At 43.1% G+C, this 121,543-nt stretch overlaps 4 protein-coding genes across 7 annotated transcripts; 2 read left to right on the forward strand and 2 right to left on the reverse strand.

Annotated features, from left to right (window-relative positions):
• Positions 1-15,505: 15,505 nt before the first annotated feature.
• Positions 15,506-28,029, forward strand: LOC311135527 (TIP41-like protein). 3 transcript variants are annotated; one of them, XM_084169538.1, is made up of 8 exons: positions 15,506-15,556; positions 24,627-24,754; positions 24,947-25,126; positions 25,301-25,400; positions 25,972-26,103; positions 26,349-26,444; positions 26,626-26,688; positions 27,220-28,029. In XM_084169538.1, exons 2-8 carry the CDS (start codon positions 24,630-24,632, stop codon positions 27,349-27,351), a joined length of 828 nt encoding a protein of 275 aa, XP_084025664.1. In that variant the 5' UTR covers positions 15,506-15,556; positions 24,627-24,629; the 3' UTR covers positions 27,352-28,029. The 3 variants fall into 3 exon arrangements, with proteins under 3 accessions (XP_084025664.1, XP_084025663.1, XP_084025665.1); XM_084169537.1 differs by lacking the exon at positions 15,506-15,556 and adding an exon at positions 16,126-16,155 and having other exon boundaries at positions 27,220-27,852; XM_084169539.1 differs by lacking the exon at positions 15,506-15,556 and adding an exon at positions 16,143-16,213 and having other exon boundaries at positions 27,220-27,852.
• Positions 28,030-49,642: 21,613 nt separating this feature from the next.
• Positions 49,643-52,841, reverse strand: LOC311136050 (class II histocompatibility antigen, B-L beta chain-like). Its single transcript, XM_084170117.1, has 5 exons — positions 52,676-52,841; positions 51,740-52,024; positions 50,917-51,189; positions 50,494-50,604; positions 49,643-50,359 (listed from the first exon to the last, which is right to left on the reverse strand). Exons 1-5 carry the CDS (start codon positions 52,737-52,739, stop codon positions 50,310-50,312), a joined length of 783 nt encoding a protein of 260 aa, XP_084026243.1. The 5' UTR covers positions 52,740-52,841; the 3' UTR covers positions 49,643-50,309.
• A 5,316-nt stretch (positions 52,842-58,157) lies between these two features.
• On the reverse strand, positions 58,158-61,178 carry LOC311135887 (H-2 class II histocompatibility antigen, A-Q alpha chain-like). The gene is made up of 5 exons (XM_084169910.1): positions 61,071-61,178; positions 60,605-60,731; positions 60,191-60,466; positions 59,105-59,380; positions 58,158-58,572 (listed from the first exon to the last, which is right to left on the reverse strand). Exons 2-5 carry the CDS (start codon positions 60,672-60,674, stop codon positions 58,448-58,450), a joined length of 747 nt encoding a protein of 248 aa, XP_084026036.1. The 5' UTR covers positions 60,675-60,731; positions 61,071-61,178; the 3' UTR covers positions 58,158-58,447.
• A 13,891-nt stretch (positions 61,179-75,069) lies between these two features.
• On the forward strand, positions 75,070-101,782 carry tbcelb (tubulin folding cofactor E-like b). Of its 2 annotated transcripts, none has more exons than XM_084170009.1 (9): positions 75,070-75,110; positions 87,501-87,610; positions 89,278-89,427; positions 90,354-90,493; positions 91,001-91,182; positions 95,252-95,514; positions 96,374-96,500; positions 96,892-97,008; positions 99,497-101,782. In XM_084170009.1, exons 3-9 carry the CDS (start codon positions 89,286-89,288, stop codon positions 99,852-99,854), a joined length of 1,329 nt encoding a protein of 442 aa, XP_084026135.1. In that variant the 5' UTR covers positions 75,070-75,110; positions 87,501-87,610; positions 89,278-89,285; the 3' UTR covers positions 99,855-101,782. The 2 variants fall into 2 exon arrangements, with proteins under 2 accessions (XP_084026135.1, XP_084026134.1); XM_084170008.1 differs by lacking the exon at positions 75,070-75,110 and adding an exon at positions 81,337-81,403.
• The last annotated feature ends 19,761 nt before the right edge of the window (positions 101,783-121,543 follow it).

Consider the following 121,543-nt stretch of genomic DNA (forward strand, 5'->3'; position numbering starts at 1 on the left):
TTGTGGGAAGCTTGTGGAAGTCTACCCGAAATGTTTGACCCAAGTTAAACAATTTAAAAGCAATGCTACCATATACTAATTGAGTGTATGTAAACTTCTGACCCACTGGGAATGTGATGAAAGAAATAAAAGCTGAAATAAATAATTCTCTCTACTATTATCCTGACATTTCACATTCTTAAAATAAAGTGGTGATCCTAACTGACCTAAAACAGGGAATTTTTACAAGGATTAAATGTCAGGAATTGTGAAAAATTGAGTTTAAATGTATTTGGCTAAGGTGTATGTGTCACGCCCGGGCTCTGGGGACTCTTATATGTTGAGCCAGGGTGTGGTTTTTCTATGTGTGATTTTCTATGTTGTGTTCTAGTTCGTGTTTTCTATGTTGGCCAGGGTGGTTCCCAATCAGAGGCAGCTGATTCTCGTTGTCTCTGATTGGGAACCATACTTAGGCAGCCTGTTGGCACTAGTTATTTGTGGGATCTTGTTCCGTAAGGTTTGTTTTGGTGTGTTAACCTAGGACTTCACGTATCGTTTGGTTTGTTGTTTTGTTAGTGTTGTGTACGAAATAAAAGATGTACACATATCACGCTGCGCCTTGGTCCGCTGTTTATAACGAACGTGACAGAAGATCCCACCAAAATAGGACCAAGCAGCGTGTGCAGGAGCAAACGCCGGGTATGGAACAGGAGGTTACTCTGGTAGATGTCCTCCTCGGTTGGGGGAGAATCACAGAGGAGGAGGCCGTCCGCTACCGGAGGGCGATGAGGGAGGATGCCCAGGCAGGACAGGAGAAGCGGCGCCAACCGGGTAGTCGTCGGACAGGCGAGAGGCAACCCCAATAAACGTATCGGCGGATTAGGAGAGGAGGCCACCAGGTTTGGGGGGCTGGAAGGGAGGTTGGCGGAGCCTAGAGGTAGAGCAGAGCCAACTCCCCGTACTCAGGCTAGGCAGCGTGAGACTGGGCAGGTTCCGAGTTATGCGGAGCTGCGTACTGTGCCGCGAGTGGTCCGGCACAGTCCTGTACGTCCTGTGCTAGCACCACGCACGTGTCGTGCTAAGGTGGGCATGCAGCCAGGACGGAGTGTGCCGGCTCAACGCTCGTGGCCTCCAGTACCCCTCCTCGGTCCCGGATATCCTGCGCCAGTGCCACGTGCTGTAGTGCCAGTACGAGTGCACAGCCCTGTACGTCCTGTGCTGATGCCTCACACAGAGTGTGTAGAAATAGGCATTCAGCCAGGACGGGTTGTGTCAGCTCTTCGCTCCAGACCTCCAGTCCGTCTCCACAGCCCGGTCCGGCCTGTTCCTGCTCCCCGCACCAAGCCAGTGGTGCGCGTCGTCAGCCCGGTCCTGCCCGTTCCTGCTCCCCGCACCAAGCCAGTGGTGCGCGTCGTCAGCCCGGTCCGGCCCGTTCCTGCTCCCCGCACCAAGCCAGTGGTGCGCGTCGCCAGCCCGGTTCGGCACGTTCCTGCTCCCCGCACCAAGCCAGTGGTGCTCGTCGTCAGCCCGGTCCGGCCCGTTCCTGCTCCCCGCACCAAGCCTGTGGTGCGCGTCGCCAGCCCGGTCCGGCCCGTTCCTGCTCCCCGCACCAAGCCTGGGGTGCGCGTCCCCAGCCCGGTCCGGCCCGTTCCTGCTCCCCGCACCAAGCCAGTGGTGCGCGTCGCCAGCCCGGTCCGGCCCGTTCCTGCTCCCCGCACCAAGACAGTGGTGCGCGTCGTCAGCCCGGTCCGGCCCGTGCCTGCTCCCCGCACCAAGCCAGTGGTGCGCATCGCCAGCTAGGTCCGGCCTGTTCCTGCTCCCCGCACCAAGCCAGTGGTGCGCGTCGTCAGCCCGGTCCGGCCCGTTCCTGCTCCCCGCACCAAGCCAGTGGTGCGCGTCGCCAGCCCGGTTCGGCACGTTCCTGCTCCCCGCACCAAGCCAGTGGTGCTCGTCGTCAGACCGGTCCGGCCCGTTCCTGCTCCCCGCACCAAGCCTGTGGTGCGCGTCGTCAGCCCGGTCCGGCCCGTTCCTGTTGCCCGCACCAAGCCAGTGGTGCGCGTCGCCAGCCTGGTCCGGCCCGTTCCTGCTCCCCGCACCAAGCCTGTGGTGCGCGTCGCCAGCCCGGCCCGGCCCGTTCCTGCTCCCCGCACCAAGCCAGTGGTGCGCGTCGTCAGCCCAGTCCGGCCCGTTCCTGCTTCCCGCACCAAGCCTGTGGTGCGCGTCGCCAGCCCGGTCCGGCCCGTTCCTGCTCCCCGCACCAAGCCAGTGGTGCGCGTCGCCAGCCCGGTTCGGCCCGTTCCTGCTCCCCGCACCAAGCCAGTGATGCTCGTCGTCAGCCCGGTCCGGCCCGTTCCTGCTCCCCGCACCAAGCCAGTGGTGCGCGTCGTCAGCCCGGTCCGGCCCGTTCCTGCTTCCCGCACCAAGCCTGTGGTGCGTGTCGCCAGCCCGGTCCGGCCCGTTCCTGTTCCCCGCACCAAGCCAGTGGTGCGCGTCGCCAGCCCGGTTCGGCCCGTTCCTGCTCCCCGCACCAAGCCAGTGGTGCTCGTCGTCAGCCCGGTCTGGCCCGTTCCTGCTCCCCGCACCAAGCCAGTGGTGCGCGTCGCCAGCCCGGTCCGGCCCGTTCCTGCTCCCCGCACCAAGCCTGTGGTGCGCGTCGCCAGCCCGGTCCGGCCCGTTCCTGCTCCCCGCACCAAGCCTGTGGTGCGCGTCGCCAGCCCGGTCCGGCCCGTTCCTGCTCCCCGCACCAAGCCAGTGGTGCGCGTCGCCAGCCCGTGCCTGTTTCACCGGTGCCTGGTCACGCACCGGTCAGCTGCTCCACACCGGAGCCTGAGCAATCCGCTCCACCGGTGTCCAGTCCAGCTCCGGCCAGCGGGGCCAAACCAGACCAGGGGCGCTACGGGGGGGTAGCGAGAGAGTGGTGGTCACGCCCGGAGCCGGATCCGCCTCCGAGGCGGAATGCCCACCCGGCCCCTCCCCTGCGGTCGCAGTCCGCGCCTTTGGGGGGGTGTACTGTCACGCCCTGGCTCTGGAGAATCTTATATGTTGAGCCAGGGTGTGGTTTTTCTATGTGTGATTTTCTATGTTGTGTTCTAGTTTGTGTTTTCTATGTTGGCCAGGGTGGTTCCCAATCAGAGGCAGCTGATTCTCGTTGTCTCTGATTGGGAACCATACTTAGGCAGCCTGTTGGCACTAGTTATTTGTGGGATCTTGTTCCGTAAGGTTTGTTTTGGTGTGTTAACCTAGGACTTCACGTATCGTTTGGTTTGTTGTTTTGTTAGTGTTGTGTACGAAATAAAAGATGTACGCATATCACGCTGCACCTTGGTCCGCTGTTTATAACGATCGTGACAGTATGTAAACTTCCGACTTCAACTGTACTAGTGAGCTATGTCAAGAATCCAGTATATAAATAAATATGCAGTGTGTATAAACAGTGTAACTGAAATACAATGTACTATAGTAAAAATATTACAATAAGCTATGTCGAGAATACAGTATTTGAATACACAGCACAAAACCCCAAGGCAAAATGAATAGAATTGTAGGAATTTAGCTTCCAGACCAGAGTCCGTAATATAGATATATACTGTATGCATGTAAATGGTGTGTATAGGCAGTATATGAATAGAAAAGGTGTATACAGCAGTAGTTATAGAGGATGAGCCATGCCCATGACTAGAATACATTATATACAAGTAGGTAAAACGGTATGTAAACATTATTAAAGTGACCAGTGTTCAATGACTCTATGTACATAGGGCAGCAGTCTATAAGGTGGTGGGTAGAGTACCGGGTGAAAGCCGGCTAGTGACATTGTCTAAGGTTCAGGGCAGTGTACTGGGCGAAGGCCGGCCAGTTTGATGGCCTGGAGTGTGGTGAGTGATTTGAAGGAGTCAGGCGCAGGAGGGCAAATCACAGAATAAAAGGTTTATTCCGAAACACAGATGTACGCAGTGATGCATCAAACACTCTAGTGCGGAAAACAGGCGCACTGGAAAACAACGAAGCACATGGGTGAAAATAACCCGGCGATACAAAATACAAAGAGCTCCACCAAGCTAAACGAACCTCCACAATAAACAATCACATACAAAGACCAGGGGGCAGAGGGAACACTTATACAGGTACTGATGAGGGGATATGAACCAGGTGTGTGTAATAAACAAGACAAAACCAATGGAATGATGAGATGAGGACCGGAAGTGGCTAGAAGGCCGGTGTCAACGAACGCCGAAGCCTGCCCAAACAAGGAGAGGAGGCAGCTTCGGAGGAAGTCATGACATGGAGATAGAAGCTGTTTAATTCAATTCAAAGGGTTTTATTTGCATGGGAAACGTGTTTGCATTGCCAAAGCAAGTGAAATAAATAATAAACAAGTGAGAAGACACAAAACAACATCCACAAAAAACTATTAGAATTTAACAGTAAATATTGCACTCAAAAAGGTTTTAAATAGATAAAGACATTTCAAGTATTATATTATCAGCTATATGCAGTGTTTTAGCTATGTGCAAATAGTTGTTGTACGAATAGTAGGGGAAGATAAATAAACAATTAAATATTAATTTATTTACAATGTTGTTTGTGCTCCAGGCTGAGGTACATGATGATCTTCTCGGCCTTCCTGTGACACCGATTGCTGTAGATGTCCTGGAGGGCAGGCAGTGTGCCCCCGATGATGCGTTGGGCTGAACGCACCACCCTCTGGAGAGACCTGTAATTGCGGGCGGTGCAGTTGCCGTACCAGGCGGTGAGACAGCCTGACAGAATGCTCTCGATGGAACATCTGTAGAAGTCTGTGAGGGTCTTAGGGGCCAAGCCGAATTTCTTTAGCCTGATGAGGTTGAAGAGGTGCTGTTGCGTCTTCTTCCCCACGCTGTCAGTGTGAAGGGAACATTTCAGGTCCTCAGTGATGTGTACGCCTCAGTGATGTGTGATGTGCATTTCAGACCCGCTCCACTGCGGCCCCGTCAATGTGGATGGGGCATGCGCTCTCTACTGTCTCCTGTAGTCCACGATCAGCTCCTTCATTTTGTTTACATTGAGGGAGAGGTTATTTTCCTGTTACCAATCCACCAAGGCTCTCACCTCCTCCCTGTAGGTTGTCTTGTCGTTGTTGGTAATCAGACCTACCATTGTTGTGTCATCAGCAAACTTGATGATTGAGTTGGAGACATGGGGAGCCACACAGTCATGGGTGAACAGGGAGTACAGGAGGGGGCTGAGCACGCACCCCTGTGGGGCCCACGTGTTGAGGATCCGCGTGGCGGAGGTGTTGTTGCCTACTTTCACCACCTGGGGTCGGCCCATTAGGAAGTCTGGGACCTAGTTGCAAAGGGAGGTGTTCAGAACCAGGGCCCTGAGCTTAGTCATGAGCTTGGAGGGCACTATAGGGTTGAAAGCTGAGCTGTTGTCGATGAACAGCATTCTTACATACAGTGGGGAGAACAAGTATTTGATACACTGCCGATGTTGCAGGTTTTCCTACTTACAAAGCACGTAGAGGTCTGTAATTTTTATCATAGGTACACTTCAACTGTGAGAGACAGAAAATCCAGAAAATCATATTGTATGATTTTTAAGTAATTAATTTGCATTTTATTGCATGACATAAGTATTTGATCACCTACCAACCAGTAAGAATTCCGGCTCTCACAGACCTGTTAGTTTTTCTTTAAGAAGCCCTCCTGTTCTCCACTCATTACCTGTATTAACTGCACCTGTTTGAACTCGTTACCTGTATAAAACACACCTGTCCACACACTCAATCAAACAGACTCCAACCTCTCCACAATGGCCAAGACCAGAGAGATGTGTAAGGACATCAGGGATACAATTGTAGACCTGCACAAGGCTGGGATGGGCTACATGACAATAGGCAAGCAGCTTGGTGAGAAGGCAACAACTGTTGATGCAATTATTAGAAAATGGAAGAAGTTCAAGATGACGGTCAATCACCCTCGGTCTGGGGCTCCGTGCAAGATCTCACCTCGTGGGGCATCAATGATCATAAGGAAGGTGAGGGATCAGCCCAGAACTACACGGCAGGACCTGGTCAATGACCTGAAGAGAGCTGGGACCACAGTCTCAAAGAAAACCATTAGTAACACACTACGCCGTCATGGATTAAAATCCTGCAGCGCACGCAAGGTCCCCCTGCTCAAGCCAGCGCATGTCCAGGCCCGTCTGAAGTTTGCCAATGACCATCTGGATGATCCAGAGGAGGAATGGGAGAAGGTCATGTGGTCTGATGAGACAAAAATATAGCTTTTTGGTCTAAACTCCACTCGGCGTGTTTGGAGGAAGAAGAAGGATGAGTACAAACCCAAGAACACCATCCAAACCGTGAAGCATGGAGGTGGAAACATCATTATTTGGGGATGCTTTTCTGCAGAGGTGACAGGACGACTGCACCGTATTGAGGGGAGGATGGATGGGGCCATGTATCGCGAGATCTTGGCCAACAACATCCTTCCCTCAGTAAGAGCATTGAAGATGGGTCGTGGCTGGGTCTTCCAGCATGACAACGACCCGAAACACACAGCCAGGGCAACTAAGGAGTGGCTCCGTAAGAAGCATCTCAAGGTCCTGGAGTGGCCTAGCCAGTCTCCAGACCTGAACCCAATAGAACATCTTTGGAGGGAGTTGAAAGTCCGTATTGCCAAGCGACAGCCCCTAAACTTGAAGGATCTGGAGAAGGTCTGTATGGAGGAGTGGGCCAAAATCCCTGCTGCAGTGTCTGCAAACCTGGTCAAGACCTACAGGAAACGTATGATCTCTGTAATTGCAAACAAAGGTTTCTGTACCAAATATTAAGTTCTGCTTTTCTAATGTATTATCAAATACTTATGTCATGCAATAAAATGCAAATTAATTACTTAAAAATCATACAATGTGATTTTCTGGATTTTTGTTTTAGATTCCGTCTCTCACAGTTGAAGTGTACCTATGATAAAAATTACAGACCTCTACATGCTTTGTAAGTAGGAAAACCTGCAAAATCGGCAGTGTATCAAATGCTGTTCTCCCCACTGTAGGTATTCCTCTTGCCAGGTGAGATAGGGCAGTGTGCAGTGCAATGGCGATTGTGTCGTCCGTGGATCTGGTGGGGTGGTAAAAATGCCCTTTTATTATGTGCTTTATTTAAAGTAACTGTCCAGTGAAAATCGCACTTTTATAAGTTAATATTCTGTTAACTTATACCGAAATAATGTTGTTGCCTCGTCTTCTATTTCAAATTATGTGGTTTGTAGGAGTTGGCCTGCTGACTGTTTAGGGATGGATCGAAATTTACAGAATTGGTACCTGGAGGAAAATGGGGGAGGGTCATGCTTTTTCAATTTTAGGCAAGGGGAGGGTTTAGTATTTTTGTATGTAGTCCAGGGCAGGGTCATGAAATTTGTAATTGATGACATTTTTGAATTAGTTGTTTATTAGGCTATATATCAATGTGTGCCTGATGCCGCCCCTCATCTCTGATTCTCAGCTGGGTGTGCAATATCAAGTGTGCCTATAGGCTATTTAGTGTGGTCTCAATCAAATGATCCATAGCCTATAGGCTATGAAGTGCATGCTCAGAGAAGGACAAAGCAAAGTAATATTTGTAAGATAGCTGCTGGGATGGTGTAAATAAAACTAGGCTGCATTACACACTGCAATGGATATTCCAACCCTAAGCCCCAGCCTGCTCTGATCTTGCTGATCAAAACTTTTTTGTGTGCTGCCTAACCGATGCTGTGCTGTGTAGGTCTACAGTGGCAGTTCAGGAGGAGAGTCCAAGGCTTATTCCGAAAACTATTTTTTATTGGGCCTAGTCCAAAAAATGCAATATCTTGCGGGCGGACTAGCCTATAGCCTATGTTCTGTTCAGTTTGAGAAGGAGAGTGAGAAGATGAGAAGGAGGACCTGAGGTCAACTTTGATAGCTTGCTACTACTATAATAGATTTGAATAAAACCAATATGTTTCTTGTCCTGATGTATTTATCAGAGTTATTGACCTCACAATAAGCCAGATTCAAGTTACTTGTATTGCGGCACGATCAATCTGAAATGGACAGCTCATGGTGCTGAAAGTAGGTAAATTTGATTAGGCAAAATTTATTTAAACGGTCTTCATTTTAATTAGACTTTATTAACAACAAGAGGGCTTTGTGTTGGAGTCTATTTCTTCCTATTTAAGAAATTAGAGGTAGGCCTACCTGTTTGTCAGATGAAATTGGGCTATAGGCTGCTGTATCCATAGATTTGTTGGCCAATTCCTCCACCCACCATGCACTCTTTAAATAGCCTACCTCCATGTCAGTGAAGGGCTGTTTAGTATGATATGTTATGTTTCGTATAATATGTATTAATATGTGGATGTCCATCACCCATTTCATATGACATGTTACAAATTACAATTCGTATTATATGTTACGGATTTGCAAAACGTACAATATGTTAAGAATTTGCTAAATGAGTTATTTGTTATGAATTTGCTAAACGTATGATATGTTACGGATTCTAGCTAGGTGGCTAACGTTAGCTAGCTTGCCAACGTTAGGGTTAGGGGTTAGGGTTAAATTTAGGAGTTAGTTTAAAGGGTTAAGGTTAGAGGAAGGGTTAGCTAAAGGGGTTAAGGTTAGGGTTAGGGGAAGGGTCAGCTAACATGCTAAGTAGCTGCTAAGTAGCTAAAAAGTAGTAACTAGTTGAAAAGTTGCTAATTAGCTAAAATGCTAAAGTTGTCCATGATGAGATGTAAACTCTCAACCTTTGGGTTGCTAGACATTCGCGTTTTACGCTTACCCATCCACCCTACTTTTGTTTTTACCTTAAGGAACCATCTGTCTTAGTAACCATACCAAACGTAACATATCATACTAAATGGAGTGTTTCGGATTTACGTACAGAGTAATACGAAATGCTCTGAGTCCAGGTCGATATGCCATAGGCCTAGCTTAAATTAAAGAAAACGACAAGCACACTCCTACCTCTTGTTAGCTTTTTTTTTAATGAAATGGATCTGATTTATATAAAGTGATCTATAACAGCGCTTTGGTCTGCGATGCTTTATGCTACAAACAAGCTGTAAAATACCCGGAAAAGACTCCGATGCATATGGGGATAACATTGTTTTGTTTCTTTGACATTCAGAGACTGAGCTACAACCATGTATAGCTGAGGAGACAAAACATTTACTTTGCTTGGGAAGTAATCTAATTATTTCACTATCAATTGATTAAGCTATTCACTTTCAGTACAATAGAAGATGTTTAAACCAAGACAGCTTTTAGAGAAACACTTGTGACCTTCTCTCGTTGGGTTAAGTTTGTCGAGAAAGAAATAGCCTATTCCAAACAGACTCTGGGACAGTTGTGGGACGATAGATCCCAAATTCATACAACCAGTAGGCCTAGGCTATAATTATTTTATTTTATTTAAGCAATGAGTCTGATGCAACACATCAAAACATTTTGCTTAAAATGTTGATTAACTATTATTTCTTCACATTATAAGCTCAGCACTGCGCACAAGGCAGTAGGCTACGTCTGAATGTTTGTTCCATAATGCAATTAGTGGGAAAACACCCTTGTCTAAAGTGCATCACAAATGCGAGCGGTTTCATTTGACAGAGATTAAAATATCCATTAGAAATGTTGATAGAGGGGAGATCTAATATACAACAACTAGTATGGGTTGCTAATATGACTCGGATTGTGCTTTTGGCTACTGGACAATGAAAGAAAGTTGATTTAAAAGATTTGCCATATCTATATCAATAAAAAACAATATCTAGCAAGTAATATCTAACAGTTCCACAACAAAAACCTAATACACACAAATCTAAGTAAAGGAATGGAATAAGAATACAGTGAGGGAAAAAGGTATTTGATCCCCTGCTGATTTTGTACATTTACCCACTGACAAAGAAATTATCAGTCTATAATTTTAATGGTAGGTTTATTTGAACAGTGAGAGGCAGAATAACAACAACAAAATCCAGAAAAACGCATGTCAAAAATGTTATAAATTGATTTGCAAATAAGTATTTGACCCCCTCTCAATCAGAAAGATTTCTGACTCCCAGGTGTCTTTTATACAGGTAACGAGCTGATATTAGGAGCACACTCTTAAAGGGAGTGCTCCTAATCTCAGCTTGTTACCTGTATAAAAGACACCTGTCCACAGAAGCAATCAGTCAATCAGATTCCAAACTCTCCACCATGGCCAAGACCAAAGAGCTCTCCAATGATGTCAGGGACAAGATTGTAGACCTACACAAGGCTGGAATGGGCTACAAGACCATCGCCAAGCAGCTTGATTATTCGCAAATGGAAGAAACACAAAATAACTGTCAATCTCCCTCGGCCTGGGGCTCCATGCAAGATCTCACCTCGTGGAGTTGCAATGATCATGAGAACGGAGAGGAATCAGCCCAGAACTACACGGGAGGATCTTGTCAATGATCTCAAGGCAGCTGGGACCATAGTCACCAAGAAAACAATTCACTACGCCGTGGACCATAGTCACCAAGAAAACAATTCACTACGCCGTGAAGGACTGAAATCCTGCAGCGCCCGCAAGGTCCCCCTGCTCAAGAAAGCACATATACAGGCCCGAACGAAGTTTGCCAATGAACATCTGAATGATTCAGAGGAGAACTGGGTGAAAGTGTTGTGGTCAGATGAGACCAGAATCGAGCTCTTTGGCATCAACTCAACTCGCCGTGTTTGGAGGAGGAGGAATGCTGCCTATGACCCCAAGAACACTATCCCCACCGTCAAACATGGAGGTGGAAACATTATGCTTTGGGGGTGTTTTTCTGCTAAGGGGACAGGACAACTTCACCCCATCAAAGGGACGATGGACGGGGCCAAATCTTGGGTGAGAACCTCCTTCCCTCAACCAGGGCATTGAAAATGGGTCGTGGATGGGTATTCCAGCATGACAATGACCCAAAACACACAGCCAAGGCAACAAAGGAGTGGCTCAAGAAGAAGCACATTAAGGTCCTGGAGTGGCCTAGCCAGTCTCCAGACCTTAATCCCATAGAAAATCTGTGGAGGGAGCTGATGGTTCGAGTTGCCAAACTTCAGCCTCGAAACCTTAATGACTTGGAGAAGATCTGCAAAGAGGAGTGGGACAAAATCCCTCCTGAGATGTGTGCAAACCTGGTGGCCAACTACAAGAAACGTCTGACCTCTGTGATTGCCAAAAAGGGTTTTGCCACCAAGTACTAAGTCATGTTTTGCAGAGGGGTCAAATACTTTACGCGATTCAGCACTCGGCGGTCCCGTTCTGTGAGCTTGTGTGACCTACCACTTTGCGGCTGAGACGTTGTTGCTCCTGGACGTTTCCACTTCACAATAACAGCACTTACAGTTGACCGGGGTAGCCCTAGCAGGGCAGAAATTTGACGAACTGACTTGCTGGAAAGTTGGCTTCCTATGACGGTGCCACGTTGAAAGTCACTGAGATCTTCAGTAAGGCCATTCTACTACAATGTTTGTCTATGGAGATTGCATGGCTGTGTGCTCGATTTTATACACCTGTCAGCAACGGGTGTGGCTGAAATAGCCAAATCCACTAATTCGAAAGGGTGTCCACATACTCGTGTGTGTGTGTGTGTGTGTGTGTGTGTGTGTGTGTGTGTATGTGTATATATATATATATATATATATATATATATCACCGGAGAAAGCATCCAAGCGAGCGAAACAGCGCCCCTCTGTCTCGGTATGTGTATCCCATCTATCTGGTCAAAAAGAGTATGATATTGTTGCCGCCCTTGGCATTGAATGCCAGCAAGAATTTGGCCTCCCTTGAAAAAAAAAGAATACAATAATAGCCAATCAGCGTTGAGCTAAACTGAGTGAGAGCAACTGTGAATGGTCCTGGTGCACCAAAAGAAAGTGTCAAGGGAAGCCAGTTTGGATTTGGCTTCACACCAATCACATTACATCAAGCCAAACGTCATTTGACAGAAAAAAAACTTGAATTGTTGCATCTCATTGTGTTGTTTTCCTCCGGTGGCTAGCTAGCTAAAATGGGCCCTTTCCTAAATTAGCCTTATACGGAGATTTGGACATGTGGTTTTACTTAATTCTCCGTACTGACCAATGATTATAACGCTGATTCTGATCCTACCATGCTTGAGGCATCACTACAGACCCGGGTTCGGTCCCAGGCTGTGTCACAACCGGCCGTGACCGGGAGTCCCGTAGAGCAGCGCACAATTGGCCCAGCGTCGTCCGGGTTAGGGGAGGGTTTGGCCTGGGGGGGGGGGGCTTTACTTGGCTCATCGCACTCTAGCAACTCCTTGTGGCGGGCCGGGCACCTGCAGGCTGACTTTGGTCGTCAGCTGAACAGTGTTTCCTCCGACACATTTGTGCAGCTGGCTTCCGGGTTAAGGGGCGCGGTTTGGCGGGTCATGTTGTGTAGGACGCATGACTCGACCTTCGCCTCTCCCGAGCCCGTTAGGGAGTTGCAGCGATGAAACGATTGTAATTGAAATTCTAAGAAAAAGAGTTGGGTGAATCAACATGTTTTTTCTACTTAAGAACACACACACGCACACAAATCAGTTCCATGGACAGCCACATGATATTTAGCTTACGTTGGTTTGGACTAAATTGTTTTTGGAATCTTTTAGTTGTCACTGTATAAGACTAAACATAGGTGATTTGATGTTGAAATGGTGCTGGAATAGTGGAGGCAGCTCCTGTTTTCTTTGCTACCTGCGGTAACTCTCCAGTATTCTAAATCAATAGTTGTCCGAAAATGTTGGAAACTAACTTAATTGACCATGCTGTAGGTCATGTATTGGTTTGTTACATGCAATATGCTTTGTGGATTCCACCGGACAGATGTTGCTCTCTGGTTTTGTGATGAAACAAAGGTGTGGTTGAATTTGTTTTGCCACTGTCGTCTTATTGTCTCGGCCTTAGGCTTATTTATCACGGTGGCAAGGCATATGAACTAACAGGTTATAGAGCAAACAAGGCAATTATCACAACACATAGGTTGTAATATGGCTTTTTTTTTCCTGGCTTGGCTTCCCCAGTGATTTTACCCAAGCACTACTACCGGGCTAAAACCCAATTTCCCTTCTTAAAATCTGATTTTAAACCGAACCCTAAACTTAACCCTAAGCTTAACCGCACTGCTAACATTATGCCTAACCCTAACCTTAAATTAAGACCAAAAACATAATTTTTGTTTTTAATGAATTTTTCGCTGTGTGGCTGTAGTATCTAGTGACAACACCAAACTTGGGGTTGGGGCCCCATGTGGGGTTTCCTGAGAAAATCGGTACTAATTTTATCAAACATGATTACGGATAGTCCTGAATGAGAAAGCTAGAGACGCACAAATATCATATCCCCAAGACATGCTAACCTCTCACCATTACAATAATAGGGGAGGTTAGCATGTTTGGGGGTGTATGATATTTGTCCATTTGTAATCATGGTAGCATCCACATTAATGTAAAAGTGTTTAGAAACATATTCTATTCTTATTTACAAAAATAAGTGACTCCAAAATGACACAATACATTATTTACCATTAATTTCTATTGGGAAAAAACAAAACAAAGAGCAAATGCATCAAACAAGTTTGTAGAGCTTGATGTAATCATTGCGTGTTAGGAATATGGGACCAAATACCAAACTTTTAACTACTTTAATACACATACTGTATAAGTGAATTTGTCCCAATACTTTTGGTCCCCTAAAATGGGGGGACTATGTACAGAAAGTGCTGTAATTTCTAAACGGTTCACCTGATATGGATAAAATACCCTCAAATTAAAGCTGACAGTCTGCACTTTAAACTCATAGTCATTGTATCATTTCAGCCAAAACAACAAAAAAATTGTCACTGTCTGAATACTTTTGGAGCTCACTGTAAAGAGTTGATGATTTTATGCAATTCATCATTACAACTGAGTGAATAGTCGCTGATGCTACCGGGCTAAGCTTTACGTATCGGCCTCAAGGCCTTTTCTCAGGGGTATAACATTACAAATTGTATAGCTAATAGGCTTTGTATTTGTAGATGGACTGAGGTAAATGAACATTTTACATTTACATTTTAGTCATTTAGTAGACGCTCTTATCCAGAGCGACTTACAGTTAGGGAGTGCATACATTTTTTATTTTTCATACTGCATGAACCTAGAGCAGCCAAGGTGATAATGGCTGGGGTCATTTTGGCTTGTGTTTGCTGGTCTCCAAATAGCGTTTTAAAGCGTTTTAAACCCCCCACTCACCCCCTCATTATGGACCTCACTAAAACTCAAACCCTGGTTACGGCCCTGGTTGGATGTAAACCTGGTTAGTGACTGTAATAGTGGTTGTTTAATCTATATAGTTGAATGCACTGACTTTAAGTCAATCTGGATAAGATTGTCTGCTAAATGACCAAATTGTAAATGCAAAAATGATATACTTTTCCATCATCACCATACTAAGAGAAGTATATTTTCCAATACGGATCTAACTTCTATTCTGGCATGATTATGTTCTGTGAATACTGCATGTCAATTACTTTTCTCTCATTCTTTTATTTATATCACACACTTTTCCTGATTATGTTGCAGGTTTCCCAGTGAGTGGGATATTGATTGCGGTCGTTATTGTAGTGGTGTTGATTGTAGTGGTCCTTATCATGATCATCAAGTGTACTAATTTCAGTGAGTATTTAGCTTTTCTGTCTCTCATGCTTGAAATAGTGATAACATGATTTATGAAGTATCAAACAGTACAACTTTCACTGTTATCGCACATTTCCAACTACAGTACATTTATAAACATACAGCATAGCTTATGGGCCAGGCTTTTTGTAGGGGACTTGTTTGTGATTTTTTTTTCTCAATCAAATGAATTTTGTTCAGTTTATGAATGTCACATTTACTGTTTTCTAGAGCGCATTCTTCACCTTTCTCCTCTTGAAACATCCCCTGTGACCGAGCAGCACCATGTCTATTCAACACTGGGAGACCATCATCCAATCCCTCTCTACACTGCCATACCAACACAGACAAGGGAGCAAGCTGTACTGTACCAATAGGGCCATAGACAGTACCACCCACTGTACCAAATCCTAGGATGGGATCCTAGCTAGGATCAATCGCTTAGGACATTCTCACAACCATCATGTTTAGGACACTTGACTTTGGGGGAATTCCAAAAAATGAAGTTGCTTGTAGGCTATACAGTCTGTAATGATACGCAAAAAAACAATTTGACACAGGCCCTGGATCAATGTTGAATGGTTGTCCATACTGTTATGCCTCTGATTATGTCATTGATACCAGTTATCTTCTCTCCTATGTCTTTTTGACAGCCCAGAATATCACCACAACATATAAAAAGTAAAGCTGCCATACACTTAAAGTATGAACTTTTTTTAAACACTATTTTATTTCTGTTAAATGTATGTTTGGGACCCGTTTTAGAGAGCTAGTGTATCTTAAATGCAGATTTACTGTAGCTAAATGATGCGGAACTATATAATACAATAATGAAAAGTATGTCGGAAGCATTTTTGTGACGCTCTCTTTCATGGACGTTAGCTGACAATCAAAATACTGGAGTAAGTTGATGTACTTTTAGCTATCTTTTGAATGTAATCTTTGATTTTTATTTCCATGATGTGTCTTGTCAGTAGGTTATTCATTTGGACAGTTATGTCCATTAGTGATGAAGTTAAGATAACAAGCTTATATGGTGATTGAAGTGATGCTGAGCCAGCCAGCTTGTCTCAAAACAAGCCGGAGGCGCAAGCTAGTGTTAGCTAGCTAGATAAATAAATACCTTTGTGGGATGCTTGATCTAGTTATTGCATGGTTGTTTGCGCCTCCTTTTGAATAAACATGCGTGCCCGTTTTGTCAACTACCTGCTGCTTTTTTTATATAACGTTGAATTTTGCAAAAACTAGAAGTTACTGACGTTAGTTAGCCGCTATGAGCCCCGCCTACGTCCTGGTTCTAGTCCCGTACTGTTTTCCCTAATCTTAACCTAATTATCCAAACCTGCTAGGTTAATTATTTTAACCTACTGCGTAAATTCTCATAAACTGCAAAACAAAATGTCACTTCCGGTCGTAGCTGTATGGAAGTATGTTTTTAGGGAATCTCGTTAAAAAAGAAAAAGTACGGGACTTGAACCAGGAAGTTGGTGGGACTTTCATGGTAATTTGTTTAATTTTTGGTCCTAATTTAAGGCTAGGGTTAGGCAAAGGTTAGCAGGGTAAGTTTAAAATCTGATTTTAATAAGATAAATTGTAGAAATAGGCGGGGTTTATGACTGTGGTTGTGGTAACTAGTAACGACCGACGTTCATAGGGTATTGAGAATCATTAGGAATCGTGTTCTGTTGTAATAGCTAGATATGAAGTGTCCCCACTTGCGCCAACGAATAGCTAGCTTTTCGCATGGCGCCGACTGTTAAGATCCTTCAGGAGGGCGGTCATGTGGGTAGCAAAGCAGGCCCTGGGCAGAGTATATGAGCAGAGTTGAGCAGTTGGAAATCCTACTCATCGCTCCATGTCCTTTCCTACCGCTCCGCGCTCACAGGAAAAAAAACTCACGCTCCATTCATTAGAATCGCAATTTAACTAACAACCATCTATTTTTGTGACTACATGGACCTACCAATTTGTTTTTAAGAATTTAAACCAAACCATATGGATTTGAATGAAAAGTATTTGAAGAAATATGAAAAGGTGAATGTAAGGCGCGAACATGTATTTCTAATAGACTACAAGTCATATTAAACAGCCTATAAACACTAAATAGGTCAGGAGCCAGACAGGGAGCCTAAGAAGGAACGAAAAGGAATTATTTAGACTATTATTAAGGTAATAGCCTACAAAGAAATACATTGGGAAGCATTTGCGAGTGCGACACAATAGGCTGGTAGGGACATAAAGGGCTCAGCATTTAAACAACATTTTGTTGTATTAAATCATTATAGTCTATAAATTGTGCATATAGGCTGTGACTTTGAATTGAATACAAATTAAACAAAAAATGACTTTTATTAGTGCCTTTGAATTCAGTTTTAGAAACACGAGTTTGGCCAGTCTGTGGCTTCAGGGTCATGCAATGGTGCATGGAGAGCCAGCCAGCAGCGGATAATATCCCCTCCACACTTGCAGAGCCACTGGGGATGCTAAACACTCTTGCCAGGCTGGGCAGAGTTGTTTATTTTTAATTTTCTATAGGTAGGCCTACAGGTTTTTAGGCAAAATAACCCAATAAAAATGGAAAGCTCCTTGAATGTGGGAATATGCCAGGCCTATTGGGCCAAAATCAATTATGGTCTATTGTATAGGTAATAGAATGAAAATGAACGAAACATTTAAGAGATTAGATTTTTAGTTTATAAATACTTTGCTACAATGGCACACATAATTATCTACCCACCTCTTTCCGTTCTTTTAGCATGTGCACGTTGTTAAGTACACCATCATGCTTTTGGGATTTTTTATTTATTTTATTTAACCAGGTAAGCCAGTTGAGATCAAGTTCTCATTTACAACTGCGACCTGGCCAAGATAAAGCAAAGCAGTGCGCTAAAAACAACAACACAGAGTTACATATGGGCTAAAACAAAACATAAAGTCAAAAATACAACAGAAAATATATATATACAGTGTGTGCAAATGTAGCAAGTTATGGAGGTAAGGCAATAAGTAGGCTATAGTGCAAAATAATTACAATTAGTATTAACACTGGAATGATAGATGTGCAAATAGATATACTGGTGTGCAAATGAGCAAAATACATAACAATATGGGAAGAGGTAGGATAGTCAGTTTTATGAGGGCATGTTTGGCAGCATGAGTGAAGAAGGCTTTGTTGCAAAATAGGAAGCCGATTCTAGATTTTACTTTGGATTGGAGATTCTTAATGTGAGTCTGGAAGGAGAGTTTACAGTCTAACCAGACACCTAGGTATTTGTAGTTGTCCACATACTCTAGGTCAGACCTGTCGAGAGTAGTGATTCTAGTCGGGTGGGCGGGTGCCAGCAGCATTCGATTGAAGAGCATGCATTTAGTTTTACTAGTGTTTAAGAGCAGTTGGAGGTTACTGTAGGAGTGTTGTATGGCATTGAAGCTTGTTTGGAGGTTTGTTAACACAGTGTCCAATGAAGGGCCAGATGTATACAAAATGGTGTCGTTTGCGTAGAGGTGGATCTGAGAGTCACCAGCAGCAAGAGCGACATCATTGATATACACGGAGAAAAGAGTCGGCCCAAGATTTGAACCCTGTGGCACCCCCATAGAGACTGCCATAGGTCCAGACAACAGGCCCTCCGATTTGACACATTGAACTCTATCTGAGAAGTAGTTGGTGAACCAGGCGAGGCAGTCATTTGAGAAACCAAGGCTATTTAGTCTGCCAATAAGAATGCGGTGGTTGACAGTCGAAAGCCTTGGCCAGGTCGATGAAGACGGCTGCACAGTACTGTCTATTATCGATCGCGGTTATAATATCATTTAGGACCTTGAGCGTGGCTGAGGTGCACCCATGACCAGCTCGGAAACTGGATTGCATAGCGGAGAAGGTACGATGGGATTCAAAATGGTCAGTGATCTGTTTGTTAACTTGGCTTTCAAAAACTTTCGAAAGGCAGGGCAGGATGGATATAGGTCTGTAACAATTTGGATCTAGTGTCACCCCTTTTGAATAGGGGGATGACCGCGGCAGCTTTCCAATCTCTGGGGATCTCAGACGTTACGAAAGGCTAGTAATAGGGGTTGCGACAATTTCGGCGGCTAGTGTTAGAAAGAAAGGGTCCAGATTGTCTAGCCCAGATGATTTGTAGGGGTCCAGATTTTGCAGCTCTTTCAGAACATCAGCTGTCTGAATTTGTGTGAAGGAGAAGCGGGGGTTGGGCATGGGCAAGTTGCAGCGGAGGGTGCGGAGCTGATGGCCAGGGTAGTGGTGTCCAGGTGGAAAGCATGGCCAGCCGTAGCAAAATGCTTGTTGAAATTCTTGATTATTGTAGATTTATCGGTGGTGATAGTGTTTCCTAGCCTCAGTGCAGTGGGCAGCTGGGAGGAGGTGCTCTTATTCTCCATGGACTTTAGTGTCCCAAAACTTTTTGGAGTTAGTGCTACAGGATGCACATTTCTGTTTGAATAAGTTAGCCTTTTCTTTCCTAACTGCTTGTGTATATTTGTTCCTGACTTCCCTGAAAAGTTGCATATCGCGGGGGCTATTTGATGCTAATGCAGTACGGCACAGGATGTTTTTGTGCTGGTCAAGGGCAGTCAAGTCAGAGGAGAACCAGGGGCTATATCTGTTCTTAGTTCTGTATTTTTTTGAATGGGGCATGTTTATTTAAGATTGAGAGGAAATTACTTTTAAAGAACAACCAGGCATCCTCTACTGACGGAATGAGATCGATATCCATCCAGGATACCTGGGCCAGGTCAATTAGAAAGGCCTGCTCGCTAAAGTGTTTTAGAGAGCGTTTGACAGTGATGAGGGATGGTCGTTTGACCGCGGACCCGTTACGGACGCAGGCAATAAGGCAGTGATCGCTGAGATCCTGGTTGAAGACAGCGGAGGTATATTTAGAGGGTAAGTTAGTCAGGATGATATCTATGAGGGTGCCCATGTTTACGGATTTAGGGTTGTACCTGGTAGGTTCGTTGATAATTTGTGTGAGATTGAGGGCATCTAGTTTGGATTGTAGGATGGCCGGGGTGTTAAGCATATCCCAATTTAGGTCACCAAGCAATACGAACTCTGAGGATAAATGGGGGGCAATCAATTCACATATGGTGTCCAGGGCACAGCTGGGGGCTGAGGGGGGTCTGTAGCAAGCGGCAACAGTGAGAGACTTATTTCTGGAAAGGTGGATTTTTAGAAGTAGAAGCTCAAACTGTTTGGGCACAGGGATAAGTGTCTTTTCAGATTTCACAATGATTCTTTAGTTGTGGACGCTACATCACCGCACTCCTCTCTTGCTCTTGGTCCTCATCTTTGTAAGTCACCTTAATGTAGCACCTGTGTGTTTTATCAGTTTCTTTATGAAAATATTTAGCGAATTCCATGACAGTAGCTAAAGGAAGGGGCTATAGCGGCACACAAGTAGACTACAAATGCATGCTGGGGCGGGCATGCCCTGAGCTCGTTAAGTGAGCGCTACTGGAGCGGGCGAGAAGGCCGATGCTCCAGCCTTTGGGAATCTCGCTCCAGTCAAATTGGGCAAGCTCCGGTCAAGCAACGATAGAACAATGAGCCAGATATTTCACTGGATGTATAAATGTGAAGCATCCGGTTGGTGTTTCCACTCACTACCAAATATGGTGATGAGAGGAAGCCCACTGAAGATGGCACGAGAGAGAATTTGGCAGACATTCTGCACATTTTCTCATTGATGAAACATTTGATCTCTATAAATTTTTCTGTTTCCAAAACTAGAATCTGTAACAAACAGAGTGGACTGCATTTTGTAGACTTTACCCTTTGCCAAGGTTTCCAAAAATTGTGTTGTTTAGAAGGAGTGAAAGGGCGAATTGAGTTATTGCACACACACACTTCAGAGTAGGCGTTCCCTAATGGAAATATGCAAATAAATGCTAGAACACACCAATAGGATCTCACTAGCTAGTGCTTGGCTCTGCCCACCCCCTTGCTTGTTCTGCCCTCTATGATTAATTTGCTCCCATTGGAAACTACAGGCTCTGGTCTATCTTGGATTAGTTATAAACATATTTTGTTCAAGCATCTGTGTGAGCTGTTTATGAAGGAAGTTGTCAAGGAAGTGAGTTTGTGCCTCCTGTAGTTCAGTTGGTAGAGCATGGCGCTTGCAACGCCAGGGTTGTGGGTTCGATTCCCATGAGGGGCCAGTATGAAAAATGTATGCACTCACTAACTGTAAGTCGCTCTGGATAAGAGCGTCTGCTAAATGACTAAAATGTAAAATGTGTTTATACAGGACCTCCCGCCCCCATCTACCGTCAACCAATCATTTCAATACGGAGCCCTCCGCATTGTTACAAAATTTGGGATGCGCACAGCGATGCGGTACGGAGCTCGATTTGGCCTCCGCAAGGCTCCGTTATTGTGTTAAACCCTCCATATGGAGCCTCTGGATCGCATTGCCAGAGCAAGCATAAATGGGCTTTTACCCGTAAGCACTCCGTTATGTTGCGCCGGATGTCATGCATTTTAATTGGGACGTCCACAACGGAGTAGAATCGCAATGCCCCCTTGTGGTTGAAGGCTCCATTGCGAGACAGATGCAGCATACTTAGATATTTTTACATCGTCTTCAGTCCAGCCAGAGTCTGTTGAAGAACAGGAAGTTACCAAACCACAGAAGAAGATGAAAATGTGGTTTTCGGTGATGGCTTTATGAGTTAACTAACCATTTGTAAACAATTACCCATTCCTGTGAGTACTATTTTAATAGTAATGTTAAATAATACATATTGGCTGTTAAGCCAATTATATTATGACTGTTGCCTTTCGTTTGTTTATTGTGATGGTAATAACCTTTGTTTTTGATAATTATTCGGTGGAGGTTGCTAGCTACAATGGTAGGCTGGACACATGACATTTTTAACAACGCTTTTTTCGGATAAAAATTATTTCATTGCATCCGCCGTGGAGCCCAGTTTCATAATATTACTATATGTCCCAACATTTTTTACCCTGCCAGCTCCTATTCGTTCTATTGAGCACCGTGGCACCAACTCGCCTTCCAAACATCCTATTCCCAGCCCATTGTTTCCACGTCACAATGCCTGCTTCGCTATTGTTGGCAATGAGACCTGCCCACGTTGAACTCGAACACTTACCTTGGGCAATATATTATTGATAAGGTTACGGCTACTCCGTGAGCAAGCTCACTATTCGCCTGGGTACACGTTGTTGTGACCCACAGTGCGAACGATGGCTGGCGCATACCCATCAAACATTAAACATTTTCTGGTCATGGTTAACCATCTTTTTTTTTCTGAAAAAGGTGTAAACCTAAAGAAAACGCATGTCCCTGCCCTCTTTTTCAAGATGTGGCCGATTTTAAACAGCCAGAATACATTTTTTAATTAAGAAATACCAACTTTTTGACGATTTGTTGTTTCTAAATGGCTGCTGGGTAATTTGATATGCGTCTTAATCTGTCTGTTCGTAGGCATCAAATTAAGCGAATGCTGCGCAGGATCACTGAGTTGCAAACCAAATAGATAGGTCTAGCTCATTCATTTGTAGATCTGACGCAGTTACTACCTCCAGATTATGAGCCTAGCAAGTGTTGCTAATGAGTTATGTAGTACTCACAGAAGGCCACAGGGAGGAGCAAGAGAGTTATAAACATACTGTTTTTCATTTGTGGTGTTATGCTGCCATCTATTGTAATGATTTAGTAATTGCAGTTCATTCATTTTCTTTAACGCTCTGATCAGACCATCAAAGTTTATATACCTAAGGTCACTGAATAAAGTGTATTTCCTTACTGAAGTAGTAATTACTCAGAATTGCTAAATATAAAATATTTGCTAGTTCATTTTATCACGTACAACCATAAAATAAACATTTACAGCATAACAATAAAACTGATGGGCCTTTCGCATATACAAAAAACACCATAGATTTAGTTAATTATTTTCTTTACATGGATAACATTATATGCCAAAGTAACACCCCCTTAACATATAAACACAGACACTGGACACAGAAAATGTGCTTTTTTAATTAAATCTGGTAGCTCTTAAAAGAGCCTTTGCTTTGCTGAAATTCAGGTGTTCTGCCTGCCTGCCATGTCATCAGAGAAGTAAATCTGTGAATAATGAGAAGTTGATAAGTTATTTCCACGCTTTCACATAGAGGCCCAGTTCAAACCACAACATTTCTAACACAAAAAAAGGCAAATAGCAGCAGATAAATGGTAAGCTGGTTAAATAAAAGACTGTTCTTAGAACTTTGACTGCCATTGTTTTGGGGAAATAGGGACGTCTGTCTATTTCTCCAAATATCTCAATGTATGTATTTTAATGGTTTGAAGTTCTACACCATTTTAAATCAGGATAACCTATTATTTATAATTATGTAAATGTGGTGCAGCTTACAATGCCCTTAACAATTGCTGGTAGTTAAAACGTCAACAAACAAACAAAATACTAATGGAACTCTGAGGTCGTCCCATTGTTTCCTATAGGGGAAATATTGGTATGTCTGTTTATTTCACAAAATATCTCACAATGTGTATATTTAGATTTTTTTCAAATCAGACACCATTTGAATCAGGATAATCTCCTCTTTCTAATGATGTAAGGTTGGGCAGGGTACTCCATTGTCATCAAAAGCTAACATTTAAAATATAAAAAAGTATACATTATTGTTGGAACTCTGAGGCTGCACCGTTGTTTCCCTATGGGAAAATGATACACAGACATGTATGTCTATTTCGCCAAATATCTCGCAATGTGTATATTTTGACATACTCCGTTGTCATCAAAAGCTAGCCCCGAAATACGTTTTGCCCTTGGAACGCTGAGCTCCCCCCATTGTTTTCCTATGGAGAGGCATGCTGGTCTATTTCGCCAAATATCTCGCAATGTGTATATTTTGACTTTTTTCAAGTAGGACGTATTTTGAATCAGGATAATCTCCTCTTTCTAATTATGTAAGGATGGGCAGCGTACTCCGTTGTCATCGATCGCTAGACCAGAAATAGTCAGAAGTTGCAATTTATTTCCTACTTCCTAGTTAAGCAGACATAAGCACACTTGGCACCATCGAGTTGCGGATGTTTACTTTGTACACAAGTTGTTATTTTTCCATTTCGTCCTAAGAACAGATTGTAGTAGTAAAATGAAAAGGTATACATTTTTTGGTGCCATTTAGGGAAAATGGAATTCTAGGGATCATTCCAGTCAAAAGAGGATCAGCGAAGGTTCGTTTCAATTAATTTGCTATGGCCTCGCGCTGGTGTTCCAGCTCACCAACGTTCTTTGGCCGTCTTTCAGCCTTAGGTGACATTTTACTCGTTCTATTGTCCAGCCTAACAATGGTATATCATCAACCTAGCTTTTAGCTAGCTAGCTGCTCTGCATTGCAAGCTAGCTTGACTTGCTATAAAGTTAGAGAAACAAGTTGAGGAAAAAGTAACTAAACAAAACATTATTTCATTATCACCTGAAACAATATATTTATCCTGGCTTGAATGAAAGGTCATATTTTGCAATCTCCAAAAATAAATGCCATCTCTGACAAGAGACAGGCTCTCCTTCATCTTTCCTTACAAACGCTACACTTCAGTAGCGGGTCAAGACTCTGTGAAGTTGGCGTACGGTGTAATGAAATCGTCACAATGTAAATGGAGCATAAATTATCTGAAAATGGTTGTGGAAAATTGTTTTATTAAGAAAAAAATTCTCCTCCGGCGGCTCACCATTAAAGCTAGTTAAGGAGGAAAATTATGCCTTAGAATCTGAATGAAGGATGTGTTATGTACCATCCAGTCCACGGGTGACATGAGTGTATTACCGGGAATACACATCCTAGACAATAGTGCAGATCTAGCCGCCACTATTGGCTGCCTAGGCTAGCGTGACGTCCATTACACTTGCATACACTATCAGGTGTTTATTTACTCTCTTATTTTCTGTCTCTGATGGGTTTGGTGTCTGTATTTCCAGTTGATGTTGGCCAATTTGTCAGCCATGATGACCCATGGGTTTAAGAGCAGTAAGCAAGACTTCACATTCGGACCATGGAAAGTGACTGCTGCAAAAACCCACATCATGAAATCTAAGGACATTGAACGGTAAGCTATTCCAAGTATTTAGTGTCAGAAAATACATTGTCTTTAATTCTCTGTTTAGTATTCTTAAGGTTTAGTCTACATTGGGGAGCTTGTTTATCGACTTACATTTAGTCATTCAAATCTCGTCAATTTACCAGCTAAACGGCATTGAGGTTAGTTGTTCAGGTTTCAATCTTGACAGTTTCGTCCCAGGTTAGGGGAGGAGATGCACATGCCCTCGCTCCCAGAGATGCTGTTTGGGGACAACATTCTACGCATCCAGCACACAGACGGTTATGGTATTGAGTTCAACGCCATCGATGCCCTCAAGAGGGTCAACAACATGCAGGACTCTGTGAAAGTGGCCTGTGCACAGGAATGGCAAGAGAGCAGGTACAACCACTGTCATAAGACCTCTGTGATAATACACCTTCATTGTCTAAATGCTGTTGAAGTAGATAAAACAGTGGCATTTTAAATTGTTTAGATAAAAAGTGTTGAATAATCAGTCCTATTATGGAGAATGAATCTCAGTGAGTGAAACTTGTCATGTGGATGTATTGCCAGGGCTGATTCGGAACACTCCAAAGAGGTAGTAAAGCGCTACGACTGGACATACACCACAGACTACAGAGGCACCTTGTTAGGAGAGGACCTGCAGATGAGGGTGAGAGGCCTTTCGGTTCACACTGTGGATACAATACAATATCCCAAACACACAAACATTACAAAATAAGGGGCAAATCTTAACTTCTCTTAAGTCCAAATTAAACTTAGACTCACATTGACATCGATGCATGACTAAGTGGAAATTAGACGTAAGTGGAAGATAGGATTTGTCCCTAAGTCATTGGCTGCATTTAAGACAGACTTAATTGTAGATGCCTGCCAGATCTCACATTGCCTGGATAGGTGATTAACATGTCAACTAACCACGCCATATGATATGGCAGTCTGACGCCCGACTGCGCCGTCAATGATGTGTCGCACAACCATCGGTTGATGCAATGCAACGACTGCAATGTAGTTAGCCTGGAATGCAATTGTTCTTTCGCATAGGCTTAATATTCAAAAAAATGTTTGTCTCAAGATGTCTCTTGCCTGGGGTGCATTCACTAGGAACCAAACAGAATCAAACAAGCTGAAACGGGGAGAGGCCTACCTGAATGTGTCCAATAAGATACTTTTTCTTTTTGCTACGGTGTGCACTAATGAATACACACCTGCTATTCCATCAGGCGACAGAAACGTCAGAGCGCATCGACATGGAGAAGCTGAAGGCACGAGAGCAGATCATGTTCTTCGACGACGTGCTTTTGTTTGAGGACGAGCTGCACGATCACGGCGTGTCCATGATCAGCGTCAAAATAGTGAGTGGCACTTTCAGACAGGAATTGACACTTTATGATGACATGCAATCACCCCATATGTCTGTCTCCATGACAAGCACCAAAGGACATGCTCTTGCGGGGGCTGTAAGACCAGAAATAAAAAAGGCAATTTTTCTATTCACCTACTTATGTTAAATGCATTTTCTGAAACGCTTGCCTCTTTGAGAGGCTGAGGAGGTTTTGAAGAATGACTTATCCTCTTGTTACCCGTGTGTGTGATACAGCGAGTGATGCCCACCAGTTTCTTCCTGCTTCTGCGGTTCTTCCTGCGAGTGGATGGAGTTCTGATCCGGATAAATGACACGCGGCTCTACCACGAGGCAAGTGTGACTGTGGGCTTTCCTGGGAAATGACAATCGATTAACCACCAGAGCGGATGTGAATGGTAGTCAAATTCTGTGGATATCTTTTGCAGGAAATGGGCAATACACACTGTTCAACTATGAAATGGCTAGGCCTACTTATGAAATTAGTCATCGCTTACTCTGGTTTTCTTTACAGGCTGGAAAGAATTACATGATCAGAGAGTTTAGTACTCGGGAAAGCAACATTTCAGAATTGCAGGTGAGAATTTTATTTTCTGTTTGAAAAGTACATGTGTAGCAGAAGTCAGAGTAAGTTTAGCATCGTGCAGTATCGTCTCCTTCCTGAAAGCTTGTAGCACTGTTGCCTCCAATCCTTAAACCCCCTTACACTTGTGGAAGAAGCATATGCATGATCATGGTAGCAATTGAACAAGAACACTTTGAAGGTTATGGGGAAATTATCACAACAAAGGACACAACAGTTCACCTGACACAAGATTGAATCCAAACATTACACTGTTGATTTGATGTGCATTTTACATTTACTGTACTTTTCACAGCATTTGTCAATAACGAAATCTGAAAATGCTCCGGAGACATTCAGTAACATAATAAGAATATTCATTGAGTATGTTTGGTTTTGTCTAAAACATTGTCTAAAACATTCATGCTACATCATGCATGTCACTGTGCAGCTGATACAATCATGCCGCTATTGTAAAGGGGGAACGATTAGTCATTTGCAAAATCTAGAAAATATGAATTTTGGCTCCCTCTCCTTGTCTTCCAGAACGTCCCTGCTGCTCTGTTCACTGACCCCAATGAGATCTCCCAGCACTTAACCCTGAAACTGACTAAGTGTGAAAAGCTGGAGCTCCCTGAGACAGGCCCTCAGCCAGGGGACACAGAGGCCCCCCAGTGAGGGAGAGCAGGCTGGGCCCTGTGACTGGACATCACATTCACTTGTGTCTGGACTTAAGACAAGGGCGGGCCAACCAAGGAAGCGTTTACCCTCCCTCTACTCTATAACAAAATACGTTTAGTAATTTTTTTTTAAATAAACCGAGAACACTGCACCTGCCTCCCTCCCTACACACAAAAAACAACAGTTCATAGAACTTCATTTTGGCATTGTCAAGTGGCCTCTTATTTTGAGTGTTATTTCACATTTCTTCTATGTAAATGTTTTGGTTGGAAATTTGTAATAGTTGTCTTTTCTATTAGAACACCACATAATGGTTGTGTTGAATTCTACGTAACGTAGTCTGATACTTGAAGGTTGTGCTATGTTAAATACATGCAGCTTTGGTTTGGATATCACAGAAATAGCTACACTGAAAAAATATATAAACACAACATGTAAAGTGTTGGTCCCATGTTTTATGAGCTGAAATAAAAGATCCTAGAAATTTTACATACACACAAAAAGCTAATTTCTCTCAAATGTTATGCACAAATTTGTTTACATCAATGTTAATGAGCATTTCTCCTTTGCCAAGATAATCCATCCACCCGACAGGTGTGGCATATCAAGAAGCTGATTAAACAGCATGATCATTACACAGGTGCACCTTGTACTGGGGACAATAAAAGGCAGCTCTAAAATGTGCAGTTTGTCACACAACACAATGCCACAGATATCTCAAGTTTTGAGGGAGCATGCAGGAATGTCCACCGGAGCTGTTGCCAGAGAATTGAATGTTAATTTCTCTACTGCCTCCGACGTCGTTTTAGAGAATTTGGCAGTACGTCCAACCGACCTCACAACCGCAGACCACATGTAACCACGCCAGCTCAGGACCTCCACATCCGGCTTCTTCACCTGCGGGATCGTCGGAGACCAGCCACCCGTACAGCTGATGAAACTGGGTTTGCACACCTGTAGAATTTCTGCACAATCTGCGTGCTCGTCATCCTCACCAGGGTCTTGACCTGACTGCAGTTCGGCGTCATAACCGACTTCAGTGGGCAAATGCTCACCTTCGATGACCACTGGCACGCTGGAGAAGTGTGCTCTTCACACAAACTTTGCACAGCCATTGAAGAGGAGTGGGACAACATTCCACAATGAACACCCTGATCAACTCTATGCAAAGGAGATGTCGCACTGCATGAGGCTAATGGTGGTCACACTAGATACTGGCTGGTTTTCTGATCCACGCCCCTACCTTTTTTTCAAGGTATCTGTGACCAACAGATACATACAGTGGGGAGAACAAGTATTTGATACACTGCTGATTTTGCAGGTTTTCCTACTTACAAAGCATGTAGAGGTCTGTAATTGTTATCATAGGTACACTTCAACTGTGAGAGACGGAATCTAAAACAAAAATCCAGAAAATCACATTGTATGATTTTTAAGTAATTAATTTGCATTTTATTGCATGACATAAGTATTTGATACATCAGAAAAGCAGAACTTAATATTTGGTACAGAGACCTTTGTTTGCAATTACAGAGATCATGTGTTTCCTGTAGGCCTTGACCAGGTTTGCACACACTGCAGCAGGGATTTTGGCCCACTCCTCCATACAGACCTTCTCCAGATCCTTCAGGTTTCGGGGCTGTCGCTGGGCAATACGGACTTTCAGCTCCCTCCAAAGATTTTCTATTGGGTTCAGGTCTGGAGACTGGCTAGACCACTCTAGGACCTTGAGATGCTTCTTACGGAGCCACTCCTTAGTTGCCCTGGCTGTGTGTTTCCGGTCGTTGTCATGCTGGAAGACCCAGCCACGACCCATCTTCAATGCTCTTACTGAGGGAAGGAGGTTGTTGGCCAAGATCTTGCGATACATGGCCCCATCCATCCTCCCCTCAATACGGTGCAGTCGTCCTGTCCCCTTTGCAGAAAAGCATCCCCAAAGAATGATGTTTCCACCTCCATGCTTCACGGTTGGGATGGTGTTCTTGGGGTTGTACTCATCCTTCTTCTTCCTCCAAACACAGCGAGTGGAGTTTAGACCAAAAAGCTCTATTTTTGCCTCATCAGACCACATGACCTTCTCCCATTCCTCCTCTGGATCATCCAGATGGTCATTGGCAAACTTCAGACGGGCCTGGACATGCGCTGGCTTGAGCAGGGGGACCTTGCGTGCGCTGCAGGATTTTAATCCATGACGGCGTAGTGTGTTACTAATGGTATTCTTTGAGACTGTGGTCCCAGCTCTCTTCAGGTCATTGACCAGGTCCTGCCGTGTAGTTCTGGGCTGATCCCTCACCTTCCTCATGATCATTGATGCCCCATGAGGTGAGATCTTGCATGGAGCCCCAGACCGAGGGTGATTGACCGTCATCTTGAACTTCTTCCATTTTCTAATAATTGCGCCAACAGTTGTTGCCTTCTCACCAAGCTGCTTGCCTATTGTCCTGTAGCCCATCCCAGCCTTGTGCAGGTCTACAATTCTATCCCTGATGTCCTTACACATCTCTCTGGTCTTGGCCATTGTGGAGAGGTTGGAGTCTGTTTGATTGAGTGCGTGGACAGGTGTCTTTTATACAGGTAAAGAGTTCAAACAGGTGCAGTTAATACAGGTAATGAGTAGAGAACAGGAGGGCTTCTTAAAGAAAAACTAACAGGTCTGTGAGAGACGGAATTCTTACTGGTTGGTTGGTGATCAAATACTTATGTCATGCAATAAAATGCAAATTAATTACTTAAAAATCATACAATATGATTTTCTGGATTTTTGTTTTAGATTCCGTCTCTCACAGTTGAAGTGTACCTATGATAACAATTACAGACCTCTACATGCTTTGTAAGTAGGAAAACCTGCAAAATCGGCAGTGTATCAAATACTTGTTCTCCCCACTGTATCTGTATTCCCAGTCATGTGAAATCCATAGATTAGGGCCTAATGAATTTATTTCCTTATATGAACTGTAACTCAGTAAAATTTGTGAAATTGTTGCATGTTGCATTTATATTTTTGTTTAGTGTATTATGGAGAACCAATGTGTAAATAAATAAACTTTTTGTATTTGTTTAATCTTCTACTGGACATTTGATGTCTATTAGAGGAGAGAGAGCCCACTACTGAAGTCGAGCCCCTCTGTAGTACACTTCACATCTCACTTTGTAATGACATCTCAAGCTGCTCAGCTCTACTTGTATTATTGTATTTTAGATAAATGTCAAGTCAACTAATAAAAGTCTTCAACCTTAACATGCCAACATTATTGTAGTGGGTACGACGTATCATTTCTGTTTTGAATACAATTTGGAAATGAGTTGAATTTGGGAGTAATCCAGACTAGAGACATTAATCACCAGAGCGGAATGGAAAGTACTTGTTTCCCTTCAGACATTGTGCGCTGCAGGACAAAACAAAATTCTCACATGTTTAGCTATCAAACCAAACTGATTAGGTCAAGTTTTGAAGTGGCGGGAGTACAGGGCTTAGCATTTCCCTTGAGGAGGCTAAAAAGAGATTTCGACTTGGAAAAGTTAAATATTTTCAGCAGTCAGGTAATTGGTTAAGGGAAGAGGATTGGGAAAGAGAGGAGGTTGAAAAGACTGAGGGAGGCAGGGGATGGGTTTGTATCTGTTGAAGCTACCAATAACAAGGGAGAGAGTATGTTGAGGAAGATTGGTGAAAAGTTCAAACCGAGTGAGCCGGACGCCAGTTAGAGGTCTGGAGGTAAAATGGAAGGGGTAGAAGGTGTTGTGAGGATCTCGGAGCCCGAGCCTTGCATTGATGGACATGGTTATGATAAAGATATGTTTGGTCCAGTGGGAGTGAGATATTTGAAGAGGGTGGAACCAGGCCTTTTGGCTGATCCATGGGTGGTTTCAGGTTGGGTGGAAAGGATGGCGGGTGCTGTTGAGTCTGTGAAGCTAACCCGAAGTGGACTTCTGATGTTGGTATGTGTTTCTTCAGATCAGAGGGAGCAGGCGCTCCATGCGACGCAACTTGGGGAAAGACTTGTACCTTGCTTTGCGCTTAGGTACATGGCACCATTGAAGGGAGTGATTTCTGGGGTAGCGTTAAGTGTGGAGGTGGAGCAATTTTAAGTTGAAGATTCCTGGTGTTTGTGACGCCCGCCGTTTGGTGCGACGCAGACCCGGTGGGGAGCATGGTGAAACAGAGCTTTGATTCAGAGTCTTTACCTGACAAAGTAATGTTGGGAGATATGAGTTATGCTGTTAGAGCTTTTGTGTGAAAAGACTACAGTATAGGTATCACCTTTATGGGCATGTTGCAGCAGTGTGTAGGAGGGAGAATCCAAGATGTGGGAAGTGTGCAGGAGGACATGGGAAAGAGGAATGTGTAGTTTTGGTGGAAAAATGTGTGTGTGTGTCAACTGTAAGGGTGCTCATGTTGCTGGTGATCGGTGGTGTCCTGTGTGAGAGAGGCAGGTTGAGGTGGCCAGGGTCAGAGTAGTGCAGAAGATGTCTTCTCTATGCTGAGGCAGTGAAGAAAGTAGAGGAGGGTGGATCAAGGGTGAGGGATTCTGAGACGATCCCTGTGAATAGTAGATCTGTGCCAGAACAGAGGGCTAGGACAATGAGTGAAATATGTTTCAGTAAGGTTGGCTTCTTAGCGTTCATAGCAATGGTTATCAACTGTACCGCAGATATGGAACGTAAGTCATAGAAAATAGATGTTGTGGTGGCAGCTGCAGAGAAGTACTTGGGGGTACGAGATTTGGGGGGTGGTAATACTTAAATATTTAATAATTATATTGAACAAAAATATAAACGCAACATGCAACAATTTCAATGATTTTATTGAGTTACAGTTCATATAAGGAAATCGGTCAATTGAAATAAATTAATTAGGCCCTAATCTATGGATTTCACATGACTGGGCAGGGGCACAGCCATGGGTGGGCCTGGGAGGGCATAGGCCCACCCACTTGGGAGCCAGGCCCACCCACTGGGTAGCCAGGCCCAGCAAATCAGTATTTGTTTTTCCCCACAAAAGGGCTTTATTACAGACAAAAATACTCCTGTTTCATCAGCTGTCCCAGTGGCTGGTGTCAGACGATCCCAGGACTACCCTTGTTATCTGATATATTTTGCACACACAATATTTTACAGTACATTTTTCCAAATGAACATGGCATCCAATGTACCTTGAATAATAAAAAGCAATAAATATAGAAAAAAATGACAACACCAAGCAGCAACACCAACATTAACGTTACAGTTTGCATACGCTATTCCAACTGAAGAACTTTCCCACGGGCACTGCAGGATGTACATATCAAAATAGATTTAATTAAATAACAATCCAAAATGGAACATCAAAAACTGATCAAATAGTTAGCTAGCTAAAGATGCCCAAGAACGGAAGATGAGCAACAGCCAGAGATGACGAGGTCTCTCCCAAACAGGAAAATAGACTCCAATGCTGGTGTCCCTCTCCTTTCTGCTTCGACACCTCAGACACTGTCTTTCAGAGCCTTTTACAGTTAAATTACAAGCCTCAATAGAACCGCTAAAGCAGTCATTTGGACTGCTCATTAATTAAAACAATTTATTACTGGGCCTCCCGAGACCGTTGGGGAGTTGCAGCGTTGAGACAAGATCGAAATTGGGTGTAAAAAAAATTCATAATATTAATTTAAATAAAATAACAATACTCTGCCCTTTTTAAAGTCATGCCCCCTTCGTCCTTGACTTTTCCTAAATCAGTCTATAATACACACTGTCGTTGTTAGAATCTTAATATCACAAACAGAACTGGTGTTATAGACAGTTTTACGAGGGCATGTCATTCTTTATATGGTTTTCCCCGTTGACCCTCCTCTCGACAGTAGGGCCTGCTTCCCTCTTTCTCCCGATAGTTGAAAATGCTGTGCCCAGTTGAAAATCACCCTGATAATTACCTCGAAAGTTAACCTAAACTATACCAAAACTAATTTCACACATATAATACAAATGAAATAAATGAAGTAGGCTAGAGTATGATGGGGGAGAATGGATGAGTTGATGAGCGAGGGGAAGCGAACAAGTCAGAATTATTTAATCACTAATTGTGAATGAAGAACAGGGCGGGCCATTCTATTGTTTTGATCTATTCTAATTATAATCTCAAAATGTTATGTACTCTATCAGTCTACTCTGGCCAACTTGGAGTACACATTGAGAGCGTGCTTAATTTACAATGGCAAGAAGACCAAGACGAATGGATGCACTCATTAGCGTTGCTACAAAATCTGAATGAAAACAACTCCGAATGTGGGGAAGAAATGAATCATTGTTGAAATCTCTGATGAGTATTCTTCTGATTCTGAGCCTCAACCTGAACCTACACCTCCGAGGCCTAAGTGCAAAAAAGCCAGAACTGTGCACACTGAGCAAGTGCCCATGAAATGGTGAGACAGGAGAGAGGATTGCACCCTTTGGAATAGAACAAGCCGGTGAGAATTATTCTGGCTTTTATCAGTACAAAATGTCATCCATGAGGATGCAGGCCCTACATCTCAAGCAAGAAATAAAATATGCAATGCACTCAACAGCTTTCGTTGTTTAGGCTATGTGACATGGACATGCTCCAACTGATAATTAACTTTTTGACTGCTGTCATATCAACACATATTCATAATGCCATTATTACTTTTGTGATGATTTTCACTATTATCAAGCACATTTATGTGTTTAGGCTACGAATGTTTTCGTCATTTGACCATGCATCTTGCTGACCGTGCCTCTTGGAGGTTGGGGTATTTATTTTTCTTTTGTATTTTATATTTGAGATTCTTCAAATAGCCACCCTTTGCCTTGATGACAGCTTTGCGCGCTCTTGGCATTCTCTCAACCAGCTTTATCTGGAATGCTTTTCCAACAGTTCCCACATATGATGAGCACTTGTTGGCTGCTTTTCCTTCACTCTGCGGTCCGACTCATCCCACACCATCTCAATTGGGTTGAGGTCGGGTGATTGTGGAGGCCAGGTCATCTGATGCAGCACTCCATCACTCTCCTTCTTGGTAAAATAGCCCTTACACAGCCTGGAGGTGTGTTGGGTCATTGTCCTGTTGAAAAACAAATGATAGTCCCACTATCCCAAACCAGATGGGATGGCGTATCGCTGCAGAATGCTATGGTAGCCATGCTGGTTAAGTGTGCCGTGAATTCTTAATAAATCACAGAGAGTGTCACCAGCAAAGCACCCCTACACCATAACACCTCCTCCTCCATGCGGAGATCATCTGTTCACCCACACTGCGTCTCACAAAGACACGGGGGTTGGAATCAAAAATCTCCAATTTGGACTCCAGACCAAAGGACAAATTTCCACCGGTCTAATGTCCATTGCTCGTGTTTCTTGGCCCAAGCAAGTCTCTTCTTCTTATTGGTGTCCTTTAGTAGTGGTTTCTTTGCAGCAATTCGACCATGAAGGCCTGATTCACACAGTCTCCTCTGAATAGTTGATGTTGAGATGTGTCTGTTACTTGAACTCGTGAATCATTTATTTGGGCTGCAATCTGAGGTGCCGTTAACTCTAATGAACTTATCCTCTGCAGCAGAGGTAACTCTGGGCCTTCCATGCCTGTGGCGGTCCTCATGAGAGCCAGTTTAATCATAGTTTTTGCAGCTGCAATTGAAGAAACTTAAAAAATTATTGACATTTTCCGTATTGTCATGTGTTAAAGTAATGATGGACTGTCGTTTCTCTTTGCTTATTTGAGCTGTTTTTCCATAACATGGACTTGGTCTTTTACCAAATAGGGCTACAGTGGGGGAAAAAAGTATTTAGTCAGCCACCAATTGTGCAAGTTCTCCCACTTAAAAAGATGAGGGAGGCCTGTAATTTTAATCATAGGTACACGTCAACTATGACAGACAAATTGAGGAAAAAAATCCAGAAAATCACATTGTAGGATTTTTAATGAATTTATTTGCAAATTATGGTGGAAAATAAGTATTTGGTCACCTACAAACAAGCACGATTTCTGGCTCTCACAGACCTGTAACTTCTTCTTTAAGAGGCTCCTCTGTCTTCCACTCGTTACCTGTATTAATGGCACCTGTTTGAACTTGTTATCAGTATAAAAGACACCTGTCCACAACCTCAAACAGTCACACTCCAAACTCCACTATGGCCAAGACCAAAGAGCTGTCAAAGGACACCAGAAACAAAATTGTAGACCTGCACCAGGCTGGAAAGACTGAATCTGCAATAGGTAAGCAGCTTGGTTTGAAGAAATGAACTGTGGGAGCATTTATTAGGAAATGGAAGACTTACAAGACCACTGATAATCTCCCTAGATCTGGGGCTCCACGCAAGATCTCACCCCGTGGGGTCAAAATGATCACAAGAACGGTGAGCAAAAATCCCAGAACCACACGGGGGGACCTAGTGAATGACCTGCAGAGAGCTGGGACCAAAGTAACAAAGCCTACCATCAGTAACACACTACGCCGCCAGGGACTCAAATCCTGCAGTGCCAGACGTGTCCCCCTGCTTAAGCCAGTACATGTCCAGGCCCGTCTGAAGTTTGCTAGAGTGCATTTGGATGATCCAGAAGAGGATTGGGAGAATGTCATATGGTCAGATGAAACCAAAATAGAACTTTTTGGTAAAAACTCAACTCGTCGTGTTTGGAGGACAAAGAATGCTGAGTTGCATCCAAAGAACACCATACCTACTGTGAAGCATGGGGGTGGAAACATCATGCTTTGGGGCTGTTTTTCTGCAAAGGGACCAGGACGACTGATCCGTGTAAAGGAAAGAATGAATGGGGCCATGTATCGTGAGATTTTGAGTGAAAACCTCCTTCCATCAGCAAGGGCATTGAAGATGAAACGTGGCTGGGTCTTTCAGCATGACAATGATCCCAAACACACCGCCCGGGCAACGAAGGAGTGGCTTCGCAAGAAGCATTTCAAGGTCCTGGAGTGGCCTAGCCAGTCTCCAGATCTCAACCCCATAGAACATCTTTGGAGGGAGTTGAAAGTCCGTGTTGCCCAGCGACAGCCCCAAAACATCACTGCTCTAGAGGAGATTTGCATGGAGGAATGGGCCAAAATACCAGCAACAGTGTGTGAAAACCTTGTGAAGACTTACAGAAAACGTTTGACCTGTGTCATTGCCAACAAAGGGTATATAACAAAGTATTGAGGAACTTTTGTTATTGACCAAATACTTATTTTCCACCATAATTTGCAAATAAATTCATTAAAAATCCTACAATGTGATTTTCTTGATTTTTTTTTTCTCATTTTGTCTGTCATAGTTGACGTGTACCTATGATGAAAATTACAGGCCTCTCTCATCTTTTTAAGTGGGAGAACTTGCACAATTGGTGGCTGACTAAATACTTTTTTCCCCCACTGTATCTTCTGTATACCTCATCAATCTACACACAATACCCCCTAATGACAAAGCAAAAATTATAATATATATATATATATATATATATATCATATTTACATAAGTATTCAGACCCTTTATATATATAGATACTTCTTACGGATGTCCTGGGTTCGGGCGGCTCGCCATCCTTGGTGGAACTGAATCCTACTCAAAAAACCTGACCTGTTTTACAAACAGGATCACACAATATATATACCATGAGTACCTTTCATATAAACATTAATATAGCTCTTAGCTTTAATCTCTTACAGGAATAAGAAATAAAACTTTGTCAAAATGCTTTACACTTTAACTACAGCACCAGGCTCACGTGGACTGAACAATAGACTAGCCTGGGCAAACTGAAAGTACTAGTGCTTACACCTATACACCATTTCTTATAAAGGAATCTAAAACATAAATGTTAACGGCTTGTGCATATGCTTGGTTCAGTATGAACACGCACAAAATGCTAGCAATAGCTTACTAGCCTAATCGCTAGCAGCTCGTTCTCTTTATGGAAACTCACCAAATCCTGGCGTCAATCTTTCCCTCAACCCCTTCACAGCACGTTCGGATAGATAAGTGAGTGTTAATATCCGGTTTTCTCTTTTTAGTTCAGTTTTATACAACTTCTCACGACGATTTGAAACTTAGTTTTTCTTTCATAGAATGGCGGTAGCTCTTCACATTCCGTTCTAGCTCCTTTTCCACATGTTGGCACACACTGGAGTAGAACGTGAGGTTAGGAGAGGGACCAAGATAGAATATTGAGCTTCTGACAGCTGATTTGTAATATCTGTCAACTTTTAAACATATCACAATATAATATAATATGATTGGTTACTGGAATCTCACTAGTAACGATAAGTATTCAACATTAGTTGACCTGCGTTACACTTAGTGTCGTTGTCCTGTTGGAAGGTGAACCTTCGCCACAGTCTGAGGTCCTGAGTGCTGTGGAGCAGGTTTTCACAAGGATCTCTCTGTACTTTGCTCCGTTCATCTTTCTCTCGATCCTGACTAGTCTTCCAGTCCCTGCCGCTGAAAAACATCCCCACAGCATGATGCTGCCACCACCATGCTTCACCGTAGGGATGGTGCCAGGTTTCCTCCAGACGTGACGCTTGGCATTCAGGTCAAAGAGTTCAATCTTGGTTTCATCAGACCAGAGAATCTTGTTTCTTATGGTCTGAGAGTCCTTTAGGTGCGTTCTGGCAAACTCCATGCGGGCTGTCATGTGCCTTTTACTGAGCAGTAGCTTCCGTCTGGCCACTCTACCATAAAGGCCTGATTGGTGGATTGCTGCAGAGATGGTTGTCCTTCTGGAAGGTACTCCCATATCCACAGAGGAACTCTGGAGCTCTGTCAGAGTGACCATCGGGTTCTTGGTCACCTCCCTGACCAAGGCCCTTCTCCCCCGATTGCTCAGTTTGACCGGGCGGCCAGCTCTAGCAAGAGTCTTGGTGGTTCCAAACTTCTTCCATTTAAGAATGATGGAGGCCACTGTGTTCTTGGGGACCTTCAATGCTGCAGACATTTTTTGGTACCCTTCCCCAGATCTGTGCCTCGTCACAATCCTGTCTCGGAGCTCTACGGACAATTCCTTCGACCCCATGGCTTGGTTTTTGCTCTGACATGCACTGTCAACTTTGGGACCTTATATAGACAGGTGTGTGCCTTTCCAAATCATGTCCAATCATTTGAATTTACCACATGTGGACTCCAATCAAGTTGTAGAAACATCTCAAGGATGATCAATGGAAACAGGATGCACCTGAGCTCAATTTTGAGTCTCATACCAAAGGGTCTGAATGCTTATGTAAATAAGGTATTTCTGTTTAATACATTTTATAAGAAGGCTGTAACGTAACAAAAATGAGGAAAAAGTCAAGGGGTCTGAATACTTTCTGAAGGCACTGTATGTGTAGTGGCTTTGCTGGCATGCATCTAAAGAAATTGGTTGAGTTTGCCCCACCAAGATTTACATGCTAAAATCGCCACTGACAAGGAGGGCTGCAAATACAGCCAGCATAGGAAGGACTTCGACCAGAAGAAGACCAGCATCCAGTTCCACCAGCCTCAGAGGTTTAAGGTGAGACCGGTTGACAGGTGTTTATCCACAGTGTCTTGTACTCCTGTCCTGACTGGTCCGTGGTGGTATGAAACAGGAGAAAACATTATTTGCCTACTGAACATGACCCTGCTCCTGTAGGGCCACAGTATGTGGGGGAGGGTTTTGTCCAAGCCTTCACAACTGATCAGCTTGATGGTATTGATTATAAGATAAGATAGTACTTTATTAATCCCCCAGAGGGGAAATTTGATTGCACCAGCCAATACATACATATTTTTGGTTTCTCAGATTGTTTTGGCAACTCTCACACAAAACTTAATTGGAAGGAAGGATATTTGATATCCTTTTAACGTTTGTATCACAAACCATTTTTGAGAAGACCATGCCTCCTGTAAGACCCTATGATCCGTGAACCGTACATGATACAGACATCTTGGTGTCATTGTACTCCTAATAGTGTACTCTAAAAATGTTCACATGAATTTATTTAACATAAAAAATATAAATATCTCTGAAGTACCTTTTAGGATTTTGCTTATTGTTTGACATTGTTTGGAACAATATACTTTTCAAACACGTAACATTTCCAGAGTGGGCTCTGTGGTACTTTTGAATATATGACCCATTTTATACATAGAAATTGACAGTATAGGTCATTAACCAATCACAGCCCTCCTTTAGGATTGCACTTTCAGCAAAACATAAACAGAGGGAGTTCCCTTTGAATCCATTTTCTAGGAATGTGCATCTTTCCCTTTCAAGACAATTCGATCTACACTGAACAAGAATATAAACGCAACATGCAACAATTTTAAAGATTTTACTGAGTTACAGTTCATATAACGAAATCAGTCAATTTAAATAAATTCATTAGGCCCTAATCTATGGATTTCACATGAATGGCAATACAGATATGCATCTGTTGGTCACAGATACTTTAAAAAAAAGGTAGGGGCCAGGATCAGAAAACCAGTCAGTCTCTGGTGTGACCACCATTTCCCTCATGCAGCGCGACACATCTCCTTCGCATTTTCAGCTTCCAGGAATCCTTGCGACATGGGGCCGTGCATTATCATGCTGAAACATAAGGTGATGGCGCGGATGAATGGAACGACAATGGGCCTCAGGATCTCGTCACAGTATGTCTGTGCATTCAAATTGCCATCAATAAAATGAAATTGCATTCATTGTCCTTAGCTTATGCCTGCCCATACCATAACCCCACAGCCACCATGGGCAATCTGTTCACAACTTTGACATCAGCTAACCGCTCGACCACACGACGCCATTCATGCTGTCTGCCATCTGCCTGGTACAGTTGAAACCGCGATTCATCCGTGAAGAGCACACTTCTCCACTGTGCCAGTGGCCATCGAAGGTGAGCATTTGCCCACTGAAGTCATTTATGAAGCCGAACTGCAGTCAGCACGCAGATGAGCTCCCCTGAGACTGTTTCTGACAGTTTGTGCAGAAATTCTTCAGTGGTGTAAACCCACAGTTTCATCAGCTGTCCGGGTGGCTGGTCTCCGACGATCCCGCAGGTGAAGAAGCCGGAGGTGGAGGTCCTGGGCTGGCGTGGTTACATGTGGTCTGCTGTTGTGAAATCGGTTGGACGTACAGCCAAATTCTCTAAATTACGTTGGAGGCGGTAGAGAAATTAACATTCAATTCTCTGGCAACAGCTCTGGTGGACATTCCTGCAATCAGCATGCCAATTGCACGCTCCCTCAAAACTTGAGATATCTGTGGCATTGTGTTGTGTGACAAAACTGCACATTTTAGAGCTGCCTTTTATTGTCCCCAGTAAAAGTTGCACCTGTGTAATGATCATGCTATTTAATCAGCTTCTTGATATGCCACACCTGTCAGGTGGATGGATTATTTTGGCAAAGGAGAAATGCTCACTAACAGGGATGTAAAGAAATTTGTGCACAAAATGTTTGAGAAATAAGCTTTTTTAAATATTTTATTTCAACTCATGAAACATGAGACCAACACTTTACATTTTTGTTCAGTGTAGATACATGGGCTCCGATACGATGCATAGTTTGAAGCGATTCGGTTTGATTAGAGAATGAATCAATGCAGTTCGGTGCGATACGATACGGTTCGATGCACTAAAATGTGCTGCATAATCACATTCATTTTCCATTCTAAATTAAAATTGCTGCTGATGGAGTGTAACAGAGTTAAAAATGTTGTCTTAGTTATATGTGATTTTCACCAAAATCAAGTAGTCTTCCAGTGTTGATGGAGCCTCCTAGTGGTTAATGGCGTCACTGCAAATCTGGTATAACTTGTGTTGCTGTATTCCTAAACTGGAGGTACGTATTCTGAAACATGATGTCTGCAATATTTACGTTTTACAAGAAATAATGTGTTCTAAGTTGAAAACACTAATGCATTATAATTATTATCCATGTTGGCATGTTATGTGATGGTTGATGTACAGTTTAGCTTTCTAACGATAATTTTATGGACTTTCTGCTATGCACCACGTTGTTGTAAGCTAGATAGCAAGCTAGATAGCAAGCTAGCTAGCGAGTGTTCGACCTCGTCACATTTCTGATGCTAGCTGCATATGTATGATGATTGTGTATTAAGTGATTTATGAAAAGTGAAGGTTTTATTTTATTTTACAAATCCAGATCCTGTCATGTTTGCAGTGACCTTTGTGCATGTGTGAAGACATTCATACGTTGTGTCTGTCTTCCAGGTATGTTTTTAATATGTGTTATTCAGTGTGTTGTGCATGCTTGTTGGTTCTCCTGCAGAACTCACGATGACTTGCTCGCTCCCAATGCAAAGCAATGCAGTCATTCTGATTTGGAATTCTGGTTGAATGTAATTGAATTGTTTATAATGAGAAAATGTAGAAAATGCTTTTGACTTGAATTGGATTGAATTTAATTGGATTTAGATTGTACTAAAACTATACGATCACTTGTTTACATTTGTGAATTGTGCTTATAATTGTATATTGAAAAGAAAGAGGGGGGAAAAAAAGTAGACGAGGCTATTCCTATGCTGGAGATCCTGTCATGTTTGCAGTGACCCTTGTGCATGTGTGAAGACATTCATACGTTGTGGCTGTCTTCCAGGAATAAATAAGACCCAAAAGCAGGTCCTGTGTCTGTCATCCATCTGGCAAGCCAAGAGCTAGGCCTCTCTGAGCTAGATTTGTCTGAGCTAACTGTGTGTGTGTGTGTAAATGATTTACAGTTGAAGTCGGAGGTTTACATACACCTTAGTCAAATACATTTAAACTCAGTTTTTCATCATTCCTGACATTTAATCCTTGTAAAAATTCCCTGTCTTAGGTCAGTTAAGATCACCACTTTTTTTTAAGAATGTGAAATGTCAGAGTAATAGTAGAGAGAATGATTTATTTCAGCTTTTATTTCTTTCATCACATTCCCAGTGGGTCAGAAGTTTACATACACTCAATTAGTATTTGGTAGCATTGCATTTAAATTGTTTAATTTGGGTCAAACATTTCGGGTAGCCTTCCACAAGCTTCCCACAATAAATTGGGTGAATTTTGGCCCATTCCTCCTGACAGAGCTGGTGTAACTGAGTCAGGTTGTAGGCCTCCTTGCTCACACACGTTTTTTTCAGTTCTGCCCACAAATGTTCTATAGGATTGAGGTCAGGGCTTTGTGATGGCCACTCCAATACCTTGACTTTGTTGTCCTTAAGCCATTTTCCACAACTTTGGAAGTATGCTTGGAGTCATTGTCCATTTGGAAGACCCATTTGCGACCAAGCTTTAACTTCCTGACTGATGTATTGAGATGTTGCTTCAATATATCCACATAATTTTCCTTCCTCATGATGCCATCTATTTTGTGAAGTGCACCAGTCCCTCCTGCAGCAAATGTACCCCCACAGCATGATGCTGCCACCCATGTGCTTCACGGTTGGGACGGTGTTCTTCGGCTTGCAAGCCGCCCCCCTTTTTCCTCCAAACATAACGATGGTCATTATGGCCAAACAGTTCTATTTTTGTTTCATCAGACCAGAGGACATTTCTCCAAAAAGGATGATCTTTGTCCCCATGTGCAGTTGCAAACCGTAGTCTGGCTTTTCTATTGCGGTTTTGGAGCAGTGGAAAACTTACTTGTGTCATGGACAAAGTAGATGTCCTAACTGACTTGCCAAAACTATAGTTTGTTAACAAGAAATTTGTGGAGTGGTTGAAAAAAGTTTTAATGACTCCAACCTAAGTGTATGTAAACTTCCGACTTCAACTGTAGATTGTCACTCAACTAATAAAGCCTAATATCACGCAAGCCATTTTAGCATTTGAATGATGAAGGTGCTGCGCAGATGTGCAAGAACAGGCCGCCTACCTCACGTTGGTCAGTGCGCGAAGCTGGGCACAGCGTGCAGAACAGTGATCACTAACCTCAATTTGGATGAGGATTTCTACTTCAATGATTTGGAGGTGAATGACACACTGCTCATCCCGAACGAGTGGATAAACCGCCTATACCCGACGTTCTATTGGCGAACATGCAATCAATGGAGAATAAACTGGATGAGCTCTGTTCGAGACTGTCCTATCAAAGTGATCTGAAGAACTGTAATATCCTGTGAGTCATGGCTGAACAAGGACATGGAAAATATGAATCTATGTTATTGTTATTGAAATACAAATAGTTTGTATTGAAACGGTTCACAGGGTGAATATTTGTATTAGGTAGAGAGGATGTTATAGTTTTGATTTCTCTTAGAAAAGGGGAGAGGTAGTGATGTCTGATAGATATCGCCGTAATTTATTGGTTATGCTTGTCATCGTCATAACCGGATATGACTAACCTAGCAATGAGAACTAGCAGATAGTAGCTCGGTGGACTGCATGTTCATTGTCTGATTTAAGAGTTATTAAAAATAACTAAACCGGATAATTCACTGCCTGGTCTCCATCATGACAGTAGGCTTATGCCATTGCAAAATGGAATGCTTCTAACCAAAAGAGTAAACTATAGGCCTACTGGCATTAATGTTGGATGGATTGGTTGTGCATTGGTGTCTAGCTGTAGGCTAGTTGATATTATGATATTGGCGACCATCATCAGCTGATCAAGGAAAGAAAACAAATATTGATAGAAAATAATAAAGCTAAATAAATCAAATAAAAAAGTATTTGTCACATGCACCGAATACAACAGGTGTAGACCTTTAAAGTGAAATGCTTACTTATAAGTCCTTACCAACAATGCAGTTTTAAGAAAAATAAGTGTTAAGTAAAAAATAGATAACTAAAAAATAAAATTAAAAAATAATTAAAGAGCAGCAGTAAAATAACATTAGCGAGGCTATGTACAGGGGGTACCGGTACAGAGTCAATGTGCGGGGGCACAGGTTAGTCGAGGTAATTGAGGTAATATGTACATGTAGGTAGAGTTAAAGTGACTATGGATAGATAATAAACAGAGAGTCGCAGCAGCATAAAAGAGGGGGTGGGGGGGGGGAACAATGCAAATAGTCTGGGTAGGCATTTGATTAGCTGTTCAGGAGTCTTATGGCTTGGACATAGACTTGGCACTCAGGTACCGCTTGCCGTGCGGTAGCAGAGAGAACAGTCTATGACTAGTGTGGCTGGAGTCTTTGACAATTTTTTGGGCCTTCCTCTGACACCGCCTGATATAGAGGTCCTGGATGGCAGGAAGCTTGGCCCCAGTGATGTACTGGGCCGTACACACTATCCTCTGTAGTGCCTTGCGGTCGGAGGCTGAGCAGTTGCAATATCAGGCATTGATGCAACCAGTCAGGATGCTCTCGATGGTGCAGCTGTAGAACTTTTTGAGGATCTGAGGACCCATGCCAAATCCTTTCAGTCTCCTGAGGGGGAATAGGCTTTGTTGTGCCCTCTTTACGACTGTCTTAGTGTGTTTGGACCATGATAGTTTGTTGGTGATGTGGACACCAAGGAACTGGGCGGTATACAAATTGGAGTGGGTCTAGTGTTTCTGGGATAATGATGTTGATGTGAGCCATGACCAGCCTTTCAAAGCACTCCATGGCTACACACGTGAGTGCTACGGGTCTGTAGTCATTTAGGCAGGTTACCTTTGTGTTTTTGGGCACAGGGACTATGGTGGTCTGCTTGAAACATGTTGGTATTACAGACTCAGTCAGGGACAGGTTGAAAATGTCAGTGAATACACTTGCCAGTTGGTCAGCGCGTGCTCCGAGTACACGCCCTGGTAATTCGTCTGGCCCTGCGGCCTTGTGAATGTTGACCTGTTCAAAGGTCTTACTCACATCGGCTACGGAGAGCGTGATCACACAGTTGTCTGGAACAGCTGATGCTCTCATGCATGCTTCTGTGTTGCTTGCCTCGAAGCGAGCATAGAAGGGATTTAGCTCATCTGTGTGTCGGAGCCGGTGTCGGAGCCGGTGTAGTACGATTAAATCTTAGTCCTGTATTGATGCTTTGCCTGTTTGATGGTTCGAAGGAGGGCATAACTTCAGTCTAGAGAATGTAAAACAATTCCAAATATATCATAAAGAGTAAGATAAACCCCATTTTACTTGAATGGGATTTTCACAAGTAAAGTAAGCAAAACAATGTCAGTATTTTTAAGCTTGTCTGGTATAAGCGTCCGGGTTGGAGTCCCGCTCCTAAAAGCGGCAGCTCTACCCTTTAGCTCAGTGCAGATGTTGCTTGTAATCCATGGCTTCTGATTGGGATATGTATGTATGGTCACTGTGGGGACGCCGTTATCGATGCACTTATTGATGAAGCCAGTGACTGATGTGGTGTACTCCTCAATGCCATCGTAAAAATCCAGGGAACATATTCCAGTCTGTGCTAGCAAAACAGTCCTGTAGCTTAGCATCTGCGTCATCTGACCACTTCCTTTTTAACCGAGTCACTGATGCTTCCTGCTTTAGTTTTTGCTTATAAGCAGGAATCAGGAGGATAGAGTTATGGTCAGATTTGCCAAATGGAGGGCGAGGGAGAGCTTTGTACGCGTCTCTGTGTGTGGAGTAAAGGTGGTCTAGAGTTTTTTTCCCTCTTGTTGCACATTTAACATGCTGGTAGAAATTAGGTAGAACGGATTTAAGTTTCCCTGCATTAAAGTCCCCGGCCACTAGGAGCGCTGCCTCTGGATGAGCATTTTCCTGTTTACTTATGGTCTTAAACAGCTCATTGAGTGCAATCTTAGTGCCTGCATCGGTTTGTGGTGGTAAATAGACAGCTACGAAAAATATAGATGAAAACTCTCTTGGTAAATAGTGTGGTCTACAGCTTATCATGAGGTACTATTCCTCAGGTGAGCAAAACCTAGACTTCCTTAGTATTAGATTTACTTCTTCTGGCCACAGACGGCACAGAGAACACCTATACCCTCGCACACCTGAAAAACAAAGCAATGAGCGCTCTAAACCGCTGACTGACAAAAGCAAACAATGATAAATCAATGCATTGGAATAAAGGCATAGTCTATTTTTATCAAGGGTGCATGGCAAACAAATGACGAAAATTAGGTAGAACAAAGGAAAATCTATGCATTTAAAAGAGCTCAGCTGAGTCCGAAATTCAGCACTACTGAGTGTACAGGGTGACAGCTTGTGCAGCCACCTAGAAATTAATGATTTAAACCATAACAGAGAGGTGGGTGTGTGTGTTTCATTTGGAAGCTTTTATTTTAATATTTAATAATAATATAATATTAACATTTACCACTGTAAAACATATTTACCACTGCATTTTAAACAAATAGGAGAATAGTTTTTATTAGCATTATTTAGAGACCCCCCCCCCACCCAAAGTTAGATTTGTTTTGCATTTAAGGGAGCTAATTTCTCATTCAGGGGAGCTGAGCCCCCCCTGGCTGCCCCGTAATTCACACTCTGAGTTACAGTGAATAACAAAAACGTGTCCGTTCTCAAACCCCCAAAAAGCAGACCTCACACATACAGTTGAGATGAGCACAGGTTCAAGCTGCAGTGCAGTGCCCCTGGATGGAGAGCATGTTGTGGGGTTAAGTGCCTTGCTCAAGGGCCCAACGGTAGGGGAATGTTTTGAGGATATGAACCCAGCTGCCCTCCAGTTGTCAGATCAATTCCGCCCGTTTTTTTCCAGTGCCCAGCCCAGGTTTCAAAACCGGCCTCCATTCGGCCACAGGTCCATCTCCAGCTACAGGTCCAACTCCTTAACCGCTGGTCTACCTACCACCAGTACAGTATGGATTGTTGCCTGTGGTTCCAGAGAAGCAGAAAAAATTAGCAAAAACATGAGGTGGCCCTTTCCTGCAGTCAATGACCAAAATCGCCCTCTTTGGCCTCATGGGTGGAATGTTATTAATATTTTTCATAGTTTCATCATTAAACAAAACGACAATCTGGTGTTTCTATGTCAAACAGTTGTATTATATTTCAGTCTTCTGTAATATATAGAAAGTGTAATGTTGGGATGCAAACTCAAAATTGAATAAATTTAAACTCTATATCTGACATGGTACTAGTGTCTTCTTCTTTTTAAGCCCATAACTGTGTGTGTGATGTGTATCCTTTTATTTCAAAGTTGATTTGTTTAAGACTACCATGAATCACTCAGTGTGACCCTGATTTAGCCCACTGCAGTAAAATGATAATCTTCAGAAATAAGTATGAGTTAATCTGCCAGGGTGCAACTCAATATTAGGAAGGTGTGCTTCATTTTTTGTATACTCAGTGTATATAGTGCATATAAACTCAGCAAAAAAAGAAACGTCCTCTCACTGTCAACTGCGTTTATTTTCAGCAAACTTAACATGTGTAAATATTTGTATGAACATAACAAGATTCAACAACTGAGACATAAACTGAACAAGTTCCACAGACATGTGACTAACAGAAATTGAATAATGTGTCCCTGAACAAAGGGGGGGTCAAAATCAAAAGTAACAGTCAGTATCTGGTGTGGCCACCAGCTGCATGAAGTACTGCAGTGCATCTCCTCCTCATGGACTGCACCAGATTTGCCTGTTCTTGCTGTGAGATGTTACCCCACTCTTTCACCAAGGCACCTGCAAGTTCCCAGACATTTCTGGGGGGAATGGCCCTAGCCCTCACCCTCCGATCCAACAGGTCCCAGACGTGCTCAATGGGATTGAGATCCAGGCTCTTCGCTGGCCATGGCAGAACACTGACATTCCTGTCTTGTAGGAAATCATGCACAGAACTTGCAGTATGGCGGGTGGCATTGTCATGCTGGAGGGTCATGTCAGGATGAGCCTGCAGGAAGGGTACCACATGAGGGAGGAGGATGTCGTCCCTGTAACGCATAGCGTTGAGATTGCCTGCAATGACAACAAGCTCAGTCCGATGATGCTGTGACACACTGCCCCAGACCATGACGGACCCTCCACCTCCAAATCGATCCCGCTCCAGAGTACAGGCCTCAGTGTAACGCTCATTCCTTCGACGATAAATGCGAATCCGACCATTACCCCTGGTGAGACAAAACTACGACTCGTCAGTGTAGAGCACTTTTTGCCAGTCCTGTCTGGTCCAGCGACGGTGGGTTTGTGCCCATAGGCGACGTTGTTGCCGGTGATGTCTGGTGAGGACCTGCCTTACAACAGGCCTACAAGCCCTCAGTCCAGCGTCTCTCAGTCTATTGCGGACAGTCTGAGCACTGATGTAATTTGGGCAGTTGTTGTTGCCATCCTGTACCTGTCCCGCAGGTGTGATGTTCGGATGTACCGATCCTGTGCAGGTGTTGTTACACATGGTCTGCCACTGCGAGGACAATCAGCTGTCCATCCTGTCTCCCTGTAGCGCTGTCTTAGGCGTCTCACAGTACAGACATTGCAATTTATTGCCCTGACCACATCTGCAGTCCTCATGCCTCCTTGCAGCATGCCTAAGGCACGTTCACGCAGATGAGCAGGGACCCTGGGCATCTTTCTTTTGGTGTTTTTCAGAGTCAGTAGAAAGGCCTCTTTAGTGTCCTACGTTTTCATAACTGCAACCTTAATTGCCTACCCTCTGTAAGCTGTTAGTGTCTTAACGACCGTTCCACAGGTGCATGTTCATTAATTGTTTATGGTTCATTGAACAAGCATGGGAAACAGTGTTTAAACCCTTTACAATGAAGATCTGTGAAGTTATTTGGATTTTTACAAATTATCTTTGGAAAGTTAACTGCTTATTCTTTGAAAGGACAAACATACAAAGCAATGAACTCAATATTAGGAAGGTGTTCCTAATGTTTGGTATACTCAGTGTATAATTATTATGATGTAGAATAACAACGCTGGACAATTGAGGAGTAGAAAAACATCACCTGGTCCGACGAATCCCGGTTCCTGTTGCGTCATGCTGATGGCAGAGTCAGGATTTGGCGTAATCAGCATGAGTCCATAGTCCCATCCTGCCTGGTGTCAACTGTACAGGCTGGTGGCGGTGGTGTAATGGTGTGGATGTTTTCCTGGCACACGTTACGTTCCTTGATACTAATTGAGGAATGTTAGGTCCGACCTGGTACTAGATGGGTGTACCTCATAAACTGGCCCTGAATGTATATATAACCTTTTTTAGTAAAGCGTTCTTTGATCTCGTACAAAGAACCAAAAGGAACCAAACATTTTTCTAAGAGTATAGACCTATACATTTATATATACAAATATGATTCATATTTTCTTCAACATACAAATGTACTATTGACAAAAGGTAGGATCTCATAAGATTCTTATAATACTTTTCCATATGGGTAAGCAATGCAGGCACTTGTAGCCTGGCATTTTATATAAAAGTGTACAGTACATCCAAACAATTCTGTGAGATGCTAGGCCGATGCCCTCTCACATTGAAGAGACAGAGATGGTGATCTTGCAATAAATAGCTTATTTTTATTAGCAACTTACAGACATCTCAGCCGCACCTTCCACACACTCTACAGAATTCTCAATTTAAACAAACTGAGCCCTTGAGGCAGGAGGCCACGAGTGTGAGCAATCGACTAATTAACAGTCAGTGCAAGCGATCAGTTTACAATTAAAGGGACATTCCACTCATTCTACATTCAAACACACAGGTAAAGGTTGAGCTGGTCAATAAAGATAAATTAACTAGATTTAGATTTGATGATGAATAGGCATTTTAGGATCCTTTAATATAAACACAATAGAATACATTCACACAAATGACAGTGAAGGCTACTCCTTCACAAATTCATAGGCAAGCTAATGTCTTAAAATGAAACTGTAATATCGACAAAGGCTTTTACCAAACAGAAATTATTTCTGATGTTAAATTCTAATGAAAAAGGTTCTATGTAGAACCTCCCACTGGGCAAAAACTGGTTGAATCAACGTTGTTTCCACTTCATTTCAACCAGAAAAATCTATGTGATGACGTTGAATCAACATGGAAAACTGATTGGATTTGCAAAGTCATCAACTTAAGGGCATTTCATCTTTTTTTTTTACCCAACTTTTTACCTAAATGCAATGACATGGTGACAATGACATTTGTTATTGATTTCACGTTGAATTCACGTTAGTTGACGGTCCCATAATCACGAAAACCAATATGACCGAACAGCCATCCTGTTGAAAGTAAAATCAAAGATACTGAATTAAGAGCCATGAGAATAAACCATCATAGAGCACTGAGTCTATAACAGCAGTACAGGTAGATAGCAGTACAACCATAATTTTTCATGAGGCTTGTGGTTCCTCACCAGTAGATGTCATCCTGTAGGTCAGTCCAGCTGCTACAAAGACCACTCCCAGCAGCAGCCCACAGGCCCCGATCACTATCTTATTCTTCTCAGACTTAGGCAAGGAGGGGTCTGCAATTATACATTTAACAAAGATCATGGCCTCCAAACCACATGCAAAGAAAAATAGTATTTTAATCTCCCTATTCAACAGAGACATTGGGCTATACGACACAAACTGGTGAACATTTCAGAGACGAGTTGTGACTGTTCTACTCTTCAGCTGATGAGTTAAGAGTTGACTTTCCTTGTCCCCATGTTTATATTAGTGAGCCCTAAGATGAAATAGCCACTGTTCTGCAGTCCTGTTGGGGAGTCGGGTGAAGCCGTTCTCACTTATACAATTACTCCACTCACACACTCTTACTCCACACATACCCTTACCCCAGTCATAAAATGTGGGCTCAGTCTGGCTGATGTGCTCCACCATACAGGTGATTCTCTCTCCAATTGTGGGTGTGTACTTCAAATAGGACTGTATCTGGTAGCTCCAGTGTCCATTGGCCAGTACGTCAGTGGAGGTCACATCTGAGGTCACTTCCTGGCCGTTCCTCAGCCACGTCACTCTGATGTGTTTGGGGTAGAAGAAGTGGACGCTACACACAAGGCTGGAGTCGCTGGACGGCCCCTCTAGCCTCAGTGTGACGTTGGGCTCCACTAGAGAAGGAGGTCAGTGAATCAATGATGATACGTTATAACTGGAAAAATAAGGTTTCGAGCAGAAATGTTGAGTGCTTGCTACAGAAATCTGTAGCCTAAAATGGTGGAAAAAACTAAGGGAATGTGCTTGAGACCAGCACTCCAATGTTGAATTTCCGAATTTGTTCAAATTAGGTTAAGGGTTTGGTTGGTAAAGGGTAAGTTTAACATTTTGGCTAGTCGGGCTGTCAATGGGATGCAAGTCAGAAAAGTCCCCTTAGTCTGTCCCTTCTGAGCACTAGCAGTTAAAGCCACAGTCAGTAAGATTTCCAGTTGTTCATTGTTCATTCCAACAACTCCTCTATTTAGAAGAATATGGCTTTGAAATACTATACCTTACTAGATTATTACAACTGACCTATTACTCCATGGTCTACGTTTTGTTGTAATACAATATCATTGAGAAAATAATGTGACATGTTATCAAGTCCTACAGAGCATATGCTATAGACATAAAACAAATCAAGTGAGGGATAACTTCCAGTTGTTAGTGAATTGTTATAATCACCCATATACATATCTGTTGTGTTGTAGATCCGATTAGCATATGGCTTGCATAACACCTCCATATCTGTTCTCCTCCTGGGGATCTCATCTGGGTCCTCATTCCACTTTTCTGCAGATATCACTCCCCATGCTGTGTATCCTGTCCACCTCTCTGTGGTGCTGTTGTACTGAGCCACCATGATCTTGTTAAAATGATGCTCTATAATATACTCCATATCATGTAAGTCTCTGGATCTAAACCCACACCAAGCATCATCGTGTGCAAAATCTTCATCTGAGGAATCAACTATAATAACAGAAAAGGGACATGTAAAAGTGATGTTTGGATTTGAAGAGTTCTGCACACTTCAGAAATATAATTGTATGGATATATCTGGTCCGCCAGCCCATTAAAAAAGAAGGATATAGCAATGACAATGGAAATAACTGACCCTTTTTTTGGCTGATATAAACGAACAAATCGTTCAAAAAAATAATTTGTGCTGCCCTCCATTGAATTTCAAAATTCCTATGTGGCTTTCGAGACAGAATTATTGCCTATCCTTGTCTTATACTGTGTAAATTACTAGTTTATAACTTGCCATACAAATCTGTATTTCATTGCAAGAATATGGGACAATTGTAAAACACTTAGGTCTAGATTCAGTCAGATCATTGTCAAGAAGGCACACCTGCCCCACTCGCGTTAGAAGTTCAGAACGAGAAAGCTATCGAAATAATTACGCTCAAAGTGAAAAATCATTAAACGAAATAATGAGGATTTCTATCATCCTAATCGAGCTGTAGATTACATCTCACATTCCAGTGTTCGAATTTGTAAACAAGCCTGCATGGGATTTCTGTTAATGCGACTCAGTGCAGCCAATCGCAATGTCCACTTTCTTTCACTGTTAAAAAGCAATAAAATCTCATTTGGATTATGATTGTTTGTACTCACCCACTTCAGATAGAGAGGAGAAGAGGAGCAGCAGGTGGATGGAGAAGCAATTCAGCACATACATGATCAAGTCTCAGAGTTAGAACATTTCAACTGTGAAACAACACTGAGGAAACTAAAGCTATGTTTCAAGAACCACCCTCTTAAACAGCTGGGAAAGTTCAGCTTTGAACTCAGGAGGACCGTTACCAACCTGGACTCAGGGGTAGATGTAACATAGTAAAAGTAAATCCATAGTGAATGTATATCCAGGACACTCCAATTAATATGATATGTATGGTATGTATTAATTTGTGGATGTCCATCATCCATTTCGTATGATATTTTATGGATTACAATTCCTTTGATATGTTACTAATTGCAATTCGTACAATATGTTATGAATTGCAATTCATACAATATGTTACAGATTAGCAAAACCTGTTATATGTTACCAATTCCAATTAGTTGTGGCTAACGTTTGCTATGTGGCTAGGTGACTAACGCTAACGTTAGCTAGGTGGCTAACATTAGCTAGGCTAAGGGTTAAGGTTAGGGTTAAGGTTAGCGTTAGGAGTTAGGTTAAAGGGTTAATGTTAGTGTTAGGGCAGTGTTTCCCAAACTAGGGGTCAAGCATAGCCGCAGGAAGTAAGGGTGCTGAGTGTGCTTCAGCACCCCCTGAAAAATCGGAATAAAAAAGAAATATTTACAGTGAGGGAAAAAAGTATTTGATCCCCTGCTGATTTTGTATGTTTGCCCACTGACAAAGAAATGATCAGTCTATAATTTTAATGGTAGGCTTATTTGAACAGTGAGAGACAGAATAACAATTAAAAAATCCAGAAAAACGCATGTCAAAAATGTTATAAATTGATTTGCATTTTAATGAGGGAAATAAGTATTTGACCCCTCTGCAAAACATGACTTAGTACTTGGTGGCAAAACCCTTGTTGGCAATCACAGAGGTCAGACATTTTCTTGTAGTTGGCTACTAGGTTTGCACACATCACAGGAGGGATTTTGTCGCACTCCTCTTTGCAGATCTTCTCCGAGTCATTAAGGTTTCGAGGATGACGTTTGGCAACTCGAACATTCAGCTCCCTCCACAGATTTTCTATGGGATTAAGGTCTGGAGACTGGCTAGGCCACTCCAGGACCTTAATGTGCTTCTTCTTGAGACACTCCTTTGTTGCCTTGGCCATGTGTTTTGGGTCATTGTCATGCTGGAATACCCATCCACGACCCATTTTCAATGCCCTGGCTGAGGGAAGGAGGTTCTCACCCAAGATTTGATGGTACATGGCCCCGTCCATCATCCCTTTGATGCAGTGAAGTTGTCCTGTCCCCTTAGCAGAAAAACACCCCCAAAGCATAATGTTTCCACCTCCATGTTTGACGGTGGGGATGGTGTTCTTGGGGTCATAGGCAGCATTCCTCCTCCTCCAAACACGGTGAGTTGAGTTGATGCCAAAGAGCTCCATTTTGGTCACATCTGACCACAACACTTTCACCCAGTTCTCCTCTGAATCATTCAGATGTTCATTGGCAAACTTCAGACGGGCATGTATATGTGCTTTCTTGAGCAGGGGGACCTTGCGGGCGCTGCAGGATTTCCATCCTTCACAGCGTTGTGTGTTACCAATTGTTTTCTTGGTGACTATGGTCCCAGCTGCCTTGAGATCATTGACAAGATCCTCCCGTTTAGTCCTGGGCTGATTCCTCACCGTTCTCATGAGCATTGCAACTCCACGAGGTGAGATCTTGCATGGAGCCCCAGGACAAGGGAGATTGACAGTTATTTTGTGTTTCTTCCATTTGCGAATAATCGCACCAACTGTTGTCACCTTCTCACCAAGCTGCTTGGCGATGGTCTTGTAGCCCATTCCAGCCTTGTGTAGGTCTACAATCTTGTCCCTGACATCCTTGTAGAGCTCTTTGGTCTTGACCATGATGGAGAGTTTGGAATCTGATTGATTGATTGCTTCTGTGGACAGGTGTCTTTTATACAGGTAACAAACTGAGATTAGGAGCACTCCCTTTAAGAGTGTGCTCCTAATCTCAGCTCGTTACCTGTATAAAAGACACCTGGGAGCCAGAAATCTTTCTGATTGAGAAGGGGTCAAATACTTATTTCCCTCATTAAAATGCAAATCAATTTATAACATTTTTGACATGCGTTTTTCTGGATTTTTTTGTTGTTATTCTGTCTCTCACTGTTCAGATAAACCTACCATTAAAATTATAGACTGATCATTTCTTTGTCAGTGGGCAAACGTAGAAATAAGAAATAAAATAATAAGTAGTGCGCTGGGCCTTTGCTAGTATTAGCGGACAGATATAGACTTCTGTAGCGTGCAAAAAAAGGTAGTTATATAGTAGTATTGCCGCAGGATTCAATAGTTGGAATTGTAAGTTTTTGCCCTGTCCCTTTCTCTTACATTTGTATTTACATTTACGTCATTTAGCAGATGCTCTTATCCAGAGCGACTTACAAATTGGTGCATTCACCTTATGATAGCCAGTGGGACAATCACTTTACAATTTTTTTGGGACATATTTTTCTAATTTGGTAATTTTTAGAGTATATTTAAAATGTTCATTTGTTATACAGTGGGGAGAACAAGTATTTGATACACTGCCGATTTTGCAGGTTTTCCTACTTACAAAGCATGTAGAGGTCTGTAATTTTTATCATAGGTACACTTCAACTGTGAGAGACGGAATCTAAAACAAAAATCCAGAAAATCACGTTGTATGATTTTTAAGTAATTAATTTGCATTTTATTGCATGACATAAGTATTTGATACATCAGAAAAGCAGAACTTAATATTTGGTACAGAAACCTTTGTTTGCAATTACAGAGATCATACGTTTCCTGTAGGTCTTGACCAGGTTTGCACACACTGCAGCAGGAATTTTGGCCCACTCCTCCATACAGACCTCCAGATCCTTCAGGTTTCGGGGCTGTCGTTGGGCAATATGGACTTTCAGCTCCCTCCAAAGATTTTCTATTGGGTTCAGGTCTGGAGACTGGCTAGGCCACTCCAGGACCTTGAGATGCTTCTTACGGAGCCACTCCTTAGTTGCCCTGGCTGTGTGTTTCAGGTCGTTGTCATGCTGGAAGACCCAGCCACGACCCATCTTCAATGCTCTTACTGAGGAAGGAGGTTGTTGGCCAAGATCTCGCGATACATGGCCCCATCCATCCTCCCCTCAATACGGTACAGTCGTCCTGTCCCCTTTGCAGAAAAGCATCCCCAAAGAATGATGTTTCCACCTCCATGCTTCACGGTTGGGATGGTATTCTTGGGGTTGTACTCATCCTTCTTCTTCCTCCATACACGGCGAGTGTAGTTTAGACCAAAAATCTCTATTTTTGTCTCATCAGACCACATGACCTTCTCCCATTCCTCCTCTGGATCATCCAGATGGTCATTGGCAAACTTCAGACGGGCCTGGACATGCGCTGGCTTGAGCAGGGGGACCTTGCGTGCGCTGCAGGATTTTAATCCATGACGGCGTAGTGTGTTACTAATGGTTTTCTTTGAGACTGTGGTCCCAGCTCTCTTCAGGTCATTGACCAGGTCCTGCCGTGTAGTTCTGGGCTGATCCCTCACCTTCCTCATGATCATTGATGCCCCACGAGATGAGATCTTGCATGGAGCCCCAGACCGAGGGTGATTGACCTTCATCTTGAACTTCTTCCATTTTCTAATAATTGCGCCAACAGTTGTTGCCTTCTCACCAAGCTGCTTGCCTATTGTCCTGTAGCCCATCCCAGCCTTTTGCAGGTCTACAATTTTATCCCTGATGTCCTTACACAGCTCTCTGGTCTTGGCCATTGTGGAGAGGTTGGAGTCTGTTTGATTGAGTGTGTGGACAGGTGTCTTTTATACAGGTAACGAGTTCAAACAGGTGCAGTTAATACAAGTAATGAGTGGAGAACAGGAGGGCTTCTTAAAGAAAAACTAACAGGTCTGTGAGAGCCGGAATTCGTACTGGTTGGTAATTGATCAAATACTTATGTCATGCAATAAAATGCAAAATAATTACTTAAAAATCATTCAATGTGATTTTCAGGATTTTTGTTTTAGATTCCGTCTCTCACAGTTGAAGTGTACCTATGATAAAAATTACAGACCTCTACATGCTTTGTAAGTAGGAAAATCTGCAAAATCGTATTTGTATTTGTATTTATTTTTAATATATATATTTTTTTTTAAATGTGTGCTTCCGCAGAGGTAGGGGTTTGATTCCCATGGGGGAGCAGTACGAAAAAGTATGCAAATGTTGGCACTCACTACTGTACGTAAGTTGCTTTGGATAACAAAAGTAGTGCACTGGGCCTTTACTAGTTCTGCATTAGCGGACCTATATAGACCTCTTTACTGCATTCATTTCAAGAACCATACTCTTTCACTTCCTAAAACCTTCCTTTTAGGTGAATCCCCATGGCCACTGCTAGTACATACTGTATTTTCGATTCAGAGATAGCGGACAAAATGAGGGTTAGGCTTCTGTTGTAAGAACAGTGTAAATATGTGCTTAAAGGGACATCACACTCCAAAATCAAAACTTGTCCTCTGCCAAAATCCAAAAGTAAGGAAAAAATTGGCAATGCAATCTCTAGACATGCAGCGCTTATCTTTTCCATTCATTTTGGATTTCTGGCATAGGACAAGCTTTTTTAGCACCTTTTTACCCAAATGTATGCACTCATGACTGTTGATTGTGGATGTCTGAAAACATTGGAGTGCAATGTTCCTGTGATTAAATGGTGATAAGAACAATATAAAGTAAGGTATTACTTAGTCCTGTTTCAAACGGATGGGGAGAGTAAATCTGTGGATGGGGAGAGAATCAACATAAACATGTTTACTTCTCAGAGTTAGTTCCACTTCTCTGAGCTTTGGAGGACAGTGCATCTGCAAGGGGAAGCACCAGTCATGTGCAGGTGGAGGAGATAGTATCATGAGATTTCGGGAAGCCTTATGTCCTCAAATGTCGCTAAAAATCCCCTACTGTACAAAACTTAATTCAGGAACATACTTTTAACTCACTGTACACCACAAAAAGAGAATCCTGTTTGTTCACAAGATAGATTTCTCAGAAAGGAAGCCACCAATGGGCCCATTGAAATCCAGAAAGTCTCCATGAGGCCAAATCTAATCCTAACAAATAAATTACAATGTAATCTAGGCCGAATATTATTATATTGATACATGGAGGACAGCACTTGCAACAGTCGCCATCAATGACTTTGGTTCGAATTGAGACAGAAAAAAAATCATAGAAATGGGAAAAGAGAACAAACAAACACTCCACAGCAAAATACTGGATGGCCCAGCACACACAGTGGGACTGCAGTTTTGTCATTAACACCCTCATCCAGGACACACTGCTGTGCAAATGTAATGCACTATTGAAAGTGCAGTACTTTCAAACCTCACTCACACAAAAAGCCAGACATGTAATACAATTAATTCCAGAAAAAAACATAGCAGTGGTCCAATGTTTATTGTAGGTCAGAACATGTATCTCCTAATGTATTTATTTGTTATTGTAAAAAGAATACTTGATTTACAAAATACAACTCACCTTCTACACTTTTTCAAATAGACAGAAATCAAACAGTGAGTAATGGCTTATCAATATCATCAATATCATCAATATTATCAATATTATCAATATGCACAGAATGTAATGTGATGATAATGACACTTAATGGCTTAAATCGTAATGGCTAGATCTCTCTAGTCCAGTGCCTCACTTCCCATCTTTATTCCTGAGACTCAGTGGCTCTCTTTTCCTTTGTAGAGGAATATTCCAGTAGCCACCCCCAGCAGCCCAAGAGTGAGGCCCACTCCACAGAATACAGCAGGACCAGGACCAGCACTGGACCCACTGACCTTATACTCTGGAAGACAAGAGATGTCACCAGAATCAGCACAATACACATTCACTCATCACACACTGCCTTGGAATGGTTTGTTTCAGGTCTCAATTTCAGAGTTTTTAATGTTTGAGCTCCTTCTTAAGGTTTAATATTAAAGTAAATATACTGAACAGAAATAGACCACATGTAACCATGCCAGCCCAGGACTTCCACATCCGGCTTCTTCCCCTGCGGGATCGTCTAAGACCAGCCACCCGGACAGCTGATGAAACTGAGGAGTAGTTCTGTCTCTAATAAAGCCCTTTTGTGGGAAAGAAAACTAATTCTGATTGGCTGGGCCTGGCTCCCCAGTGGGTAGGCCTATGCCCTCCCAAGCCCACCCATGGCTGCGCCCCTGCCCAGTCATGTGAAATCCATAGATTAGGGCCTAATGAATTTATTTCAATTGACTAATTTCCTTATATGAACTGTAACTCGTTGAAATTGTTGCATGTTACATTTATATTTTTGTTCAGTATAGAACCATATACAAAAAAAGAATGTCCTCTCTCACCCCTGGTTTTGGGGTCCTTCAGGGCCGTGTGCGCCACAGCACAGACGTAGACGTCCTCCTTTTGTGGGGTGAAACTCAGGCTGGAGAACTGGTGGAATGTTCCATCTTTATTAGGATAATAACGACTGAGAGACAATCCCTCAGTCACCTCCATTCCATTCTTAGTCCAGTTGACTTTGACAGGAGGGGGAAAGAAACCATTCACAAAGCAGATGAGGGTGTTCTCCACCCCCAGTTCCACCTCATCCCTGGGGTAGATGATGCTCTCAGGGGCATCTAGAGGGCAACAACAGTCTGAAACTGTAAAGTATTCACTCAAAAATATACGTTTTTCAGATTTTTCAAATGTCATTACCTATAAATGTCCCATTCATTTGGGATTAAGGCAGATACTGTACATAGACCTACTCAAAAAATAGCATATTTTGTATTTTATTAGGATCCCCATTAGCTGTTGCGAAAGCAGCAGCTACTTCCTGGGGTCCACACAAAACATGAAACATTATATAATAAAGAACATTAATAGACAAAAACAGATCAAGGACAGAACTACATCAATTTAAAAAGGCACACGTAGCCTACATATCAATACATACTGTGTACACACAAACTATCTAGGTCAAATAGGGGAGAGGCGTTGTGCCGTGAGGTGTTGCTTTCTCTGTTTTTTTAAACCAGGTTTGCTGTTCATTTCATCAATATGAGATGGAACAGAGTTCCATGCAAAATGGCTCTATATAACACTGTTCGCTTTCTTGAATTTGTTCTGGATTTAGGGACTGTGAAAAGACCTCTGGTGGCATGTGTGGTGGGATAAGTGTGTGTGTCAGAGCTGTGTGTAAGTTGACTGTGCAAACAATTTGGGATTTTTAACTCATTCATGTTTCTTATAAAAAGAAAAAGTGATGCAGTCAGTCTCTCCTCAACTCTTTGCCAAGAGAGACTGGCATGCATAGTATATGACGTTAACTCCGCTCGACTTAGACTACTCTGACAAAGGTTGATTTTGGAGAAGCACAAATCATATTGAATCACTGATTATTTATCAGTTTATGTGGGACATTCCCATCAATAATCTTCACTTACCTTTGATTTTTGGTATTTTCGGTTCGGACTGTTTGCCCCATGCGATGCCGTCTTTGCACCACGGTCTGCTAATGGTAACGTATTCACAAGCCCTTTCTTTATCCTCTGGTGTAATATATATGGATTTAGGTAATGTAAACACTACATCTACTGTTAGACATGTATTACTGTTTTTATTGAAGTCACCATAGAAGATTTCATCTCCATCAATCTCAACTCCCACCGCAGGATCACTTGACTCAAAGCATCCGTAGATAAAGTGAATTTCATGATGAACTGAAATGGGGGGAAAACACATTACTTCAAATTAATCAACTGAGGTTTATATCATTTTTCCAGGATGATAATATCTATATCAAACACGAACAAATGCATTTACACTAGTACAGTATCAAACATAAATCAAACTCTTACTTTCAGCAGCGGTGCAAACGGCTCCAGTGATAATCAGTATAATCACAGAGTAGTTCATCTCAAAGCTCATTTGTGTGTTGGAGAGATTGCTGCAGAATCTAACTCTTTCAATCTCTGATAGGAAGCTCTGAAAAGGAGGAAACCACAAATGTGTTGTTTCTGCTATGCAGCCAATATGGAAATTCCTTTAATTCTTACGTGACCACACATCAAACTTCTACCCGCAAGACAATGATCTAAGTTGTATTTTTATTTTGGGTTAAGTTATTACATATACTGTTGTGGAAATTCACCACTAAGGACTCAAACTCAAAGTAAATGAAGCAATCTTTATTAACGAGTGGAGAGGTTCACAAACTCAATAGCGGAGGTTCCCAGTCAGTCCTTTTATACTGCTACACAAAAAAGTTATAATTATGGTTGGTTTCTGTATGTGACTGACTGATACCACATGAAGGCTTCTTACCTTGAAACTGAGATATTTTATCACTCCCTATAGTTGTCATGACTTCGGCCGAGGCTGCCTCCCCTCCTTGTTCGGGCAGGCTTCGGCGTTCGTCGTCACCGGCTTACTAACCACTGCCGCCTCAATCATCATCACAATTGTCTCGTCTTGTCAATCACACACACCTGGTTCCTATCCCCTAATTAGTCTGTGTATAAGTGTTCCCTCTGCCCCCTTGTCCTTGTGGGTGATTGTTAATTGTGAGAGTATGTAGCTCGGTGAGCTACTCATAACATTGTGTTGCCAGGGTAGATTTTCCCCCTGTGCCTACAGTGGGGAAAAAAAGTATTTAGTCAGCCACCAATTGTGCAAGTTCTCCCACTTAAAAAGATGAGAGAGGCCTGTAATTTTCATCATAGGTACACGTCAACTATGACAGACAAATTGAGAATTTTTTTCTCCAGAAAATCACATTGTAGGATTTTTAATGAATTTATTTGAAAATTATGGTGGAAAATAAGTATTTGGTCACCTACAAACAAGCAAGATTTCTGGCTCTCACAGACCTGTAACTTCTTCTTTAAGAGGCTCCTCTGTCCTCCACTCGTTACCTGTATTAATGGCACCTGTTTGAACTTGTTATCAGTATAAAAGACACCTGTCCACAACCTCAAACAGTCACACTCCAAACTCCACTATGGCCAAGACCAAAGAGCTGTCAAAGGACACCAGAAACAAAATTGTAGACCTGCACCAGGCTGGGAAGACTGAATCTGCAATAGGTAAGCAGCTTGGTATGAAGATATCAACTGTGGGAGAAATTATTAGGAAATGGAAGACATACAAGACCACTGATAATCTCCCTCGATCTGGGGCTCCACGCAAGATCTCACCCCGTGGGGTCAAAATGATCACAAGAACGGTGAGCAAAAATCCCAGAACCACACGGGGGGACCTAGTGAATGACCTGCAGAGAGCTGGGACCAAAGTAACAAAGCTTACCATCAGTAACACACTATGCCGCCAGGGACTCAAATCCTGCAGTGCCAGACGTGTCCCCCTGCTTAAGCCAGTACATGTCCAGGCCCGTCTGAAGTTTGCTAGAGTGCATTTAGATGATCCAGAAGAGGATTGGGAGAATGTCATATGGTCAGATGAAACCAAAATAGAACTTTTTGGTAAAAACTCAACCCGTCGTGTTTGGAGGACAAAGAATGCTGAGTTGCATCCAAAGAACACCATACCTACTGTGAAGCATGGGGGTGGAAACATCATGCTTTGGGGCTGTTTTTCTGCAAAGGGACCAGGATGACTGATCCGTGTAAAGGAAAGAATGAATGGGGCCATGTATCGTGAGATTTTGAGTGAAAACCTCCTTCCATCAGCAAGGGCATTGAAGATGAAACGTGGCTGGGTCTTTCAGCATGACAATGATCCCAAACACACCGCCCGGGCAACGAAGGAGTGGCTTTGTAAGAAGCATTTCAAGGTCCTGGAGTGGCCTAGCTAGTCTCCAGATCTCAACCCCATAGAAAATCTTTGGAGGGAGTTGAAAGTCTGTGTTGCCCAGCGACAGCCCCAAAACATCACTGCTCTAGAGGAGATCTGCATGGAGGAATGGGCCAAAATACCAGCAACAGTGTGTGAAAACCTTGTGAAGACTTACAGAAAACGTTTGACCTGTGTCATTGCCAACAAAGGGTATATAACAAAATATTGAGAAACTTCTGTTATTGACCAAATACTTATTTTCCACCATAATTTGCAAATAAATTAATTAAAAATCCTACAATGTGATTTTCTGGATTTCTTTTCCTCATTTTGTCTGTCATAGTTGACGTGTACCTATGATGAAAATTACAGGCCTCTCTCATCTTTTTAAGTGGGAGAACTTGCACAATTGGTGGCTGACTAAATACTTTTTTTCCCCACTGTTTGTCATGCAATGAAATGCAAATTAATTACTTAAAAATCATACAACGTGATTTTCTGGATTTTTGTTTTAGATTCCGTCTCTCACAGTTGAAGTGTACCTATGATAAAAATTACAGACCTCTACATGCTTTGTAAGTAGAAAAACCTGCAAAATCGGCAGTGTATCAAATATTTGTTCTCCCCACTGTATATATCTGTGGGACCTTATATAGACAGGTGTGTGCCTTTCCAAATCATGGCCAATCAATTGAATTTACCACAGGTGGACTCCAATCAAGCTGTAGAAACATCTCAAGGATGATCAATGGAAACAGGATGCACCTGAGCTCAATTTCGAGTCTCATAGCGAAGGGTCTGAATACTTGTGTAAATAATGTATATCTGTTTTTAATTATTTATACATTTGCAAGTATTTCTAAAAGTAAACATCAGATTATTACCATGGTTACTCCATTTATTTTTATTTTTTTATTTTATTTCACCTTTATTTAACCAGGTAAGCCAGTTGAGAACAAGTTCTCATTTACAACTGCGACCTGGCCAAGATAAAGCAAAGCAGTGCGATAAAAACAACAACACAGAGTTACATAAGGGGTAAAACAAAACATAAAGTCAAAAATACAACAGAAAATATACACTGCTCAAAAAATAAAGGGAACACTAAAATAACACATCCTAGATCTGAATGAATGAAATAATCTTATTAAATACTTTTTTCTTTACATAGTTGAATGTGCTGACAACAAAATCACACAAAAATTATCAATGGAAATCAAATTTATCAACCCATGGAGGTCTGGATTTGGAGTCACCCTCAAAATTAAAGTGGAAAACCACACTACAGGCTGATCCAACTTTGATGTAATGTCCTTAAAACAAGTCAAAATGAGGCTCAGTAGTGTGTGTGGCCTCCACGTGCCTGTATGACCTCCCTACAACGCCTGGGCATGCTCCTGGTGAGGTGGCGGATGGTCTCCTGAGGGATCTCCTCCCAGACCTGGACTAAAGCATCCGCCAACTCCTGGACAGTCTGTGGTGCAATGTGGCGTTGGTGGATGGAGTGAGACATGATGTCCCAGATGTGCTCAATTGGATTCAGGTCTGGGGAACGGGCGGGCCAGTCCATAGCATCAATGCCTTCCTCTTGCAGGAACTGCTGACACACTCCAGCCACATGAGGTCTAGCATTGTCTTGCATTAGGAGGAACCCAGGGCCAACCGCACCAGCATATGGTCTCACAAGGGGTCTGAAGATCTCATCTCGGTACCTAATGGCAGTCAGGCTACCTCTGGCGAGCACATGGAGGGCTGTGCGGCCCCCCAAAGAAATGCCACCCCACACCATGACTGACCCACCGCCAAACCGGTCATGCTGGAGGATGTTGCAGGCAGCAGAACGTTCTCCACGGCGTCTCCAGACTCTGTCACGTCTGTCACGTGCTCAGTGTGAACCTGCTTTCATCTGAGAAGAGCACAGGGCGCCAGTGGCGAATTTGCCAATCTTGGTGTTCTCTGGCAAATGCCAAACGTCCTGCACGGTGTTGGGCTGTAAGCACAACCCCCACCTGTGGACGTCGGGCCCTCATACCACCCTCATGGAGTCTGATTCTGACCATTTGAGCAGACACATGCACATTTGTGACCTGCTGGAGGTCATTTTGCAGGGCTCTGGCAATGCTCCTCCTGCTCCTCCTTGCACAAAGGCGGAGGTAGCAGTCCTGCTGCTGGGTTGATGCCCTCCTACGGCCTCCTCCACGTCTCCTGATGTACTGGCCTGTCTCCTGGTAGCGCCTCCATGCTCTGGACACTACGCTGACAGACACAGCAAACCTTCTTGCCACAGCTCGCATTGATGTGCCATCCTGAGCCACTTGTGTGGGTTGTAGACTCCGTCTCATGCTACCACTAGAGTGAAAGCACCGCCAGCATTCAAAAGTGACCAAAACATCAGCCAGGAAGCATAGGAACTGAGAAGTGTTCTGTGGTCACCACCTGCAAAACCAGTCCTTTATTGGGGGTGTCTTGCTAATTGCCTATAATTTCCACCTGTTGTCTATTCCATTTGCACAACAGCATGTGAAATGTATTGTCAATTAGTGTTACTTCCTAAGTGGACAGTTTGATTTCACAGAAGTGTGATTGACTTGGAGTTACATTGGGTTGTTTAAGTGTTCCCTTTATTTTTTTGAGCAGTGTATATACACTGTGTGCAAATGTGGCAAGTTATGGAGGTAAGGCAATAAATAGGCCATAGTGCAAAATAATTACAATTAGTATTAACACTGGAATGATAGATGTGCAAGAGATGATGTTCAAATAGAGGTACTGGGGTGCAAATGTGCAAAGTAAATAACAATATGGTGATGAGGTAGTTGGGTGGGCTAATTTCAGATAGGCTGTGTACAGGTGCAGTGATCGATAAGGTGCTCTGACAACTGATGCTTAAAGTTAGTGAGGGAGATTAGAGTCTCCAGCTTCAGAGATTTTGGCAATTCGTTCCAGTCATTTGCAGCAGAGAACTGGAAGGAATGGCGGCCAAAGGAGGTGTTGGCTTTGGGGATGACCTGTGAGATATACCTGCTGGAGCACATACTACGGGTGGGTGTTGCTATGGTGACCAATGAGCTAAGATAAGGCGGGGATTTGCCTAGCAGTGATTTATAGATGGCCTGGAGCCAGTGGGTTTGGCGACGAATATGTAGTGAGGACCAGCCAACAAGAGCGTACAGGTCACAGTGGTGGGTAGTATATGGGGCTTTGGTGACGAAACGGATGGCACTGTGATAGACTACATCCAATTTGCTGAGTAGAGTGTTGGAGGCTATTTTGTAAATGACATCGCCGAAGTCAAGGATCGGTAGGATAGTCCGTTTTTTACAAGGGCATGTTTGGCAGCATGAGTGAAGGAGGCTTTGTTGTGAAATAGGAAGCCGATTCTTGATTTAACTTTGGATTGGAGATGCTTAATGTGAGTCTGGAAGGAGAGTTTACAGTCCAACCAGACACCTAGGTATTTGTAGTTGTCCACATACTCTAGGTCAGACCCGTCGAGAGTAGTGATTCTAGTCGGGTGGGCGGGTGCCAGCAGCGTTCGATTGAAGAGCATGCATTTAGTTTTACTAGTGTTTAAGAGCAGTTGGAGGCTACTGAAGGAGTGTTGTATGGCATTGAAGCTCGTTTGGAGGTTTGTTAACACAGTGTCCAATGAAGGGCCAGATGTATACAAAATGGTGTCGTCTGCGTAGAGGTGGATCTGAGAGTCACCAGCAGCAAGAGCGACATCATTGATATACACAGAGAAAAGAGTCGGCCCAAGAATTGAACCCTGTGGCACCCCCATAGAGACTGCCATAGGTCCAGACAACAGGCCCTCCGATTTGACACATTGAACTCTATCTGAGAAGTAGTTGGTGAACCAGGCGAGGCAGTCATTTGAGAAACCAAGGCTATTTAGTCTGCCAATAAGAATGCGGTGGTTGACAGAGTCGAAAGCCTTGGCCAGGTCGATGAAGACGGCTGCACAGTACTGTCTATTATCGATCGCGGTTATAATATCGTTTAGGACCTTGACCATGGCTGAGGTGCACCCGTGACCAGCTCGGAAACTGGATTGCATAGCGGAGAAGGTACGGTGGGATTCGAAATGGTCGTGATCTGTTTGTTAACTTGGCTTTCAAAAACTTTCGAAAGGCAGGGCAGGATGGATATAGGTCTGTAACAGTTTGGATCTAGAGTGTCACCCCCTTTGAAGACAGCTTTCCAATCTCTGGGGATCTCAGACGTTACGAAAGAGAGGTTGAACAGGCTAGTAATAGGGGTTGCGACAATTTCGGCGGCTAGTTTTAGAAAGAAAGGGTCCAGATTGTCTAGCCCAGATGATTTGTAGGGGTCCAGATTTTGCAGCTCTTTCAGAACATCAGCTGTCTGAATTTGTGTGAAGGAGAAGCGGGGGGGGTGCATGGGCAAGTTGCAGCGGAGGGTGCGGAGCTGATGGCCAGGGTAGTGGTATCCAGGTGGAAAGCATGGCCAGCCGTATCAAAATGCTTGTTGAAATTCTTGATTATTGTAGATTTATCGGTGGTGATAGTGTTTCCTAGCCTCAGTGCAGTGGGCAGCTGGGAGGAGGTGCTCTTATTCTCCATGGACTTTACAGTGTCCCAAAACTTTTTGGAGTTAGTGCTACAGGATGCAAATTTCTGTTTGAAAAAGCTAGCTTTTGCTTTCCTAACTGCTTGTGTATATTGGTTCCTAACTTCCCTGAAAAGTTGCATATCACGGGGGCTATTTGATGCTAATGCAGTACGCCACAGGATGTTTTTGTGCTGGTCAAGGGCAGTCAAGTCTGAGGAGAACCAGGGGCTATATCTGTTCTTAGTTCTGTATTTTTTTAATGGGGCATGTTTATTTAAGATTGAGAGGAAATTACTTTTAAAGAACGACCAGGCATCCTCTACTGACGGAATGAGATCGATATCCATCCAGGATACCTGGGCCAGGTCAATTAGGAAGGCCTGCTCGCTAAAGTGTTGTAGGGAGAGTTTGACAGTGATGAGGGGTGGTCGTTTGACCGCGGACCGTTACAGACACAGGCAATAAGGCAGTGATCGCTGAGATCCTGGTTGAAGACAGCGGAGGTGTATTTAGAGGGTAAGTTAGTCAGGTTGATATCTATGAGGGTACCCATGTTTACGGATTTAGGGTTGTACCTGGTAGGTTCGTTGATAATTTGTGTGAGATTGAGGGCATCTAGTTTGGATTGTAGGATGGCCGGGGTGTTAAGCATATCCCAATTTAGGTCACCAAGCAATACGAACTCTGAGGATAAATGGGGGGCTATCAATTCACATATGGTGTCCAGGGCACAGCTGGGGGCTGAGGGGCGTCTGTAGCAAGCGGCAACTGTGAGAGACTTATTTCTGGAAAGGTGGATTTTTAGAAGTAGAAGCTCAAACTGTTTGGGCACAGACCTGGATAGTATGATAAAGCTCTGCAGGCTATCTCTACAGTAGATTGCAACTCCACCCCCTTTGGCAGTTCTATCTAGATGGAAAATGTTGAGTTGGGGGTGGAAATTTCAGAATTTTTGGTGGCCTTCCTAAGCCAGGATTCAGACACTGCTAGAACATCAGGCTTGGCGAAGTGTGCTAACACAGTGATTAACTCAAATTTAGGAAGGAGGCTTCTGATGTTAACATGCAGAAAACCAAGGCTTTTACGGTTACAGAAGTCAACAAATGATAGCTCCTGGGGAGTAGGAGTGATACTGGGGGCTGCAGGGCCTGGGTTAGCCTCTACATCACCAGAGGAACAGAGGAGGACAAGAATAAGGATACGGCTAAAGGCTTTAAGAACTGGTCTTCTAGTGCGTTGGGTACAGAGAATAAAGGGGGCAGATTACCGGGCGTTGTAGAATAGATGCTTATCAGTCTGAAAGAATTCGCTGTAAAAAATACACAATAGTCTCTACAAAGCAGAATGTTGAATAAAATTATATTTACACTTACTTTACCGGTTGTACATGCTGTTGGTCCTTTTGACTGTAGGAGGTGGAGAAAGGGTATTCATAGGAAAGTGTTGTTTACCCAACTTTTTGTGGGTTGTAGGTTGTATTTTCAATCTGTTGACGCATTGCACGTTATGCACAATATGCCAACTGTGACCGAATGTAACCAAATGTAGTCTACCAAACTCAGTTAGGCTCGGCCAAATTGTGCAAGTGTTTGTCACGTGTGAATTGCATCAGCATTGAAAATAAAAACTGGAAATACAAACGATATACAGACCAGCGTACTGAAGGTCAGGTTGATAACACTTCCCTGTGTATACAGTGGGGGAAAAAAGTATTTAGTCAGCCACCAATTGTGCAAGTTCTCCCACTTAAAAAGATGAGAGAGGCCTGTAATTTTCATCATAGGTACACGTCAACTATGACAGACAAAATGAGAAAAAAAATTCCAGAAAATCACATTGTAGGATTTTTAATGAATTTATTTGCAAATTATGGTGGAAAATAAGTATTTGGTCAATAACAAAAGTTTCTCAATACTTTGTTATATACCCTTTGTTGGCAATGACACAGGTCAAACGTTTTCTGTAAGTCTTCACAAGGTTTTCACACACTGTTGCTGGTATTTTGGCCCATTCCTCCATGCAGATCTCCTCTAGAGCAGTGATGTTTTGGGGCTGTCGCTGGGCAAACCGGACTTTCAACTCCCTCCAAAGATTTTCTATGGGGTTGAGATCTGGAGACTGGCTAGGCCACTCCAGGACCTTGAAATGCTTCTTACGAAGCCACTCCTTCGTTGCCCGGGCGGTGTGTTTGGGATCATTGTCATGCTGAAAGACCCAGCCACGTTTCATCTTCAATGCCCTTGCTGATGGAAGGAGGTTTTCACTCAAAATCTCACGATACATGGCCCCATTCATTCTTTCCTTTACACGGATAAGTCGTCCTGGTCCCTTTGCAGAAAAACAGCCCCAAAGCATGATGTTTCCAGCCCCATGCTTCACAGTAGGTATGGTGTTCTTTGGATGCAACTCAGCATTCTTTGTCCTCCAAACACGACGAGTTGAGTTTTTACCAAAAAGTTATATTTTGGTTTCATCTGACCATATGACATTCTCCCAATCCTCTTCTGGATCATCCAAATGCACTCTAGCAAACTTCAGACGGGCCTGGACATGTACTGGCTTAAGCAGGGGGACACGTCTGGCACTGCAGGATTTGAGTCCCTGGCGGCGTAGTGTGTTACTGATGGTAGGCTTTGTTACTTTGGTCCCAGCTCTCTGCAGGTCATTCACTAGGTCCCCCCGTGTGGTTCTGGGATTTTTGCTCACCGTTCTTGTGATCATTTTGACCCCACGGGGTGAGATCTTGCGTGGAGCCCCAGATCGAGGGAGATTATCAGTGGTCTTGTATGTCTTCCATTTCCTAATAATTGCTCCCACAGTTGATTTCTTCAAACCAAGCTGCTTACCTATTGCAGATGCAGTCTTCCCAGCCTGGTGCAGGTCTACAATTTTGTTTCTGGTGTCCTTTGACAGCTCTTTGGTCTTGGCCATAGTGGAGTTTGGAGTGTGACTGTTTGAGGTTGTGGACAGGTGTCTTTTATACTGATAACAAGTTCAAACAGGTGCCATTAATACAGGTAACGAGTGGAGGACAGAGGAGCCTCTTAAAGAAGAAGTTACAGGTCTGTGAGAGCCAGAAATCTTGCTTGTTTGTAGGTGACCAAATACTTATTTTCCACCATAATTTGCAAATAAATTCATAAAAAATCCTACAATGTGATTTTCTGGATTTCTTTTTCTCATTTTGTCTGTCATAGTTGACGTGTACCTATGATGAAAATTACAGGCCTCTCTCATCTTTTTAAGTGGGAGAACTTTGCTGGCTGACTAAATACTTTTTTTCCCCACTGTATTTTGTATTACAAAATGACATAGGGACAAAATCGGCGGACAACAGGTAAAGTAAGTTGAAATGAGGTTTGTTCAACATTCTGACTTGTAATAGGACTGTTCAGGAATCCTGAGGCTCAATGTTAGAGAGGAGTGAGTATTATTATTTCACTCTCAGATTCTAAAAAGAGGCTACACGCAAATCTGCTTGTTTTACTATTTAATTTTTTTACTCTGCATTGTTGGGAAGGCCTCGTAAGCAAGCATTTCACTGTAAAGTCTACACCAGTTGTATTCGGCGCATGTGACTTGTAATATTTTTCACCATAGTTATTGTGGGACTTTTATTTTGAAGGAAAATTGCGAGGTCATGGCCTTATTCTTGCTTGGTCTTGCATTGGTACACTCAAATACCCTCCCCCTTCGTTGAGGAAGTGATGCAATTGAGGAGGCAAATAAAATAAAATTGTATTCGCCTCCTCATTGGCTAGAATGGTCCCACTTGATATCGCCTCCTTCCATCTTTGAGGACATGTATTTCCATTGTTAGAGCGGTCACTTGACTATCTTGTCAGTATAATAGATCATCTTTGACTTGCTTAAAAAAATAAAAATGTGATTGATTGACTGTTCTTTTAAATTGCATCACTTCCTCAACGAAGGGGGAGGGTCTATGAGTGTACCAATGCAAGACCAAGCAAGAATAAGGCCATGACCTCGCAATTTTCCTTCAAAATAAAAGTTCCACAATAACTATGGTGAAAAATATTACAAATGGTCGAAATTCGTAAAACATTTTGTGGGGAAATGTTAGCAGACTTAGAATTTTGTTTAACAATATTTAAAAAGGAAAACAGTTACTCACCTTTAGCACAGATAATATTATATCATTGACATTATTGTTAACAGCATTAAAAAGAATGATTACTAGATAGTTATCATGGTAACAACAGTAATACAAATAACAAAACATAATTAATATTAATAATAATAGTAATAACAATATTAATAATGTTATTATTATAAAAGTCAAAACACTTTTAAATCGCATTGTTAATTAGCCCATTCATATTGCCCATTCAGTACGCTTTTCATATTGGACATAATGCACTGTAGTACACAATTTCCTGTACATTGTTTTACAGTAAAGGGGTGTCCATTCTACTCAGGAACACCTCTAGTTTCAAATCCACAGAGTGTACATCCCAAGGAGCGCCACTGCTCATTTTGCAGCCCTTAAATAATAGCCTAACAGCTGAAATCCAATCAGTTTTTCATATTGGACATACACTGAACCAAAATATAAACGCAACATGTAAAGTGTTGGTCCCATGTTTCATGAGTTGAAAAAAAAGATCCCAGAAATGTTCCATACGCACAAAAGCTTATTTCTCTCAAATGTTGTGCACACATTTGTTTACAACCCTGTTAGTGAGCATTTCCCCTTTGCCAAGATTATCCATCCACCTGACTGGTGTGCCATATCAAGAAGCTGATTAAACAGCGTGATTACACAGGCGCACCTTGTGCTGGGGACAATAAAAGGCCCCTCTAAAATGTGCAGTTTTGTCACACAACACAATGCCACAGATGTCTCAAATTTTGAGGGAGTGTGCAATTGCTGACTGCAGGAATGTCCACCAGAGCTGTTGCCAGAGAATCTACCATAAGCCACCTCCAATGTCAATTTAGAGAATTTGGCAATACGTCCAACCGGCCTCACAACCACAGACCACATGTAACCACGCCAGCCCAGGACCTCCACATCCGGCTTCTTCACCTGTGGGATCGTCTGAGACCAGCCACCCGGACAGCTGATGAAACTGTGGATTTGCACAACCAAAGAGCTTCTGCACAAACTATCAGAAACCGTCTCAGGGAAACTCATCTGCATGCTCGTCATCCTCACCAGGGTCTTGACCTGACTGCAGTTCGGCGTCATAACTGACATCAGTGGGCAAATGCTCACCTTCGATGGCCACTGGCATGCTGGAGAAGTGTGCTCTTCATGGATTAATCCCGGTTTCAACTGTACCGGGCATATGGCAGACACGTGTATGGCGTCGTGTGGGCGAGCAGTTTGCTGATGTCAACGTTGTGAACAGAATGCTCCATGGTGGCAGTAGGGTTATGGTATGGGCAGGCATAAGCTATGGACAATGAACACAATTGCATTTTATCGATGGCACAGAGTTACCGTGACGAGGTGCTGAGGCCCATTGTCTTTCCATTCATCTGCCGCCATCACCTCATGTTTCAGCATGATAATGCACAGCCCCATGTCGCAAGGATCTGGACACAATTCTTGGAAGCTGAAAATGTCCCAGTCGAAGTGTATGACAGCTTGTGCCAGTTCCCGTCAATATCCAGACAATTCGCACAGCCATTGAAGAGGAGTGAGACAACATTCCACAGGCCACAATCAACAGCCTGATCAACTCTATGCGAAGGAGATGTGTCGTGTTGCATGAGGCAAATGGTGGTCACACCAGATACTGACTACTTTTCTGATCCAAGCCCCTACCTTTTTTTAAAGATAGCTGTGACCAACAGATGCATACACCGCTTGACCAAAAGTATGTGGACACTTGCTCGTCGAACATCTCATTCCAAAATCATGGGCATTAATATGGAGTTGTTCCCCCCTTTGCTTCTATAACAGCCTCCACTCTTCTTTGAAGACTTTCCACTAGATGTTGGACTTGCTTCCATTCAGCCACAAGAGCATTAGTGAGGTTGTGCACTGATGTTGGCCGATTAGGCCTGGGTCGCAGTCGGCTCCAATTAATCTCAAAGGTGTTCGATGGGGTTGAGGTTCAGGGCTCTGTGCAGGCCAGTCAAGTTCTTCCACAGCGATCTCGACAAACCATTTCTGTATGGACCTCGCTTTGTGCATGGGGGCCTTCCCCAAACTGTTGCCCAAAAGTTGGAAGCACAGAATCTTCTAGAATGTCATTGTACACTGTAGCGTTAAGCTTTCCCTTCAATGGAACTAAGGGGCCTAGCTCGAACCATGAAAAACAGCCCCAGACCATTATTCCTCCTCCACCAAACTTTACAGTTGGCACTATGCATTCGGGCAAGTAGGGTTCTCCTGGCATCCGCCAAACCTAGATTTGTCCGTCGGACTGCCAGATGGTGAAGCGTGATTCATCACTCCAGAGAACGCGTTTCCACTGCTCCAGAGTCCAATGGCGGCGAGCATTATTCCACTCCAGCTGATGCTTGGTATTGCGCATGTTGATCTTAGGCTTGTGTGTGGCTGCTCGGCCATGGAAACCCATTTCATGAAGATCCCGAAGAACAGTTATTGTGCTGACGTTGCTTCCAGAGGCAGTTTGTAACTCGGTAATGAGTGTTGCAACCGAGTACAGACGATTTTTACATGCTACGCACTTCATCACTCGGCGGCCCCGTTCTGTGAGCTTGTGTGGCCTACCACTTCGCGGCTGAGCCGTTGTTGCTCCTATACGTCTCCACTTCACAATAACAGCACTTACAGTTGACCGGGGTGCTCTAGCAGGGCAGAAATGTGACAAACTGACTTGTTGGAAAGGTGGCATCCTATGACGCTGCCACGTTGAAAGTCACTGAGCACTTCAGTAAGGCCATTCTACTGCCAATGTTTGGCTATGGAGATTGCATGGCTGTGTGCTCGATTTTATACACCTGTCAGCAACGGGTCTGGCTGAAATAGCAGAATCCACTCATTTGAAGGGCTGTCCACATACTTTTGTATATATAGTGTATCTGTATTTACAGTAATGTGAAATCCATAGTTTAGGGCCTATTTTATTTATTTCAATTGACTGATTTCCTTATATGAACTGTAACTCACTAAAAGCATTGACATTGTTGCATGTTGTGTTTATATTTTTGTTCAGTGTACATATTGCACCGTACAGAATTATCTGTACATTGTGTCGCAGTAAAAGCGGGTCCATTCTACTCAGGAGTACTTCTAGTTTCCAGATCCACAGAGTTTACAACCAGAGGAGCGTCGCTGCTCATTTGGCGGCCCTTATAGAGTGGCCCATCAACTTCAATCCAATAGGATTTGGAAACAAGAAGTGCTCCGGAGTAGAATGGACTCACCTTTTATTACGACACAACGTACAGATAATTTTGTACGGTGCAATATATATGTCCGGTATAAAAAAACATTTAGGGTTACCAAGATTTATTTTTGAAAAAATATTGTTATTTATCTTTTATTGTATTTAACAATACAGTCAATGGGTGAAAAGTAGGTGAAAAACATAGTTGTGACATCAGGGTGTCCACAACAGAGGACATTTATTGATAAGCTCTTGTCAAGGTCACACCCACACATGTGATATTATTGAAAACGCCAGAATGTCCTCTTAAAGGGATAACAGGACTTAATACAGTGGCTTGTATGGCCTCAGAGATACAGACCAAGAACTGATGTCCACTAGAGCTGACAAAAATGAATTGCTGGGTCTCAGGAGGATAAATGACATGAGTACACAAAAATATATCTCATAGATATTCTTTAAATCATTCTTTGTATGATAACTAGTATAAAATATATCGATAATCTTGCACATTTTGCACTAATTATTCATTTACAAAGTATACAGGACGTGACTTTTATTCTGAAGGACTTAAAAATCCGTGACGCGGAAGTACTTATTTATTCTTGCCTTCGTCACACCGGTTTTAACAACAATAACAAACATTCGAAGGAAACGACAGAGAAAGGTAACTGGTATCGAATGTTTTCTCAATGCCTATTCGAAAGAGATGTAGGCATATTTTCGGATTATTATTGTTATGAACCATTGATTGAGGTTACAATATGTGCCTTAAAACATAGCTAGCTATGTTTTAAGGCACATATTAAAAAAACTACATAGCTAGCTACAGTAAATGAGCATTTCTTTACCCGTCCATGTACTGTTTTGGGAACATGTTTCTCAATTCAAAAAACAACCAACCAGTTCAGAATACAGAAACGGATACAATATGCCATTGTTTATAACAAATCCACTGCAAGACGTCACATTACCCACATTCTAGAATAATTAAATAACTAATTGTTACATCTATATTTGACATTTTAGTCATTTAGCAGACGCTCTTATCCAGAGCGACTTACAATTAGTGAGTGCATACATTTTTCATACTGGCCCCCCGTGGGAAGCGAACCCACAACCCTTGCGTTGCAAGTGCAATGCTCTACCAACTGAGCTACAGGAGGGTTATATATAATACTTGTTCTATCGTAGATTGCCTTCTACCCGGGAGAGGCTGTATGGACACACCTGGTGCCCAAACCATAGCCTATGCCTATCAATAGGCATAGGCTACTGACTAAAATCTGGGTTTATAATTTAATTCAATTTTGCCATGGTTTGCTGCGCTAGATGCGGGTAGCCAATAGCCCCTGATAGACCAACATCTAATTTCAGGGAAAAGTCCACAATGAAACTGACATTAAATGTGGAGAATGATACATTGCGATAGAGCTGTGACCATGATCAGAATTGATAACTTCCAATGTAATTATCTAAAGATGGCCATTAACAATGGCATAATAACACAACGCTACGACAACAAACGGAGTTATCGACAATTTATTAAATCCGTTTGCCAGCTCCAGCTCAAGTGGCACAAATTGATTTGCAATTACTCCAGTAATATCGTCATTTCAACATATTTATTGTACTGTATCAAATGGTAGGCTACCGTAGCCTACAATGGCATAGAAATGAATAGCCTACTTGATGGCCAACAGATGCAAATGTAGCCGATCATTCTCCACATTAAATGTCAGTTTCATTGTGGACTTTTTCCCCAAAACAGAAGCACGCGAGGGAGTTCCATAACTTCCATTTAAAATTTCCACTCGCGCAGCGCTCCAGACCCTAGAACTGAGCATGAGTAAAACCCTTCGCTTGATACGGTTTTCCATAAGAAAAGTCCACATTAGAGTGCAGTTTACTTGAAACCACCTCTGAGCGAATTTATCTAAAGAGCTCTAGAGCGTCTAAAGTCATTTTCCAATGCTTTGTCACCGTTATATAAGTTATAGTAGTTCAAATAATGTTTTATGGAAAAAGGGTGTCTCCATAATGACCAATCTAAATAGCCTTACAACGTGCGCGGTGCTGCTCTGTCTCCGTGACCTCTGCTCCAGCACTCTCTCAACCAGTGCTCTCAATGCACACACACCCATCTGGCCCTCCCCACCATTCACTCACTCACTAACATTTTACATTTTAGTCATTTAGCAGACGCTCAGATCCAGAGCGACTTACAGTTAGTGAGTGCATACATTATTTTGTTTTATTATTATTTAATTTTTTCATACCGGCCCCCCGTGGGAATCGAACCCACAACCCTGGCGTTGCAAACGCCATGCTCTACCAACTGAGCTACAGTAACAGCCTGCTCACTGCCTGATAGCAGCAGGTCACAATGAAATATATATATATTAAGAGAAATGCCATGGCGGCCGCGGTGCAATTTAGAAGTAGCCCAAAAACCTGCCACCTGCGACCAATACATTTTCACCCGCAACATCGTTTTAAAAGTAGCCTAATTTGACAGGAAAACTGTGAACATGGCAACCCTGGTCAGGCTGCAGAGTCTATGGTCTTGTTTAATCCTTATTAAGGCACAGCTAAAGACTGAGCTGTTCAGAAAAGCTTTCAAGGGCCTATGTCAATTCTGTTCTCCTGTCCACCTGAAAGGTGGCATCCTATGACGCTGCTACGTTGAAAGTCACTGAGCTCTTCAGTAAGGCCATTCTACTGCCAGTGTTTGTCTATTGAGATTGCATGGCTGTGTGCTCGATTTTATACACCTGTCAGCAACGGGTCTGGCTGAAATAGCAGAATCCACTCATTTGAAGGGCTGTCCACATACTTTTGTACATAAAGTGTATCTGTATTTAAAGTAATGTGAAATCCATAGTTTAGGGCCTAATTTATTTACTTATATTGACTGATTTCCTTATCTGAACTGTAACTCACTAAAAGCTTTGAAATTGTTGCATGTTGTGTTTATATTTTTGTTCAGTGTACATATTGCACCGTACAGAATTATCTGTACATTGTGTCGCAGTAAAAGCGGGTCCATTCTAGCTACTCAGAAATACTTATAGTTTCCAGATCCACAGAGTTTACAACCAGAGGAGCGTCGCTGCTCATTTGGCGGCCCTTATAGAGTGGCCCATCAACTTCAATCCAATAGGATTTGGAAATTACAGGTGCTCTGGAGTAGAATGGACTCACCTTTTACTATGACACAACGTACAGATAATTTTGTACGGTGCAATATATATGTCCGGTATAAAAAAACATTTAGGGTTACCAAGATTTCTTTTTGAAAAAATATCGTTATTTATCTTTTATTGTATTTAACTTATTATTATTATTTTTTTTTTTTACCTTTATTTAACCAGGTAAGCCAGTTGAGAACAAGTTCTTGTTTACAACTGCGACCTGGCCAACATAAAGCAAAGCAGTGCGATAAAAACAACAACACAGAGTTACATATGGGGTAAAACAAAACATAAAGTCAAAAAATACAACAGAAAATATATATACAGTGTGTGCAAATGTAGCAAGTTATGGAGGTAAGGCAATAAATAGGCTATAGTGCAAAATAATTACAATTAGTATTAACACTGGAATGATAGATGTGCAAGAGATTATGTGCAAATAGAGGTACTGGGGTGCAAATGAGCAAAATAAATAACAATATAGGGATGAGGTAGTTGGGTGGGCTAATTTCAGATGGGCTGTGTACAGGTGCAGTGATCGGTAAGGTGCTCTGACAACTGATGCTTAAAGTTAGTGAGGGAGATTAGAGTCTCCAGCTTCAGAGATTTTTGCAATTCGTTCCAGTCATTGGCAGCAGAGAACTGGAAGGAATGGCGGCCAAAGGAGGTGTTGGCTTTGGGGATGACCAGTGAGATATACCTGCTGGAGCGCATACTACGGGTGGGTGTTGCTATGGTGACCAATGAGCTAAGATAAGGCAGGGATTTGCCTAGCAGTGATTTATAGATGGCCTGGAGCCAGTGGGTTTGACGACGAACATGTAATGAGGACCAGCCAACAAGAGCGTACAGGTCACAGTGGTGGGTAGTGTATGGGGCTTTGGAGACAAAACGGATGGCACTGTGATAGACTACATCCAATTTGCTGAGTAGAGTGTTGGAGGCTATTTTGTAAATGACATCGCCGAAGTCAAGGATCGGTAGGATAGTCAGTTTTACGAGGGCATGTTTGGCAGCATGAGTGAAGGAGGCTTTGTTGCGAAATAGGAAGCCGATTCTGGATTTAACTTTGGATTGGAGATTCTTAATGTGAGTCTGGAAGGAGAGTTTACAGTCTAACCAGACACCTAGGTATTTGTAGTTGTCCACACACTCTAGGTCAGACCCGTCGAGAGTAGTGATTCTAGTCGGGTGAGCGGGTGCCAGCAGCGTTCGATTGAAGAGCATGCATTTAGTTTTACTAGTGTTTAAGAGCAGTTGGAGGCTACTGAAGGAGTGTTGTATGGCATTGAAGCTCGTTTGGAGGTTTGTTAACACAGTGTCCAATGAAGGGCCAGATGTATACAAAATGGTGTCGTCTGCGTAGAGGTGGATCTGAGAGTCACCAGCAGCAAGAGCGACATCATTGATATACACGGAGAAAAGAGTCGGCCCAAGAATTGAACCCTGTGGCACCCCCATAGAGACTGCCATAGGTCCAGACAACAGGCCCTCTGATTTGACACATTGAACATTACAGTCAATGGGTGAAAAGTAGGTGAAAAACATAGTTGTGACATCAGGGTGTCCACAACAGAGGACATTTCTTGATAAGCTCTCTTGTCAAGGTCACACCCCCACACGTGATATTATTGAAAACGCCAGAATGTCCTCTCAAAGGGATAACAGGACTTAATACAGTGGCTTGTATGGCCTCAGAGATACAGACCAAGAACTGATGTCCACTAGAGATGACAAAAATGAATTGCTGGGTCTCAGGAGGATAAATGACATTAGTACACAAAAATATATCTCATAAAAATTCTTTAAATCATTCTTTGTATGATAACTAGTATAAAATATATCGATAATCTTGCACATTTTGCCTTAATTACTCATTTACATAGTATACAGGTCAACATTCACAAGGCCGCAGGGCCAGACGGATTACCAGGACGTGTACTCCGAGCATGTGCTGACCAACTGGCAAGTGTCTTCACTGACATTTTCAACATGTCCCTGGCTGAGTCTGTAATACCAACATGTTTCAAGCAGACCACCATAGTCCCCGTGCCCAAGAACTCTAAGATAACCTGCCTAAATGACTACCGACCCGTGGCACTGACGTCTGTAGCCATGAAGTGCTTTGAAAGACTGGTCATGGCTCACATCAACAGCATAATCCCAGAAACCCTAGACCCACTCCAATTTGCATACCGCCCCAACAGATCCACAGATGATGCAATCTCTATCGCACTCCACACTGCCCTTTCCCACCTGGACAAGAGGAACACCTACGTGAGAATGCTATTCATTGACTACAGCTCAGCATTCAACACCATAGTGCCCTCAAAGCTCATCACTAAGCTAAGGATCCTGGGACTAAACACCTCCCTCTGCAACTGGATCCTGGACTTCCTGACGGGCCGCCCCCAGGTGGTAAGGGTAGGTAACAACACATCTGCCACACTGATCCTCAACACGGGGGCCCCTCAGGGGTGCGTGCTCAGTCCCCTCCTGTACTCTCTGTTCACCCATGACTGCATGGCCAGGCACGACTCCAACACCATCATTAAGTTTGCCGACGACACAACAGTGGTAGGCCTGATCACCGACAACGATGAGACAGCCTATAGGGAGGAGGTCAGAGATCTGGCCGTGTGGTGCCAGGACAACAACCTCTCCCTCAACGTGACCAAGACAAAGGAGATGATTGTGGACTACAGGAAAAAAAAGAGGACTGAGCACGCCCCCATTCTCATCGACGGGGCTGTAGTGGAACAGGTTGAGAGCTTCAAGTTCCTTGGTGTCCACATCACCAACGAACTATCATGGTCCAAACACACCAAGACAGTCGTGAAGAGGGCACGACAAAGCCTATTCCCCCTCAGGAGACTAAAAAGATTTGGCATGGGTCCTCAGATCCTCAAAAAATTCTACAGCTGCACCATCGAGAGCATCCTGACTGGTTGCATCACCGCCTGGTATGGCAACTGCTTGGCCTCTGACCGCAAGGCACTACAGAGGGTAGTGCGTACGGCCCAGTACATCACTGGGGCAAAGCTCCCTGCCATCCAGGACCTCTATACCAGGCGGTGTCAGAGGAAGGCCCTCAAAATTGTCAAAGACTCCAGTCACCCTAGTCATAGACTGTTCTCTCTGCTACCGCACGGCAAGCGGTACCGGAGTGCCAAGTCTAGGTCCAAAAGACTTCTCAACAGCTTCTACCCCCAAGCCATAAGACTCCTGAACAGCTAATCATGGCTACCCGGACTATTTGCACTGCCCCCCCACCCCATCCTTTTTACGCTGCTGCTACTCTGTTAAGTATTTATGCATAGTCACTTTAACTCTACCCACATGTACATATTACCTCAACTAGCCGGTGCCCCCGCACATTGACTATGCAACGGTACCCCCCTGTATATATAGCCTCCCTACTGTCACTTTATTCTATTGTATATATAGCCTCCCTACTGTCACTTTATTTTTTACTTCTGCTCTTTTTTTTCTCAACACTTTTTTGTTGTTGTTTTATTCTTACTTTTTTGTTTAAAATAAATGCACTGTTGGTTAAGGGCTGTAAGTAAGCATTTCACTGTAATGTCTGCACCTGTTGTATTCGGCGCATGTGACCAATAAAATTTGATTTGATTTGATTTACAGGACGTGACTTTTATTCTGAAGGATAAAAAAATCAGTGACGCGGAAGTACTTATTTATTCTTGCCTGCGTCACACCGGTTTTAACAACAATAACTAACATTCGAAGGAAACGACAGAGAAAGGTAACTGGTATCCAATGTTTTCTCAATGCCTATTCGAAAGAGATGTAGGCATATTTTCCGATTATTATTGTTATGAACCATTGATTGAGGTTACACTATATGCCTTAAAAACATAGCTAGCTACAGTAAATGAGCATTTCTTTACCCGTCCATGTAATGTTTTGGGAACATGTTTCTCAATTCAAACAATTGCCGGTCGCACAGTAACAAAAAACAACCAACCAGTTCAGAATACAGAAACGGATACAATATGCCATTGTTTATAACAATGTAACAAATCCACTGCAATGACGTCACATTACCCACATTCTAGAATGATTAAATAACTAATTGTTACATCTATATAATACTTGTTCTATCGTAGATTGCCTTCGACCCGGGAGAGGCTATATGGACACACCTGGTGCCCAAACTGACAAATTGATTACGTTTGTTGAGCAGCGAGAGTCGAGTGGAGACGAACAGATTCGGTTCAGTCAGTCTTGATGATGAGCCCTTTCCAGTTTGCTAGTTTATGGCCGTGTTCGAGAGCATCAAAACGACTGCCAACTGACTGATCTATAATTATCAATTATACTTACGCGTTGACTTTAAAATCCTGGTTCACAGATACCAAGCTATGCACAACTCTGGAACCAAGTATCTGTCTGACCTCATCCCCCATGGGCACCCCACACGCACCATTTGCCATTCCATCTACCTTCAGCAGCCCCACAGCAGACTAAAAACTATCGGTGACAGGGCTTTTGGTTGTATGGCTCCTCGGCTGTGGAACACATTTTCAGTCACTGTCAGGACCAGGGTTGCCAGGTTTAGCTAAAATGTATAGCCCAATGACCTCTGAAAACCCGCCCACAAGGCCTGAAAACTAGCCCCAATTTTTTTTTTTTGCAGCAAGAGAGGTGTTGCCACATTTACCCATGAAACCCATTTTCCATAACGTTATCGAGCAAATTTAGAAGGAATATCGACGTCATTTTTAAAATAATAATTATTGCTAGTTTAAGAAAATGTCACAAGAGAAAATATAAATCTCCCTTTTTTGAACTCTCCAGATCATTTTCCATCAATGGATGTCGCTTTAACTTGTTTTGACAGCTATGATTAAACAATAAGGCCAGAGGAGGTGTGGTATATGGCCAATATACTACAGCTAAGGGCTGTTCTTTGGACATATCCCTTAGCTGTGGTATATTGGCCATATACCACACACCCCTGAGATGCCTTATTGCTATTATAAACTGGTTAACAATGTAATTAGAATAGTAAAAAGTAAGGTTTTGTCATTCCCATGGTACACAGTCTGATATACCATGTCTTTCAACCAATCAGCATTTTGTGCTGAATGCTGTTTGGCTGACAGCCGTATACCACGGGTATGACAAAACATTTATTTTTACTGCTCTAATGACTATAGTAACCAGTTTATAATAGCAATAAGGCACTTGGGGGTTTGTGGTATATAGCCAATATACCACGGCTAAGGGCTGTGTCCAGGCACTCCGCGTTGCGTCGTGCGTATGAACAGTCCTTAGCCGTGGTATATTGGTCATATGCCACACCCCCTCGGGCCTTATTGCTTAAATAAATCCTGTTTGCGTATGTGCATAACTATAGATAAATCCGGCAGGAGGGTTTTTGTGATGAAAGTTGAACAGAGGATCTCAATCTCTGTGCAAGAAACACTTGGACGAACTTCAAAAAATGAATGTTGGGCTATTTTCTGGCAATTGTGCCATTATTATGTGCCAGATGTTAAGACTACAAACCGTTATAAATGGCCTATTTGCGAGATTTACTGGTTATTTCAATAGGCATAGGCTACTGACTAAAATCTGGGTTAAAAATTAAATTCAACTTTTCCATGGTTTGCTGAGCTAGATGCAGGTAGCCAATAGCCCCTGATAGACCAACATCTAATTTCAGGGAAAAGTCCACAATGAAACTGACATTAAATGTGGAGAATGATACATTGCGATAGAGCTGTGACCATGATCAGAATTGATAACTTCCAATGTAATTATCTAAAGATGGCCATTAACAATTGCATAATAACACAACGCTACGACAACAAACAGAGTTCTCAACAATTTATTAAATCCGTTTGCCAGCTCCAGCTCAAGTGGCACAAATTGATATGCAATGACTCCTGTGATATCGTCATTTCAACATATTTATTGTACTGTATCAAATGGTAGGCTACAGTAGCCTATGAAATGAATAGCCTACTTGATGGCCAACTGATGCAAATGTAGCCGATCATTCTCCACATTAAATGTCAGTTTCATTGTGGACTTTTTCCCCATAACAGAAGCATGCGAGGGAGTTCCATAACTTCCATTTAAAATTTCCACTCGCGCAGCGCTCCAGACCCTAGAACTGAGCATGAGTAAAACCCTTCACTTGATACGGTTTTCCATAAGAAAAGTCCACATTAGAATGCAGTTTACTTTAAACTACCTCTGAGCGAATTTATCTAAAGAGCTCTAGAGCGTCTATAGTCCTTTTCCAATGCTTTGTCACCGTTATATAAGTTCTAGTAGTTCTAGCGCGTTAATGTTTTATGGAAAAAGGGAGTCTCCATAATGACCAATCTAAATAGCCTTACAACGTGCGCGCGTGCTGCTCTGTCTCCGTGACTCAGTTACCTCTGCTCCAGCACTCTCTCAACCAGTGCTCTCAACACACCCCTTTTTTTTTTTTTTTTGAGAAATGCCATGGCGGCCGCGGTGCAATTTAGAAGTAGCCCAAAAACCTGCCACCTGCGACCAATACATTTTCACCCGCGACATCGTTTTGAAAGTAGCCTAATTTGACAGGAAAACTGTGAACATGGCAACCCTGGTCAGGCTGCAGAGTCTATGGTCTTGTTTAATCCTTATTAAGGCACAGCTAAAGACTGAGCTGTTCAGAAAAGCTTTCAAGGGCCTATGTCAATTCTGTTCTCCTGTCCACCGGATCTGACGACAGCTCTGATTGTTGTCTGCTTAAGATGTTCTGTGTTTTGGATTGTTTTTATTATTTTTATAAAATGTTTTCTTTTCTTCAGCGCCTTGGGTGTAGGAAAGTGCTTTACAAATTAAATTAATAATAATAATTATTATCTACAAATCACCTTTCATCATAAATAACCACTCATTATTTGTAGGTCAGTCGGTCACAATTTACCCATGATACATTGCAGTTTTGATCCTCTCGAACAAGGCCTATGCTTGTGTGGGCCACGGTTTCGACTGCTCCTACAGGTTTGCTTTGGTACTGCAGTTTAACTGACGCCCGGCCCAGAAAGCCAATTTTCATAGATGGCCACAAAGAGAAGTCAGATTTGAAAATATCTAATAAGACACTTAAGGCATCACGTTTGTGCACAAAACATTAATTGAATTATTCATAAAATTGTCGCTTAGGCCCCAAAAAAATTTCATCACTCACAGCCAAAGATATTACAATTGTATATTAATTCAATGTCTGCAATGATGTCGTCGTTGCTCGTGCTGCTCCCTGCGTGTCCGGTCCGTGCTATCCTGGATCTTTTGCACGTCCCTACCCCATTTTAAGTTAAAATGTTATAGAAACTTAATCGAGAATTTGAAATTTGTCTGCCGAAGTTGGGGATTGGGAGTGTTCAGATTCATTCCGTTTTGTGAGTAATTTTTTTTTTTTTTACAAAAATGTAACGTTAGACTTTAATGCCGTAGTTGTACATTTCCATCTAATGAAAATGTATGCGCTCACTAAGTCTGCTAAATGACTAAAATGTAAATGTAATGGTCGCGTCAGGGACAACAGTTGTTGACAACTGTAACATTGTAGCTAAGCCTACATTTTTTTTCAATTCCTCATCAATCCACGTGGATTTAACTGTTTTTACAGTCATTTTCTTAATGGGTGCATGCTTATTATTAACTGGAATAAGCAATGTCATAAATGTGTTAAGTGCAGCATCTGGTTGCTCCTCATTATTAGTAAAAATCACTACAATAAATGTGCTTTAGCCATCACCCTGGCCTGATATTGGCTACACTATCTAATTACTTCAATTTCCTTACTGCGGGAAGCAGGAGTAAAGGACACTGTGCCCTGTGTTGTTGTGTTGCTGATGTGGTGATACTGATGATTTGTCAGCACAGATGGTTTGTTTACATAGCAGATTAGGATAATTTATGTGGCAGGTTAGGATAGTTCTCGCCGAAAGTTAGGTGAATTAACGTGGCAGGTTAGGAGAACTAACACCAGGTTAGGAGAATTAGGTTAAGGTTAGGAAAAGGGTTATGCTTAGCTACAATGTTACAGTTGTCAACAGCTGTTTTCCCCGACGCGACCATTAGATGGAGCTGTAGGCCTACTCCATCTAGCCATAACGGTAGAAACGTAAACAAACCATCTGTGGCTACAAATCATCAGTATCATAACATTGGCTTGCAGCGCAAACTCTCCCCATTGAGCAGTGTAGACTGTATCACGGTGACATCCAGACCAATATTACAAGTTATTTATTGTGTATAGGCTGCTATCCCATATGAACAGTCCTTAGCCGTGGTATATTGGTCATATGCCACACCCCCTTGGGCCTTATTGCTTAAATAAATCCTGTTTGCGTATGTGCATAACTATAGATAAATCCGACAGGAGAGTTTGAGTGATGAAAGTTGGACAGAGGATCTCAATCTCTGTGCAAGAAACACTTGGACGAACTTCAAAAAAACGAATGTTGGCTATTTTCTGGCAATTGTGCCATTATTATGTGCCAGATGTTAAGACTCCAAACCGTTATAAATGGCCTATTTGCGAGATTTACTTGTTATTTCAATAGGCATAGGCTACTGACTAAAATCTGGGTTTATAATTTAATAAAACTTTTCCATGGTTTGCTGAGCTAGATGCAGGTAGCCAATAGCCCCTAATAGGCCTTCAACCCAAAACATCACATTGCTGTAGGGCAGGCTATTTTATTAGACATAATTAACAATTCTAGCCAAGATTGTTTGGTAACATAACTATGAACTAATGTTGCACCTGTAGTACCACTGTCACTCTCCTAATGAGCTAAGATAGATACCCAAAAGTATATCAGGGCTAATCTTCATGTGTTCATACTCAAACACACAGTTCTCTCAAAGTGTTCATCCCAGTCTGTTAGGAGACACTTCTTTGATCCCAGGTGTATCAGGGCTAGAAACCATAGGGTCTCTGTTATGGGAAGCCTTCTCTGACTGGACTTCACACAGAACCCTGTCTGTATGGTGTCATCGTGTTGTCTCTCAGAAGGTTCGGGGCTGGGAACAACCACTTCAGATGGTGGTTTAGTGCCCTTTTTACACAACTGAGCCAAGCTGAACTGCACTGGTCTGGTTATGCATCATCATAGTGCTGGAATGGACAACGCAAAAAAATAAATAATGTGAGTTAGGCTAGTTTTGTACGGGTCAGCATGATACAGTGTATTGTGAGTTCAGATGGGTCCAGGCCAGATAATCAGTTTGCAGACAGACAGAACTTAACCCATCCAGATAGTGAAACCGATCGGTCTGATAATTTAGGAAGCACTGTAGGAATTAGACACCTGTGTCCTTATAGCAGGGATGAGAGATCTCTAACTCCATACCTGGAGAGCCACTGAGTATGTAGGCTTTTGTTCCAGCCCAGCAGAAACACACCAGGCCCTGATTCAACTAATTGTGGTTCAGAGTCAGACTGAAGACCATGATTCGTTGTTTATTTGAAATTGAAACAGTGCTGGGCTGTCACTAAAGCCTGCGCACCCAGTAGCACTCCATTACAGTTGGAGTTGGAGAGAGTGCATGGGCTTTTCTTTTGCCCCACCAAATAGACTTGCGCAAACTTTATGCAGGTTAAGTGAAACACAAATATTAGAGATCGATGATCTCAGTCAGACTCGTATTAAATCAAACAAGAGAGTCGGAACAGGATAGGTTGAAGAACATTAGAGTAGAGTGAATCGTTGTTACTTCCATTGAAATAGGCCATTCTATTTATATGGTTACTTCATTGAGATCATGTCACAATGTGGAAGGATAATTGGGTCACTATTTTAGCTCATGTAACACAGGCTCTCTTTTTCTTTCTCGTCCACCAGGCCTGGCCTGAGCCAGAGAGAGAGAGAGACGGCACCTCCTCACCACACTACAGCCCAGAGCTGTCTGTCTGTGGTCCACACCAACTTTGACCCCTAGAGGAGCCATATTTGTAAGTCTCCGCTAACCTCAAATCAATGTTTTGGAGCATGAACAAGATTTGACTTGTTAGTATGTAGGCTAGCGGCAGACAAATCAGCAGAAAATACATACTACTAAAGCCATGCACTTTAACATATTTACAAATAATTTGTAGACTGGAAATGGACCGCAAGAAGCCCAAACAGATATAATATTTGACTAAAACATAATCATTTCAAACCTAGCTTACATTTGTATACGATCACATATTTCTCTATTATGCATGGCAATACTTTGGAACAGATTTCCAAAATATAAAGCCAATATAGCCTCATTATTTTATTGTGTTACTATTTCCTTTTTTTATTTAGCAAATTCTTCGTACTTTTAAAAGTCTACACCTGTTGTATTCGGTGCATGTGACATAATATTTGATTTGAAGTACAGTAACCAAAAAACAAATCAAAACATATTTTATATTTGAGATTCTTTAAATAGCCACCCTTTGCCTTGATGACAGCTTTGCACACTCTTGGCATTCTCTCAACCAGCTTCACCTGGAATGCTTTTCCAACAGTCTTGAAGGAGTTCCCACATATGCTGAGCACTTGTTGGCTGCTTTTCCTTCACTCTGCCGTCTGACCCAAACCATCTCAATTGGGTTGAGGTCGGGGGATTGTGGAGGCCAGGTCATCTGATGCAGCACTCCATTACTCTCCTTCTTGGTAAAATAGCCCTTACACAGCCTGGAGGTGTGTTGGGTCATTGTCCTGTTGAAAAACAAATGATAGTCCCACTAAGCCCAAACCAGATGGGATGGCATATCGCTGCAGAATGCTGTGGTAGCCATGCTGGTTAAGTATTACTTGAATTCTAAATAAATCACAGACAGTGTCACCAGCAAAACACCCCCACACCATAACACCTCCTCCTCCATGATTTACGGTGGGAACTACACATGCAGAGATCATCCGTTCACCCACACTGGGTCTGGTTGGAACCAAAAATCTCAAATTTGGACCCCAGACCAAAGGACACATTTCCACCGGTCTAATGTTTCTTGGCCCAAGCAGGTCTCTTCTTCTTATTGGTGTCCTTTAGTAGTGGTTTCTTTTCAGCAATTCGACCATGAAGGCCTGATTCACACAGTCTCCTCTGAACAGTTGATGTTGAGATGTGTTTGTGACTTGAACTCTGTGAAGCATTTATTTGGGCTGCAATTTCTGAGGCTGGTAACTAATGAACTTATCCTCTGCAGCAGAGGTAACTCTGGGTCTTCCATTCCTCTGGCGGTCTTCATGAGAGCCAGTTTCATCATAGCTCTTGATGGTTTTTGTGACTGCACTTGAAGAAACTTTCAAAGTTCTTGAAATGTTCCATATTGACTGACCTTAATGTCTTAAAGTAATGATGGACTGTCGTTTCTCTTTGCTTATTTGAGCTGTTCTTGCCATAATATGGACTTTTACCAAATAGGGCTATCTTCTGTATACCCCCACTACCTTGTTACAACACAACTGATTGGCTAAAACGCATTAAGAAGGAAAGAAATTCCACAAATTAACTTTTAAGAAGGCACACCTGTTAATTGAAATGCATAAAAATAAAGAAAAACCCTTGAATGAGTAGGTGTGTCCAAACTTCTGACAGGTAGTGTATGTCTTCCTCTCATTTCCTTCTCGCTCTCTCATCGGACAGCTGTGGCCATGGAGTCCTCTGATGAAGAGGAGGGGCGCACCTTCGTCCAGGTGGTCAGTGAGAAGTACAACCCAGAGAATTTCCCATACTGCCGTGGGAACGGCATGGGCGTCGTGGTGCTTTCCAGTCCACAGGGGTTGCCCATTAAAGGTCAGAGGTCAAGGCGCTATAGATCAGTAGCTTATGCTGCCTTCAAATGCTCACCGGAAGTGGGAAATACGTGGTTCCGACTGGGCAACAACCACTTGAACGGCCCTCCGAAGTTGGACTGCCGAGTGGGAATGTTGGAGATAATTTTACCAGAGTTGTGACGTTTTGTCACTGACCTTTCACCTTTTCAATCAAAGGATGATAAAGCATGATTTTTGGCATTGTTAAACTTATCAATGTGGATAATGTAGCTAGTTTGACCATATTGTCAACGTTAAGCAAGCTAGCTAACTTTATCATTAGCAACATTAGCTAGCTCATCTAGTTAGATTTAATCTCATTGGATGAGGAATTATTCCGTCTTCAAAACCAGTTCCAACGAGCATTTGAAGGCCGCATTAGCACAGTGATTGAGTAATAACTTTGTGATTAGGTGGCCTATGCATCTTTTCTCTCTAGCATTGCTAAACTGTGTTGGTGCATGCAAGATGATTTATAGTCTGATGAACATGTCTGAAAAAGTTGTTATTCCTCAAAGCAGAAGAGTCAAGGGCCACTCTACAGCCTACTTACCTTTTTTACTCAGAAAAACATAATTAACACGTAAGAACTCTATGTAGGCCTACTCATATGCATTATACAAGGTAATCACACAAGTTATCTTCTAGTTACCCAGGAATACTGAGAACTGCATGTAGGCCTACTTGTATCCCTTATATATGGTATTCACACACATGAGTCATTCTCTCATGCCTTAGCTTATCCCCAAGGATACTGCCTATGATGTGATGTAAATAAGTAATAACAATAAGTGATACCAGGCTGTTGTCCATCATATATTGTGAATGTGATTCTTATTGACTGTGCAGTTTATGTGATTCAATAAAGAACAATTATTCACTAGAAAGATTGTTGTCTCTCTCCAGATCGTCTGAATCTGCCGAGTGTGCTGGTGCTGGACGGCTGTGGCATCAGTAAAGCTGGGGATGAAACTGAGGTGGCCACCTTTTGTGCCCATGTGGTGGAGCTGGACCTGTCCTACAACCAGCTGCAAGACTGGGGGGAGGTGGGTACTGTAGTTCTCCTCATCCTCCTAACCCTGGCTGTCATGTTATGCACCATTAATTTAGCAGCAGCTAGCTATTAGCAGGAAGGCTGGCACTACACAGTTAATGTTACACACTTTTGTCCACTTTTTTGGTGAAAGTTTGCCTTATTTTCTACACATCTAGGGTGTTGTTGTTTTATCCATACAGTTTTTCAAAGTCCAATAGCTGGTTATTTTGTAATGTCCAGCATCTCCTGGCTAGCATTAAATAAGCATGTAGCAATGCTAATGGGAACGGACTATATCCACTAGCGGTTACCTACCACATCACCCAAAACAATTGCCCAGAGACATCATTCAACAAACAAATTCAACAAACAAGACCTTCATCTGTCAGTCAGTACCAATTGCACCAATCTGTCTTTGGGTTGCCAGATCTGCAGCATTGTGTATACTGTCTACAATAGGGTTGCCAGTATAGTCCGTAAGTGTGATAGCTCCAATCTGTTTTTTTGGGGTTGTGAGATCTGCACGATCGTGTCTAACATCCCCAACCTGGACTTCCTTAACCTGAGTATGAACCCTCTGAGTGGGATTGAGCTGGAGCCAGGCCTGGCTGAGGTGTTCTTCCGGGTCCGCCGCCTGGTTCTCATCAACACACGTGTCACCTGGGACACGGTACACACACTCACACGCCAGACCCCTGAGTAAGTCATGACAGACACTGGACTGCGAATCACAAGGCACACGTGAATACATGAATGTGTGTGTTTGTATTTAGCTATTTGTCTTAGGTATTTTGTGTGTTTTTGCCCTTAGACCTTTGACCTTCTCAAGTTCAGGCATGTCCAGGCATGTAGTATATTTACTTGTATCCATATCTAACATGTACAGTACCAGTCAAAAGTTTGGACACACTTACACACCTATTTGACCAAGAAGGAGAGTGAAGGAGTGCTGCATCAGATGACCTGGCCTCCACAATCACCCGACCTCAACCCAATTGAGATGGTTTGGGACGAGTTGGACCGCAGCGTGAAGGAAAAGCAGCCAACAAGTGCTGAGCATATGTGGGAACTCCTTCAAGACTGTTGGAAAAGCATTCCAGGTGAAGCTGGTTGAGGGAATGCCAAGAGTGTGCAAAGCTGTCATCAAGGCAAAGGGTGGCTATTTGAAGAATCTCAAATATAAATATATTTTGATTTGTTGAACACTTTTTTGGTTACTACATGATTCCATACAGTGAGGGAAAAAAGTATTTGATCCCCTGCTGATTTTGTACGTTTGCCCACTGACAAAGACATGATCAGTCTATAATTTTAATGGTAGGTTTATTTGAACAGTGAGAGACAGAATAACAACAAAAAAATACAGAAAAACGCATGTCAAAAATGTTATAAATTTTTTTGCATTTTAATGAGGGAAATAAGTATTTGACCCCTCTGCAAAACATGACTTAGTACTTGGTAGCAAAACCCTTGTTGGCAATCACAGAGGTCAGACGTTTCTTGTAGTTGCCCACCAGGTTTGCACACATCTCAGGAGGGATTTTGTCCCACTCCTCTTTGCAGATCTTCCCCAAGTCATTAAGGTTTCGAGGCTGACGTTTGGCAACTCGAACCTTCAGCTCCCTCCACAGATTTTCTATGGGATTAAGGTCTGGAGACTGGCTAGGCCACTCCAGGACCTTAATGTGCTTCTTCTTGAGCCACTCCTTTGTTGCCTTGGCCGTGTGTTTTGGGTCATTGTCATGCTGGAATACCCATCCACGACCATTTTCAATGCCCTGGCTGAGGGAAGGAGGTTCTCACCCAAGATTTGACGGTACATGGCCCCGTCCATCGTCCCTTTGATGCGGTGAAGTTGTCCTGTCCCCTTAGCAGAAAAACAGCCCCAAAGCATAATGTTTCCACCTCCATGTTTGACGGTGGGGATGATGTCCTTGGGGTCATAGGCAGCATTCCTCCTCCAAACACGCGAGATGAGTTGATGCCAAAGAGCTCCATTTTGGTCTCATCTGACCACAACACTTTCACCCAGTTCTCCTCTGAATCATTCAGATGTTCATTGGCAAACTTCAGACGGCCCTGTATATGTGCTTTCTTGAGCAGGGCGACCTTGCGGGCACTGCAGGATTTCAGTCCTTCACGGCGTAGTGTGTTACCAATTGTTTTCTTGGTGACTATGGTCCCAGCTGCCTTGAGATCATTGACTAGATCCTCCTGTGTAGTTCTGGGCTGATTCCTCACTGTTCTCATGATCATTGCAACTCCACGAGGTGAGATCTTGCATGGAGCCCCAGGCCGAGGGAGATTGACAGTTATTTTGTGTTTCTTCCATTTGCGAATAATCGCACCAACTGTTGTCACCTTCTCACCAAGCTGCTTGGTGATGGTCTTGTAGCCCATTCCAGCCTTGTGTAGGTCTACAATCTTGTCCCTGACATCCTTGGAGAGCTCTTTGGTCTTGGCCATGGTGGAGAGTTTGGAATCTGATTGATTGATTGCTTCTGTGGACAGGTGTCTTTTATACAGGTAACAAACTGAGATTAGGAGCACTCCCTTGCTCCTAATCTCAGCTCGTTACCTGTATAAAAGACACCTGGGAGCCAGAAATATTTCTGATTGAGAGGGGGTCAAATACTTATTTCCCTCATTAAAATGCAAATCAATTTATAACATTTTTGACATGCATTTTTCTGGATTTTTTTGTTGTTATTCTGTCTCTCACTGTTCAAATAAACCTACCATTAAAATTATAGACTGATCATTTCTTTGTCAGTGGGCAAACGTACAAAATCAGCAGGGGATCAAATTCTTTTTTCCCTCACTGTATGTGTTATTTCATAGTTTTGATGTCTTCACTATTATTCTACAATGTAGAAAATAGTAAAAATAAAGGATAACCCTTGAATGAGTAGGTTTGTCCAAACTTTTGACCGGTAGTGTATGTCCTGGATACTGTACGGTGGCTTGCGAAAGTATTCACCCCCCTTGGCATTTGTCCTATTTTATTGCCTTACAACCTGGAATTAAAATTGATTTTTTGGGGGTTTGTATCATTTCATTTACACAACATGCCTACCACTTTGAAGATGCAAAGTATTTTTTATTGTGAAACAAACAAGAAATAAGACCAAAAAACTGAACTTGAGCATGCATAACTATTCACCCCCCCAAAGTCAATACTTTGTATAGCCACCTTTTGCAGCAATTACAGCTGCAAGTCTCTTGGGGTATGTCTCTATGAGCTTGGCACATCTAGCCACTGGGATTTTTGCCCATTCTTCAAGGCAAAACTGCTCCAGCTCCTTCAAGTTGGATGGGTTCCGCTGGTGTACAGCAATATTTAAGTCATACCACAGATTCTCAATTAGATTGAGGTCTGGGCTTTGACTAGGCCATTCCAAGACATTTAAATGTTTCCCCTTAAACCACTCAAGTGTTGCTTTAGCAGTATGCTTAGGGTCATTGTCCTGCTGGAAGGTGAACCTCCGTCCCAGTCTCAAATCTCTGGAAGACTGAAACAGGTTTCCCTCAAGAATTTCCCTGTATTTAGCGCCATCCATCATTCCTTCAATTCTGACCAGTTTCCCAGTCCCTACCGATGGAAAAACATCCCCACAGCATGATGCTGCCACCACCATGCTTCACTGTGGGGATGGTGTTCTCAGGGTGATGAGAGGTGTTGGATTTTCCCCAGACATTGCGTTTTCCTTGATGTCCAGAGTACCTTCTTCCATATGTTTGGGGAGTCTCCCACATGGCTTTTGACGAACACCAAACGTGTTTGCTTATTCTTTTCTTTAAGCAATGGCTTTTTTCTGGCCACTCTTCCATAAAGCCCAGCTCTGTTGAGTGTATGGCTTAAAGTGGTCCTATGGACAGATACTCCAATCTCTGCTGTGGAGCTTTGCAGCTCCTTCAGGGTTATCTTTGGTCTCTTTGTTAACTCTCTGATTAATGCCCTCCTTGCCTGGTCCGTGAGTTTTGGTGGGCGGCCCTCTCTTCGCAGGTATGTTGTGGTGCCGTATTCTTTCCATTTTTTAATAATGGATTTAATGTTGCTCCGTGGGATGTTCGAAGTTTCGGATATTTTTTTATAACCCAACCCTGATCTGTACTTCTCCACAACTTTGTCCCTGACCTGTTTGTCGAGCTCCTTGGTCTTCATGGTGCCGCTTGCTTAGTGGTTCCCCTTGCTTAGTGGTGTTGCAGACTCTGGGGCCTTTCAGAACAGGTGTATATATACTGAGATCATGTGACAGATCATGTGACACTTAGATTGCACACAGGTGGACTTTATTTAACTAATTATGTGACTTCTGAAGGTAATTGGTTGCACCAGATCTTATTTAGGGGCTTCATAGCAAAGGGGGTGAATACATATGCACGCACCACTTTTCCGTTATTATTTTTCTTAAATTTTTTGAAACAAGTTATTTTTTTCATTTCACTTCACCAATTTGGACTATTTAGTGTATCTCCATTACATGAAATCCAAATAAAAATCCATTTAAATTACAGGTTGTAATGCAACAAAATAGGAAAAACGCCAAGGGGGATGAATAGGCACTGTATTTCCATGTATCTCTTAGCTCCGGGGATCAGCTTCCCCTCCCCCAATCCTAACCTTAACCATTATTGGGGAAAATGCGAAACTGACCAAAGATCAGCATGTAGGGGCAACTTCACCCTACTCATATCTCATACCTTGTATTTGAATGCCATTTAAACATAGCTACCTCTCTGATGCTCACACTATCGCCCCCTGCAGGTTGGAGGAGCTCTTCCTTTGTCTGAACGAGTACGACCAAGTAGCCGAATCCCAGGTTCCCTGCCCCTCCCTGCGCCTGCTTCAGATCACAGACAACCAGCTACAGGAGTGGGGCGAGGTGCGTAAGTTTGGGCCCATGTACCCGGGCCTGCACAACCTGGTATTGTCCAACAACAAATTGGGCTCTGTGGAGGAGGACACACCTCGGGACACACTGCAGCACCTGTTTCCTAACCTGCGCAGCATCAACCTCAACAACTCAGGTATGCGAAGGGAGGGTCACGCGCTCGCATGCGCACACATACACAAGCATGCTCATACAGCATGAACACACACACATACACAGCATGAGGATACACGTCGCAAACACACACATGCACACAGCATGAAGATTCGCACACATACACACACACACAGCATGAGCATACAGAAAATATCCCTCTTTCCTCTACCCGATTATACTCTTTTCATCCACTATTCCAGTTTTCCTTCCCTTTTCTCCGGTTCTTACTACTCCTCTGCTTCTGTACCTCTCTCTTTCCCCTCTGCCGGACAGGGAACCCTTTGAAAATCAGTAGGTCTACTTAGAAGGGCTCAAGTTCTTTTACATTCCAATGTATTTTAAATGTACATTTGGCATTTCAAGTCTTTTTCCCCTCATTTATGCTAAATAAATGAAATTAATGTACACACATTCCATCACAGAAAAGAGCCCTCTATGAGCCGTCTGATGTGAAAATAGATATATTGTATTGTACTACTTCCATACACCATATTCAATACTGTATCCTGGGATTCCATAGAGAATGAGTGCTGATAGTTTCCATATCCTAACTCGTGTGTGCGTGTGTGTGTGTAAGGAATACCTGGGATAGGATAAAGTAATCCTTCTACCCCCCCCCCCCCCCTCCCCCCCCCAAAAAAATTGTAAAGTGGTTATCCCACTGGCTATAGGGTGAATGCATCAATTTGTGAGTCGCTCTGGACTAGAGCGTCTGCTAAATGACGTAAATGTGCCCTTGAGCAAGGCACTTAACCCTAATTGCTCCTGTAAGTCGCTCTGGATAAGAGCGTCTGCTAAATGACTTAAATGTAATGTAAATGTAAATGTGTGTCTTAAAGGGCTGAACCGATGGGAGGACATAGAAAGGCTGAATTTCTTCCCTAAGCTGGAGGAGGTGAGGCTGATGGGGATTCCATTACTGCAGCCCTACACCAACAAAGAGAGACGCAGCCTCACTCTTGCACAGTGAGTACACACACACCTTTTACATTTTAGTAATTTAGCAGACACTCTTATCCAACGTGACATAGTGCTTTAATCTTAAGGTAGCTAGGTAAGACAACCACATTGCACAGTCATAGTAAGTCAAACCTTTCCTCAATAAAATAAAGCAGCTATCTGCAAAGTCAGTGTTAGTAAGAAAGAACAAGTGTTAGTGTTAGTGCAAGAAAGGTGCAAGTACAACGGTAGGGTGTGATTTATTTATTGGTTTTTTAATCGGGTTGGTGGTGTGCTGTGGGATTATTGAAGATACCTTTTGAAGAGGCACACACACAATTGAATACACACCTGTTTGATTTGTGTGATTTGTGTAAACATGACACACGTCACACGCACTTCTTTGTCCTTTTTGCAGGTTGCCATCTGTGTCTGTGTTGAATGGGAGTGTGGTGACGGAAGGGGAGAGAGAAGACGCTGAGAGGTTCTTCATCAGACACTACCTGGACATTCCAGAAGAGATGCTGCCTCATAGGTACTGTTGACACACACACTAGTTTGTTGAGGTGGAGCTTTGTCAGAGGAACTGTAAAACATGCGCATACACACACACATTTTTCTTCTGATAAGAACAACTTAATGTAAAACTTATCTCTGGTTCATAATAGCAAGAGCCCTCCTCTGAGACACCTACTGTACATTAACAACGGCCGGGAATCACTTTGAGTACCTCTCAACTACCTCCTACCTCTCTCTGCTTATGTTAACTCCCCCCAGTGTTCTAACACACCTGACATCCTGTAACATATTGTCATCTCAGGACTTCCCATGATGGGAATTTAGGTGGGGTAGGTTTGGTTTGGTTTGGGCCCATGCTGGAAAACTGATTGGCCCACGCTTTTCGCCAGCCGCATTCCACTTAACCCTCGTAGAATGCAACGGAGGGATTCGCGGGGGGAAAGTGTGGTCCCTGACTGGGGGAAAGTAACCTTTGCGAGACAATGGCGCTAGTCTCTGCCCACTCAATGACTTCTTTGTGCCTTGGAATACTCAGATCGGAAAACCGATACACAAGGTGGCAGGTAGATTTTTTTTAGACCTCCTCCTCCTTCGCTCGTTTACGCTCTCTTTTCTTTCTTAAGGGGGGATTGAGAGGTTGACTCATTTCCCTGTGTAACCGGAGCTGATGTAGCCCAAAACATGACTCCAAACCTACACAGCGCCCCCACAGTGTCTCAGATTAATCAGGGTACTGCAATGGAAGTGTCTCAAAGCCTCCAACCATTCTCTTTAGGTTTTCTTTTGCTCTTTGCTTTCTCTCTCTCCTTGCTTTTAAACTGCATTTACTTGCTCTTGGGTCTAAGCCAGTTTCTTTGAGTGTGCGCATGTGTGTTTGTGTGTGTGGGTACACGTGCACGTGTGTAAGAGTGTGTTGGATGCGGTCAGTGAGCACTGGAAAGGACTTAGGCAGCCTTTCGGCGGAGGGGCTATGAGAGAGGAGGGGCTATGAGAGGGGTGGGTAAGGATAGAAGGGAGAGGGAGAGGATTGGGCTTGAGATAAGGAGAGTGAAAGAAAAGAGCCGTTAAATTCTATAACCACTTAAAAGGAAGCGATTCCCAAACCTTCCATAACAAAGCGATCACCTACAGAGAGATGAACTTGGAGAAAAGTCCCCTAAGCAAGCTGGTCCTTGGGCTCTGTTCACAAACACAAACAGACCCCACAGAGCCCCAGGACAACAACACATTTAGACCCAACCAAATCATGAGAAAACAAAAAGAGCAAACTAGAATGCTATTTGGCCCTAAACAGAGAGTACACAGTGGCAGAATACCTGACCACTGTGACTGACCCAAACTTAAGGAAAGCTTTGACTATGTACAGACTCAGTGAGCATAGCCTTGCTACTGAGAAAGGCCACCGTAGGCAGACCTGGCTCTCAAGAGAAGACAGGCTATGTGCACACTGCCCACAAAATGAGGTGGAAACTGAGCTGCACTTCCTAACCTCCTGCCAAATGTATGACCATATTAGAGACACATATTTCCCTCAGATTACACAGATCCACAAAGAATTCGAAAACAAACCCAATTTTGATAAACTCCCATATCTACTGGGTGAAATACCACAGTGTGCCATCACAGCAGCAAGATGTGTGACCTGTTGCCACAAGAAAAGGGCAACCATTGAAGAACAAACACCATTGTAAATACAACCCATATTTATGTTTATTTATTTTCCCATTTGTACTTTAACTATTTGCACATTGTTACAACACTGTATATATACATAATATGACATTTGAAATGTATTTATTATTTTGGAACTTCTGATGATTACTGTTCATTTTATTGTTTATTTCACTTTTGTTTACTATCTACTTCACTTGCTTTGGCAATGTTAACATATGTTTCCCATGCCAATAAAATTATATAGACAGGTGTGTGCCTTTCCAAATAATTTCCAATCAATTGAATTTACCACAGTTGTAGAAACATGGCAGGGATTGTCAATGGAAACAGGATGCACCTAAGCTCAATTTCAAGCAAAGGGTCTGAATACTTATGTAAATAAGGTATTTCTGTTATTTATTTATTTTTAGCAAAGATTTCTAAAAACCTGTTTTCGCTTTGTCATTATGGGGTATTGTGTGTGGATTGGTGAGGATTTGTATTTATTTAATCAATTTTAGAATAAGGCTGTAACGTAACAAAATGTGGAAAAAGTGAAGGGGTCAGAATTCTTTCTGAATGCGGGGGATTGATCCGGTGACCTACAAAGGCTGTAATAAACTGTCATAGCACCAATTAAAAAAGTAAGCATTGGCCGTTTATTACATCACTTTTTTCACATGGTGGGGTCGCAAATTTCTTTTTAAATAAAAATTGGGTCACGGCCAAAAAAGTTTGGAATCCCTGCCATAATGTGTGTACAAGAGAGCATGCCAAATGACCAATCACCACCGTTCTCTCTACCAAATGACAAATCCCAACCTCCCGTCCATTCTGTCTCGTCTCCACAGGTACCATGTCCTGGTGTCCAAGTACGGACGGCTTGCCCCACTGGCCGAGGTGGACTTGCGTCCACGCTGCATGGCCATGCTGGATGTGCGCTGGGGTGAGCGGAAGGAGACTCTAAGCTTGCGGTTGGAGCAGACGGTCGGAGAGCTCAAGAAGGAGCTCAGGGCCCTGGTGGGGCTGCCAGCCAATGGCATGCGGCTGTACTACATCGCCCGTGAGCTAGGCTCTGCGCTGGGACCTGAGGAGATGAAGTACGGCAGTCGGGCACTCCACTCGTACATGATCCAAGACGGGGACGAGATCCTGGTGGTGCCCAAGACTAAGAGCCGCACCATCTCGTCCACCTCCTTGGACTCCTAAGAAGAGGGGTAGTGTGTGTGTGGAGGACTCTTCTGGACAGCCAACTTTCAATGCTGTCTTTTTTTTTTTTTTTACCAAATGACATTGATTGTAAAGATGTTTATTGGCAAAGCCCCTTACTGTATATAAATACATACACACACACACACACACACACACACACACACACATATTACTTACACATGTATGCTACACGCATACTATCACACTGAGGGTTCTATTTTTGGCTTGGTGCAAAGCACCGTTATTGTGAAACGCAAGTGGCACGTGACACCACTGAGATTTTCCATTGAATTTGGTTTGTCAAAATAAAGCCCAGAATAGTATTTTATCAGAAATATTAGTTTTTAATTAATGTTAGTACAATTAACATACCCTCCCTCTCTCACCCCAGTCTTAAATCATGTGCTGCAGATATCCCGAGATAACCCCTGAGTCAGAATCCCAGAGGGTGGTGCGCTGACCCCAACTCACACAGGCAAGGATGATAGAGCTTGTGACACACAGAGACCACACGGAACATCACTGACCCCAACTCACACAGGCGACCTGGCGGAAAGAGACAAGACAAGGCCGAGACGAAGGGGTTGGGTTGGTGGGCAGTGACTGTTAAAGGTGGAGAGAGAGGAGGATCTGGAGAAGGGGAGCTGCGCTCAGGTTGCTGCAGGTCTTCCTGCTGTCTGTTTCCCATGAAGGGAGCAGCTCTCTCCTCTGCCGTGGGGAGGGGGAGGGGGTGTTAAAGGGAGAGGCGGTGAACCTCAGGCCAGCCTCACAGAGTAACCACACACCGGCCGCTGTTTCACGGTCACTTCCTCTGTGCTTGGATTACAATGGGTTCACCCAACCGGCTGTGGCCTTCCTCACCTCTTGCTCTCTCGCTCTCTCTCTCTCCATCTTCCTCTCTCCCCGTCATCCACACCTCACATCCGTCTCACACACCCAACACCTCTTACTGGATCCAGTGTCCATTGTTTTAGTACACCCTGGGTCAACAATGTGCCCCCAGAATTTGTGTTCTCCCATTGGTCCATGTTGTCCAATCGGTGTCTTCAGATTCAGACACCTTGGTGGAAAGATGTGAGAAATACCCAATGGGAAATTATATCTTGTTGCTGCCCAGTCCTAGAGTCAATTTCACTCTGCTTTTGCATGAGGTTAGCTACTCTTCTTATACATGGTAGAAATCAGTAAACCAAGGTGACGATGAAACTGGGTTTATTTACCAATCACTCTACCAATTATATTTCCCTTTTTAATCTAAATTCCTCTTTTTTATCTTTTTACTTTACGTATTATGCGGAAAAACCTAAGGAAACAAAGTTTGCACTGGTGCAAAAGCTAAATTAACGTTACCCTCAGTCTGTCAGAGCTAGGCTGTGTTTAGAAAAGTAGATGAATCTTGACCTTTGGGAATTACTTTAGGCACATCACAGGTGCTTCTTGATCCGTTAATATTGTGTTCGCTTGGTTGGTAATGGTAAAGTATGTAATATAGTTTATGTGGGCTGGGATCATGGTTACATTTTTTAACAGTGGGCCGTCATTTACTATGGAGGATTGCATGGACTTGTAACTTAAATTTGAGGGACCTACGATAAGAGTGTATGCTATAGTACATAGTGTATATACTATGTTTTTATGTTAAATTTTTTGGAAGATGATCAGATCGATATTTATTGTTAAGTGATTCAGATTTTTTCCGAAAGCTTCAATGCTTCCAGTTTCAAGAAAATGTTTTCCCTTTTATCTTTGCTTAAAATCTAACTTACTGTACACACATAGATCATTTATGGACATATGTTTACCTGCAGACTGTTGTTAAATCGGACTTTATGCGTACCACTGTAATACACGTCTGTCTAAGACCCTGTAAAATCACCTTGCTATATGTAAATACATTTATCAGATAAATCTATTTTATGATGTCATTTTGCTTTATTGTGGTGATATTGTAAGGTTTTCTTTACTTTATGTTGGTAATGTTTTATTTTATAGCGCTATTTCAGATGGTATTTACCTACGGGATAACAATGGGTATTTTCTGCTACTCACTGTACACATACAGTACTTCAAAGAATTCAACATAGTTGGTAACTTCCACCAGGTGGTAAGTAGTTGTGTTTGTATCAATGAAACAAGGATGAAATTGGTATACAATATAATTAGGATTGTATCATATTATTTCCAAGTAAATATCGGACTAAAGAGTAATAAAGCGTTACTTTTTTTATGTACATGCTGTGTTCATAACCAAGTGGGAAGGTGGTATTTACCACATACGACTGGGGAAGAATCCACTTGAACGCCCCTCCAACTGGTAATTACTAGTATGAAACTCGTCTCATCCTGAGCTCCCAAATGCTGACCTCTGGCATCACCTACTAAGGAAATGACCTCAATAACAGCATTTTCGCCAGTTAAATGCAACAACAAAACATTATTATAAAGAGCAATGCGCTCAAAGAGCTTTATTTTCATGTAATCTGACCAAAGCCCCGTTCCAATCCAATTGCCAATGCTGTTTATTAAACTCCAGGCATTTACATTAGTTGGATGACATGAAAATAGAGCTCTTTGTCCACGCACACCAGTGGTGGGTTTGGCGTCGAAATGAGAATGCATTAGCAGAAAATAACCCCATACTGTAAAATATGGTGATGGATATTTGATGTTATGGGGCTATTTTGCTTCCACTGGTCCGGGGCCCTTGTTAAGGTCAACAGCATAATGAACTTACAAAGTAACAGAATATTTTAGGGTTAAATCTGATTGCCTCTGCCAGGAGGCTGAAACTTGGCCGCAAGTGGGTCTTCCAGCAAGACAATAACCCCAAGCACACATCCAAATCCACAAAGAAATGGTTAATTGGCTACAAACTCAGCATTCTGCAATGGCCATCTCAGTCTCCGGACTTGAAAACCTGTGGTTTGAATTGAAGAGGGCAGTCCATAAGCGCAGACTAATGATATCAAGGATTTGGAAGGATTCTGTATGGAGGAATGGTTTAAGATCCCTCCTAATGTGTTCTCCAACTTCTAAAACATTTTAGAAAAAGGCTCAGTGCCATTAACCTCGCAAGGTGGCAGGTAGCCTAGCGTTTAGAGACTCGAGCCAGCAACTGAAGGGTTTCCAGTTCGAATCCTGGGTCCAACTGGAAAAATCTGGCGGGACGTGAGCTGGCAACCGGAGGGTTGCTGGTATCATGTCCTAGATGCCATTGCCTGCCGTTGTGCCCTTGAGCAAGGCACTTAACCCCCCACAACAACAGCTACCTGGGTGCCCAGAGTGGCAGGCCGCCGCACCTCTCCAAAAAAAAAACTGTATGTTTGGGTCTTTCAGAGGATTTGGGTTAAAAGCGTAAGTACAATTTCGGTGTGACCTTAATCTTAAAATGTATTGAAAATAATTTTGACCCCTACCTTTTTGAGAAAAAAATATGAGTACTTGTTAAACAAAATCTCTTTCTCTGAGCAATTGTATTAGTATAAAATAATATAATTTCCCAATTTTATTGAGCATACAATATAGCTCAGTATTTGAATTATTTATTTTATACAGTCATTTTTGCTCATCTTTATCAATTGGGTCTGTAATTTTGGACACCACTCTATACAATGTCACGTCATGCCTTATTTCCTTCCATCGAAATGGGAAACCTTCCTCAGGTGCATTCTCGTTGGCCTCTCACCTTTGTAAATTGAGTTATCTATTGCCCGATGCAGATGTCTGTACTCCTACACTCTAAAATGTAGGGGTTCAACAAGGGTTCTTCTAAGATCCTCAAAGTTCTTCTAAGAACCTTAGGGTTCTTGGCACTGAAAATTGCCCCCAAAAGGTTCTTCAAAGAACCCCATAGGAGGTGAGGTTAATGGAGGAACCTCCTTAGTTGGTCGGGGTTCTTGCAGGAACCTAACTGCCCAACTGAAACATTTCAATTTGAAAGGACAGCAGGTGCAGGCACTTAACTGAAAAATTTCAAGATCTCCTCAATTTAAGGTAAGGTTTGTCCCTTATATGATCTAAATTGATATTGTTTTATGATGTTACCATCTATCTTTTCATTTTTGTGCAACCTTTCTAAAACAGAAAATGGACACAATTCAATGGATATCCATCAACAAAGAGGTAAGACTATGTAGACTATAAGAATATGTTGAAAGCTAGCTGTATTGGGTGCAGATGACTGAACTGCTCACTTTTGTGTCTGTATCTGCAGGTATACAGTCGAGGAGGCATACAATGGTATGTCAATTGGTATTGGTATGTTATGCTGATCACATTTACCATCCTCCTCCCTTACCTCTTCAATGAATATCCCATAGGCCTCTACATTATGGACAACGTATGTTTATGAAAACCATTATCAAAACAGTTTTATTCATTTACATTCACAACAAAAACCAAGGTATGAATTCTGTCTTGTGCATGTTTTGTTAATTTTTTTTATTATTTTTTTTATTTCACCTTTATTTAACCAGGTAAACCAGTTGAGAACAAGTTCTCATTTACAACTGCGACCTGGCCAAGATAAAGCAAAGCAGTGCGATAAAAACAACAACACAGAGTTACATATGGGGTAAAACAAAACAAAGTCAAAAAAATACAACAGAAATATATATATATACAGTGTGTGCAAATTTAGCAAGTTATGGAGGTAAGGCAATAAAATAGGCTATAGTGCAAAATAATTACAATTAGTATTAACACTGGAATGATAGATGTGCAAGAGATGATGTGCAAATAGAGATACTGGGGTACAAATGAGCAAAATAAATAACAATATAGGGATGAGGTAGTTGGGCGGGCTAATTTCAGATGGGCTGTGTACAGGTGCAGTGATCGGTAAGGTGCTCTGACAACTGATGCTTAAAGTTAGTGAGGGAGATAAGTGTCTCCAGCTTCAGAGATTTTTGCAATTTGTTCCAGTCATTGGCAGCAGAGAACTGGAAGGAATTGCGGCCAAAGGAGGTGTTGGCTTTGGGGATGACCAGTGAGATATACCCGCTGGAGCGCAGACTACGGGTGGGTGTTGCTATGGTGACCAATGAGCTAAGATAAGGCGGGGATTTGCCTAGCAGTGATTTATAGATGGCCTGGAGCCAGTGGGTTTGGCGACGAATATGTAGTGAGGACCAGCCAACAAGAGCGTACAGGTCACAGTGGTGGGTATTATATGGGGCTTTGGAGACAAAACGGATGGCACTGTGATAGACTACATCCAATTTGCTGAGTAGAGTGTTGGAGGCTATTTTGTAAATGACATCGCCGAAGTCAAGGATCGGTAGGATAGTCAGTTTTACGAGGGCATGTTTGGCAGCATGAGTGAAGGAGGCTTTGTTGCGAAATAGGAAACCGATTCTAGATTTAACTTTGGATTGGAGATTCTTAATGTGAGTCTGGAAGGAGAGTTTACAGTCTAACCAGACACCTAGATATTTGTAGTTGTCCACATACTCTAGGTCAGACCCGTCGAGTGTAGTGATTCTAGTCGGGTGGGCGGGTGCAAGCAGCGTTCGGTTGAAGAGCATGCATTTAGTTTTACTAGTGTTTAAGAGCAGTTGGAGGCTACTGAAGGAGTGTTGTATGGAATTGAAGCTCGTTTGGAGGTTTGTTAACACAGTGTCCAATGAAGGGCCAGATGTATACAAAATGGTGTCGTCTGCGTAGAGGTGGATCTGAGAGTCACCAGCAGCAAGAGCGACGTCATTGATATACACAGAGAAAAGAGTCGGCCCAAGAATTGAACCCTGTGGCACCCCCATAGAGACTGCCATAGGTCCAGACAACAGGCCCTCCGATTTGACACATTGAACTCTATCTGAGAAGTAGTTGGTGAACCAGGCGAGGCAGTCATTTGAGAAACCAAGGCTATTTAGTCTGCCAATAAGAATGCGGTGGTTGACAGAGTCGAAAGCCTTGGCCAGGTCAATGAAAACGGCTGCACAGTACTGTCTATTATCGATCGCGGTTATAATATCGTTTAGGACCTTGAGCGTGGCTGAAGTGCACCCATCTGTTAATCATCTGTATAATTACTATTTTGGGGATTCACAGACTTCACCCTCCCTACACCTCTGATGAATATAACAGGAAACCTGCTCGATCACAATGCACTGCAAAATCATTCTGGCTATGGATACGGAGAATATCAACACATTAACATAAACACGCCAGAGGATATACCCATTGGACTTGGGGCTCTGCTGGGAGTTTACCTCATATTTAGATTTTTTAATTCTGCTTTGCCACTAAAATCATAATAAACACTGAGAAATAAAATATTGTTGTTATTGTTATGCATATTATTATTATTAATAATAATAATATTAATAGGGGAGGAAAATGAACCCCAAAAGGTTCTTCAAAAGGTTATTTGAGGAGCCATTAAAAGGGGTTCTTTGAATAACCCTTTTAAAGTGTTCTTCGAATAACTTATAGGGGTTCCCCCACAGTTTCAATTTGAAGAACCCCTAAAGGATACTCCAGGAACCTTTTCTTTTTTAGAGTGTATGGTTGGCTGGTGTCCTTCTGAGAGTCTAACTATACTCGTTTGCCCCAAGATATATGGTCCACTGGCTTTAGTTAAGTCATCATTTATAGTTTTAACTGATCTGAGTTATTGCCCTCCTGACCTACAAAGTTTTGTGGGAAAACTGAAAAATCCACCTACGTACTGCAGTCACCACCATGGAGCAGAAGTCTTCAAACTGGAGCTGAGCCAGTCCAGTCTCACAACCGCCCGGAACACTGCAACAACTTGGCTGCAAGATAATCAGGCTTAATTGTGTTCACCGAGCCTGGAGGAATCCAGTCCAGGACCTTTTTTTGGAAGGTCAAGCTTGATGGGCTCTCCAGAACTTCTGATGTTCAATGCACCAGACTTTGTTCCCACAAAATACCCTCACCTGTCACTGTGGTCCCACAGAAACTGTTGATGTAATGCTTTTTGACTTATTGAAGTAACTGGATCAGTCCGTTTCAACCATGACTATTTTATTTTCTCAGACCATTTAGAAGTAAACCTCCTTGTCAGCAAGACTGTGTTCCTGGAAATATCTCCGTCATCCTGTCCTTCATTGAGGCATAGATGTGTGCTACCTTACATGGGGCAAATATGCAATGTCACCTTAGCTGAGCTCAGTATGAAAAAAACGATTATACAACACTGTCCCTATTCCCAGTGAGCTAAATGGAGGGAAAGTGAAAGACCTTTATCCGCTCACTATCATGTCCTTGTTGGCTAATGAATTGTGTGTGGGCGGGTGAGTGTGTGTGTGTGAGTGAATACATGCGAGAGTGGGAGTTCAAGTGAGAAAATCAGGCCTATTGTCCCCATCTCAATGTCTCCCACTTCTCCTCGTCCTCGACATTTCCCAAAACACCGTCCGTTAGCACAGGAGGATCCCGGTCCCGGCAGGCCCACTGGGATCATGTTGTTTTTTTCTCCCCTTTTGTGTGTCACTCTCTTTTCACAAGTTGATAAAGAGTATGTGCATTTACACAACAACATGGGAGGAGTAAAATAATCCACCACAGAGAGCCCCTATACTGGTCAATGGGAGCCCCGGGTCAGCCCTCAGTCCTGCAGCCTTTCAAATCAAATTTTATTTGTCACATGCGCCGAATACAACAGGTACCTTACAGTGAAATGCTTACTTACAAGCCCTTCACCAACAATGCAGTTTTAAGAAAGAATACCAAAAAAATGCAAATAGTCTGGGTAGCCATTTGATTAGATGTTCAGGAGTCTTATGGCTTGGGGGTAGAAGCTGTTTAGAAGCCTCTTGGACCAAGACTTGGCGCTCCGGTACCGCTTGCTGTGCGGTAGCAGAGAGAACAGTCTATGACTAGGGTGGCTGGAGTCTTTGTAAATTTTTAGGGCCTTCCTCTGACAGCGCCTGGTATAGAGGTCTTGGATGGCAGGAAGCTTGGCCCCAGTGATGTACTGGGCCATACGCACTACCTTCTGTAGTGCCTTGCGGTCGGAGACCGAGCAGTTGCCATACAAGGCAGTGATGCAACCAGTCAGGATGCTGTCGATGGTGCAGCTGTAGAACCTTTTGAGGATCTGTGGACCCATGCCAAATCTTTTCAGTCTCCTTAGGGGGAATAGGTTTTGTCATGCCCTCTTCACGACTGTCTTGGTGTGTTTGGACCATGTTAGTTTGTTGGTGATGTGGACACCAAGGAACTTGAAGCTCTCAACCTGCTCCACCACAGCCCCGTCGATGAGAATGGGGGCGTGCTCGGTCCTCTTCTTTTTCCTGTAGTCCACAATCATCTCCTTTGTCTTGATCAAGTCATGAGTGAACAGGGAGTACAGGAGGGGACTGAGCACGCACCCCTGAGGGGCCCCCGTGTTGAGGATCAGCGTAGCAGATGTGTTGTCACCTATCCTTAACTACTGGGGGCGGCCGTCAGGAAGTCCAGGATCCAGTTGCAGAGGGAGGTGTTTAGTCCCAGGGTCCTTAGCTTAGTGATGAGCTTTGAGGGCACCATGGTGTTGAACGCTGAGCGGTAGTCAATGAATAGCATTCTCACATACAGTGGGGAGAACAAGTATTTGATACACTGCCGATTTTGCAGGTTTTCCTACTTACAAAGCATGTAGAGGTCTATAATTTTTATCATAGGTACACTTCAACTGTGAGAGACGGAATCTAAAACAAAAATCCAGAAAATCACATTGTATGATTTTTAAGTAATTAATTTGCATTTTATTGCATGACATAAGTATTTGATCACCTACCAACCAGTAAGAATTCCGTCTCTCACAGACCTGTTAGTTTTTCTTTAAGAAGCCCTCCTGTTCTCCACTCATTACCTGTATTAACTGCACCTGTTTGAACTCGTTACCTGTATAAAAGACACCTGTCCACACACTCAATCAAACAGACTCAAACCTCTCCACAATGGCCAAGACCAGAGAGCTGTGTAAGGACATCAGAGATAAAATTGTAGACCTGCACATGGCTGGGATGGGCTACAGGAAAATAGGCAAGCAGCTTGGTGAGAAGGCAACAACTGTTGGCGCAATTATTAGAAAAGGTTCAAGATGACGGTCAATCACCCTCGGTCTGGGGCTCCATGCAAGATCTCACCTCGTGGGGCATCAATGATCATGAGGAAGGTGAGGGATCAGCCCAGAACTACACGTCAGGACCTGGTCAATGACCTGAAGAGAGCTGGGACCACAGTCTCAAAGAAAACCATTAGTAACACACTACGCCGTCTTGGATTAAAATCCTGCAGCACACGCAAGGTCCCCCTGCTCAAGCCAGCGCATGTCCAGGCCCGTCTGAAGTTTGCCAATGACCATCTGGATGACCCAGAGGAGGAATGGGAGAAGGTCATGTGGTCTGATGAGACAAAAATAGAGCTTTTTGGTCTAAACTCCACCTGCCGTGTTTGGAGGAAGAAGAAGGATGAGTACAACCCCAAGAACACCATCCCAACCGTGAAGAATGGAGGTGGAAACATCATTCTTTGGGGATGCTTTTCTGCAAAGAGGACAGGACAACTGCACCGTATTGAGGGGAGGATGGAGGGGGAATGTATCGCGAGATCTTGGCCAACAACCTCCTTCCCTCAGTAAGAGCATTGAAGATGGGTCGTGGCTGGGTCTTCCAGCATGACAACGACCCGAAACACACAGCCAGGGCAACTAAGGAGTGGCTCCGTAAGAAGCATCTCAATGTCCTGGAGTGGCCTAGCCAGTCTCCAGACCTGAACCCAATAGAAAATCTTTGGAGGGAGCTGAAAGTCTGTATTGCCCAGCGACAGCCCCGAAACCTGAAGGATCTGAAGAAGGTCTGTATGGAAGAGTGGGCCAAAATCCCTTGCTGCAGTTTGTGCAAACCTGGTCAAGACCTACAGGAAACGTATGATCTCTGTAATTGCAAACAAAGGTTTCTGTACCAAATATTAAGTTCTGCTTGTCTGATGTATCAAATACTTATGTTATGCAATAAAATGCAAATTAATTACTTAAAAATCATACAATGTGATTTTCTGGATTTTTGTTTTAGATTCCGTCTCTCACAGTTTAAGTGTACCTATGATAAATTACAGACCTCTACATGCTTTGTAAGTAGGAAAACCTGCAAAATCGGCAGTGTATCAAATACTTGTTCTCCCCACTGTAGGTGTTCCTTTTGTCCAGGTGTGAAAGGGCGGTGTGGAGCGCAATAGAGATTGCATCATCTGTGGATCTGTTGGGGCGGTATGCAAATTGGAGTGGGTCTAGGGTTTCTGGGATAATGGTGTTGATGTGAGCCATTGCCAGCCTTTCAAAGCTCTTCATGGCTACATATGTGAGTGGTACGGTCGGTAGTCATTTAGGCAGGTTACCTTAGTGTTCTTGGGCACAGGGACTATGTTGGTCTGCTTGAAACATGTTTGGTATTACAGACTGAGACAGGGAGAGGTTGAAAATGTCAGTGAAGACACCTGCCAGTTGGTCAGCGCATGCTCGGAGTACACGTCCTGGTAGTCCGTCTGGCCCTATGGCCTTGTGAATGTTGACCTGTTTAAAGGTCTTACTCACATCGGCTACGAAGAGCGTGATCACACAGTCGTCCGGAACAGCTGATGCTCTCATGATGTCAGGAAGCAACATTACACATTCAGTGGGAGAAATGGAATTTAGAGCATGGCAATAGCCACCCTATTTTGCCAGAATGTAATCTAGAGCCAGTTCATGCCTAGCAGTTACTGCCTTCAAATTCTGGACATCAGCTGAGAGGAGGGCGAAACCAGTAATGGTCAGATTCAGATGTGCCTGCATGGAGTAGGAAATGTTATTAATCCAATCCCCAAAAACGTTCATCCCAACCCCAGGGAAAAGAGATAAGCCAAAGAGCTCACCATTACTCAGGGAGAAACCATCAGCCAAATTATTATGGGCCATAACTTTCTTAACTCTCCCTGATGATTTCCTAGTAGTATTGTGTTTAGCATCCAATAGCATTAGTAGGGGAATAGTGGCCAGCTGTAATTGGGTCTGGCCAAGGTAACAACAGCCATTCCATGCACTAGGCAACTGCAAAAAACCTCTATCTCCACAAATCCACATGAAACCATTTGGGGCTCCCAATCCGGATTCAACAGCAGATATACAGTGAGGGAAAAAAGTATTTGATCCCCTGCTGATTTTGTACGTTTGCCCACTGACAAAGAAATGATCAGTCTATAATTTTAATGGTAGGTTTATTTGAACAGTGAGAGACAGAATAACAACAAAAAAATCCAGCAAAACGCATGTCACAAATGTTACAAATTGTTTTGCATTTTAATGAGGGAAATAAGTATTTGACCCCCTCTCAATCAGAAAGATTTCTGGCTCCCAGGTGTCTTTTATACAGGTAACGAGCTGAGATTAGGAGCACACTCTTAAATGGAGTGCTCCTAATCTCAGTTTGTTACCTGTATAAAAGACACCTGTCCACAGAAGCAATCAATCAATCAGATTCCAAACTCTCCACCATGGCCAAGACCAAAGAGCTCTCCAAGGATGTCAGGGACAAGATTGTAGACCTACACAAGGCTGGAATGGGCTACTATACCATCGCCAAGCAGCTTGGTGAGAAGGTGACAACAGTTGGTGCGATTATTCGCAAATGGAAGAAACACAAAATAACTGTCAATCTCCCTCGGCCTGGGGCTCCATGCAAGATCTTACCTCGTGGAGTTGCAATGATCATGAGAACGGTGAGGAATCAGCCCAGAACTACACGGGAGGATCTTGTCAATGATCTCAAGGCAGCTGGGACCATAGTCACCAAGAAAACAATTGGTAACACACTACGCCGTGAAGGACTGAAATCATGCAGCGCCCGCAAGGTCCATCTGCTCAAGAAAGCACATATACAGGCCCGTCTGAAGTTTGCCAATGAACATCTGAATGATTCAGAGGAGAACTGGGTGAAAGTGTTGTGGTCAGATGAGACCAAAATCGAGCTCTTTGGCATCAACTCAACTCACCGTGTTTGGAGGAGGAGGAATGCTGCCTATGACCCCAAGAACACCATCCCCACCATCAAACATAGAGGTGGAAACATTATGCTTTGGGGGTGTTTTTCTGCTAAGGGGACAGGACAACTTCACCACATCAAAGGGACGATGGATGGGGCCATGTACTTGGGTGAGAACCTCCTTCCCTCAGCCAGGCCATTGAAAATGGGTCGTGGATGGGTATTCCAGCATGACAATGACCCAAAACATACGGCCAAGGCACCAAAGGAGTGGCTCAAGAAGAAGCACATTAAGGTCCTGGAGTGGCCTAGCCAGTCTCCAGACCTTAATCCCATAGAAAATCTGTGGAGGGAGCTGCAGGTTCGAGTTGCCAAACGTCAGCCTCGTAACCTTAATGACTTGGAGAAGATCTGCAGAGAGGAGTGGGACAAAATCCCTCCAGAGATGTGTGCAAACCTTTGTGGCCAACTACAAGAAACGTCTGACCTCTGTGATTGCCAACAAGGGTTTTGCCACCAAGTACTAAGTCATGTTTTGCAGAGGGGTCAAATACTTATTTCCCTCATTAAAATGCAAATCAATTTATAACGTTTTTGACATGCGTTTTTCTGGATTTTTTTGTTGTTATTCTGTCTCTCACTGTTCAAATAAACCTACCATTAAAATTATAGACTGATCATGTCTTTGTCAGTGGGAAAACGTACAAAATCAGCAGGGGATCAAATACTTTTTTCCCTCACTGTAGGTATTCTGGTGATTGACTCAGAATAGGTGAGTGCATGGTGGACATCAAGCGAGCATCTATCAGTAGGTGGCAGGCCTGCATATCTTTTACAAGTTTCTGAGAACCCAACAGAGACATTCCCATCACTACAGAGGCAGAGTGGAGGCCTATAGGTAGGGTGAAGGTTAGTAAGTAAAGTTTCTATTTTATTTTTTCCAATGGTTAGGGGCAATGGGTAAGGGGGATGCATAGAACACTCAACAGCTGATGAGACGTTATAGATCCTTGATGTATATCTCATCCCCTTGAGGCAGACCTCTGGACCTGTTCTAAGGCTGAGTCATCACTGGGGAGTATATTTTTTTAACACCAATGGTGCGGTTGGATAGTCTGGAGTATTCTTGTGCTACATAGAGCTGCAGGCATTGGGGCTGGTTGTTAGTACCCCTCACACTTTGGTGGAGGTAGGAAAGAACAGCACACAAAGTTTGCTGGTCTGAGAGTGGAATTTCACTCTGGCTCTGGGGATTCTTTAACACTATAACATAGGAACCATTTGGTGCTGCCTGCCTGCTCAAATTTTTGACCATATTAACCCATTGGTTGCTGGTCTTTAGTTGGTTTCCCTGTATTTCTATCCCCGCTATATAAGGCATTTGGCTCAGGGTAAGAAGTAACATCAGTGCAAATCCTACTGGTTTAACAAAGCCCATAGTTCTAGCAATGTTGCCATCATGGTCATGGGTAATAACCTTAACCTCCACGAGGTCTTGCTTATCTGCTAAGGTCTTGGCGTCGTCTTCTGGCAGTGGGACAGGTGGTGCCATCCCTGACGTTACTGGACCTTCACTGCCGATAGGGTTGCAGCGATGACTTGGTAATGTCCCATCCATCTTGGTTGGCTCCACTTCCTCTTGTGGATCTTCAGCTTGATCTATTCTCCGATATCTACCGGGAGTTCGTCTGGTGGGCCCTGTTCCGGAGTCTCCTGTGTTTTCCTGTGTTGAGAGTGAAGAAATCTAACAGCATGGGTCAGTTCTTTCATGTACTTACACAAATCATCATCCAGTGTTGTCAAGTCAGTCTGTCGTGGTGTCATAGGCCTATGTATAGGGACGTTCATTGGTCGGCCAGTTAAGAGCTCGTGTGGGCTAAGCCCTGTACCATGGTCAATGCTGCTACGCATTTTCATCAAGACTAAGGGAAGGCATTCCACCCAAGATCTCCCTGTGGAGTGGCATGCCTTAGCAAGCCCCCCTTTGATCGTTTGGTTAGCCCTTTCGGTAATCCCGTTACTCTGTGAGTGATAGATGCAAACAAACTTTTGATCTATCCCTAGCTGGGTGGCCACCTGAGCAACCACATCTACAGTGAAATGGGTGCCATTGTCTGCAGATAAAGTTTCTGGTATTCCAAATCTGGGAATCACTTCCCTTACCAGAATATTTGCTACAGTTTTAGCATCACAATGTATAGTGGGAAAAGCTTCAACCCACCTGGTGAAGCGGTCAATTATCACCAGGCAGTATCTTTTCCTCTCCTTTCGTTCAGCCATGTCTATGAAATCCGTAGTCAAATGGGTGAACGGGCCAGCGCTGGAAATTTCCCTGGTTTCAGGGGGGTACCTTTACCAATGTTGTATTGCGTGGTATCCACTGGCCCCTACCCCTTTGATGGAATGTTTGTTGTGGGGGTAGGAGGGGACACGTGGTCTTTGTGTGACCAGGTGTCCCACAATGCCAGCAGACGATTGGCTGCCGTTGTTGAGGCATATAGGGTTGTGGATTTCCAAATGCTTGAGGAGGGAACTGCTGAGTTGCTGGTGGTTGTTAAAACTGTTCGCCAGCCGGCTGGTAGGGTGGTGTTACAGGTCCTGAAGGAGGGACAGGTGGCAGAACGGGTACTGGAGGTGCAGCCACCATCAGGTTACTTGGTTTACTTTTATCCAGCTGAGCTAGTTGAGCCTTTTTCAGTCGCAAGTCAATGCCACTTTTTCTTGACCTTTCTTCCTTCTTCATCTTTCTCCAGGCTCTACAATGGTGTCTGATGTGGTCTGCCTTCCCTGGGCCATCAAGCCTGTCCCACCCTACAGTGTTTGACAGTTTGTCTCTCACCCATTTAGGTAGGTTTCGGCATGCTCTGTCATAGAATACGTTTTCAGTAGTTTCAGTAGAATCAAATCTCTCTGTGGTTTCTCCATGCCACTCAGTCTTCATTCTGTCCATCCAGTCCAAGATTTCATCGTCTTCGGTATATATTATCTCACCCAGTCTAGAGACGTCTCTGGTGGTGGGAACATTTCCCTCAATTGTTGATAGAGAGCCTGCCTGAAGTGGGTTAAGGGCAATTCCACTTGGCCTCCTACCAGGTTAACACTATGCCATACAGTATCACATTGGCCTGGGGTCAAGACCTTTGATATGAGAGCTTTAAGATCTCCCATGCACAACTGATGGTGTGATGCTATCACGGTCTCAATGGTGTGTATCTATCTGTCAGCCCCTTTCGATACACGAGGTAGTTGTTTTGCAGCCTCCAAATCTCCATGGTTTATAGTCGTAATATGGTGTACCTGTCCCTGAGGTCTTTATCACCAAAGGGTAAGAGGTCTGCGGTGCGATTTCATCTTCTTCTGCAATATAGTCTTGTAGGGCAAATCCCACTGGGTCCTTTCCTTGCAATCTCAAAGAGGAGCGAGCTGGAGTTGTTCGAAACTCTTCTCTGATAGAGCCTCTGCATTCAGCCACCACTTTGGTTGGTGCCTTTAGCTGTTCACTTGATCTGTTCAGCTTGTCCCTTAGAGTTGAGTCATCATGTTCACTCTGATACTCAGCTGCTCCTGACTGTGAGGACTTCCATCTTTCCTTAGTCTCTTCTCTTGTTTCACCTACGCCATCATACTTGCTTTCTCTTTCTCTATCACGTTCTTTGTCTCTTCTTTTTTCTTTCTCTTTTGCACTTCTGTCCTTTTCTTTTCTCTCCTTTTCTCTTTTTCTTTCTTTGAGACATCTCTCCTCTTCTCTTCTCTCTCTCTCTCTCTCTCCTCTCTTCTTCCTCATCCTCGTCTTTATAACGTAGCTTTTTCATGGCAATTGCTCTGTTGGCGTTTGTTCTGATTCTTTTGTCTTCAGCTTCCATTAGGTCTCGGGCAGTAGTGACTTTAGGATAGAGGGAAGTGGTGATTGGTGTTGAATGACTTCTCGTATCCTTCATTATGTCACCCAGCTCCTGATACATCTCACCCTTTTGTAGGGGTGGAAAATCGCTGTCATCACGTCTTGACAGTGAATCAGAGCCCTGATCTTCACCGTCCATCAGAGTAATTTCTCCCCGAATAACAACTCTCAATCCTCCACCTGCGCTGCTCTCAGAGGCTGTTCCTTCAATGCCAACGGACACTCCTTCTCTTGGGCCCTAATCACGAGGCAGAATCGTTAATCAGCGGATAGGTCCCTTTAAACTCATCTCCATTGTATGGGGGTGGAGGAGCATATGGTGGAGTGCTACACTCCAGTGGAGCCTCTCTACTTTGAGAGAGGTCACTTCTTTCTTCAGGCAGGTTGCTTTCTGCTGGCACCAGAATAGGTTGCCCTCAGTCTTCAATATGGATAGTGCCGTTACAGAGAACAATGTGGATTTCTTCTTTCCTTTCTTCTTATCACTCTGTCTTCTAGTCACAATATCTAAGACATGTTGATATTTAGTTTTATTAAATTACCCGTCTATGGGCCATCTATAGTCCAGGGCATTTTGGTCCAATCATGCCATTTCTTAAAAACCCAGATAAAGTTTTTTTCCATGGTTGGGTATTTTCCTGCCAGAAATTGCAAAGGAGTGGAGGGCTTCATAGCAATGGGGTCCTCAGGTAGACTTGAGATCCCTTCTGTCATATCTCAAAAACCCTTTTTTATTTAGGTTCTGCGTTTAATAAAACTAAACAATGTGTATAATATCTCCTATATAAGTATGTAATATGCAACTTGTCCTCTAAGTCGTGTAAGTCTGTTCAAAGCAGGGTGGTAATTAAACTTTAACTGTATCCCATGCACTATATGGGAAGTGGAAAACAAACCCCCTCCGTCAAGCAACCACGGTATAGTAAAAGGCTCAAGGGGACTCAAAAATGGGCACAAATCTTGGCGTGACCTCTACTATTATTCGGGTATAATCAGGATAATTCTCTTCCTCCAGAGGGGAAACTATCACTTCAAAACTACACTACCGGTCAAAAGTTTTAGAACACCTATACTCATTCAAGGGTTTTAACACATATGGAATCATGTAGTAACCAAAAAAGTGTTAAACAAATCAAAATATATTTTATATTTGAGATTCTTCAAATAGCCACTGTTTTGCCTTGATGACAGCTTAGCACACTCTTGGCATTCTGTCAACCAGCTTAACCTGAAATTCTTTTCCATCAATCTTGAAGGAGTTCCCACATATGCTGAGCACTTGTTGGCTGCTTTTCCTTCACTCTGCGGTCCGACTCATTCCAAACCATCTCAATTTGGTTGAGGTCGGGGGATTGTGGAGGCCAGATCATCTGATGCAGCACTCCATCACTCTCCTTCTTGGTAAAATAGCCCTTACACAGCCTGGAGGTGTGTTGGGTCATTGTCCTGTTGAAAAACAAATGATAGTCCCACTATGCCCAAACCAGATGGGATGGCGTATCGCTGCAGAATGCTGTGGTAGCCATGCTGGTTAAGTGTGCCTTGAATTCTAAATAAATCACAGACAGCGTCACCAGCAAAGCACCCCCACACCATAACAACTCCTCCTCCATGCTTTACGGTGGGAAATACACATGTCTGTTACTTGAACTCTGTGAAGCATTTATTTGGGCTGCAATTTCTGAGGCTGGTAGCTCTAATGAACTTATCCTCTGCAGCAGAGGTAACTCTGGGTCTTCCATTCCTGTGGCGGTCCTCATGCGAGCCAGTTTTATCATAGCGCTTGATGGTTTTTGCGACTGCACTTTCAAAGTTCTTGAAATGTTCCGTTTTGACTGACCTTCATGTCTTAAAGTAATGATGGACTGTCATTGCTCTTTGCTTATTTGAGCTATTCTTGCAATAATATGGACTTGGTCTTTTACCAAATAGGGCTATCTTTTGTATACCCCCCTACCTTGTCACAACACAACTGATTGGCTCAAACGCATTAAGAAGGAAAGAAATTCCATAAATTTACTTTTAAGAAGGCACACCTGTTTATTGAAATGCATTCCAGGTGACTTCCTCATGAAGCTGGTTGAGAGAATGCCAAGAGTGTGCAAAGCTGTCATCAAGGCAAAGGTGGCTATTTGAAGAATCTCAAATCTCAAATATATTTTGATTTGTTTAACACTTTTTTGGTTACTACATGATTACATTTGTGTTATTTCATAATTTTGATGTCTTCACTATTATTCTACAATGTAGAAAATAGTAAAAATAAAGAAAAACCCTTGAATGAGTAGGTGTTCTAAAACTTTTGACCAGTAGTGTACGTCTCCTCAAAATGGCATAAGTAAGTAACACACGGGTAGTTCTATTTCCTAATACAGCAATGGTGTATGCACTAAGGTTTATTCCCCCACAGGCAATCCTTCTAGCATCAGAATCAAATAACCACTCGGTCAATTCCACCACATGGGCTTGATACACAGTATGATTAACTCCTGATCTAATATCCCACCATCTATCCATAACACACAAAATACATCATAAATAAAACATGAATAGTTCTATACTTTCCCAAAACGATCCTCAAAATCATTCAACTCTTAAAATAAATGGCGTTTTATACTTGGAATTTATGCCCTAAATCCTATCAACAAGTCTCATCAAATGGCTTTTATACTCTGAATTTATGCCCTAAGTCCTATCACCGAGTCTCATCACTCTCTCAGAGTCATAACCATACACTCATACACTATTGGCCCTCCTGTAGCTCAGTTGGTAGAGCATGGCGCTTGCAACGCAAGGGTTGTGGGTTCGTTTCCCACGGGGGGCCAGTATGAAAAATGTATGCACTCACTAATTGTAAGTCACTCTGGATAAGAGCGTTTGCTAAATGACTAAAATGTCAATTGGATCACAAAAAAATAAAATAAAACTCTAACAGACGTAACGTAGGAATTTCTACCCTATTTCCACCTAGGCGGTCTGTGGTTCCTTCTATGTGGTGAGAACAAATTCACTGTCACTCTCAGTCATATAATATTCAGAATTTAGGTTCGTATAAATTTATCAGCGAAGCGCCACTTACTTGCCAGAATGACTCATTAACCACAACGTGCAATACCAAATTACAGACTTTAGATATAACAGGCATCTGCTTACCTTGTAATTTGTAGGCCTGGCACGTGGATCAATGGTCACTCCAGCGAAGTGGTCACTCGCTCCTGGCAAGCTCGCCAAAGTGTTCAACTGATGATCAGGTGTAATAATGCTCAAATCAATATATGGTGGTAAGAAGGAAACACAGACACTTCGTCAAAGTATTCAGATTATTCTTTAATTAATGCAATTGCAGGCAGAACTTAGTACAGAGTACAATATTGATAGCTCTCCCCAAGTTCTGCGAGGTGTCTAAGACATCCTGTAACTTATAAAGCCTCCCCAACCCTTCCTAGTGTGACTTCCCCTAACAACAACAGCTTAATACATCTACCTATCCCTGACAGCGCCAATCATCTTGTCAGTATTTTATAGCTTCAAAAACATGGGCTTGACCGATTCTTGACTTCTCATACAGAAACTTAACAATATAATCTTGTGACATTTAACATTTCATAAAGGAGAAGTAAGAGGCTTCTAGCGCGAGGGGATATTTTTGTGATTAGGCGCAGCGTCCTCTTTTCACAGAACCAGACAGCTTGGGTGTTTCATTGATTGTAAGAAGCTGATAGCAAGAAGTTAAACCCCTTCACTATGCTAGCAAAACAGTCCTGTAGCTTAGTATCTGCTTCATCTGACCACTTTTTTTATTGACCGAGTCACTGGTGCTTCCTGCTTTAGTTTTTGCTTGTAAGCAGGAATCAGGAGGATATAATCATGCTCAGATTTGCCAAATGGAGGACAAGGGAGAGCTTTGTACGCATCTCTGTGTGTGGAGTAAAGGTGGTCCAGAGTTTTTTCCCCTCTGGTTGCACATTTAACATGCTGGTAGAAATTAGGATATAGATGGAAATTCTCTTGGTTGATAGTGTGGTCCACAGCTTACCATGAGATACTCTACCTCAGGCGAGCAAAATATAGTTTTCATTTATATTCTTCGTAGCTGTCTATTTACCACCACAAACCGATGCTGGCACTAAGACCGCTCTCGATTAACTGTATACGGCCATAAGCAAACAGGAAAACACTCACTTTTTTACTTCTTACTAAATTACTAAATTATTATTCTTACTAAATTACTTCTATGCTCGCTTCGAGGCAAGTAACACTGAAACATGCATGAGAGCATCAGCTGTTCCGGACGACTGTGTGATCACGCTCTCCGTTGCTGATGTGAGTAAGACCTTTAAACAGGTCAACATTCACAAGGCCGCAGGGCCAGATGGATTACCAGGATGTGTACTCCGAGCATGCGCTGACCAACTGGCAGGTGTCTTCACTGACATTTTCAACCTCTCCCTGTCTCAGTCTGTAATACCAACATGTTTCAAGCAGACCACTATAGTCCCTGTGCCCAAGAACACTAAGGTAACCTGCCTAAATGACTACCGACCTGTACCACTCACATCTGTAGCAATGAAGTGCTTTGAAAGGCTGGCCATGGCTCACATCAACACCATTATCCCAGAAACACTAGACCCACTCCAATTTGCATACCGCCCCAACAGATCCACAGATGATGCAATCTCTATTGTGCTCCACACTGCCCTTTCACACCTGGACAGAAGGAACACCTATGTGAGAATGCTATTCATTGACTACAGCTCAGCGTTCAACACCATAGTGCCCTCAAAGCTCATCACTAAGCTAAGGACCCTGGGACTAAACACCTCCCTCTGCAACTGGATCCTGGACTTCCTGACAGGCCGCCCCCAGGTGGTAAGGGTAGGTAACAACACATCTACATTTACATTTACATTTTAGTCATTTAGCAGACGCTCTTATCCAGAGCGACTTACAGGAGCAATTAGGGTTAAGTGCCTTGCTCAAGGGCACATTTACGTCATTTAGCAGACGCTCTTATCCAGAGCGACTACAAATTGGTGCATTCACCCTATAGCCAGTGGGATAACCACTTTACAATTATACTTTTTTTTTTTTTTTTTTTTTTTTTTTGGGGGGGGGGGGGAGGGGTAGAAGGATTACTTTATCCTATCCCAGGTGTTCCTTAAAGAGGTGGGGTTTCAAATGTCTCCGGAAGGTGGTGAGTGACTCCGCTGTCCTGGTGTCGTGAGGGAGCTTGTTCCACCATTGGGGTGCCAGAGCAGCGAACAGTTTTGACTGGGCTGAGCGGGAACTATGCTTCCGCAGAGGAAGGGGAGCCAGCAGGCCAGAGGTGGATGAACGCAATGCCCTCGTTTGGGTGTAGGGACTGATCAGAGCCTGAAGGTACGGAGGTGCCGTTCCCCTCACTGCTCCATAGGCAAGCACCATGGTCTTGTAACGGATGCGAGCTTCAACTGGAAGCCAGTGGAGTGTGCGGAGGAGGGGGGTGACGTGAGAGAACTTGGGAAGGTTGAACACCAGACGGGCTGCGGCATTCTGGATGAGTTGTAGGGGTTTAATGGCACAGGCAGGGAGCCCAGCCAACAGCGAGTTGCAGTAATCCAGACGGGAGATGACAAGTGCCTGGATTAGGACCTGTGCCGCTTCCTGTGTAAGGCAGGGTCGTACTCTCCGAATGTTGTAGAGCATGAACCTGCAGGATCGGGTCACCGCCTTGATGTTAGCGGAGAACGACAGGGTGTTGTCCAGGGTCACGCCAAGGCTCTTCGCACTCTGGGAGGAGGACACAACGGAGTTGTCAACCGTGATGGCGAGATCAT

Source organism: Coregonus lavaretus (genome assembly GCF_964263955.1).
Source record: "Coregonus lavaretus genome assembly, chromosome: 10".
NCBI classification, from domain to species: Eukaryota; Metazoa; Chordata; class Actinopteri; order Salmoniformes; family Salmonidae; genus Coregonus; species Coregonus lavaretus.

What these genes read in the sequence shown, in the direction of transcription:
- LOC311135527 (XM_084169537.1), top strand. An exon ending in CAGGAATGGCAAGAGAGCAG is followed by an intron (nt 25,127 to 25,300) that starts GTACAACCACTG and finishes ATGTATTGCCAG; the next exon opens with GGCTGATTCGGAACACTCCA. An exon ending in CCATGATCAGCGTCAAAATA is followed by an intron (nt 26,104 to 26,348) that starts GTGAGTGGCACT and finishes TGTGTGATACAG; the next exon opens with CGAGTGATGCCCACCAGTTT.
- LOC311136050 (XM_084170117.1), bottom strand. Translation starts at nt 52,739, where the DNA reads ATGTATGTGCTGAATTGCTTCTCCATCCACCTGCTGCTCCTCTTCTCC. An exon ending in CACAACAGATATGTATATGG is followed by an intron (nt 51,190 to 51,739) that starts GTGATTATAACA and finishes CTCCTTCTCTAG; the next exon opens with TGGAGCCCAACGTCACACTG. An exon ending in GCCCACATTTTATGACTGGG is followed by an intron (nt 50,605 to 50,916) that starts GTAAGGGTATGT and finishes GTATAATTGCAG; the next exon opens with ACCCCTCCTTGCCTAAGTCT.
- LOC311135887 (XM_084169910.1), bottom strand. Translation starts at nt 60,674, where the DNA reads ATGAGCTTTGAGATGAACTACTCTGTGATTATACTGATTATCACTGGA. An exon ending in CGTTTGCACCGCTGCTGAAA is followed by an intron (nt 60,467 to 60,604) that starts GTAAGAGTTTGA and finishes CCCCCATTTCAG; the next exon opens with TTCATCATGAAATTCACTTT. An exon ending in GAAAATACCAAAAATCAAAG is followed by an intron (nt 59,381 to 60,190) that starts GTAAGTGAAGAT and finishes GTTGCCCTCTAG; the next exon opens with ATGCCCCTGAGAGCATCATC.
- tbcelb (XM_084170009.1), top strand. Translation starts at nt 89,286, where the DNA reads ATGGAGTCCTCTGATGAAGAGGAGGGGCGCACCTTCGTCCAGGTGGTC. An exon ending in AGCTGCAAGACTGGGGGGAG is followed by an intron (nt 90,494 to 91,000) that starts GTGGGTACTGTA and finishes TGGGGTTGTGAG; the next exon opens with ATCTGCACGATCGTGTCTAA. An exon ending in CATCAACCTCAACAACTCAG is followed by an intron (nt 95,515 to 96,373) that starts GTATGCGAAGGG and finishes TGTGTCTTAAAG; the next exon opens with GGCTGAACCGATGGGAGGAC.